Source organism: Pygocentrus nattereri, chromosome 15, assembly GCF_015220715.1.
Source record: "Pygocentrus nattereri isolate fPygNat1 chromosome 15, fPygNat1.pri, whole genome shotgun sequence".
NCBI classification, from domain to species: domain Eukaryota; kingdom Metazoa; phylum Chordata; class Actinopteri; order Characiformes; family Serrasalmidae; genus Pygocentrus; species Pygocentrus nattereri.
Genome location: NC_051225.1, coordinates 25,545,758 through 25,647,321, shown reverse-complemented (window position 1 = coordinate 25,647,321; position 101,564 = coordinate 25,545,758). Strand labels below are relative to the sequence as shown.

Here is a 101,564-nt window from a genome sequence, read left to right as displayed (position 1 = left end):
CACATCACTAAATGCTTTGCTGTCTTACTAAGCAAAGGGCACTTCAAGCTATACTGTAAGCCGTTGTAGTCCATTCATGCCCAAATACATCCCAATAAAAATGAACAAAAAACAAAATATATGAAACATACAGTACACAAAATAATGTACAAGCAACATAAAATAACCCTCTAAAGTGTGATAACTGAAAGAAAGATTGATATTCAAGACTGGAATTAGGATGGCTGAATATTAATGTATCGAGTAAGTAGATAAACTAAAGATGATACTTAGAAATTTAACAATATTGATGCTTCTTTTTAACAATCAGTACCTCCACACAATATCTTTTCATGAAACTGAATGTGAATTTGATGCTGATTATTGTTGCAAATGCAGGATTGGAACTACCTTTCCTTATGTACCTCCTTCAGCTTCACAGACAGACAGAAAAACTTGCACTTAAAACATTTAAGGTCCCCACTTACCACTTTTCACTGTAGAAATGACAAAAGTTCCCCATTTTATTTTTGTGCCTAAGGGTACTTTTAAAAGGATCAGTACTGGTATTGTTATCGAGATATTAGCCTCGGAATGACCTGATATTGGATTCATAATAAAATCAATGGTATTGACCATCCCTACGATAAATAAGTCACAATTTTAATTTCAAGAAATCACTTTTTTGTTCTTCATAGTTTTTTTACATATTGCTCTGGCCAAAAACATTCCCAGTTCACAGCCCATATTTGTAATAAGCTTGTGACTGAGAGAAATATGATGGGATGGGATATTTCAGACTACATTGGCCAGCTTGCTCCATGTTATCATGTTTATACCTTGTCTTTCAGTAGTTAAATTACAATGACTTAAATTACAGTAGTTGAATTACAATGACTTATTTCTGTGAATATTGCAAAATGTAAATAAAACTTATCTCTATATATTTTGTGTGACAAAATTTGTTCTGAAATTCTCTGCACTGGCCAAACTCCACCACCAACACACCTGAGTTAATGAAGCACTGGTTAAACCTATGTAGGCACTGAATGATAACTACAGTTAATACTGGGCTGCCACAAAAAGAGCTTTGGTAAGGGTTAAGTGAACATAGTCAGATTAGGGATGGGTAACATAGCAAAAATAATATCATGACATTTTCATGATACACAATATCAAAATAGTTTTATTTCTATTTGAAGTTATTAGTTAAATAATTACTATAAATATTATCATCACTAAATCTGATTAAACAGGCCTAATTATCAAACATGCAGCTGGTCTGTGTCCTTTAAGCACTCATAATATCCATGACACGCTTAGAAAAGCATATTGTGATAAAATGTATCACGGTAACAATAAAATATTGTCATATTGCCCAGCTCTAAATCAGAAACACAAACTCTCTACTTATGGTAATTTTATTCATTTTAATCATTTTAATATTAGAGTTTTTCTAAGCAAACAAATACGTACTGTCCTGATAAATAACTATTTAATGCCATTCACTATGTTTCTGATTTAAAAGCAGATTTTTAATATACATCATGTACACGGCATCGAGCTGAAATGACTACAACTCCCAGCACCCGTAGTCCTCCTGACGCCCCCCCCTGCAGGGGGCCCCCGTGGCGGCGCGTCAGCGTTGCGCAGACCGGGTTTGAACCGAAAGCGGAGTGACCTTCCCGGGCCAGTCGGAGAGAGGAGAGACGGCTTAGTTTGGAGGAGACTGAGGCAGCAGACTGATGTCAGCACTCCAGTCCACAACTCTTGCTACAGAAATGAACAACAACCTAGCGGGAGACGAAATTGGGTGAGACAGACACCATTTTTTGGTTACAAATGCCGATTTTTTGTGCACCGAAAGCAGATTAAAATCTTACCATCACGTCATCGTAGAGAGCTACAGAGGCACCGACCTGCGCAGCGAGCCGAGCTGCAACAAACGGCCGTGCTGTAGGTTAGCCCAGCACTGCGCTAGCGGAGGAGCCGTCAACCGTCGTTTTCTTTTAGCTAGCTTCGGCTGTTAGCCAACTTACCTGTCTTTCAGCAAGGTGACCGACCAGTTGGAGAAACAGAAGAGACGAACTTCATGAGCAGCAGTGGTGGGCTGAGAACAGGGCTTTTCTTTGTTTGCTAAAATGAGTTGAACGCTTCAGCGACTCATTCATAGCTAGCCAGCTAACCTAGCTGTCAAAGTGTCTTTACTTGCAAGTTAGCTACTGTTAGCTCGTTAATTAGCGAGCTAGGTTATTAGCTGAATTTCGACCTCTGTTATTGTGTATCGTGAGAGTAAATACTGTGAAGTGCTCAAACTTAATATTTACATTGGCGTTAAATTCCTGTACATTGTTTTCCGAAGCGAAGCTAATTCTGCAGAGCAGGGGATGTCACGTTTGTGCTCGGACCTAAGGTAGTTAACCTACCGTTGGTGTTTGTTGATGGGCAGTAAGACAAGAATGACGAATTAAGTGTCAAGCTGCAAGTTCGTGATAAAACCGAAAGTGACGAGACATGTCAGCCTTGCCATCACCATAAGTGATCGCTGCATGAATGGAAGTAACTTTCTTTAAGCTTCACTTCTTCATCTGCTGTACCATCTTACGTGTCTTACAGGAAGCTGTTTGTGGGCGGACTGGACTGGAGTACAACTCAAGGTGAGCACACCTGCGCACTTATTTTATAAAACCTGTTTGGTTTAGTGAATCTCAGGCAGTTGTGCTGAATATCCTAAGGATCTAGAAATCCTCTGCGGTGCTTCTCACACTGACAGCAGAAAATTAGTAACTGCGGGTGTGAAGATGCTTCCTGCAGCTTCCTCCACTCGCTGCTGTTTGCTCCACACTACACATAAGAAGAAGAGCAAACATTGATAATGTAGATACTGTCGAACCTAATGTTTAGATCCTGATGTTTCTGTTGGGTGAAAGTGAATTGCAAATTGTTCTCTTTAAAACATGTCCCACCAGTAGTTTCTGTATAGGTGTCAAAATCATTCCATCCTCCTCATAACGTCAGAGCGTTATATAGATAGTTTGTGGTCATTGCAGTATTTTTATTAAGAAGAGTCATTTGAATAGGAAAATTAAGGCATATTTAGTTTTCTGTGCGCAGTTAATGAAGTCCTGTTTGTGGTATGAAAGGATGTGCTGTAGGATATCACCTGTTCTCTCTCTCTTGTTAGAGACTTTACGAAACTACTTCTCCCAGTATGGAGAGGTTGTGGACTGCGTCATCATGAAGGACAAAAGCACAAATCAGTCCAGAGGATTTGGGTTTGTGAAGTTTAAAGACCCGAACTGTGTTCGCACTGTACTGGACACCAAACCTCATAACCTTGATGGTAGAAATGTGAGAACCATCAGCTTATTGCTTTTCTGATGGAGTTTGGTTTAATCATAACACACTTTATGTTGTGAAAAAAAATACGATTGGTTCCAGACAGCATTTACGACTACATAAAGAGAAAAATATATTCATCATTGAGGTTTAACTCTCTGCTCCTGTAGATTGATCCCAAGCCGTGCACTCCGAGAGGAATGCAGCCTGAGAAGACACGAGCAAAGGATGGCTGGGTAAGCAGTGTGATAGGAGTAGTGTTAGTGAGTATGAAATTGTCATAGTTCAGGCTATTTGTTTTTCAAATGATGTTCATATTGGTAAAACAGTGTTGGTAGGTTAAACAGTGAGGAAAGAACAGGCCATGCAGTGCTCAGTTGGATTTTGTAAATGTATGCTCTGCCAATTTGCATGAGTGTATGCTCCTAAGCCATGTGAAAGTCATTTTTATGATTGAGTTAGAGCATTTTCATTGCCCTCCTTTTTAACCGAGGTTCATTTGTATACATTTTAGAAAGGAGGTAAAAGTGACAGCAATAAATCCAAGAAGATATTTGTTGGTGGAATTCCTCACAACTGCGGTGAACCTGAACTCAGGGACTATTTTAACAGATTTGGAGTGGTAAGATGGGTTATGTTCTCATTTCAATATTTTTGTCTCCTAAGCAAGTTTGCCATCACTAGAAGTGATAGCTGGTGAAATGGAAGCAACAACCTTACAGTAAAGTGTTAATTCTAAGCAATTTTAATGTATCATTTTGATTTAAAGGCAGTGTGCTCATGACATTTTATGTATTTTTATGTGTTTAATTTGTCACTACAAGACTGACTCTCTACAGTTTGTGCTGATGAATTTAGATCAGTCTTTTGAGTGGCAGCTCAGTTCGCTCGCTCACCCACTTGTCATATATTTCCCTCCTTGAAGGTGACAGAAGTGGTAATGATCTATGATGCGGAGAAACAGAGACCCCGAGGTAAAAGCTGATCTAGTTCTGTGCTCATTACATCTATCTTCATGCTCATGACAAACTATTCTGACCCAAAGAGAAGCGAGTCTCACTCTATGTCCTTCAGCAGGGCACATTCTGATATAATTTCTCACCTGCCATATCTCTGATGCTGTATTTGGCATGTGGCAGAGATCCTGCATGGTGAGAAGGCAAATCGACAGCATTGACCTAAAGTGTAGACCTATGCATTGTCTAAACGTCTGTCACTGAATCAGCTTCTGGTGCACTTGATTTTAGACCTGAAGTACAGTCTAGACCTGCATGCTGGCTGTTCATATTTTGAGCCTTACTATTCTTATTTGAAAAGAGCTTATTAGTCTAAATTCCTAGGATTCTGAACATTTTTATTTTGCTAGAACAAAGCCAGTGTATACTTGCTAATAGCTCTGTTTGATGGATAAAATTTTGATAAATGATAATAAGTGAAATGAGCCTGATGTTGTTGAAATGATTAGAACAAAACAGATTCCACAGGAAAGCTGCAGTGAAATGAGGACAAAGGTTAGAACAAATTCTACAGTTGCAGGTTTAAGAGGAATTATAATTAAGTGTGCATTTTGATGTTGAATGAAATTATAAAGATTTTGATAATACAGAGAAAAGCCATTTCACATCCATACTGAACGTCAAAAAGACATTACCAAGCAACACTTATTTAAGTGTAGATTTTGTGGAACAATCCTAATTATATATATTTGTATAATCAGTGATTTTGAAATCATTATTGTCATGCATATCGAATACTAAGTGTGTTTTGCACAGAGCTCTTTCCCCATCATTTGCTTAAAAAATTCCAAAACAATCCCCAATTCTTAAAGTACCCATATCAGTCTCTTTGAGAATACTTGGAATAGTTTGTCATTTGAACATTTTGTGTTGCATTTTGAATTATTGGCATTGATCTTTTCTTTTTGTTAACCATAGGCATTGAGTAAGTTCTTTGTTATGCATTCCTGTTTAACTGATATTCTGAATGACGTATGATTTTCCACATGTAGTAAATTAAGTAAGCCCTCTCTTTCTTTTGTATTCCCTCTTCCTTGTGAACTGTTTAAATGTAATTAACTGTTTTCTCAGATTTGTTTTTTTTTTCTTCAGGTTACTGTTCAGAGTACCACCACACAGATAAAGGCCAGAAAGGGGTTTATATATATATATATATATATATATATATATATATATATATATATAATCTGTGTGTATATACGACATTCTGTGTGTGTATGTATGTATGTATGTATGTATTTATGTGTATGTGTGTGTGTGTGTGTGTGTGTGTGTGTGTGTGTGTGTATATATATATATATATAAATATATATGCACACAGAATGTCACGTTTAGAGGCAGCCAAAGATTAGATGAGAATGTAGTAAAAAAGAGTTCTGTGATGGCACATAACACATCTGTTGTGCTGCTAAAACTAGCATGCAGTCATCTTAAAAAGATGAACTTGTTGAGGCATGGTATTTTAAAGGCACATCATATTTACAATGATGTGTCAAAATATGTGTTGCCTGTTTTTATAGAATTGAGCAAATCTAATTGAGAAGGCTTTTGACTGACTGATTGTTTACAGTCTACATTTTCACATACTCATGGCTTAATGGAAAATCTTCTTGATGTAATAGAATATTATACTTTAGTACATTCAAGTGATGGGTTCTAGGCATATTTTAGAAATTAAAAAGCACTGTTTTGTTGGTACCTTGTGATATTCATCTTTATTTTTTATTTTTTAGATTATGAAGTGTAATTTTCTGCTGTCCTCATTCTGTGACCTGTGTCATGTAGGTTGAGCAGCCTAGTCAGGAAGTCTGGTTGCAACAGTGTAAGAAATTGACGGAAGCTTGTATTGCTAACAACTTTAATATGCTTTAATGAAGTTAGGTCTTCTGATTAAGGGCAGGTCAGCAGGATATTTAGTGCTAGTTTAAAAAGAGGAGCTGCTCCATTTAGTATGAGAGATCTCAGATCCCCCCCTGGGTCTCAAAGGATGCTTAATTGGAATCGGGTTAGATCCCAAAGTGGAGAGATTCTCACAACCCAGTTCTGCCACACAGTTATTTGATCGCACTGAAACTAGTTCACACAGTGTTGCTGGAGTTGGAACTGGTGCTGAGGCTGCAGCAGAACTTCAAGCGCTATCGCTCTGCTGCTGTCCTCTAGTTCATGCTCTCCTTTATAATAAAAATGACCTTGAATTCAGGAACTGCTCTCTGCTTCAGACTGAACTAGGCTAATGTCCCCCTGATGTAACCTCTCTTACTTTTTTGAACAAACGTACAAGGCTCTCTACTACTATGCACACAGCTTCCATTTGGGCTGTTTTTAAGGTTCTTCTGATATAAAGGAATTTAAAAGGAAAAGAATAGAAAACCCATTGTCTTTGGTTGCCCCTCATGAAAACCTTGTCATGCACAGACTTTTTAAGTAAAATGTTGGCCTTTTATCTCTGTGGTGTTTTTGTAGCTGTGTTGTAAATCACTGTTCTCTTAGTTTACCCAAAGTACTGTAATTTTGGGAAGACTTTGAGAATCTGTTCAATTATGTATTAGTTTTATTCATCATTTTTGTTATGCGTTAATGATTGTGGCTGCTGCCAGCGTTTGTTGTACAAGAATATAACAAGGGGACATTCAAGGGGGGTTCGGATGAAACTGCAGGAGCAACAGAAATTGAGAATAAATAACTTTGAAAATAATTACTTTTAGATTTTTAACGTGCAACAGTGTCTTGTTTGTAGTCCTGACTTTGAATACATTTAGTTTTCACTGTCCTCACTGACACTGCTCATTTAGTTGTTAATGATTATATCAAGTGAGTGTTCATTTGGACAGATTGTTAATTTTTCCCTAAACTCTAGGGTTCATTAGTAAAGACAGTGGTTCCACATAGAGCCATGAACACTCGATGAACCATTTGCATGCCTAAATTGTTCTTTGCATGGTGAAACAGTTCTTCGGATTGATGGAGAATGTTAGATAAGGTGCTGTATAGGGCCTTTTTTCAAGCTTGTAACAGTAGGAGAACCCTTTTTGGTGCTGTTCAGAACCATTTTCAAAAAACCTCTATATAGAGCCTTTCTCCATCAGGCTGAAGAACCATTTTACCATGCAGAGAATTATTTAAGCAGGCAAATGATTCATTGAGTCTTCATAGTTCTATGTGGTACCATTATCTTTACTAAAGAACCCTTCAAGAGCCATCAGTTTTATAAGTGTAGATGAGACTGGAGTTCCTGTACAACCATTTTTATTGTATCACAGGTTGCGACATCATCCAAACCCCCGGTGCCCCCTTGATCCCCCCCTCCTCAACTGTTCTTCACCTTGTTCTGTCCCAACACCCTGCTACCTTGATTCACTTTTGGTCGTTGGCTAGGTTTTGGATTTATTACTTTCGAGGCCGAACAATCAGTGGACCAGGCTGTCAACATGCATTTTCACGACATCATGGGCAAAAAAGTGTGTAGTTGTAGTTTTATTTTACCCTAAAGCAGAAACTGAAGCTTGGGCGACAGATAATGTTCTCTGTTAGCGCTGTGAACCAATTTCAGCTTTTCCTCCCTGAAAAGAGACACATATTCAGAAATGAATCTGTGTTATGTGTAGCTAAAGGTTTGTACAGCTCTCATGTTAAATATAGCATAAAAGACTAGCCATCACAAAGAATACAGCTTTGGACTATGAATCATTGGCAGTGAGTCATGTTAAGCTCAGCTTCTGCAATCGCCCAAGGTTTAGTTTACTTGGACCACTCCTTTAGGTGGTTTTATGCTGGTGATAATTATTGAGCTAAGAGAGGTGAGTTTTGTTTGTATCTGCGTAGTACTTGACGTATAATTCATTTTCACCTAAAGGACTGGTCAATGTCATTTTCCATTTTTTATTATTCATTTTGTTTCTGCCAGGTCACTTACTGTTTGAGTTATTGATATTATCCATGAAGTTAAAGATAAAGCAAAGCCTCAATTAAGTGACCTCAGGTTTGGAATCTCCATACTGTGTCAATTTACCCTCTAAATTTTAATACATAAAATGTTTAGCAAAGGTAATGTTTCTTACTACAAATGAAAGGTTTTGCATGAGAAATAAGCCTCGTATTAGAATTCTACTGTTTGTATTAGATGGTCTCCGACCTTCAGGGCAGTGTTTTTGCGGCTTTGAACAAGGCTTTAAAACCTGTGTTGCTCCAGGGGTGCGTCTCCTGCCACTTGATTCCCCTTCGCTTCGAGTATGCTGGCAAAAAAGCATTACTGTAGTATGCTTTTCAGTGAAAAGGCAATGGATGTTGTCTGGTGTAATAAAATGCTGTGTTTAATAAATTGAAATTTTCAAAATTGCAATATAAATAGAATACTAATTAGAAACTGCATTTTCAGACGATTTCCCAAGTCTGATATGATTAAAGGCCAGCTGATTTTATTTGACTTTTAAACACCCTAAAGTTGGAAATGAGTATGATTTGTTCACCCATGCAGTCTGTGTACTGGTGGATGTGTATCTATTACTCACCAATTTGAAGTGGCCCCTGGCATTTTTCTGCCCTCTCTCATGACTGCTGTGTGCTGATTCAAAGTGACGAACCACTTCCATGAAGTTTGCTGTAGTTTTCCGTACAGGCTGAGAGTTGCTGTCTTACATTATATATTTATTCTGTCGTACCAACTCTCCTTGACTGTGTCCTGTTTTCCTTCAGGAAAACAGGTTCTCCAGTACCTAGGCTATTGTTCTTCATATGACATTATTGCAATGGGACTTCAGTGAGGTGGGGGCCATACGTTATAAATTTAGAAACTGGAGCATATCAAACTGTGTTGCAAATCCCAGCTCTGGAGCCGGACGCCAGGACTTCTGTGCTTCCTCCCATCACTCTGAGCCCTGAAGCCCGCGGGAGTGGGCCTAGGTAGTCGAGTGGAGGGCCGCAGACCACTCGCTCAAACTGGCGCCTAATTAGGTCGACAGAGAGGGAAGAGGGAAGGCGAAAAAGAAAGTCACCACGTTTTATGCTACTTTTGCAAGCAGAAAAAATATCGCGCCTTGCTCTTGATTCAAGGTGACCCCAATAACTCAGCCCATTTAGAAGCTGTTCTATTTCTGTCCTACCCATTTTACACTCCTGGTGTGTGCGCTTTTCTTGAGCGGCTGGGACATCTATAGTTGGGCACTGGAAGTAATGGGATAAAATTTATGTTGTCTCTGATCAGGTTGGCTCTAGTTTATAAGTAGACATGGTTCTAAAGTTTTTTTTTTTGTTTTCTTTCAGATCTACATATTTTATAAATCAGATTATTATCAGAAGATCATATTACCTGTTTTTCTCCTATGTTTGACACAGTATGAAGATTCATTTCTGAAAAAGAAAACTTATGACTCCATTATTCTATGCATGTTTATTATTTTATACAGTTAGATATAAAATTGTTATCATAATTCTACTACAAAATGACCTAAATTGAGGTTCTTAAACGCGTTAGCCAGGGTAAGGTAAGTCTAGAGTTTCTTTCAGCAATTTTTATCTATTTAAAAGGGATAAGATACAACAAAATTGTAGGGACAATGTTTCTCAGGTACATTTTACAGGACAGAAACTGACCATAAACAAAATGTATTCCCCATACTAAGTGTATTACATTTTTAATATACTTGTTTTAGATTTGTTTTAGATTACATTTCTAAAAGTTCTTTTTTAATGCATTTCATTCAAATGTACCTTAGAAACATTGCTTCAAAGATGTCAACAGTAACAAGCCCAGAATACATGTTTATATCTGAACTGAGCTATCTTATGTAGCCTAAGTAAGACTATCTCAACTGAACTGCAAGCTAAGTAATTGATGGGGTGAGGGAGGCACTCTAATCATTGAATTTTGCCCTTTCAAGTTATGCTGTCTTTGTCCTTTGTCCAGGTTGAAGTGAAGAAGGCTGAGCCTCGGGACAGCAAAGCTCCTGGCCCTGGGCAGCTGGGAGCCAATCAGTGGGGACCCAGAGCCATCTTAAGTGCAGCCAATGGCTGGGCTGCACAGCCTGCTCAGAGTTGGCATCAGACCTACGGGCCTCAGGGTGAGTGAGGGTGAATAGGTCTCCCTCTGGGAACATGACATTCTAGTGTGAAAAAAGATACCAGAGGCGCCAACTGGTATCTGAGCCGCAGTTTGCCTCCATTTTGGCTGCACTGTTTGTGCCATCTGTTCGAAACCACAGAGGGTTTGTCTACAGTGTAAGGGTGACAGCTTTCACATAGCGAATGTACAAGCCAGAAGAACTGCTTGACGTGAAGCCAAAATGATTGCGATCTTTAATTGAATAAGTAACACCTTAACTTCTGTGAATGTTTAGAAAGCAAGAAAACACTGACACTGTTTGTCTTTGACAGGTGTTTGGGTGTCCACAGGTCAACCTTTAGGTAGGTTTTGTTACATGATTTTTGTTAGATATTTATTAAACCTGAAATTAAACAATTATGATAACTGCATGTCTTCAATTATTTGGATGATAATTGAACACAGAGTGGGTGGGGTTCAGAGCTGCTTAGTTTTGTGACATACGAGCAAACCCATTTAGATATGTGCTTTCTAATCTGCTCATGTATTACCTGTCTTGTTTGTCTCAGGTGGATACGGTGCTCCTCTGCCAGCAGGCCGAGGAGCTCCTGCTCAGCCTCCCTCCCCTTTCAATACGTTTCTAGTCGCAGCACCCCCAGCAGGAGGATTTGGGGCACCTCAGGGATATCCCCAGCAGGGCTATAGCACACCCCCTCAGTTTGGTAAGTCATCAAAACATCACCCTCTGTTTGATTCTGGAAGAGATACACCCAAAAAATCTATTTTGGGCTCAATCCCAGGCCTCTTGATAGCTCTGGTTCTTCATTTCATGTATGCTATGGCTGTTTTCTAATCTGAAGGCTGTTGATATAGATTTATTGAAAAGGAGCCAACACAGAGAGTACTCAAATTGTTAAGGACAGATGATCAGGGCCGGTAGTATGTTGTTTTATTACGTTCGTATATGTTCATAAATGTTTCAACTTGTTGCTTTTGATTGGCTTCAGAAGTTTAAAAAAAACTACATTGTTTTCTTTCTGTCATTTGAGTCTAAATAACTTTTCTTTTTCCAAACTAACAAAGGGTACAGTTTTGGCACACCTCAGGGTGACCAATTCGTACCACAAGGAATGCCTCCTCCTCCCACAACACCTGGAACAGGACCCCTAGGCTTTGCCCCGGCTACCACCCCAACTCAGGACATGAGCAAAGCCCCTCCGGCACAGCCAGACTTCTCCTATAGCCAGTATGGTGAGTAAAGGGCTCACCTCACCCGGGCCACGGCTTCTCCTGTTACTGTTGAGTGGATCCATTTTCTAAACCACCTTAGGTACAGTCCATTACAGCAATCCTCACAGAAGCAAGAGCTTGCTCTTTATACTACATGGCTGAACTGGCATGATGGCATCACTCGCACACAAGCTTGCATACGAACCCTCACCTATGGTGATTTTCTAGGTGTCACCACATTCACCACAACTACTGTGAATATGGTCAGTTGAATGTCTATAGTTTATGTGCATTATGATGATGTTGAATGATTAATCAGTCATATGAATTAGATCATCCTGCAGTGTTGATTTTTGGATGGTGCTGTGCCTCATTTAATATAGATGTGCATTTTTGATATTTAAATTGATATCTTTAAATGGCTGTATGAATTCAGATTGCCATATCAATACTGATAAATAACAGAAAAAACAAATGTGAATAAAAAAGCAAATAAATATACAATTATCTTTCTACCCACATCAGCCAGCTTGGCTGATGCTTTGTTTTGAAACTGTCACTCGTTTATCCAAGAAGATCATACTTTTCTTTTTATCATTGCTAACTGATGAAACAGTTTGTTTGATGATTAGTGGTAGAATTTTGATATGTAGCATTTAAGTTTCAGACGGATTTCATCAAATAACAGTTAACTGCAATTTTGCCACTGATAATCATAACACTAGTTTTTCTTTCTGCAATAGTTTAGGTTAGAGAAATTGAGTCAGTTTGCAAGTTTACCTATAGAGTAAGGCTGAATGATATTGGAAATATTTTATATTTTAGCAGTAAATATTGTAATATTTAAAAATCAAAATAGGAAGGAAAAGAATTATCCAAATAAACTATTCCAGAGTGGAGCTAATTATCACTTCAGCAATGGGAAGGGTACGTTTAGAGGCAGAAAATCAGTATTTTAGGGCTGCTATGTATTACAACTGCAATATAATGTTGACATTCTATATTGAAAACAGATAATGAACCTCTCGGTGTGATGTGCTTTTGGGTTAGTCATCATTTCTGCCAAAAAAATATTTTGTTTCTTGAATCAAGTGAATACTTTAGTTTGTCCAAACACCAAAAGAACAACTGTGATTGTTCAGGATGCTCACAGCACACAGGTTAATTTGCATATTGCATACATATGTGATGGTATTGCTAAGGCAAAGGCTAATGTTGCAGTAACAAATAATAAACAATGTATTCTACAGCCCTACAGAAGATGTAATTCTACAGCTGGAAGAGCTCATTGTTTTTAGTACTTTACTACTGTGCCTCAAATGTAAAGTAGAGGAAACTAGAGACTGTTAAATAGGCTTAATGAATGAAACCTTGTCTCAGACTAAGTTGCAGTATGAATGGTGAATCTGCATTAGAAATTTGTATTATTCTAGATGTAGGTTTAATCTGGGTCTGGGAAACTGTCCCTACACAAATCAGTAGCAGTTAAACAAGCATTAAATTCTGCTTTAGCTGTGAAATCCCAGGTTTAAGAAGTCGCAACCTTAGACTGGCCTGCCTCATTAGCAAAGTGAACCGGAGTCACTCTCAGTGCAGCAGTTATGCCCTCACCTGCCTCAGTGTGTCATGCTTATGCTTCGCTTCCATTCATTAATATCATTAGGGCTGAATGCCTTTAAGATAAGCATAGTGGTTAAGGATTTTAAGGCAGCAAAAGGACCAATCCATTCACCTTATTGTTCCTGATTCAGCATCTTTAGACCTTCAAGTCTCAGAGCAGGCTAATCTACCATAGATGGAAGATAAATTTGTCGAGGCTTTGCCTTGATTGGTAGGAATCTCTTCCCCAGAGCTAGTGTTAAAGGTAGACGCTCTCTGGGTTTAGTCAACCTGGTCTCCTCATCTCCCTGATAGGCTTGGGTAACTATCCTCAGGACCCCTCTGCCTACGGACCAACGCGTCCTTCTCACAGTTATGGTCAGGATGAGCAGGGATATAGTGCAGGTAGGTGTGAGCTACTGTATTTTACAACCACCCAATAAAATAGCAGATGCAATAGTACATAGTACATAGGCTTCAGTAATAGTTTTTGTTTTCCTTCTTACATGCATTTTACATACTCCAGTGGTGCACATACCATGTTCACATGTATGTATATTTTACATCTCATATACACAGTTTTGTTCTCAACATTGTATACTAAATACAGCTACATGTCTTTTTAGCAGCGTGCATTCTCTTGGATACTCTCTTCTCTTGAACATTCACCTTCCTGTTATTGGCAAATTATGAAATTGGAAGCAAATGTATATCGATCAAATTCTTTCTGAACATCTTGGAAGGGTTATAGTAAATATTTTGTGGTGTCGTAGCTGTAGTTTACTATACAGAGATGGCTTTCTTCAGCTTTTTCATTCTTTTCTTCGTCTCTGCATTGCTTTGCTGGCCAAAGGATGATCTAATTATAACAGATAGGTTTAAGGTTTATGTATTTTCTTTCTGTATTTTGTGCTTCATGCAGCATATGCAATTCACTTGCCAGATGTTTTACAGAAGACTGAATAAGTTGGAAGCTTATAAACCATTCACCTTATTTGTGGCCATATCAAAAAGCTGTTCCTGTCTGTCTGATCTGTTTTCATCAACAACAAAAAAAAAAGTAATGGAAAATTTATTGTAAAGAAAATGTATTGTCAAAGCATTTTTAATGTGTCTTTGAATAGCTTTTTTTTTTTTTCATGTGGCTTCTGTTTTAATCATAGTGTCTTGGTGATTTCACATTTTTGCTCTACAGCTTTTACTACCGATTGTTAAAAAACTCAGATGTTGAAAAAGGGACAAACTGTTTCTCTGAAAATCCCAGTCTCAGGCATGTTTATTTGTTCATTCATCTTGAACCTCTGTTGTATGTATCTATTTAATAGGTTTATGGGCAGACCTGAGTGGCTTTGGACATACTTTTTGCTGACCCCAGCCAGCAGACTGCCTCGTACGCTTGCCCCTTCTGCACAAGCCCTCTTCAGCCCCACAACCGACGCGAGCAGTTTTTGGCCGTGGACAGAACCACAACGTGCAGGGCTTCCATCCTTACAGGCGCTGAGCGTTTTCCTCCCACCTCCACAATGCAATACAAAATTGTCAGGGAAGTAGATGTTCTGATCCTAAACAAAACTGGGTTTTGGGGCTGGTGTTTGACGAACATTACAAACATAACTGAAGAGTGTCCGTGTGTGTACAATGTGAACAGTGACTCCTGTGTGAGGAGATCACGTTCGTTGTGTATTTTATATTAGGACAGAGCTACTTAGCAATAGATTTTTAATTGTCTGGTGAAACATCAGCACAGAACCACACCAGACATGGAGTGACAGGGTCTCCCATTTCCTCAGCTTTAATTCTATTAGGGGAATAATGTTTTATTTTCAATTTCGTGGATTTTGTTTACTCTCTGAGCCTTTGACCATTTTATTTAAAAATTGTTTGAAATAGAAATTACAGATATGTATTATACACCTAAACTGTGCAATTTTTTAAATGAATTTTGTACTACTATATGTGCGCTTTTCTTGTTTTTTATTTAAGGATGTAGATTTCCCTCAGGTGGCTGTTTTAGTGCACTTTGCACTTATGCAAAAAAAGAGAGGAATTTTATTTGAAATAAATGATTTAAAGAAATACAATATTGCATTCTTGTCATGTTTCAGAGTATTTTGAGAACACAGGAAGTTGACAGGCTTTCATGCGTAGTGCGGTGAGGGGATGCAAGTATTGTTTGTTATTTAATATATTTCCAGTGCATATATTCACTTCAAATTTACACACACGTTTCATAAACAAAGATATGTTTAAAAAAATAAATATATTAAAAATGTATGTATGTAAAGTCTGTAGGCTGTACTACAAGGTATTAATACTGCAGAATGTTTCTTGTGCAGCTGGTGTGATTTATAAAAGATGTTACCATTGGTTGGGAAGATTTCACACAAGAAATAGCGATCATTATAGAGGTGGAGGAGCCTCCTGAAGTTAAACATCCCTCTTAGTTTAATTGGTTTAATAATTGGAAGCAAGTGGAAAGTTCTTGGAGCCACAACTGTTTTTTCTACGGGTGTGCCATACAAAATTCTACAAACCACAGCAGTCATTTGCAGGATGACCTGAGTGCAGCAAGAGTAACAGTGGATCATTCTCCGCTCTGCAATGATGCTGTTGCGCTGCTATGAGTGGATCAGACACGGCAGTGCTGCTGGAGTTTTTTGAACACTTTGTCACTGCTGGACTGCGAATAATCCACCAACCTAAAATATCTAGCCAACAGCGTTCTGTGAGCATTGATGAAGGACTAGAGGATGAACAACACAAACTGGGGCAATAGATGAGCTGCTGTCCCTGAATTTACATCTACAAGGTATGCCAACAAAGTGGTGTCTGATAGAGTGGACAATAAGTGGATTTGGTGTTTGAAAGCTCCAGCAGCACTGCTGTGTCTGATCCACTCGTACCAGCGCTACACACACTAACACACCACCACATCAGTGTTATTGCAGTGCTGAGAATGATCCACCACCCATTGTCCACTCTGTTTGACACTCCTACCTTGTTGGTCCTCCTTGTAGATGTAAAGTCAGATGCGATGGCTCATCTGCTGCTGCAGTCTGTGTTGGTCATCTTCTAGTCCTTCATTAGTGGTCACACTGTTGGCTGGATATTTCTGGTTGGTGGACTATTCTCAGTCCAGCAGTGAAACAGGTGTTTAAAAACTCGAGCAGCACTGCTGTGTCTGATCCACTCAGACCAGCGCAACATACAATAACACACCATCACCACATCAGCGTTACTGCAGTGCTGAGTATGATCCACCACCCAAATAGTACCTGCTCTGGAAGGGTCCAGGGGGGTCCTGACCACTGAAGAACAGGGTAAAAGCGGCAAAAAAGATATGCAGAGAAACAGATGGACCACAGTCTGTATCTGTAGAACTATAAAGTGCAGCTATACAGTAAGTGGAGCTGATAAAATGGACACCGAGTGTAGAAACAAGCAGGTTTTAATGTTGTGGCTGTTCAGTGTTTATTGAAGCAAAGAAAACGTGTTTCCTGGCGCTGTATGCAAACAGATGAGTAGAACAGGCGTTTACGGTAATCCAGTGCCCCCAGGTCGCCCCTCATTGCGCATGTCGAAATCATGCCGTCTTCAGTTGCCGCTGCTCTGCGGGGCTCAGATCGGCGTAATTCGTTTGTGTTTGCGCCGATATTTCGTCCTGTTCCTCGCGGTAAGCGGGTTATCGCGTTATCGCGTTGTTTGTAAAATGACTTGTCATTAAAGTATAAGATGCGCTGTTAGCAGATGTTCTGAGCTCAAACGCTGCGAGGGCTTTCTGCTAAAGCTAGCTTTGCTCGGTTTTTCAGCTCCTCCCGGTAACGTAAGTGAGATTTATTGCGCCATTTCTGATTTAATCACCGCACATGCAGACACGCTCTGACGTTCAGACTTCAGTGATTTTAAGGTGTATTTGTGTCCCATTTCCTCATCGCTAAGCCGCGTGAATAGATCTGAAATAAATGAACTGCGTTCCACCGCGCGGGACCCATCTGTGTTATTACTGTTACCTGCGTGTCTCAGAGCAGCTAGGAAGCCAGATTGCCTGGAGTCTTTGAGGCTCAAGTCTTACTGTTATGGTCCTGATGTGGCTTGTCTTTACAGTAGCTTTCATTCACTGAGAATACAGGGGGAGCATCTTTAACCCGAGTCTGAGAAAAGTGGTCTCCCCCTGTGTATCACAGCTGGAGGGGATTTAAAGTACAGTAACAATCTGGGCAAGAACTTTTCACTCAGTAACTTTTAGTCATAATATGCCAACTTTACACAGTAACACAATTATTATAGTACTTTTTAACCTGCTATAATACACGAAAATAATATAATTATCATAGTACCTTTATGCCCTGTTGTAGTGCAGTTAAAGGAAACCATTTACCAGGAACACTGGGCAAATCCCAGTTGTTTGGACACATTGCAGTGACTGGGAGAACAGAAAACAACATTATAGTGTATTAAACTGATCCTGATTGCCAGTTTTTTTTACTGGAACTTGTACTTTTTTTAGGGGCACTGGGTAAATCTGTTCTACCGATTACTCTCGGTAAAAAACAATGTTAACAGAAGAAGCAGGTGGAGTGAAAAAAACTAATATAACAGCATTAAATCTTTAACAGCTGTAATCGACTAGTACACTGAGAATGCTGGTCCATCTGTATTCTCATGTAAAGTAGGTATAATATGACTAAACATTACTGAGTGAAGTGATCATGTACAGATATAGATTTCAGCATCATTGATGTACTTTAAATCCCCTCCAGCTGTGATACACAGGGGGAGACCACTTTTCTCAGACTCGGGTTAAAGATGCTCGCCCTGTATTCTCAGTGAATGAAAGCTACTGTAAAGACAAGCCACATCAGGACCATAATAGTAAGACTTGAGCCTCAAAGACTCCAGGCAATCTGGCTTCCTAGCTGCTCTGAGACACGCAGGTAACAGTAATAACACAGACTGGGTCCCGCGCGGTGGAACGCAGTTCATTTATTTCAGATCTATTCACGCGGCTTAGCGATGAGGAAATGGGACATAAATACACCTTAAAATCACTGAAGTCTGAACGTCAGAGCGTGTCTGCATGTGCGGTGATTAAATCAGAAATGGCGCAATAAATCTCACTTATGTTACCGGGAGGAGCTGAAAACCGAGCAAAGCTAGCTTTAGCAAGAAAGCCCTCGCAGCGTTTGAGCGTCAGAACATCTGCTAACAGCGCATCTTATACTTTAATGACAAGTCATTTTACAAACAACGCGATAACGCGATAACCCGCTTACCGCGAGGAACAGGACGAAATATCGGCGCAAACACAAACGAATTACGCCGATCTGAGCCCCGCAGAGCAGCGGCAACTGAAGACGGCATGATTTCGACATGCGCAATGAGGGGCGACCTGGGGGTCCCAGTTTTTTTAATGAATGTAAATGCCTTGCAGGCCTTCAGGAAGGTTTTCATTTCAAGCCTAAATACTTAACCCCTCACTGAAGATGGACTTTGAGCCGCTTCTCTGACCAGCGTCGCCTGCTCGAGTGGTAAACCTAATGACTAATTTCAGGCTCGTCTCTCTGAGATGTTGGTGTCTGCGCTCTGGAGCTCCAGGGCTGTGAAGGGAAGGGCAGGGTCGTCAATTCTGGTCCTGGAGGCCCGGAGTCCCGCGTTTCTCGCTGGTTTCTCGGCTCAAACACGCCAGCTAAACCTGGCAGTTCATTTATGAGCGGTGAAATGGCCAAACTGTGCTGGACGCTGTTGGCCACCTTTAACCCTGTTCTTCGAAGGTCAAGACCACCACAGAACAAGTACTATTTGGGTGATGGATCAGACTCAGCAATGTCTGTGCTGGTGCAAGTGGATCAGACACGGCGGTGCTGCTAGAGTTACAGAGACGACAGCTCATCTGCTGCTGCACAGTTTGCGTTGGTCATCTTCTAGTCCTTCATCAGGGGTCACAGGACGCTGCCCACAGGACGCTGCTGACTGGATATTTTTGGTTGGTGGACTATTCTCAGTCCAGCAGTGAAACAGCTGTTTAAAACTCCAGCAGCACTGCTGTGTCTGATCCACTCAGACCAGCACAACACACACTAACACACCACCACCACCACGTCAGCATTACTGCAGTGCTGAGAATGATCCACCACCCAAAAAGTACCTGCTCTGTGAGGGTCCATGGGGGTCCTGATCGCTGAAGAACAGGGTAAAAGGGGGATAACAAAGTATCAGAGAAACAGATGGACTACAGTCTGTAACTGTAGAACTACAAGGTGCACCTATACAGTAAGTGGAGCTGATAAAATGGACACTGAGTGTAGAAACTAGGAGGTAGTTTTTAATGTTTTGGCTGATTGATGTAAATGTAAAAGGGAGTCAGTGAGTTTTAGGTGTGGAGAGCTTTGATGGCCTGAGGGAGGAAGCTGTTTCTGAGGCAGGTGGTGCTTCAACAGGTGAGCCGTTGGTGCTGATGGGAGTGTGATCCTCTCTTTTCCCGCAAGTCCGCAAGGAGCTCCCTTGGTTTTGATGGCAATCAGGGCCACATTAGTGTTGGGACAAGACACAGGCAGATGTAGGATCTCCCTGCTGTAGGCAGACTCATCATTATTGTGTTTCCTATAGAAACTGATGTAGTGATGGACGAAGTAAAACAACAGTAAAGTTAGAGTCCCTGTGTAATTAATAGATAAAATTAAATAAATTAACATCAACTCGCAATCAAACAGCCAGCTCTCTATCGCCCCCTGGTGCGCGCTTCTACCCAGAGCACCTGTGCGGTAGTTCATCATCCGTCCGGCAGGGGGAGACTCGACACTGCGAGCGCACACAGCGGCTTTTTCAACACGATCGAACCGCATGAGCTTCCTTTTCCGGCGAATCTCTCAAGATGGTGGGTGCTGTTTTATTTGCGTTTTGCTGGAATCTGAGCGAATCCTCCGCAAATATGAGCAGATTTATTACAGTTATTGCACGGTTAGTGTACGTTAGAGTTGCTTGACCTGTGTCTGTTAGTATTTTTGGGAAGCGCGAGCTGTTCTGCTTAGATTGATGCCGTAGTTGTTGCTAAGCGCCGTCAGCCGCGGCTTAGCCGACAGTCCGCTGCTGCGCGGCTGTTTTAATGTGTAGTGAATATTGTTAATGGCGGTAGAGCGAGTGTATTTCACTTATACCGCAGGCCGTAGCGCTGTGAGAAGTCTGTTAAATATGTGTTCTTTCCGTTGCGCAGACGAGCCGCTGCTGGCTGCTCCTCTAGCGCCCTTAACAGGAGGAGCTTCGCTTCAGTCCTGTGGAGGCCTCTGGCGTGAAAACGCTTTACCAACAAATGAAATCCACTTATCCGAAATCTGCTCTGTCGAGCGCGTTATGTTTAATGCCCCAAATGTCATTCTTTAGTTTTGCCCTGAAGCTGCAAAGATGATGTGGGGTTAACTGAGAAACAGTCGAGGTCTTTCTTCGTTTTTCGAGGTCGCATTTAAATTTGTACTAACCACGTAGTTCCATTCCTGAAAAGTAAACTTTTAACGCCTGTAAAATATTCCTGCAGGGGTCTTCTACCTGAGTAATAAAGGTTGGTCTTAAATTGGATAGCCAACGCCTTTTTTAAAAAATCTGCATGTATGGTCGAGCTGTAAAGTCATTCATAGTGGTTTCGTGTTTAAATACTCCATTCTAGAGAAACTTGGCGAGTCAAAATTGTTTAGTGGTACCACTAAACAGGAACCACACATCCACCTCTAAAAGCTCCCTCACAAAAGGCTTCATATGCTGGCTTGTGTCGGACGCATTGCTTTGTGATGGTTTTGGTGTTGAGTAGATTAACTGGTGTTTTTGGATAGTAAATAAACAGCAATATGTGTAGCCGTTGTGATCTCTGCTTCCCATCACTACTGTAAAGTCCCTCTACCTTTATGTGACAGTGAAGTCCACTTTGTATGACTGTTTATTCAAGGACCAAGTTATTCAGAAACTTAATCACTGGAATACCCCTTTAACTCTGTCAAATTATTTTGTAGGCGGATGTCGAACAGAAGAAGAAGCGTACCTTCAGGAAGTTCACCTACAGAGGTGTGGACCTGGACCAGCTCCTGGACATGTCCTAGTGAGTAACTAGACTGCTTCATATTAATGTGAAACGTCAGGGCTGGACTTTTTCACCTGCACCAAGACGTGTTAAGTACACCAAAGCTGACCCCTTTAAATACAGTTCTCTTATGATTGGACTTCCAACTACATTTAATTTCCTAGTGTTGTCAGTTACAGCTTGGTTTTACAGAAATGTCCTGTTGTACTCCTTGCAGTGGATTAGATAAGTGTCCATTGGTGGTGTCACGGAGACAACTCTTAAATCTGTGTTCTTGCATTTCTGTTGTGGTTTGCTGCTGTCCCTAATAAAATGCACATGACATTAGAAGCTTAAAATAATGTCTGTTCTTCAGTGAGCAACTCATGCAGCTGTACTGCGCTCGCCAGAGGAGGAGGTTGAACCGTGGGCTCAGAAGGAAGCAGCAGTCTCTCCTGAAGCGCCTGCGCAAGGCCAAGAAGGAGGCCCCACCGATGGAGAAGCCTGAGGTGGTGAAGACCCATCTGAGAGACATGGTCATCCTGCCAGAAATGGTGGGCTCCATGGTTGGCGTGTACAACGGCAAGACCTTCAACCAGGTTGAAATCAAGGTAAGGCGACGGAAAACCTTTTGTTTCTACATGTATAAAGTGAGTAGCCAGATAACTTGAGCCAAGAATTTCCAATTCTAGTACTGCCCAGCCCACACTATGGACATTTATGTGCTTTCTCTCCAGTAGCACACCTGATTTGACTCCTTAACACTTGTGATAGGTTATGAGTGTAGAGAAATCTGAAAACTGTTTTAGGAATCAGGTTTCTAGGACAGTGACTGGGAACCATCTTGCTTAAACCAAAGGTCAAGGTCCAACATGAGTAGTTAGACATTTCTATCAGGTAGTCTTGAAGTTGTCTAAATATGTGCTTATTACAGATACATGAAGACTTAGGATATTGGTGAGTTTGGCAGTGGTGGTCTGGGGGAAACAAACATCTACAAAATTGCTGTTTTGCATTTGTCTTTTGCGTTGAGTACTTGTATCCAGTTCAGACATTGGGCAAATGCTTTCAAAGTTGTGCCCAATGCATGTTGGGTGGACATATTTGGTTTGTATTATGTTTTGGTGCTTCATGCCCATCCTAGGATCCTCAGGTTAAATTGCTCCCTTTTTTGGCTCAGTTTCATGAACCGCTTAATATTCTGACCTTTGGTTTAAGTTTGGTAAAATAATTTTAATGCCCTGTCCTCTGCAGAGTAGATGAATGCTGTCAGATTAAGATAACAGGGTGAACAGTAGAGAGAGTGCAAATGGTGTCTGACTAACATTTTCCCCTTGTATTTTTCTGCAGCCTGAGATGATTGGCCACTACCTTGGAGAGTTCTCCATCACATACAAGCCTGTTAAGCACGGTCGCCCTGGTATTGGAGCCACCCACTCCTCTCGCTTCATTCCTCTGAAGTAAAAAGTGATCGATGTAAATAAAAGTGACTTCCAACATTTATGGATTCTGTATCTTTTTTTTTATATATATATATATATATATATCTTTTTATCTAAAGAGCGGTGCATGCTTGCAAAAGCATGGTAGGTTTAGGCTGTAGAACAGGGCTCTTCTTTTAGCAGGATCAGGTGGGCTGGAAGTAAACTGTGGGGAGTAGATCCCCAGATTTGGTTTCTCTACTTCAGAACATTTGACTTTTTTGCTTAAAAAGGCCTGGCTATGCTACAGAAGACTCTTACCTGCTGGCACTGTTATCTTTCTGCATAGCTGCTCTGCTGCCTAGTGTTCACTTTTCCATCAAAGCGAAGGGGGAAAACAGAAAGAACTGTTAATTTTTGGATTCATACAAGCACATCCAGGAGGGGTAAGGTACTAAATTCACAGCTGCAGTAACCTCCTACCCTCCACCCACCCCAGCGTAAATCTTAAGCACCCTTTTGGTAGGGAATATAATTGGACTCTCATGTTGCAGGCAACTATTTTGAGTTGTGTTGACTCCTGTTATTTCTTGACCCCATCCCTTTTTATTTTTCTGTTGAATTATGGAAAGTTCAAATAAGTCCTTGGGAAAATGACAAAGTACACAATGCATGTAGTACAGAACCTTTTTTTTCAGTGTGAATGAGCATAATTAATAGCTATAATGCTAAATTGTTTCCTGTACCAAATACATTTATTTTCAAAGTACAAAACGATAATATACATTCCAAATGAGGTTTTAGGTCATGTCAGTGTTTGTAGAACATTTCATTATTACTATAGTCTCCATAGGTTTAATACTTTGAAAGCATATATAACTAGAGACAAACTATTTCCTGTTATTTATGTAACACTTTCACTGTGATGCATTCAAGTAACTACATCAGGAAAATAAATACTTCACTGAAACACTGATGTTTGTCCTGGAACATGCCAATATGGCACTGATTTTTACAAAAAACAGCATTGGTCCCTCTTTATCTAAATATGCAATGCTGCTCTCAAGACAAAACAGCAGAAGGTAGTTCACGCTATGAACTGACATTGCCATCAGTGTAGCCAGGCCTTTAAAGTGTTTCTTAAACTAAGCACTTACTGTATGTTTGCCCTTCGCCATTTGTTCTTCACACAACGGTCATAACTATACTGTTTTCAACTGGGAGAATAACGGAATAATGATACCAGGTAATGCAAAATGCCACAGCTACATAGATGTTGCATAAGTGGGTCAAAGTGCATTAAAAAGTTTTGAGCCTGCTATGGATCATGTGCCATGAAAACATCTTCGTCATGTCACGTTTTTCCCTTGTTTGATATTTATGTCTACATTATGTTCATTTTACAAGAGACAGATTTGCAATACTGCAAACTCATACTGGGTTTAGGCTCATCTTCAGGTAGAGCCTGCAGAAGCTCAGACAGTGTACTTTTTCAGAATGAAGAAAGCATATTCTCTTATATGGCAGCCAGACTGCCCCTGTGTTTGTGTTACTTTCTTGTTTCTGTCCCCTCTTGGCCAATCTTTGGAGCAGTTGTTGGCCTTGTCAGATCTTGTTCAGGCTTTGAGGCCGTAATCTTGGGTGCAGTTGTCGGCCTTGCCGTCTCTTTAGAGTTGGAGGTTTTGTTGGCGCTTGTTGGAAGTGCAGAGTCTTGTTTGGGTTTTGAGGTAGTGGCCGGCTGCCACAGGAAAAACTCGTGTAACAGAGTGTTAACTGTCTCAGGGCATTCCATCATTACCATGTGGCTTCCCTCATCAATGACCTTCAGAAAGCCCAGAAGCAGAATCTGTGGAGAGGGCAACGTAACCATTATGGACACATCTTTTACATTTTCCAACAGAGATCTCAATGCAACAGTTTTCACACTTTTAAATTGTAAAGGTAAAGTATATGTTTCTTCAAATGTATACTAGCTGAAATATCATTGCTGTTATTAGCATATCAGCTTTTTAATTTTTACTTTTTTACATTTGTTTTGCTTTTGGAATTGCTGCCCTTTGCATAGTGTACACACACTATATTGTCAAGAGTATTTGCTCATCTGCCTTCACACGCATATGAACTTGAGTGACATCCCATTCTTAATCTATAGGGTTTAGTATGATGTTGGCCCACCCTTTGCAGCTATATCAGCTTCAACTCTTCTGGGAAGGCTTTCCACAAGGTTTAGGAGTGTGTTTATGGGAATTTTTGACCATTCTTCCAGAAGCACATTTGTGAGGTCAGACACTGATGTTGGGCGAGAAGGCCTGGCTCGCAGTCTCTGCTCTAATTGATCCCAAAGGTGTTCTTTTGGGTTGAGGTCAGGACTCTGTGCAGGCCAGTCAAGCTCTTCCATACCAAACTCATCCATATCTTTATGGACCTTGCTTTGTGCACTGGTGTGCAGTCATGTTGGAACAGAAAGGGCCATAAAATCTTTTGGTGCTGAAGCATTAAGAGTTTCTTTCACTTGAACTAAGGGGCTGAGCCCAACTCCAAAAAAAACAACCCTACACCATAATCCCCCCTCCACCAAACTTTTACATTTGGCACATTGCAGTCAGACAAGTACCGTTCTCCTGGCAACCGCCAAACCCAGACTCGTTCATCGGCTTGCCAGATGAAGAAGCGTGATTCGTCACCCCAGAGAACATGTCTCCACTGCTCTAGAGTCTAGTGGCAGTGCTTTACATCAACCCCATAACCCCACACATAATCCCCCTTCCACCAAACTTTATGCTTTGTCGCAATGCAGTCAGAGAAGTACCGTTCTGGCAACTGGCAACCCATAGTCATCCATTGGATTGCCGGGTGGAGAAGTGTGATTCATCACTCCAGAGAACACGTCCACTGCTTTAGAGTCAGTGGTGGCGCGTTACACCACTGCATTCAAACACTTTGCATTGCACTTGATGATGTAAATCTTGGATGTAGCTGCTCAGCCATAGAAACCGATTCCATGAAGCTCTCTACGCTGTTCTTGAGCTGATCTGAAGGCCACATGAAGTTTGGAGATCTGTAGTGATTGAGTCTGCGGAAAGTTGGTGACCTCTGCGCACTATGCGCCTCAGCATCTGCTGACCTCGCTCTGTCAATTTACGTGGACTACCACTTCGTGGCTGAGTTGCTGTCATTCCCAATCACTTCCACTTTGTTATAATACCACTGACAGTTGACTGTGGAATAGTTAGTAGTGAGGAAATTTCATGACTGGACTTGTTGTACAGGTGGCACCCTGTCATGGTACCATGCTGGAATTCACTGAGCTCCTGAGAGCGACCCATTCTTTCACAAATGTTTGTAGAAGCAGTCTGCAGGCCTATGTGCTTGTTTTTGTACACCTGTGGCCATGGAAGTGATTGGAACACCTGAATTCAATTATTTGGATGGATGAGTGAATGCTTTTGGCAATATAGTATATTTAATCACAAATGGGCTAATAGAAATTTTGAATATTGTTTATAGGCTTACACAAGAATACTCAAATACTGGATTATATCAACCTCTGTAAACAGACAGGCAGGGTTAAAACGTTTACCTCCGCCATGCGCTGGTCCTCTTGTATTGGCACAAACTTGTCATACATGCCGTGCACCAGGAGAGTGGGAACAGTGATTTCAGCATGATAGACCTCGTCACCCTCTGGCCAGTACTGACCACTCATCATGGACCGCAGCACAAAAGAAGACACATTGAAGGCATTTTTCTCTTTAAGAAGTTTCTTTTCCTTTGTCCCCTGATGGGCAAATCCAGCCCTGTGAGAAACAAGTACAGTTTACATGAAGTCTCTAAGGGGTTTAAAAGTCTTAAAGCAACTCTGGTGTCTTACATGAGGAAGCTCCAAGAGAGGCATGGTGACAAACAATGCAGTGCACATGTGGGCAGGTTGAAGATTGAACAAAGGCTGGGTTCCAGAGCTGTAGGGCCACCACCGTTAATCATCACCACTTTGTGAACTTGCTCTGGATACTCATGGGCCAGGAAGGTGCAAAATGACACACTGGAAAAATGGAAACACAAATTGTTGCATGTAGTTGGCATTTCTATTCAAAAGTGTAGAAGGAAGCAAGGGAGCAGTATATATACACTCACTGAGCACTTTAGTAGGAACACCTCCTCGTTTCTAAACGCATTGTCCATGTTATCTGCTCCGCTTACCATGTATGAGCACTTAGAAGTTCACAATTACAGAATGTAGTTCATTTGTTTCTCTGCATAATTTCCACCCTGTCCTTCAAGACCCCCCACAAAGCTGACATTATTTGGGTGGTGGATCATTCACAGCACTGCAGTGACACAGATGTGGTGGTGGTTTGTTAGTGTGTGTTGTGCTGGTCTGAGAGGGTCATTCATAGCCAGAGCTGCTGGAGTTTTTAAAACCTCAGTGCCACTGCTGGACTGAGAAGAGTCCACCTACCAAAAATATCCAGCATGTTGTAGGCAGCGTCCTGTGACCACTGATGAAGGCCTAGTGGTTGACCAACACAAACTGTGCAGCAACAGATGACTTTACATTGACAAGGTGGACCAAAAAGGTAGGTGTGTCTAATAGAGTGGACTGTGAGTGTTTACAGTATTATATATATTTCCGATATGTCTAATTGATTAATGAATCTGTAGAGCATTAAGATTACAAAGTTCTAATCCAATTAATGTCTTCGATGTGATCAAATCCGAAAGCAGATCATTTGAAACAATAATATTATTATATGCATTTTATTGAGTAACACATCTAAAAATACCTTAATGTCCAGTTTACCGTTTGAATATACATTGCACATTTTAATATCCTAGACAGAATTTACGAATAGCCTGCAGCCTACGTGATTCCAGACCTTAGTATTATTATTTTGTACTACTATAGGGAAAGGGTTTTCAGAAGGTTCTGCAAACAATCCAGCACTTATTTAAGTCAATAAGAAAGCTCAATAAACAAGGCTGGACAGTCAGAAATGAGTCCTTACCCATAAGAATGTCCAATGAGGATATTCCGCCGCTTTGCGTATCTCTTGAATACTATCCGAATGTCCTCTGCCAGGGCATAAAACGTGTAGGCAGCGGTGATCTGAGGGGCAGAGCTTGCGCCATGGCCAGCGAGGTCTGGGGCAATGACTTCATAACCAAGCTGGGAGAAGTAGTCCAGTTGGCTCCCCCAGATGTCCAGAGACCCGCCCACTCCGTGTATGAAGAACAAGGCCACGTCCGGGTGTGTTTCTTTGCAGCAGGTGATTTTGCGCTCGCAGTCAATCATCACAGTGCGTTTGGGTTTGCGCCGCCTGCGATGAGGCTGCTGAGGCTGCTCTTGGGGTGTTACTGTATTAGAGTCTCCAGCTTGTCTCGAGGCTAGGTGATTGCTGTCCAGATACTCTACCTCCACAGTGCTGTCTCCATTCTGACAACGCACAAGCTCTGGATGTGTCGCCTCACTCACATTCTCTATCAGTAACTGTCCATTACGGTACACTGTGATTTTCCTTTTGCAGCTCACGCTGCCCCCTTCCCCACTGCCTGGCTCGTCCACCACTGGCCGGTCAGGGATGATGTGCCGAACTCGCAGCACCCGGCCAGGCTTCACCTCCACAAACTCAAAACCGTCTGCAGGCTCGGATGTTTCAATTGGAACCACAATATTAGCAGATTTACCCGTTATACAGCAGAGGATTCCATCCATAAAGCTGGTCAACATATCGATTACCTGTGTTGAAGAGAATTTCTTCAATTGGTGATGTTATTTTTGTTGACAGCTGGCAAATTTTAGACTTTAGTACTCTGTAGAGGTACATTTTGCTCATCAATCTACAAACATTGTAAATGTATCCTCAAAAGTACCACAGTTTTTAAGGTATAATTCCAACTGTGGAGCTTTAAGTTCTGCCCACTGGGAAGGTGCAGATTTATTACAAATTTTGTAACTTTTGTTCATGATCAAACGTTGAAAAACACAAAAATAAAAAGCCTGGAGGCAAAACGGGGTGTATGTCAATCCAAATAAAAAATTATGTAATATTTAATAGATGCTTTGTGGTACAATTACATTCCCTGGTTGAAGGTACTGAAGGCCCAATCCCATTTCTTATTTTTACCCCTACCCAGTGATAGCAGAGTTTATCGACCTCGCTGCTGAGCTTTTTAATTAATTTTAGGGAATCATATCAGGCCTTTGAAGGGGGGCCTGCAAACCTCTAATTCTTCAGTGTTATGAAGCTGAAGTCCATTATTTGTTAGCTTTTTGTTTGAAATTTCTCGTTCCACCTTCAATGGTACAGCAGTTCTGATGCCTGAGGTGTCTTTGGTCATGTTTTTCTCTTAACACTTACTTTGAAGCAAGAGGCAAGAGGTGAAATAGGATTGGGCCAAAATGTACTCTGGAGGGCACCACCCCCGTGACAACTTAATACCTTTTTTCTGAGATTGTAGTTTCTGAAATACAGAGGAGTAAAAAAGCAGGAAAATAGTTCCTTAACATGAACCTCTAATCACCACTGAACTTTTTTACCGTATTAGTACATATCCCTGCAAAGCACAATTCATATCATCTTAATAGCAAAATTCCTGCTTTGTTGTAATCTTCCACCAAAATGTAACGACTTTTGCTGCCTCTAAAACTCCCCCTGAGTTTTGATGATGTCACCATGCACCAATGGGAAAAGAAAAGTAATATTAACTAATAATATCGTGTTTCACCTCCCTCTACCATCACCCTCACCTATCATCAACTCAGCTACCTCAGAGACCCTCCCTGATGACGTTATACTTAGAAATATGTGATTAAAGCAAATGTAACTAATGTAATCTCATTTTCACTGATACTGGTTTTCACAGATATATTTCCCATTTCTCATCAGCTATTATTGTTTAATCTAATTTCCTCTGTCATTGGCTCTTACTGGTTAACCTAACAAATGACAGGCTCATTTCTTATATTTGTGTCATATTCACTGTTTCATATTCTTTGTCAAATCTTTATTTTTCATTCTTATCGCTCATGTTGTGTTATTGCTTTGCTATCTGGTGTCAACCAGAGGGTGAGGGGGTTCCCTCTTTGAAGCTTGGTTCCTCTCTTTCTTCTTCCTCTTGGTTTTAGGCAGTTTTCCTTTCTCACTGTCACCCTTGGCTTAATCATTTGGGTCCTGGACCTGGATTTTCTCTAAAGCTGCTTTGTGATAATGCTCACTGTAAAAGGAGCAATGTAATTAAATCTTCATTTGAATCTAATTATGTATAGCTATGGATGCTGGGATGCATGAGACCAGGGATTTTAGTTTGGTATACACACAATATAAGTTTGCCAATTTACTGCTTACTGTAAACACAGGTGTGAAGTAACTGTTACCATATTTTAATAGCTCATATTACTTTAGGACTAATATCTAAGTGGCAAAAGAGCCCTTTGATATGAGTAATAAATGCTAAAAAAAGCTCTCAGCCTAAAAAATCCAATAAATTCTCTGATTAAATAAACAAAGCAATGCAAATAACAGTTCAGCATGAACAAAAGCAACGTCGATCAATCCAAATCTCACAAGCACTTCAAATCAACGTTTGCCCTTTTCCATTGTTTACACTGTAGGCTAATCATGACTTCTAAAGCCTGACGATGTTTGTTTACAAACAAGAAAAACATGGCAGAAATATGTTAATATATTCCCCCATCTAATCTTTGAGGACCCACTGATGTTCCACTGGAGTCTGACCACACATTACAACACTGGGTATGAACAGATGCGCACTGTTTGACCGTGCATGACTCGAAGTCGTCCATAACATCTCTTGGTTCTAATGATAGTGAGTCAGGATTTGCTGAACACCTCTGTGGGTTATTTCGACTTGTAAGTGAAGATTACCTTCTTTGAGCATCAGTGGAATGAGTACTGAAAATCTGCACTTAGCCCTGCACTCTCAAAAGGCTATTACATCAGGTACTACTGCTATTCTGAAACCTCTAACAACTTATTCAGGAGTATAAATGTAATTCATCTTAAAATATGTTTTGCTTGTTTGCTTTGTTATATGGATTGTGAGTCATCGGAGCAAACCTTGCTGATTATAAATATGAAAGGAAAGGCTTTATGATTGGTTGCAGACATTCAGAGCAATGCTCCCAGCATTACAACTGAATCGAGTAAATAAGAGCTAAACACTGAAGAAGCGTTCATTTCCTACCCGTTGGTGTGCAGGTCTGATTACAGGTCTACGTGAAATTACTCATTCCAAATACTTATTATAACATTTAAGATGTATCTTTACATGTAATATTGATGCAAAGACAGGCTATACTAAAAAATACCTTACTTTCAGCCTTTTCTAGGTTGAAGCTCTTATGATCTGAAGGCTCTATTTCAGTCCACTAGCAGTTGTTGTTTTCGGTATGCTGGCAAAGAGCCCTCAGCACAGGTAGGACTAATTCAATGTCTTTTCCTTCTATTCTTTTACTGCTAGATAAAAATACATGCTGTTGTCAGGTATTTCACTATTCAAATCTACCGAAATTATATTCCAAACAATATAGTTAAAATATTTCATATTCAACACAGTGGTCATAACTATCCCTGCAAAAATACCTGTAGTAATGCTATAAGCTGAATTATAATGTTGTATGACAACTTTATATTCATTTATAAAATGCTGACCTCTTATAATACCACTATACTGTTATGGTAAGCTATAACACTGCAGTATCCTGTAGTAAACTTCAATGGTTGTAGGAATGCTGTAGAGAATCCTGTAACAGTGCTTACACAACTTTTCCCAGTTTCACTAAATTGGCTTGATATTTTCCTGGTATTCAACTCGTTATGCATTCTCTTACCTGATAAATAACGGACTCAACGCATAGAAACGTCGTATTACTCGCTCTTCTCCCAGTTGGTGTTGTGGAAAACGACGAGCGCTAATCTGTTGTAGCCAATCCAATAATCTAATCTAACTGGAACCTGTTGATCTGCGCCAGATTTCAGCTCAATTTACAGCTATTTTACTCTCCGGGACACTTTCGACCTACGATTAATCGTTATTCGTCTTTACTCATAACCTTGCATATTTCTTTAAGGTGTAGTGACAGACAAAAGTACAGATTAGTGAGGGATTACACCTACTGGACATCTGCTGCCACGACAGCCTCTCCTGTACCTCCTCCACTGCTCTCCTCCAGCAGCCGGGCCACCTGAGAACCTGCCCCGTGCTGCTTGAACGACGGGTTAATGAGCCAATAGGAACTCAGGCACGCCTCTCCAGGACCAATAAGTCGCCGCGGAACGTTGCCGTTACCAAGCTGTTGCTATAGTGAGATAGTAACGGTCCAATCAGACGCCGGTATGGCACAACATTAACGAGCTTGTTCACCAATCAAATAAGTAATTTAAATGTTCTGTAAGTGCAGCGCAGTTCCTCAGGGCTTGTTTGTGCTCATGTTGTTGGTAATGAGGGCAGAGAGAAACGGGGGGAAATCTCCACGGCTATTAGTGATAGTTATATTTAGCTAAGTCTCATGATAATAAATCCTTATATTTACATTACATTTCTTATAAAATAAAACAAAACTAATTTTTACTTAGATTTCAGTCCCTCACATGTAGTTCCTTATTCATTTTCTGGGTTTAATTTAATGCTGATTTGTTGATTCACAACATGGACTGTTTGCTCACACTCCACATTTTTAAAAGGATCCCAAAACCTGATAATCTTCACTTCTTGCGCTGACAAATGTTGGAAGTACTAAGAAGCTCCATTATTTCACCACCACATTTTTTGTAGATAATTTTACTTTTGCTTACAGTGCTTGAAACTAGTTGTGGGACGTCCATATCACAGTTATTATATATTATAGAAATTATTTTTTACTGTATTCAGATGGGCATTGATTTGAAAGTTACAGCTGAAATAATGCTTTGCACCTAAACATTTTACTTAAAAAATATATAAATGCACACACGTCATGTTCAGATCTTCAGTGCTACTCTTGGAAAGCCACTATGCAACACATTTAGGCATTTGTAGCTACACTATGTAAGTCTTGGGGATTTGGACCTCTCTGGTGGAAATGTGTAATTGCATGCAATGGGCAGAAGAACATTTTGTAATGTCGATTGTGCTTCGGACTCTATATAATGTTGATTTTGACGACCTTAACATAGCCAAATTTTCTTTTCGAATCTGTGCACATAAGCATTGATAGGTGTATGAAGTGGTGCAAAAAAAATCCTGTGACCTAACACCTCTGACTTTTATATTAATATTCCCGGCTTTACAGGGTGACCCATAGCACAAAACGCACATCACATTTTGGTGTTTTTGTCCTTCTGACTAAGGAATGATACGTTTAAATCCTGCTTTAAAATTCAGAAAGATGTTGGTTTAGAAATCTTAAATATCGAGTTGAATTAATCTATCAAAAAAATTGTCTGCAACAAAATGTCTGCGAGAAAGACTGCAGATGAATTGACAAGCCCAAAATCAAGTGTGAACAAAGTTCAGACTGTTTACATCGAAAACTGAAGATCCAACATGTCTTTGTGTGAATCAGTTGTGCAATCTCAGGCACTCCAGGCCAAAAGAAGGGAAAAAGAACATGACACTAACCAGGGGTGTAGCCAGAACCTTTTCAATGGGGTGGCCGGGTTAGACCTACACATTTTACTGGGGTGGCTGCTAAGGAAATAGGGGATGTAGTAACATTATGAGAAAATAATAATAATAAAAATAATAATAAATTATCCCTCCCATCAAACCACAACCAATGGGAGGGGCAGTAGTAGGGGTTCAGTGCTTTGTGGATCGGGCAGTGTCCGAAGGCGTGGGCATTGGCGTTCTGATCCTCGATTGCTGAAACTGGCTTTTGGAACTTGGAACGTTACCTCACTGGCAGGGAAGGAGCCTGAGTTGGTGCACGAGGTTGAGAGATACCGGCTAGATATAGTTGGGCTCACCTCAACACTCAGCTTGGGCTCAGGTGGTGGGGGAAGATGCCAGTCAGACCAGGCAAGCCCAAACGTATAGTGAGGGTTTGCTGGGAACGTCTGGCAGAAGAACCTGTGAGATTGATCTTCAACTCACACCTCCATCAGAACTTTGACCAGATATCAGGGGAGGTGGGGGACATTGACTCAGAATGGGCCATGTTCCGTTCCTCAATTTTTGAAGCGGCTGACTGTAGCTGTGGCTGTAAGGTAGTTGGTGCCTTTCGGGGCGGTAATCCTCAAACCCGGTGGTGGACACCCCAGGTGAGAGATGCCGTCAAGCTGAAGGAGTCCTACCGGGCATGGTTGGCCTGTGGGACACCAGACGCAGCTGGCAGGTATCGACAGGCCATGCGATCTGCAGCTTCAGTCGTCACCAAGGCAAAAACCCGTATATGGGAGGAGTTTGGTGAGGCCTTGGAAAGTGACTTTAAGTCGGCTCTAAAAAGATTCTGACAAACCATCAGGTGACTCAGAAGGGGAAAGCAGTGTGCCACTAGCACTGTATATAATGGAGATGGTGTGCTGCTGACTTCGACTGAAGACGTCATTGGGCGGTGGAAGGAATACTTTGAGGACCTTCTCAATCCCACCGACATGTTCTTCAGTGAGGAGGCAGAGTCTGGGGACATGGGAATAGGCTTGTCCATTACTGAGGCCGAAGTCGCTAAGGTAGTTAAGAAGCTCCTTGGTGGCAAGGCTCCAGGTGTGGATGAGATCCGCCCTGAGTTCCTCAAGGCTCTGGATGTTGTGGGGCTGTCTTGGCTGACACGCCTTTTCAACATTGCGTGGACATCGGGGGTGGTGCCACTGGATTGGCAGACTGGGGTGGTGGTGCCTCTTTTTAAAAAAGGGGACTGGAGGGTGTGTTCCAACTACAGGGGAATCACACTCCTCAGCCTCCCTGGTAAGGTCTATGCAGCAGTACTGGAGAAGAGAGTCCGGCTTATAGTTGAACCTCGGATCCAGGAGGAACAGAGCGGGTTCCACCCTGGTCGTGAAACACTGGACCAACTCTTCACCCTCTCCAGGATTCTGGAGGGTTCATGGGAGTTTGCCCAACCAGTCCACATGTGCTTTGTGGATCTGGAGAAGGCATTCGACTGTGTTCCCCGAGGTATTCTGTGGGAGGTGCTTTGGGAGTACGGGGTACATGGCTCTTTGCTACGAGCCATTCAGGCCCTGTACAAACAAGGCTGGAGTTTGGTTCGCATAGCCGGCAGTAAGTCAGACTTGTTCCCAGTGAGAGTTGGACTTTGTCAGGGCTGCCCTTTGTCACCGATTCTATTCATAATTTTTATGGATAGAATTTCTAGGCGCAGTCAGGGGATGGAGGGTGTCCGGTTTGGTGACCTCAAGGTCACATCGCTGCTGTTTGCAGATGATGTGGTGACATCAGGCCGCGAACTTCAGCTTTCGCTGAATCGGTTTGCAGCCGAGTGTGAAGCGGCCAGGATGAGAATCAGTACCTCTAAATCCGAGACCATGGTTCTCAGGCGGAAAAGGGTGGAGAGCCCTCTCTGGGTCGGGGATAGGCTCTTGCCTCAAGTGGAGGAGTTCAAGTATCTCGGGGTCTTGTTCACGAGTGATGGTACAAGGGAGTGGGAGATTGACAGGCGGATTGGTGCTGGATCAGCAGTGATGCGGGCTCTTTACCGGTCTGTTGTGGTAAAGAAAGAGCTGAGCCATAAGGCAAGGCTCTCGATTTACCGGTCGATCTACGTTCCCACCCTCACCTATGGTCATGAGCTTTGGGTAATGACCGAAAGAATAAGATCGCGAATAGAAGCGGCCGAAATGGGTTTCCTCCGCAGGGTGTCTGGACTCTCCATTAGAGATAGAAGTTCGGTCATCTGGGAGGGACTCGGAGTAGAGCCGCTGCTTCTTCACGTCGAGAGGAGCCAGCTGAGGTGGTTCGGGCATCTGGTTAGGATGCCTCCTGGACGCCTCCCTCGGGAGATGTCACAGGCAAGTCCACCTGGGAGGAGACCACGGGGAAGACCCAGGACACGTTGGCATGACTATATCGCCCAGCTGGCCTGGGAGCGCCTTGGAATCCCCCTTGGAGAGCTAGTGGAAGTGGCTGGGGAAAGGGAGGTCTGGGCCTCATTGCTTAGGATGCTGCCCCCGTGACCCGAACCCCAGAGAAGCTGATAGATGGATGGATGGATAATAAATTATTGACTTAATAATAATATACTGTAATAATAATAAGATAATTATATCTATAATGTAGTTGAAGTCTAGCTTGTGTCATTCAAAAAGTAATCAGCAGTAAACAAGTATTTAGCTTACATGATAAACAATTGTAGCTTATTATCCAATACTCAATAGATTTATTCACCATCTTCCTAAGTTTAAGTTCATCATAAGTCCTAAGAAAAAGTCTACATCAGATTCATGACGTGTTCTTAAACCACAGAACGGTTTACACCTTTGTGCTCTTGAGTGAGTGTAAATTCTGCCCTTACACTCTTAAAAAGGATGGTTGTTTAGTAAAGAGAATGGCTGTATATAGAACCATGAACACTCACAGAACCCTTTGCATGATTAAAGGGGTCTTTGCATCATAAAAGAGTTCTTCAGATTGATGAAGGAAGGGCTTATAAATTAGCTGCATTAGGTCTGTTGAGAGCAAGGGGAACAGTAAAACTCTCTGCTCTTCATGACAGATTGAGAGGTGACTGAGGAATCAGATACAGGGACACTTTGCTGGGTCTTATTTTTTAATTCCTCAAATAACAATGTTGATCTAATGTATAAAGAAATCAGGAAGGCTTCCAGGAGAAAATACAAATTAAGGGAGGTTCACTCATACACAAATATGAAAGAGACATGGGACAGTTTGCCTGCGACTTCTTGATGTTTTGTTTTTTTCTGAATGAACTCCACATATTTAATAAGGCAGGATTATAGCTATGTACTCTTGAGCGTGTTGGTCTGAGCAATCAGAGGCAGGCAACATGACACTAGAAACAAGGAAATACAGCAGCTGGGTGTTTACAAAATGTGTGTTCTGAACTTTAAACGTGTTTCTATAAGGAAAGGGGGACACCTTATGCTCATTATCACATACCAAAACACTTAAGAACTGAACCCGAAAACCTTCCAGGGTGCTTGGTCATCAGAAGACCTTTAACTGATTTCGCTGCAAAGCATATTGTGAACCACTTACTGTGCATCATATCACACAGCTGGAATAGTTAGAGATACATGTACAGACAAATTATTTGTGCAATAATTTTAAGGTTGGAGTTGAGTATAGTAGCAGGTTTTACGTAAGAACTGAGCATTGGAGTTATATACACAGCCAAAGGCCCCTTTCCTCACAGTCCAGCCTTTAGTCAACAGTCAGTTTAGGTACCTTCTATTGCCAAACCCCCAGCAGAGCTGCCACAGAACATACATGCTTTAGCCAACACTAATGGCTTCACCTGCATTTTAAACTTTTTAATAACAGAACAAACACTTAACAAAAATCAGTTAAGGGGGGGAGGGTAAAGAAGCACTTAAAGAGAAACTATTGACACACATTTCCTCACATAACACTTCCAAGCGCAGTGGTCTGAACACAGTGAACAGGACGTAGTTCAGGTACACTGTGTTCACATCATACCAGGTGAGACACAAAAGAAAGCCACATGCATCAAGCTTTTTCAACTGACTTTATCTGCTCTGTTAGTTATTACTGACATCGGACCTGACCATTCATTCATACTGAGTCAAGCGCATCAAATGGGGAAAAAACCCTGCATAGCTCTAAATGCTTCAAGAATAGCATCTCAGACTCGGAGCAGGACGCTGACTTCGCCAGTTTATGAAACTAGCATTAGCTTTATCTAAGCTGGGGAGAACTACTAAAAGGCAAACAAACAAAAAAAAAAAAAAAAAAGAAAAAAAAAGAGAAACAATCCAAACTGGTCCAGCACGCAGGACGGTCAAATCTGCATGGAAGACCAGAGTGGAAATACAACTGCCTCAAAAACCGAGAAGCGAATCGGGTTAGCATTCTATACTTGGCTGTTTTCCATCACCTCCAGATACATCTCCAATAAGAGAACAAAGTAAAGCTGTCAAACTGTTTTACAAATCCAAATCAGCACCATTGTGACATCTCCCAAGACATGATCAAAGCAAGAGATCAAAATCTTTAGTGTGTCCATGCATAAGCAGCACACTGTAGGAAGATCCCCCATGACTTACACCAATACTCAGACATCTGTCTCTCTCCTAAACAAAATTGCTTCACATGTAAGAACTGAGGTGCCTATTAAGCACTCTCTTTATAAGAACAGCAAAAAACCTCCATAGCTGAACTAGTGGGAATAGTTCTTAAACTAGACCATCAAGGATCAAAGCAGCCCTCTAATCAATGTTAGATGATCGTGGTTTGCACGCACACCTGCGACCAATGCTGTGATGCACTCTAAGGTTTCCACACACTGCCAAACACCTCCATGTTGAAAATCGATGTATCTGAGCTCACCATCAAGTCTCCCTACCCTACCTGAACAATTTACAGTGCATCAGGTCCACAGAATCTGGCAGTGGAAGCTAACAGCGCCCCCAAGTGTTTAACACTAGGCTGTAAGGATGCACAAAGGGAACAGTTTGACATGAGGCGCTTAATAAAAAAAACAAAAATAAAATAAAAAAAAAAAAAAACAAAGCACACCATAAAAAAGGTCTTATTCTCTCTTTTTTTCCATCCCAGTCTCATGTGCAGGTGTCTACATGAAGTGTAGACCAGGTATTATGAACTTCTGAAAGGGCTCTCATTTTTGTGCCTGTCCTTGTGCTGTTTGGTAACGATCCCGTTTAGGAGTCTTCATTCATTTCCTGACTGTCAGTCCGGGCGATTTTGCGTGGAGGTGCAGGACTTCCTCCTTCACCCTGCTCCTGCTCCCGCTTCTTGGCTGCATTCTACACACAAATACAATGCAAGGCAACTTGTTATTGTCATTATTTTGCCTCATTATCAGCATGATATCCAATAGCCTCATGGGGCCAGATGTGATCTCCCAACAAATCTGAGGACAACTTGTTAAAATAGTCATTCTGGCTGGACTGTCGATTTGAGGTAACTTTTTGGCTATGCCAATTTTACATCCACAGGCTTGTTCTCTATCGGACAAACGCACCATTGCTGTCTCCAGCAATGAACTCTACCTTCAAGGGGTGCTGGATCGGTTGTCACACTTGGTCTGATACAATAACAATAAGACAACCACATTTAGCCCAGTAACAGTACCTCACTGTTGTCCCCAGACATGTGTGACAGATATTCGCATGCTATAGAACAGCAATACAACATACTTTGATGAATTAAATTACTTATTTTGACTTAATTTAGTGGAGAATTTTTAGTGGATTACATTAATACAAACGGCATAATATACAAAATAAGTAAACTGCCCATATTTGAAAAAGTACATTTGATACTGAATGATAGAATCGCATGCTGAATGTCACATACATATTTAAATAAAATATTTGAATATATGCAGAAGACGAGATGCTCTGGACAAAAACATCTCCCAAATGAATAAATGTAAATGTCACTATCAAGAGAGGCTGACATAATAATAGTCATTAAGTCTGATCATAAGTCAGGATTTGAGATCCATCGAAAAGATAGGTGTAAACAGCTATATATCTCTCTGATCGCTTGTGACCAGATCACTCTAGATGGTTGTTAATACCACACACAAACAAGTAATAATACCGGCACACAGCGTATGTGCTTTTGTAAATGCTTAAGCAGGAATCATCGCTCTACCATGAGGTACAGATATAGTTTTTTTTATTTATTTTTTATTACACATATGCACATTTCAACTTCAACTACGTACTACTTTTTGGAATAATACTTGGAAGTACATACCTTTTTGTCCCACTGTTGATGAAGGTAGCGCAAAAGAATATTTGTTTTCTCTGTAACAATAACTGTGGAGAGAAAAAAACAGTTATAGAGACTGACATGTATACCCACAACCTAAAATTTACAATGCATTTGTCAAAACACAAGATTTTATTTCACCATAAAAAGCCCATATAAATGATTAGGCACATGATGTTTGTCCTGGAAATCTGTGATGAAAGTCTGCACGAATACTTACTCTGCTCCGAGGGGTATTCCCGCGTAGGCAGATATACCGATGGTCTTCTATTCTGTAAAAGATGACAAGTATTTCACAACTGACTGTAATGCACAAAATAACTACCCATTTTTAAAATATCAAAAGATTCACATGTTGAAATAATTAAGAATAAAGATTACCGATGCTTTGCACACGGAGTCTGCATGGAATCTACTGAAATTGGTCTTGTTGTATACAGGGAGGCCTTTCAGGAAATCCGCCTGCAAACAATTTATTTAGAAAAGGGTTACATTAAAGCAAAGAAATGGCGCATGTGTATTTCACCTTAATAGCTTTCACCTGCTCTCTGTTCTACGAAACAAGCATCTCCATCAACCTTAGCAGTACAAGACATGGAAAATGGTCTCATTATCCAGTTGTGAAGGCAAATCAGCTTCTGTAACAACAGCTTATAAGGACAAAAACATCTCAAATGGGAACTCAGAAGAGTGAACAGAGAAGACAGCTCATAACGATCTCATATTAATCATACGCATCATATGAAAAATGTCATAAAATTGAGAGGCGTAATGATGCACTCTTTCACGTGTCCGAGCTATGAAATGCAAGCACTTGGACATGTCTTTAAACCCAAGCAGACTGGTTGGCAGGCTTCTGTGTGCGTTAAGGTTAGGAATAAAGCGAGATAGCCAGGGCGCTAGCTAGTGTAAGTCATGGCCAGTCTTGGGCGTTCCCAATACAGGCATCGAGCTGGCCAGCTGAGTACATCGCTGATGATAGTGTGATAACGTTAAATGTTGTGTTCCACCTCGTTTAACAACGACGTAAAACATTTGCTAACTTGGTCGTTGTGAATAATGGCGGCTTTATTCTTGAGCGTTTTGGCTAACTTTAACTGCTCGACAGCGGCGAGCAGGACAGCATGTGTAGCTTTTGGGTTCAACATTATCAGCTAGCATAACCCTTGGTGGGTGAATCTGACAGAAAGCTAACAGCTAATGAGCTAACCTAGCTAACTAAGACAACGTACACTGCAAACGTAAACAACGTTCACGTCTCGCCCAAAACATTTTTCAAATTATCACTTACCCATCTGCAATACGGAGAACTCGGTGTGAGATACATGGGACAAAACAGCCAAACCGAGGTGTCCAGTGCAGCTAACACATGCTAGAAAGTTGACAACTAAAGTTGGCTAACTGGCTAACGCGAGCCAAAATAATGTTCGCTAGCTAGTCAGGTTAGCTGCCTAGCATATTTACATGGCTACAGCTGTTGATTAACGCGGTCTCTCATGACAAAAAGGTAACAAGCAGGACAGGAACTTACTTTATCCATCGTGTTGCCTTTTCCAGTGTTAATCCAAGAATACTGTCTTGAAGACGGGTCGGCTCGTCGCTACGCTAACACTAACACTAGCACTAGCACAGCACAGCACAGCACAGCACAGGGCCCTGAGCGCCCCTCAACTGGAGACTCTTCACACTGCTGACTTCGCCGGATCAACACAACGGAGGAAAAAACCAAAACGTTTAGACAAATCAAAACCGTCCAGCCAGCTCGCTTTCGGGTATCTGACCGCGTCTGATCTGCTTTATCGATTGCCTGTCCCGCCCGGAGTAAGTTACACTCAGGGTGTGAAGCCTGAAGCTCACGGTTTGTGGAAGACAAGTGCAGCCCCGGCGACCCCGCAGAGTGAAGCAGACGCACTGCGCTCAATACGCCACCAGTTCAGTTAAAGCGCTGTTTCCGTGGGTTGCCAGGTATTCATATTGAACACAGTAAAGCAATTCCATATTCACATTCCACGTTCAGCATTTTGTTCCTATAAACTGAAGCTTATGGAAGCCTATTCCTATAGATGCCAATTCTCGGCCATTTCTCCTTTGATTTAGGCTGGAGTAGGCCAAAATGTGACTGTTAACATCTCAAAATTTAACTTAATTTTCTCAAAATATTGAGTTAGAATCTCGATTTGATTACTTATTTTTGACTATGTCTAAATAAAGACTTAGTATATAAGTAACTACGACATACTATTTTGAAATGACATTTTCCCAAAATGTGACTTACTATGTAAAAATAATGACTTATTTTCCCAAAATAATGACATTAAAATAGTCGAAATCGTGACTTAGAATCTTGTAATAATTTATTGTACTGAATTAATTTTTTGACATAGTAAAAATATTTTAAAATGTTAGAAAACTGAGATATTAAATATTTAAAAATATTTTTTGTTAGAATTCCTAGAAAATAATTATTTAGAAATACTAACTCAAAACTTTGCATACTTCTGCCAGACTTCCATAGTGAAGCTTTTTGTTTTTGCCTAACTTCTATAGTGAAGCTTAATTACATTCAAGCATAGTTTTGTTACTGTTCACATAAAATAATAATAATAACTTCCCCAAGAAATAAATAACTGGATTGCCTTATTGGGTGTTATTATTAATGAATTTCAATGAAGAGCTTAAATAATATTTCTTATTCAAATTAATTTCCTTATTGTACATTATTGTATCAAAAAATTATATATATAAAATTCATCAAAGCAGCCTCTCCATCAATGTGAAATTGCTCAGAAGGTTCGACCTGACTGCCTCAAAGTTGAACTACAGCATTCAGTCCTCATTATTTTTCATATATAAAGAATTTATCATAGTATACCCAATAGAGAATGATAAAAGCAGGCAGAATAGAGCTTTAGAACAGGAACAGGCCATACATGTGTTAAAACATGATATTAAACCAGTACAAAAACAGAAAGATCCTGATTTCTAATGAACATCTGCTTATCACTGATGTAAAAACAGCATTAAACAATACAGACCTACACAGCAAAACTGTAAATTTAAAACAGTTTATTATTCCATTTCAGGTCTTACAAAAATATGACAAAATAAATCAAAAGAAATAAATAACCCCATTTTCCTATGATCATTTTCTTTGAAAAAGAAAAACTTTACAGTGGTATATTGGAAGAGCATGTTAGTTTGTGAGGTCACCTTCAGAGAAGGAATTCTACACACTTGAGTTCTACTAGCCTCTCTATCCCCATCCATAACTCCACGTATTCGCTTCAGAGTGGTGTTTTCTCAAAAGTCTAAATCAGTAGCCCATTAATATTTCACAGTTGGGTTGAACGTAAACCAAGGTTCCTAAACCATGTACAAGGTATCCGTTCAGACTAGCAGAAGTAAGATATATGATCTTAACAAACAGTGTGGTGGTGTGGACATGAGCGGCTGCAGAGGGATGACAGAAACATGACAGAAACCGTACAGCAGCTCTTCTTTCAAACTAACACACATAGTTCAGCATCTTTGCGTTGAGCAGAGAGCACTGACTAGACAAACAGTAAAAACTCGACACCTCAAGACAACTGCAGCTTACACATCAGCTCGGATGAGATATGGACTGTCAGGCCTCTTTATAGGCTACATCTGCAAACGTCTCATCGCACAGCCCACAAAGCAAATACTTTCCGGGCAATGCAGTAAGAGACTTCCGCTGTCAAGGGAATATGATCATAAATAAATAATGAAAATGAAATGAAAATCTATTTTAAACCACAGCTACTGTTACCTTGGTCAAAAAATACTTGTGTGTGGCCTTGAAACCCAAGAGCATTCTTTGTTTTCAGCAAGGTGTAACTCAGAATTAAATGCAAAACATTTACCACATAATACATAGTTTTGAGAAATCAGTGGCAGATAATACTTAATCATCTTACTGAGTCAAAATACATTGATAAATATGGAAAGTCAAGGCTGTTTTTTAGTTAATCTAAATCAAATTTCTCTATGACAAGCATTTTTTAGTAGAGGAGTGCGTTAAGGCATTAAATACTGTCAGAAGAAGCATTTCAACAACCTGCCATTGTTAATTATGACTAGATATGTAACATATTTAAGAGGGAGCAGTTCATTCTTTGATATGCAGTTAAATGTAATTTGTAATTGTTCAGTATTCATTCAGAATAATAAATGATAAGCCTTGGTTTTTGTATTTTTCTTTTTTTAATTGCACTAAGGCACTGACATAATATTAGAGAAAGCCAAAAATCCACCCCCCCCCCAACAGGTCTGTGAATTGCTGTGGGGGAGGAAATCATTCTAGGATTGAGAGTCATTCTAAATTTAGATTTTCTATTTGGGACCCACGGGAAGCACACTGATTCAGAGCCACATGGAATTATAGGACAGGTGGACTGTAATAACACTGAAACAGAAAAATGAACATGGCAGGTGACCAGTCACCGCTGCTTGATTCATATTTGCTTTTTGACGTTACTCAACATTTAGGACGTGAAGCCTCAGATCCCAGGTCAGAATCGTTGTTCAGGCTGAAGTATTATTGCAAAGAGTTATTTGAGACAATTGAGTCAATGAAATGAGCAAAGAAGTGCATAGTTCATGTTACCTATCACACGTTTCGACAAAACTAAGTAAAAGTGTCGCATGTTCTTTTTTATTTCATCACTAGCCCCACTCACTCCTCAATGAAGCATGTCATCAAACCAACAAATGCTTCATTGCTGTTAAACATGATTGCTGTAGTAAAACCCGCTCTTGATTGTATGAACAACAAAAAATAATAATAACTGGCTTAATGATCCTCTCACCTCATTTGTCCATCATCTCATATTTTGGGTATGCTGATAAGAGGGTTAACTCAACAACGTGTACACACTGGCTGTCCAGTTTGAGGCCGGTTCCATTTTTTAAGCTGAATTTAATGTTAATTCATTTAGTTGATGCTGAATTGATGGAACTGAGCCCGTCTTTTCTCCAGCACTCAAATGCTGCTATAAGAAACAAAGCTATGAGGGAAAACCTGGACCTTCTTTCTCCTCATCACCAGAGCTGTGAGGATGAGTTAGCACAAATCAATTGAACTTCTGTTGAAATATTCTCAACAGTTATGGCTTTACAAAGAAAAGTTTCGGCACTGCCAGTGAATATTAGTTTAGCTTTGGCAAGTAATGGAACATGAAACATCTAAATAAACCCTAGGGTTTATGAATAAATTAGGCAAATAAATTAGAAAAAAAGTTAGACAAAGCACCCAGATATACAGAAACTTGATGGGTCAATATAATGCTTCAGTAGTGCAGTGCAATGAAAACCATAATCGAGCGTTTGCATATGTTATGAGGCAGGCTGGTGTTCTCCTTTTCTTAGCAGAGTCTTTCCCTCTCACCGGCAGTAAGGTTTAGTGCAAAATGTTCTCAGAGACTGCAACTAGTATGATCTGTACATGGAAAAGGAAATGCTACAGCGCCCTGCAGAGTCCCTTTGCAAAGACGATACATGTTCTTTACGATGTTCCACCAAGCATCCAAGTTGCAAATTAAAGTATTATCCTAAATTCATGATGTAAAGACTGAAGAACAGTGAATGTTGAGGTTAAATGCCATACTCTAGGTCATGACATATGAAGATGCACAGTATCATACCCAAAAACAGGACTTCTAGATTTCAGCATGACTATAGTCTTAATCTCCAGCCCTTTCTGTGCCTTTGGGCTACAGTAACAAAGGGGAAAATGCCTGTTCAAGATGCAAATACGGGTAAGACATCCTCCATATGTGCACTTTTGGAATAACTGGGTGGAATTATGCTTAGCCACTGTGCTTTCTTTACCCATACATACACTATACCTTCATGCTCTGTTTCACTTCCACTTCCTTGGTTTACATACATGCTTTCACACCAGCTACAGACTGTTCCTCACAAAGCTATCCTTAAACACAAAGATATTGCATTTCTTTTGATTTGAAACCTATGTTTTAGTCTTGCAGGGATTCCTTTAACTCATAGATAAAGCTCACAGGTTTTGCAGTACCTTGTTATTCGTGAAACACTGCTATTGCTAAACTAAACCAGCTGCTTTAAGGAAGTAGAAAAGTTCAGGACTAAAAACACTCACAGTTCAAACTGATGCAGATCAAGATTATCAACTTGTGGTGTTTTTTTCTGGAAGGTCTCACCATTGTGATATAAAACTGGTGTTAAAATATTTTTAAATACTATGGAGGGCACTAAAACGCTTACAATTGTCAGAGTAGGGTAAATTAACATTGCACTTTTTGTTTTTGGATCATCCTTTGAAAACGGATTAGAAACGCAGCTCATGCATTCCTGTATGTGTTGTAGACAAAAGGCAAAGTGTGTGTATATGTGCGTGTGTATGTGTGAGGGGAGTCATATTTGAGAAGCCTATGTTCCTCAGCAAACAAAAAATAAACACCATCCCATTTTTCCACATCTGGTATTACTTGACAGCTTCCAGGCTGAGTCTTACATTGGGCCGGAGAGCAGTGGGACGACCTTATGTATCAAGAGCTTACCTTTAACCCTTTGTTAGTCATTTTTCCCCCATCAGTGGGTGCTTTATTTAGGGTTAGATTTTAGGCCCTGAGGACTCAGAGTCTAACGAGTGTCCATTCTCTCCTTCCTCTCCCCCCGGGGATGGGATTTCGTCTGGCACCCCATTTAGGTCTGACTTTGTGGGTTGCTTCTCCAAAAGCTGTCCCCCTTCCCCTGGTTTTGAGGGCTGAGCCCCATTCACACAAGCCCCCCCCTTCTGATTTCCCAAAGTTAAAGAGTTTCCCAGGGTTGAAGGACTTACTGGGGGACTGAGACTTCTCCTGGCCTGGTGCAGCCATGCTAACGCTAGCACTAGCTGAGGCTGAAGCTGCAGCTGCGGCTGCTGCTGCTGCGGCGGCTGCAGCTGCTGCCTCTTTCTTATTTTCTGGAGATTTGAGGAACTTGAAGCTGAGGAAGCCTGGTAGTTTGGGCTCGCTCCCCGTGGGCGACTGTGGGGAACGGGCTGTGCCAGAAGAGAACTTGCTCTGCAGAGGAATGATCTGCTTGAGCTTCATGACGTTGTTGTTGGCCAGCAGCGAGCTGGGCCTTTTCGGTTTATCACCCCCTGAGCCTCCCCCTCCTCCTCCACCTGGCCTGGACTTGCCTCCCTGGCTCTTGTCATGGTGGTGCTCACCCCCAGAGGCATCGGGGCGCCCGTCGTCCCGCTCACGCCGTGCCTGGTACTCGGCCTGCCGCTGCCGCTCCTCCTCCTCTCTCTTCCTCTGCTGCTGCTGCTGGAAGTGCTGCTGCGCCTGGCGCTCGTGCTTCTGGTGGCGACCAAACACACAGAGATTACATACCAGCAGGCATGGAGAAGTCCAGCCAGGAGATGGCATGGGTAGGACAATACATTAAACCTAAGTATATAATATCTGTGCATAATAGATCTGGATTTTGAAGGTTCTGGACCAGGTTAAAAATTAGAGCCCAGGCAGATGTTCTGCACACCATTCCAGCAGTAAAACCGAAGAATACAACCGAAATGTGGTTATGAGTATTTTACATATCTGATCCAGCTAATTGGCTAATTAACAAGTCCTTTCTGAACTGAAGTGTTAGAGCAGGGAAAACTCCAAAATACCTCCACACTGGAATGGAATCTCACCTATTTTTAAGATTAAGATTAAGTGACCCTTATTAGTCCCACAACGGGGAAATTTCGCCTCCGCATTTAACCCATCCGTGAAGTGAAACACCACATACACTAGGGCACATACACTAAAGCTCTGGGGATCGAATCGGTGACCTTCCAGTCACGAGGCTGGTTCCCTAACTTCCAGCCCATGACTGACCCCCCCCCCCCCGTGAGCGCTCAAGTATAATTTTTTTGTATAATTTAATAATAATAATTTTCAAGTATAATTCAATTGTAGAGACGTGAACAAAGTCATTCAGAGTAGTCTGAAGTGAAATGCTGCACTTTGGAGAAACTTACAGAGTCAGATTTCTTTACAATGGTGGTGACAGAAACCACAATCACATGAATCACAATGTCTACAACCCAAATACAACCATTATATTTACTGTCCAAAAAGACAAGTGAACACACAGGTTTCTTCTAAATATTATGCAATATGACAATATTTATCATAATAAATTGTCACATTATGTACCAATATGCTTTTATGAGCATATTATGGATATCACTGGTACTTTTAGAACAGTGACTGACTGCATGTTTTATTCCAAAGAAAGACCTGTCTTAGTGCAGTGTATGAAATGTAGAAAAAAATAAAAATAATTTGTACTTTTAGTTTTTCTTAAATGTGGCACATCTGGCGGTGTTTTAAGTGTTTGTCTGTTCCAGCTTACTAAACCTCAGAAAACTTCTTGGTGTATTTGGGTATTATATTTTTGTCATGGTAAATCTTTGGGTGCTACTTTGTCTTACAACATCCTGCATGTGCATGCACATATCCACCATGAATAGATTTTAAAATCTGTTTTCAGAAGCTTATCTCAATTTCTCCATAAAATAATATTTCAGGCATCCAGAAGCGTATTCATAATCATTTCAATGGAATTGAAAAAGCTTTCTGTGAAAAAATCTGTGAAATTCCCTGAAAAGTAGATTTCAGCAATTTTTTGTTCTGCTACTGGCTTGCTCAGCAGAACAGGGGCCGGGTCAGATCTGGGAACCACTCAGAGTATACTGTGATAGTGAGATATCTGAAATAGCATCTATAATATCTGCGGTCACCCAGTGTGATTTTTGAAACTAAAGCAACAATCATAGATTTATTTTTTAAAGAACAGATTGTTACCTTGAATGCCTCCCTGCGCTGAAACTCCAGTTTGGCCATCTCTTCTCCCACCCAGCTAGGGATGTCGGGGATTGCCACATGAATGACATATTTCAGCAGAATGGCAAAGTGCTGTCCAGGAAGAAAGGGATTAAATGAATAAATCTGACTGAGTACATAGCATCTGACTGTGTAGATAGCATTTTCTTCTGAAAAAGAACATTGATATTGCTCAATGAGTATGAAGATATATTAACAACATATACTGGCCATGGAACAGAGATTAACCTGTTCTAAATCTAAGCTTACTGTTCAGGTATTAATCTTGAGCATAAATACTCAGTAACTTACTATAAATTGTTCAGTAACTACTATAAAACCTATATTAATCTATGAGGTTATGAAAGTGAAGAATGGTGGTCTGGATTCTTTGATGGGTCCTTAGAGTTAATGGCAAGAGCAAATGAATTTAATTGCACAATGTGTATATGTGTATTGCATACCTCTAAGATCACGATAGAGATGATGGCCATCTCGGGGCTCAGCCAAGGGAAGAGCCTCTGTAGCTGCCCACATTGACCAATCAAATAACAGTTCACAATGATCGCTATCAGACCCATGGCCTCCATTACTGTCTGTGCAATAACAGAAGACACAGTCACATCCATCTTTTAGTATTCCTTAAAAGGTCTGTTATGAAGCTTGAGAACTCACAATCACATCATTCTAACCTGCCACTGCCCAATGCTCTCCACTCTCATGCCAAAGGGCCTCTGCAGGCCTGTGCACAGCTTGAAGGCGTCACTGCGGATCTCAATGATGTTGTTAATGAGGGCGCACATGGCAGCCAATGGGAAGGCAGAAGAAAAGAGCACCACGTAACCAAACTGGATAAACATCTCTTGGTAATCTTGAAATGTGTCCTGGAAAGAAACACAAAGATGCAAAGTTTACAGACTGTTACATTATGACCCTTTAGCTTTGGCATGCTAACATACCAGAGCACCTGCTTCATACTTGATCCTCCAGAAGAGTCTCAATATTCTTTGCTCCCATCCATTCTTCTTCTGGAATTAAAAATGGACTTTGTTTCAACTTTTAAAACACATCATCAGTTTTTTTATTACTTGAACTTGCTCCCTGAAGCCAGCCAGCTCTTAACACTGACTTCATTTTCAACATCAAGTACAGACTGGTGCTCTATTTCATCTGCTGGGGTTCATCTGAGTGCTGTTGGTTTGATTGCCTAGACCACATTTCCCGATAACAATGTCATCCTGAGATGCTGAGCTGACCGAGACTAATGCATTTGCTAATGGCTTATTATTTTGTGTTTTTCTAAAACGCTGGAATCTAATTTCTGAAATTGAAACTGTTCTGAGGAAGGTGACCCATACCACACTTGGGCTGGGAAAATTTCTCTTTTTCTTATGTTTCAAGGTTGGTAAGTATGCTCTACTTCCGAATTACAAATTAATTATTCAGATCTCTGATATGTACATTGTGTAAAAGTCTTTGGCTCCAAAAATGTAAGCAAGTAAGTGTGTTTTGTAAGTATGTAAGTGTGTTTTTGCCAGTAAAACACTATTTGACATTAAAATAAATGAAGGGTATATTCCAAAACACATTATTTACCACTTCTAATTTTTCTTTTTTTTCATAATATACATTGTTGGGAGTGGGCTTTACACATACACTATTAAAAAAGATGGTTCTTCGAGGGTTGTTTAGTAAAGAAAATGGAAATGGTTCTATACAAAACCATGAATACTAAAAGAACTCTTTGCATGATCTATTATAAAGATGTTAAACTTGTAACAACAGAAGAACCCTTTTGGTGCTACAGAACCCTTTTCAAAAAGATTCTATATAGAACCATCTACAGCACAATATCCATCAACACGTTCATGATGCAGAGAATCCTTTGATCATGCAAAGGGTTCTTTGAGTGTTTTTGGTTCTGTATTTGCTTTATTAAAGGACCCCTGAAAAAAGACCTTTTTTTTAAAGAATGTACAAGTAGTTTCTAAAGGCTATATTATGATTAATAACACCTTTATTAGAGGAATGAAAATGTGTTTTTCATTATACATCAGGTGCTGTTCTTTTATAAAAACTTTTACAAATGAAACTCTTCAAATATAGACACACATAAATATGTTAAGTAAAATATAACAAGATTTCACTGTTTTAAATAGACACTTCTCATTTTGCTAAGAAGAAAACAGTGAGAAGAACAGAGGTTTGGTTCCTGATTTCTTGGAGTGCTCCAGCCATTGTATGGATTTGTGACACCTGATTTCATTTACTGCAGGATTAATTAGCTGAAACAGGTTTTCGATGGTAACTGTAAATACTGGGCTTACTCAAGGACATGCTTTTTGCCCAGATAATTGGCCTCACATAGGATTTTCTTAGATGGCTTAATACTTTTTCACAGTACTGTAACCAAAGAAACAAATAAACAAGCCTTAAGGAGTGTTCTTTCCATCTAGGGCTGGACATGTTTTATTATTTAAATAGTCCGATTCAAAGTCTTGCACTCACTGTTTTTAATTATATTATTTAAATGAGGCACTTCTCAGACTTTTTTGCTGTTTCGACTTAATAGATGTCTAACAACTGTGACGTCATAAATTGTGAACATTTCTTGATCACCCACACCATACTTTCATTAATTAGATTAATAGGGCAGCACTTTATGGACAAAATATATATGGACTATATGGATGCTATTCTTGTAATTTTTTCAGCAACAGAAAATGAGAGGGAGTGTATTGTTGTAAATAACATAGTTGTGATTTGGTTACAGTAGATTATCAAATATGTGATTTTATTTGTGGAAACATGATTTTTGAAAATTGTATCAGATGGGCTTTAATTTTGGCGGTTCCTTCCACCAAAAAAGTAGTAGCCTTCTGTGTTATGGATAGAGCCATAAAACTGTCACAATATCAGGTTTTACTCAGCTTTTTCAGTATTTGCCATATTAACATGAAAATTGTGTCATTCCAAGTATCTTATTAGCTGAATTATATACTGTTTTTTTCTGGTTCACTCAAGTCTGTGTAGTTGTTCTCCTGCCACTTGTCCAGTGGCCATGAAGACCTACTTTCACAGTCTTCTTCAGACCAAACGGGCTGTAGATAAAATATTATCATATAGAGTTATCTTGTGTACCCGTTTTCTGTTCTTGCATGTGATAAAGTAGAAACTTAGTAATGTTAGCTGCAGCAGCATGAAACAAGTTGTTGCTGAGCAACTGGTGCACAGCAGAATGAAAAAATGTGCTGTTATCAAAAATATCAACACCCATAAATGCTTCTCAACCGATCTGATTTTGTAACTGCTGTATGAACTGCTGTAAAACTGTTGTATTATGACTGTGATACACCTGGCAATATGTTACAAATGCTTTGGCCAACCAATAATGTGACATGGTTAAAGATCAGCCTGCATTATTGTGACTAAATCAATATTCTTGCCCTAATTCATTAAAAACCCTAGAAACTTAATTGGTCAAATGAGTCAGACCGCATATTACAGCCTCCTGTGATCTCAGTACAGCAAAGGGAATACCATAATAACAACAAATGCTATTTGGTGCAGAGCAAGTGCAGTAAGAAACATATCTACAACCCAATTCTGAGGCACTTAACACCTCCACCACTTCTGGTGGAGAAAGTGAAACCTGCCCCTTTAAAAAAAAAGATGAAATAAGAAAGTTTAATAACATACCAGTCGTATCCTTACCTCATATGTTTGCATGCAGCTCTCAATCTCAGCCTGGGTGAGTGTTGTGGCCTCCTGCTCTTCTGGAAGATCCATCCATGACTCTTTCTTGCTCTTACTGTCGGCCCTCTCCAGGCTGCGGCCTCTTCTCCGTAACCTTGGAGGTGCACTGCTCTCAGACCCTGCGGGTGCTGGTGGCTCTGTCATCAGCTCCTTGGTCTCTGGAATCCCATTATCATCGTCATCATCACACATCTCAAAGACCGAAGCTGGGTCCATTCCCTTCTCCACCATGGTGGGGCTCCCCTCCTCAAGGAAGTGGTCTTCCATGGGGCTCACACAGCCAATGGACTTGCGCTCAACCTTCTCGATGAAGCTGACCTTGCGCAGTTTGAGGCCACAGTCCACTAGGCTCTCCTCCTCGCTCTCCTCCTCGCTCTGCCTCTCCCCTCCTCGCTCCTCCTCACCATCCTCATCCGGCACCCCGCACCCTCCGTTCAGACACTTGCGTTCGCGACGTTCCTGATGGCCCAGAAGGACTTGTCGGCTCCCCCGCAAGCCCGGGACGGGAATTGTGGTGTCACTGGGGGAAACCTGAGCTCTGCCGGCCGCAAGCCGCCCGTATTTGAGCAGAGCAGAGACCAGCAGGTCCCAGACGGCGCGCAGCGTGAGCTCGCCCAGTCGGTGGCGCTCGTACAGGTATGGCTGCAGTACCTCTTTTAGATTCTGCAGGAACTGGCGAATGATCAGCAGTGTAGCAAGCATCTGCAAGGCATGAACAGTCACGGGAAAAAATGATCTGAATGGTAGATTAATGTTCTTAAAGGGAACTGCAGTATAAGTGATGGTTTATTGTCATTTTCAGGGATGTCAGGGCTGAGAAGTGAAATGCTACAAGTTTCTAGCTAGAGAATAGCGCAGAAAGATAAATCACACAATGCAGCAAAAGCTGGCTAGGATAGCCTCAAAACCAAAGATGATAATATCCATCCTCTATCATGGATAATAATAGTAATATTTAAAAAAACATTACTATAGCAAGCACCTACCAACACTCTAGCAACCACCTCCAATACCGGCTAATGTTAATCATTCTGCACATTCTTCAGAAATACTTTTCCAGTTGCTGCTATTATTATTATTATTATTATTATTATTATTTATGAAATAATGACCCTAATTATAGTACAGTAGCAACACTACTACTACTACTACTACAACTAATAATAATAATAATAATAATAATAATAATAACAACAACAATACTAATAATATTTTAAATGTTCTAAAAAATGTAGCAGTCTAAATATATTCTGAGCGTAATAATCTGGCTGCTTCTTCTATCAGCAGCAGCGAATCTGGTAACCTAGTAAGAGTTCATTTTAATAGTCTAGGAAAGAGAAAATAAAAGCATGAGTCAACTCCTCAGCATCTTGCAGTGTGAGCGGAGGTGAAAGCAGAGCAATATTTCAAAGGTATGAAAGCAGGCAGTGATTCAAACACTTTTTTAATCAAGGGAGACAAACCTACAAACGCTCGAAGGACTATAAATTACATCAAGCAATCAGAATTTGTCAAAAGAATTTGTTTTCATCAACCTTATACAGACAAAACCTACCCTAAAATTACACCGCCAGAGAAGCTGTGCTGAAATTAGATCAAGCTCCACAGTACTATAATCATCAGTCCACATGCAGAGATAGCTCATCCGATGTGTGTCAAAGACCCGCGGGACAAATTACGATGACACAAAAAGCTCAGACGTCTTTTTGGATGCCAGCACATGCATGAAAACAATGGCGGCTGTAAACACAACAGCCCTATTCCTAAACAGAGAAGAACAAACGAATGGCCAGACGTCTGTTGATGCTAACAATATATAGACTGGTAGTCCGAGCTGACTGTGTACTTTAGGTGCCCAAAGGCATTGATGGATTTTATTGATCACAGACTGCATTCTGAGGAGAAGACATGGCATAGAGTCCCCGAGTTACTTCAGCTAGAGAAGAGGAGAAAGCTATCTATTTAAGTCAAATAGCATATTTTAAGCCATTTGCATGGGAATTTGGAATCTGTGCCATGGTTTCACCTGTGTGGGAGACAGAATTCTTACCTCTTTTAGACGCTCCATGTCTTTGAGGTAGAATCCAATGTAGAAAAGGCTTAGATAAGAATTTACAAACTGAAACTGCAAGACAACACACAATAACATAAATGCAAAAGGTTATGGGACTTGCTCTTGTGAAGTTTTTATCTATGTGCTTATATTCACGAAATGGGAAAATAACAACATTCTAAATCCTATCGCTCTGTCTAAAGAGTTACAGCTGCTAACACTGACAAAGTAGTGTGTGGAGTTTGACTGGTATTTAGTTCTAATATGAAGATGCATCACGTACAGGGAATCCAGCAATGTTTCAAAAATGTCTGTACAACAAATGTGAAATGAAACACAGTCATTCAGAGTTGTTGGATGTGAAATGGTTCATTGTAGGGAAACTCAATTTCTTTACACCAGTGGTAGAAGCCAGGGGTCGTGATGTCTTAAACACAAATATAGTTTTATTTGCGACCCAACTGGAACTGTGTTTTATCACACCCAGCAAGTACGTCTCCATCATGAATAGAATTTAAAAGACATATTTTAGGCCAAAACTAACATTTCAGCCATCAGGCAATTTAATCTTGACCATTTCATGTAATAACATTCTGTGAGGGAGCTTTTAGAGCCCATGTGTCAAACACAAGGCCCGGCGGCCAAGGCATGCCCGTGACGCAGTCCTATTCAGCCTGCAAAACTATTTTTATTTTCTATTCTTAATAGCTCATTTCACCCTGAGATGCACTACAGTCCCCAGCATGCACTGCAACAGAGTGTGCATTCCAACACAACAATTTTTTTCCAACAATTCTGAGAGCTGCAGTTTTGACTACTGACAACTTGTCTTTCCAGCAAGCACCGCGTAGCCCTAAGTGCATAATTATTTCCTTGTACTTGCACCTCTTAAATAAGAGGGCACCTTCAACATATCAAGTGCATTTCACAGCTGTATAAAACATCTGTTCCTCAAAGACCGAGGGCCAGATGTGTGTGTGACAAGGCGTAGCACAAAGTGTGACTCAGTGTGGCTGCAATATTTAATCCCAATGTGCCTAATTTTAACATTCAGTTAAAGGGTCCATATAATTGAAAACTGAATTTTCCTTGCTTTTTTGACACAGTTTAATGTAGAATGTAAACACTGATAAAGTTTCATAACATACCTTGTCCATAAAGTCCATACGTCTGAAATCAGCTTGGCTGTTTTGAATTCATTGTCTAACTAACACATTTACACCTATTTAGCTTACAAGAGTTAAGCTTCGCCCATTCACGCTGGTGTTATAAATTGTAAGTGTTTCAGCTGAGCTAATCTAATTAGTCTTAAAGGTGGAGTAAAAAACAGCCTGTTTAAAAATGAAGGGTAAATAGAGGTCATGTAATGAGCCATGACTGCTTTTGGTACATAAATGAGTATTCAATGCCTATTTTGCTGCTGCAGTTTTGGCATATTTTGAATAAACAATGTCCTGACCCACAAATTTGCTGAGGTTTTTTTGTATGGGCTTTTTTATTGGTTACGTTTGACATCCCTATTTTAGAGGCATTGTTTCAGATGTCTGGAAACAATTCAGGTTCCTATCACAACCACTGTAAGCAATTCTCACTCTATTTTCTTTAGGACGGAGCATTTTGCATTAAACCACTTTGACTGACTTTGTTTACAGCTTAGTGTTTATTAATTATGCAGATTTGAAAAATCTGTGGAAGTCCTTTTTTATTGTATCATCCAGTGAAGTTGTCATTCTGGTGAAAGCTGATTTATTATGATTATTTCATTTTGCCGAGTTATCTCACAGCATTCAATGTTAAACCCAGTAAATATAATATACTAATACTGCCGCTGCTATTGACAAACACAGACATTAAAATTAGTCCAACATTTCCATATCTGCACATCGCTAGAATAGAATTTTGTTCTGCACTGCATGTAAGGTTAAACTTACAAGAACCATTTTGATGATGAGATTTTTCTCATAGGCACTCTGGAGTCTATAGTTTTCTGTTGGGAAAACAGAGACAAGAATTCAAAGTTTAATTGTCCAATATACAGTATACACCCAGTGCTGAATTCACTCTTACAGTGCTCATTTGGTTCTATCTTCACACAAATGAATAGTGTACGTATTAGTTCAACACTGTGGAACCTAATGTGCACATGTGGAGTAAAACATCTTTCACATTTCCTCAATACAATTACAATATATGTTTTTTCAGACAAAACATTTTTATACCATACATACAGCAAAATATTACATAACCACTGAAATGTACTTGACTTGAAATATATTACATCATCCAAATTAAAACTGAAAATATATTTCTTTCATATAGAAATAATATAAACATGTGAATCAAGTACATTCAATGCATCACTTTTTCAGTGTTCCCTTTAAAAGCAATACTCACCCATATCATTAAGCCAGCAGGCTATCTTTTTATACACCTCGTCACACGCAGTCACAGTGATGGCCAGTATGATTTCAGGGATAAACCTCGCCACCCGTGGCAGCTCTTTAATCCCCATCACAAATTCCTGCCGACCATAGACGTGCATCTAGTCAGATAACTTTGTACTTGTGTACCACACCATTCTAACGTTTTACTTACACACAGACTACTGACAACTAGTCTTTCCAGCAAGCACCGCGTAGCCCTAAGTGCATAATTATTTCCTTGTACTTGCACCTCTTAAATAAGAGGGCACCTTCAACATATTATGTTCATTTCACAGCTGTATAAAACATCTGTTCCTCAAAGGCAGAGGGCCAGATGTGTGTGTGACAAGGCGCAGCACAAAGTGTGACTCAGTGTGGTTGCAATATTTAATCCCAATGTGCCTAATTTTAACATTCCGTTAAAGGGTCCATATAATTGACACCTTCTTTGACACAGTTTAATGTAGAATGTAAACATTGATAAAGTTTCATAACATACCTTGTCCATAAAGTCCATACGTCTGAAATCAGCTTGGCTATTTTGAATTCATTGTCTAACTAACACATTTACACCTATTTAGCTTACAAGAGTTAAGCTTCGCCCATTCACGCAGGTGTTATAAATTGTAAGTGTTTCAGCTGAGCTAATCTAATTAGTCTTAAAGGTGGAGTAAAAAACAGCCTGTTTAAAAATGAAGGGTAAAGAGAGGTCATGTAATGAGCCATGACTGCTTTTAGTACATAAAACCCACACAATTGTTACAAGGGAACTTAAAAGGAAAGCAGAATACAAGAAAAAATAGGATACCGACCCTTTAATTAAAGCTGTAGCTAATCATGTAAATATGCTGTAAATATGGTTAAATTCTGCAGTTAAAAGGTGTAAACCTGGTTTTTGTACTTATTTATGACTGGGGAAAGGCATATTGCATTTTTCTTGTGTATACTGCATAATCTATGTGTTTTGGCTCATATTTTAATTTTGGAACATTTTTTTGGAATACTTTAGACAGAATGTGTCATTTTTGCACTTGAAACTTGCAAAAATGTGTAAAATGCTTAGCACACACACAAAATATTGAACCTTTGAACTTAAATTAAGTACACCAAACATTTCCATTCAACCAAATAGATTCAGATGCAGACTACAGTTCAATTGCAGATTGAACAAAAAATAAAACATTTCAGTGAAATTTATTTGGCTTCCGTGAGACTGGGAATATGTTTGGATAAACTTAAACACTTTTCATTCACTGAAATGTACTCCCAAATTGCTGTACATTATATATAAACCAGTTACTTAAAGACAACACAGTTGATTTATTTAATATTGATGTATTTTCAGCTTGTAAGTGACACCACCCTGTTGGTTCCTTTTTTTGAGTCTATGTTTGGCTCTGGATTTGGATAATCTACATTATTAGAGGGTAAACGTCTTGCCCCTGCACCTTTAAACATAATGTGTACTGCCAACACATTATGTTGGCTGCATTAAAGGCTGTAGTGCAGTGGTCATCAATTCTCCTCCCGGAAAGTTTATTTCCAATATGCAACACTAATGTGTCTTATCTAGCCAATCAAGAGCCTCAGTGTCTGTGTGTGCATTTGTGGCAGTTCTCCAGTACTAGGATTGGTGAGCACTGCATTAGTGTATAAAAGGTCCTACTCATACCTGTGTATGACAGAATGTGCTTGTGATGCCACTAACCTGAAGCTCAAAGCAGATGAGCATGGCCAGGAAGACAAAGCAAAGGCATAAGATACAGACAGGAAAGCTGACCAGCCATCGGAACAGCCTCCTCCTCCAAGGCGGGTAATAGAACTCCTCACAGCCTGTCACTGGGCTGCACCGCTTCACACCCTGAGACAGACAGAGAGACAACAGTAGTCCTAAATAAACTACTAGTTGGTATAATGAGAAGAGGTCAATTATTATCTCAAAATGTCTGTTCACCCGAAACTGCGGCCTGGGCTCCTCTAGTGATTCGGCAGGGGTGTCTAGCGTGCCCCATTTGTAAGCCAGCTCCGCCCCTCTCCGCTTCCACCTCTCAAGGAACAGGGTGGCCCACACCACGTTAAAGAGGGCAAAGACTACACAGCATATATCTCTGCTGGTCTGGGTGAGAAACAGCACCGGCATCAATCAAACATACAGTAACAAATGCATTAGGAGATCAAGGGTCTCATTTTGTAACTTTTTTAATTCTAATCCTTTCTTTCTTAAATATTTTATTAGTATTATTAGTATTGCTAAGAAGTATTTAATTAGTCATTTTACCTGTGATTACACTTTCTACCACTAGAGATTTCTGCATGGACGTGGTAGTCTAAATATCCACATATTCTCATACACAAGAGATGTTTCTACATGTATAGATATTTCTATGTACGGTTCACTCACCAAACAAGAAGCTAATAAATGAGACCCCAGATTTGTATGAGAGGCAGTTATTAGGAAATGCATGTTCAAACTTATTCAAAGTTTAATGCAGAGTTTAGATGGAAAAACAATAATGATGTGATACAGTACTATCAGAGACCACACTGTACTAATTTAACTTCCAGTCAAAACAGCCATAAATACAAGTTATTGATTTTTCAGTGTAGGAAAAAAATATTTAACTGATTTTTTTTATTTAACAGAATATCACTTAGAAGATATAACAATAAAATACATATAAATAAAATATTATTTATAATAAATATTATACATAATAAATATCAATAAACATTCTATGATTTTTTTTCAGTATTTATTGTGTATTTGCCTATATAACAGCTTGGAAGTTGGTTGTATTCTCGGCTTTCCATAATCCAAACTATCTAAACAATGGCAAACACATTAAATGATGTTGAGGTCTGGACTCTGGGGTGGTCAGTCCATCATTCTGAGAACACCAGCAGCCTCTTTGTTTGATTTGCAAATGTCATTTTTTTTAACAACAGCCTCATTACAGCTACACATACTCTAAGACTCATAGTTTTTTTCTCATAAGGAAGGATGGACAGGAACACCTCTGTTTTTAGATCTGAGCCAAGTTTAATCACTCAATGACGAAAGCTTTAAATAACGTTTATCTGATGGTCATGGTTTTGGTGATCTGTACTAGATATAACCTTCTGTTTTTCATTTATTTTCTTTTGACTGATTATCTTCTCATCTTCATTCTTATCTTCTCATCTCCTCATAAACATGCCCTGTTCAATTAAAGAGTTGTACTTAAATTAAATAATTGAAGTGCCATGTATGAACATTTGGTCATTCTTCTGATAAAAATGGCAGTATAACATACACAGGTCATTGTGAACTGTTACCTGATCAGATTCAGTCAGCATCCACAGTACAAAGCCGATCACAGCAGGATACAGCATAGAGGTGGTGTAAAAACCCAGCCAGGCAAAGTACATGGCAATCTTCACTCCAAAATAATCACATATATCATCTAACAGAGAAGGAAGCACAAAGTAAATAGGCAAACGAGACAATACTAGTTAAACTGTTGATTACACAAATAGCTATTTAGACTCTTCAAGCAATCTTATTAAAAGGTGAGCAATCACTTGTAAACATATCAGTAGAGGCATGCAGTAGACAGTAATGAAGACAAGTGCTTATGTTGAGGTGCTGATTACAAACCTAGAGGCTGTTTCTCACACACTGCTTGCACCCATGACTTCATTAGCTGACCCAGAATTCTCTGCTCATGGAGGGGGAAGACCTGTTGGATCACACCTCGTGCCTTCAGCTCTGGAACTGTAAGAAACAGAGTGAGATACGTACCAACCATCACCGTTATAAAGGTTACAGATTTACTTCAGGAGCATTTCTTCACAAAAGAACACAAGAAATGACATACGCAGAAATGACAGGGAGAAGTACAATTCAGTCACTGTGGAGCTATTTTAACCCTCCTATTATGTTACGGGTCAAATTGACCCGTTTCAAGGTTTGAAGATCTAGGAAAAATAGTTAAAAGTATTTTTTCAGCATCAAACTTCTTCTGCTTGCCTTAAATTGTGTAATCAACATATAATATGAAAATGGTTCATCTCACATATTTGTAACCACCCCCTGCATGTTTATATCACATAGATACTGTTCGGGTCAATATGACCCAGCAGTCAAACTGGAGGTAATAGGGTGTCAAAAATGTCAGAGTATTTCTTTCTTTGCAACTGTGAGACATATTTCACCCCAATCACACACACACACACACACACAGAGGTGCAGATGTTATGACTTTTACCTTATAGAAACCATTTATGTTCTCGTGGGTAAACTACACCCACATTCAGTGGACACTAAACAGGGGAGGGGCAAAATATAAAATCCTCTGCATGGGAGTACACCCAACATTACACTCTGTCAAGCAGACCAGACCTTTACAAAATGAGCAGCTGAAGCAAAAGGATGACAGTCCAGGAGGCTCCGGAAGTCATCATTGATCATGACAGTGAAACAGAGGAGGATGTGTCTGAAGACGATGACTATCTTGAGCTAAATTCTGATTCTGATGATTCTGATTTTGAACCAGATGAGGGAATTGTTATTCCTATTCCTCCAAGCAAGACATACGTGTCAAAAAAATGGTGAAATACAGTGGTCTTCATCCCCAAATGTGCGTCAGGCAAAACTGTCTGCAGAAAACATAATAAAGACAGTGCCAGGGCCCACTAGGATGGCACTGAGTTGTGTGACTGACATCAAGTCAGCCTTTGAGCTGGTCATGCCAGATTCAATACAAAAAAATCATTCTGGAAATGGCAAATCTAGAAGGGAGGCGTGTTTTGGGGGAGAAGTGGAAGGAGGGGGTCTATAAGTTGAAAGATGAATTGACAGCCGGTCTGTGGGATGCAGAGACAGGCAGGGCTATATTTCGAGCCACAATGTCTATGGAGACTTTTCATATTTTCTCCAGAGTAATTCGATTTGATAATCGAGAGACAAGGGCTGATAGACCAGAGAGACAAGCTGGCAGCTATTAGGACAGTGTGGGACAAGTGGGTAGAGCAACGTCCACTACTCTACAACCCAAGCCCTAATATCACAGTGGATGAAAGGCTGGTGCCAGGTCTGCAGGCCATCTGACGATGTCAAGACAAACATGACCTGTGTGAAATGTGCAAAATTCATTTGCACAAAGCACAGTGTGATGACATGTCACTCGTGTGCTGTGTAGATAGTAGTACATTTCTGGTTCATAGTGCATGCATGTAAAACTATTGTGTTTTTTATGTTGGCATTTCAAAAGTAATAAAGTAGTGAAACATTAAAAAAAGTTTGAACATGCATTTTTTAAAATGAAAAACGAGTGAATTATCCTAATTGAACCATTACCTGTTACAGGTAAAGAACACCATTGCACTAAATATTGGTAGAATAATTAGTAATGGAGTTAGTAATTAAATATTCACACTGCTTGTTAGGATTTTTTTGGTTTCAGACATCTTTTGGGTAATTAAACATGTACCGGGTCAAATTGACCCGGGAACACCATGGCTGTTCCTGACAAATGAACATAACAGGAGGGTTAAGCAACACTGTATGACAGAAAAGGACACGCACTTATGGGCTGTCCTTCAAGAAAGTGGATGTTGTGAAGGACCTCCCCTGGTTTGGCTCGGAGATTGTCCAGCCAGTATTTGATTATGCTCTGACGTTCCTGTGAAGATAAGAATCCAGGCAAAGAAATCATTACTAACAGCATTTTACAGTTTAGATGATATCAGAATATGCAGAAGAAGAATTAAGCAGCAAGCTTGTTTCTCTGTTTTTCATTTTAACACTTGGTGTTCAATCAGGTTTATTACTGTCACATGCACAGAGATGAGTTTGTAGGTTCTTCTTAGCATTGCAAAAATGAAGAGATCTAAAATACACTCAGAAGCAATACTGCAGAATGTGTACAAGATTTATCATTGCAGTACTGTGCACAAGAATCCCTTTTCATTTAATTTCCAGTCAAAACTTCCATTAAGTTCAACTTATTCAGCTTTCAGAAGATATTTCTGAGGAGATTAAATATAAGGGAAACCACATGCGTCCAAACTGGAGCTGAAGAATGTTTTAAAAATATACAGAAAATGGGACTCCCAACTACTGTGGCAGATCTGGAAGCCCACTAACTCTCCCCATTAAATAAACAGTACATAAAGCTGTCATCTTTGAACGACAGGAGAAAATCAAGCTTCACTTTTCACTCAATGTCAACAGATGACTATCCTTCCATTTAGAATAGACAAGCAGTGCTATGGGCCTGAAAGGATGTGTAGCTGTTAAGATGTTACTAAGAAAAGTAAACAGACAAATTAGAAGTAAATCTGCAAATCCCAGAGGCTGCTGGTGTTCTTAGAGCAATGGGCTGACCACCCAAGAGCCCATACCTCAACATAACTTTGTTTATGACTGATTGGATTGTGAAAAGCAGACAATGCAACCAGCTTATAAGACTGAACTTTGGAGGTGTAAAAAATATCTTTGCAGATTTCTTAAAGAAACTGAAAGCAAGTTGCTTCGAAAAGAACGGAAGCTGTAATAAATCTGCGATCATCAGATTTTTGACACAGAAAAAATGTTTATACTTAAATGACCATTCATACAGGTAATTAAATAAATGAAGGGTGGTATCTTGACTGTGAGTACTGCACAGTACTGTATGAACTTATGAGGGTAACAAACTGAAGTGTCGGCTCTCATCAAGGCATTTGCAGTTTAAGGTGTTAAGGCAAATCACTAAATCACCTGTGATGTGAAGAAGCACAGTTCACTCTCAATATTCTCATAAATGTAGTCTTCCTCACAAGAAAAGCTGCGAGATCCACCTCCAAACTCTGGCTTCACTGCTTTCCGCAGGCCCATCTCCTCAGCTCCTCGCAACAGACTGAACAAAACACACGTGTTTACCAGAGTAAAGAAAACATATAAACCCCAATCAAGAACACTCTGATCATAGAGACATATCTAGACTCAAATGGCATATTAAATGGATCACAACAAAGACATAAATCCCATAGAACATGAGCTCTAAGAGCAAAACTTTGTGTAACATTTGGGTGTCTGAAATCAGCCCTGGAGAGTTACAGCTTGAAACTAGCTAAATGTCATTGTGAGTGCTGAACACTAACTGTTCAACTAGTCTGTTCCAATGTGCAGATTCTCTTAGTGACGAACTTCAGCTTGGCTGATGGTCTGTGGAGAATTGGGTCTGAACCTGACAGTAAACATCAATCTACCATCTGTTCAGGCAGCCTCTGCCTTAGGCAGAACACTGAAATAATAATGTAACTGCCACACCTTCTATTATCACTGCACAGGCTCAGCTACGGAGAGCTCCTATCTCCTTGGATTCTAGTGAGTCATACCACAATGAATATGAATAATATACTCAATGTGATTGGTAATATGGCTTTTTGCCTCTCTGAACTTACTTAATACAGAACTATACAGCTTACTCTACTATACACATTGAGTTGCCAGGTTATTAAGTACTGTACATCTACATAGCACCTTTATACATACACTCACTGACTGTTCCATCAGGTATGTCCACCATATAGGTGCACTTTGTTGGTTTACTGACTGTAGACCATCTACTGCATCTGAAACACTCTGCCCAAATAACATCTGGTCAGTGGTGGTCCTATGTTGGTCTCTTTTCAATGACAGATAAAGTACAACTTTGTTGATGATAAAACATACAGCATCAATAGGCCACAGTCAATGACCTTAAACCAATAAAGGGCATCTATACGGTGTTTGTTATAAAATGGCCAATCAGTGTAAGTGTGCTTAATGAACTAATCAGTATATATAGTGCACTAACATCCAAGTTTGTTATCTTTCGTCCTATAATTAAAATGACAATTATAAGAATAATTACCAAAAAACCTGGTACAGTAGATAAGGTGCCAGAGAGAGATGCACTGCCCAGCTAGGTTAGTGAGACAGGCAGACTAGAGAGAGATGCACTGCCCAGCTAGGTTAGCGAGACAGACAGACAAGAGAGAGATGCACTGCCCAGCTAGGTTAGCGAGACAGACAGACTAGAGAGAGATGCACTGCCCAGCTAGGTTAGTGAGACAGACAGACTAGAGAGAGATGCACTGCCCAGCTAGGTTAGCGGGACAGACAGACTAGAGAGAGATGCACTGCCCAGCTAGCTTAGTGAGACCGACATACTAGAGAGAGATGCACTGCCCAGCTAGCTTAGTGAGACCGACAGACTAGAGAGAGATGCACTGCCCAGCTAGGTTAGTGAGACCGACAGACTAGAGAAAGATGCACTGCCCAGCTAGCTTAGTGAGACCGACAGACTAGAGAGAGATGCACTGCCCAGCTAGCTTAGTGAGACCGACAGACTAGAGAAAGATGCACTGCCCAGCTAGCTTAGTGAGACCGACAGACTAGAGAGAGACGCACTGCCCAGCTAGGTTAGTGAGACAGACATACTAGAGAGAGATGCACTGCCCAGGTAGGTTAGTGAGACAGACAGACTAGAGAGAGATGCACTGCCCAGGTAGGTTAGTGAGACAGACAGACTAGAGAGAGATGCACTGCCCAGCTAGGTTAGCGGGACAGACAGACTAGAGAGAGATGCACTGCCCAGCTAGTTTAGTGAGACAGACAGACTAGAGAGAGATGCACTAACCACCTATGTTAATGAGACAGACAAACTAGAGAGAGATGCACTGCCCAGCTAGTTTAGTGAGACCGACAGACTAGAGAGAGATGCACTACCCACCTATGTTAATGAGACAGACAAACTAGAGAGAGATGCACTGCCCAGCTAGGTTAGTGAGACAGACAGACAAGAGAGAGATGCACTGCCCAGATAGGTTAGTGAGACAGACAGACTAGAGAGAGATGCACTGCCCAGCTACGTTAATGAGACAGACAAACTAGAGAGAGATGCACTGCCCAGATAGGTTAGTGAGACAGACAGACTAGAGAGAGATGCACTGCCCAGATAGGTTAGTGAGACAGACAGACTAGAGAGAGATGCACTGCCCAGATAGGTAGGTGAGACAGACAGACTAGGAGAGATGCACTGCCCGCCCCAGCCTTTTCTGGAACATGTTGCAGGTATCACATTTAGAGTAAGGATATATGTATAAAAACAATAAAGTTAATAAAGTTAAAAATCTTGTCATTGTACTATTTTCAACTGAATGCATATCAAAAAGTTTCATGATTTTTAAAAAATTTCTCCTACAGTGCCAACTTTGGAATTTAGTTTAGTACTATATGTATCCATGTTACTTAGTAGATACATGCATAGATAAATAGATACAGCATAATAATCCCAATTATACAAGTTAGTTCCAGCCAAGCAAGCTGATTGGTCGAGAAGTGTTCTAATCGTTCTGATATTTGATCATAACATCACAGGTTTTTCACGAACACTATATCACTCTACTAAGACGCCGTTGCTAAGCTACGAATTTGACAGCTGTAGGAGATGCTCACACAATTTGAATGTTTTTACTTCTTACTACAGAAAATGGATACTTTTACGATCACATTTGACCGACAGCTGATTTGGTCGGACTCTGAAGATGAGACTCCACTAAATTCCCAAACTTTCATCACCACTGAGCAGCTTTCCCGTCAGCAGCTGTGACAGAAGAACCCCTAAACAACCTGGAATCAGCCAGTAATGAACCGAATACCATTCACCAAACATGTAGTCTGATCTTCAGAGTCTCACCAAATCGGATTGAGCCATAAAACTGCTGCAATAAAAAACAAGAAAGCTCAGTAGTGATGGCCGTTTCGGAGTTTAGTGTAAGGAGCTGGAGAACGAACTGTGGGCTATGTAGAGAGTAAGCAGAGTTTGTTACTCTGACGTAGCAACAAGCTGCTCTTTAAGGAACTATAATTAGGCAGAAGGAATTTCTTACATTACACCATATTAAATGACACGTTCACAGCCCAATTTATTAATTTCTTACTTTATTTATTTAACTGTTAAAGCAATAGACACTTGAGGTTGAGTGTTATGGCATATAACATCAGTTACGTTAGGATAACAGTGATGTTATTTCACGATAACACACTCTCGTGTTCTATTGCTTAAGCATAACATAAAAAACACCTGACTTTCATTGAATTCCATTGTGATACCTTTCCTTTTCTTGTTTTAATACTAATCACAGTCATTCCCCAAAAATTCTCCCTCCTCTATCTCCACAGAGCTCCACCACACTGACAGGCTTTTTCCAATGCAGCTTCTAATCACAGCATCTAAAACAACATGCTATGCAGCATTGTTGAGCACTACATGAGTGCAACTAGGTAGATTTCTGACTGGCCAGTACAGTGAGCTGCAGAGCATTACAGCTCAAATGTGAATGTGGTTCATTTGTGTGAGATCACAAACTCACAGCTAGAACAAAACCTAAACGTGAACTCTAAGGTGTACCTTCACACAGCTGAAAAGACTTTCAATGCACTTCCTCTCGGAAGGGAGTGTGCCATTGAGAACCATAAGACATTCGCCCTGTTTAAAAACACACTCAGCTGAAACAAAGCTAAATGCATCTTACTTTTCATACGTTGCAGTAACGAAGAACGCGTACACTCTGGTATGCTTGTGGTGTCGTATTTGGATGATAAGTTCTGGGATGCCAAGGCGTATGTGGTTCAGCAGCCAAAGTAGCGTGTGGTCATCTGTGGTGTCTGTTAGGAGATACAAAAAGAATTCAGGATTGGTATTTATTATGATATCATGTTGTATGGTTGTGTGAACAATCATGGTAACCCTCCTAGGGCCTCTAAAGAATAGAGGTGTTTCTTTTTTTTGTCAAAGGTCTTTTTATTATTTTGAATGAGTTATTACATTAAAGAAATAAATAAAATAAAATAACCCCAAACCCTCCCACTCCCTACTGCACCTATAAATTCTCTTTTAAAAATAAATGCATTTATAAACAAATACAAAATGGTAAAAGGTGGCTGTAACAGTCAAAAAGAGAAAAAAAAAGAAAAAAAAAAGTAGCGGTAATAACAAACAGTGGTAGTACAATCTTATGCATCAATATCCACAGAGTCCATTTGTTCCACATATGTAATGACAGGCTGCCAGATAGCATAAAATTTGGAACTATCCCCTCTTATTGTGCAGCGGATTTTTTCGAGATTCAAGAAAAACATTAAATCCCTAATCCAGTGGTTAAAAGTAGGCGGGTGTGTGTCTTTCCATTTGAGCAATATCAATCGTCTTGCTAACAAGGTTGTGAAAGCTATCACGGTTTTTGTTGGTTTGAGAATAGAGGTGTTTCTAAATATGGTGTTGCGGTAAGGACATGCTGTTTGCGCTGTGTATATTTTAATATAAAACAACACCTAGATTAGACACATTTTTGTCAAGGTGCTATTTGGATAGCTAAATAAAAGCTTGTTTGGCTTTGAAAAAAAATGTGGTCAATGATGCGGTGAAGACATAAATATAGAACAGACATATTTATACAAGCAAATGACATTAATGCTTGGTCAGCAAATGTCCTTTACAATTTTGCCACATGTTGTCAACTTTTTAACAATGGAAAAAGTCTAAATCTGATGTGAACTTGTTGATACAGATTGGAAACTGAATGTAAATGTAATTCACTACGTAACTATGTAATTTACCTAAATAATTAGGTAATTAAGTAAAATGTACAGCAAAATAATAATAACTCTACACTACTAAGGACTTATGTTTTATTATGATACTATATGCATGTGACTAAGGCCCTGTTCTCACTTGCCATCTCAACTGAAATGATTATTAGTGAACAGTGAGATGTACAGCATTTCCAATAGAAAACTAGTTTTATTGCAGATACATGTATAAAATGATGCTGATATTCTATAGGTAGGGGAGAGCAATATGGTGATATTTTATCGTTATCATGATAAATTATGTCACAATAAGCTTTTCTGAGCATACTGTGAATACTTGTCAGCCCTTAAAATAACTAACTACATGTTAACAAACTCAGCATAATTAGGAGTTTGTAAAACACTGAATAAAAATGATTGTAAAGGTAGAATTATTATTATTATTATTATTATTATTATTATTATTATTATTACCATGAAAGTACTTTTAACACTACAGGTTCTATTCTGTTACAACTAATTAAAACGAAATATCGCGATACATATCATGTATCCTAAAAGCACTTGAAGTATTGTGATATGACAATTTTGCCATATCACTTTCCCCTATCTATAGGTTCTCAAAAAAAAATTGTGTAATTTTACAGAAGCTGTAAAAATAAAGATATTTATGATGACAAACACAGCTGTCAATGATTTCACAGTATAAGAGATTATAAGAAAAATAATTGAGAAAGATAGAAAGAAAGATAATTGTAATAAATTGCAATTATTATATAATAAGTGATTCCAATCTACTGAATGGTAGAGTATGTTTTCTTTGAAACCTGAGACGCTCCTTTACTTTTATCCAGAACATTAATTTCTCTATAAAGAGAGAAAGGAATGGACAAGTGAAGAGAGATGGCAGCACCTGCAAAAGTCATGAGGACGTCACAGTTCTCTGTGGGCACTGTCTTCATCCAGGATTTATGGGACATGATGTATCGCCCGGCCTGCAGCAGCCTCTTCCCAAACAGTTTATCTGTGGAGCCAAAGAAAGAGTATAGAGGCAGGCAGAGAGAGAGAGAGAGAGAGAGAGAGAGAGAGAGAGAGCGAGAGAGAATGAGAGAAAGAGAGAGAGAGAGAGAATGAGAGAAAGAGAGAGAGAGAGAGAATGAGAGAGAGAGAATGAGAGAGAGAGAATGAGAGAGAGAGAGAGAGAAAATGAGAGTCTGTCACCTTGCCACGTTGCCATGGATAGACAGACACACTCTAAGACACACACTCCAGCTCTCATCTCTCTTTGCCAAGTTAAAATGTCACTCATGTTTTCCTGCAACATGAGAAGACCAGGCATGACTTTTACAGCATCTGGTTTTTAAGCAAATCAGATGCACTTAAACAAATGTACAAAGTTTCTATTGTGAACAGGTGTGTTTCGTGCATATTGTACCATGTAGTTTTGTACACAGGTAATATATTGCATGCTGTGTGCACCTTATTACTGTCCTGGATTATGATTTCCAATACATGCACTACACTGTTGTCTCTTATGTAGTAATATGTTTGCTCAGCTTCAGAACTTGCTAAAAGCTTTTCATTAAAAGAATTATACACTTTATAGTTGCAAGCTTAACTCTACTCAGCCTGAAGGCCTGGTTACAAGTTGCTCCGGGTGTTACATGGGCCTCAGCCTCCTGCGAGAAGCATCTTGTGAGGGAGAGAGCGATTGTTTGCTTTTGGGGTTGAGAACATTATCTTTACCTCATACACTTGGACATGTTTGCTCTTACGTATTAGAGTTGACAGGACTTGGGTGGGTGGATACACCCGCTATTACAGATTAGCACATAGCAGTAGGAGTGTGAAAGACAACTGTTGCATTCGGCTCAGACTGCAGGCATGAGAAATTAAATAATGAAAAGGGAAATAAATACTAAAGAAATGCTAGGAGAAAAAAGGGCCATAGTTCTCATTCACATAGTATGTGGATTCATTTCACAATGAAAGCTCTCAAGGGGAACAGTAGCTCTTGTTAGTTTGCTTGCTCATTGATTTACCCATAGGTTTCCTGCAAGTAATGTCCAGTGCAGCTTGTGAATTGCTGGCATCAGTGATGTGTTTAGCTTGTAAATTATATTAACCATGTCCAATAGTGGGCATTCCGCAATCGAAATTTCTTCCCTGTAACTCTATTATCAGATTAACAACAACATTGAGTGTGTTTACATGCACTCAATATTAATCGGATTTCTGCAGTTATCTGATTATTCAAACGGTCTCGTAAACAGCATACTCCGATCTTTTAGAGTAAGATTTTAGAGTGGATTTTAGAGTGGATTTTTAGCTCAGTAATCAGATTTCTCAGTGCATGAAAACTTTTACTCCTGTTTGTTTTCGGATTTCTCAGTCTGGGCATGTGCGAAAACAGATGGCGGTAACAGAAATAAGCAAGCAATGTTGCTGCTAGAATACTTCTGGAGCGATGCTGAATCAAACTACATACTTGACAAAATGAAGGATTTAAATGTTCTTCATTGTCTAGATAATGTGTGTTCATAGTTGCAGGTAAAGTGAAGCGAAAAAACAAGCATACATTTTTTTACATTATGTTTACGTCACGTCTTCTTCTGTGAGTTTATTGGCTGGTTACAAAGCAGAAATCTGATTGCTGCCTGACTAATGTGCGCTTCCATTATCTGTAGTTTTCCATTATCTGACTACTCTAGTGCATGTAAACATGTTGATTGGACAAAATCTGATTTTCTTCACTTATCGGATTATTAAATGCATGCAAACGGACTAACTGTTGCTCCGTGTGTAAAACGTTGTAACTATGTTGAGCTTCTAGTGAGCAATAAGGGATGAAAGGGAAGGTGTGAGAATCCTCTGGTGTGAGAAGAATTCATACCTCTCCACAAAGATGGCACGTTCAGATCATATGAAAAGCACAACTGCAGCTATCTTTATCCGTCATTTGTTATACTGACGAAAACACACCAGAATATTTTCATGAAACTGTAGAAGGCAAAGATAATTTAAAATGAAGGTTTTTGGGTATGGCTTGGTGCACTCTGAGGCCCGTGTATGTGTGTGTGTGTTTGTAAAAGCTTGCTGGACCGCAGTAGCTCCATGCTCACTGAGGCATAGGTCCTCAGAGATACTCATTCTGATGCTACCGCTCTGAAAGTGGGCCACATTCCACAAACAATCATCTCTCGCATTTTGGATGACTGTCTAGGCATTGTGGAAAATGATCTGTTACGATTCTATTCCCAAAAGAGCAGGATTTGTTATCTCCAGGCTTTGGAGCTTTATGACTGACACGTTTGACAGTGAGACTGAATCTTCAGAGGTGCCCCACAAAATACCCTAATAACCAAAACAACATAAAAACAATTTGCCCTACTTCACTAGTCAAGGACCATTTCACTTACGAGGTTGGTAGACTTAGCTTATATATCTTCTATAGGAATCCCCTTGGAACTGAAATACAATAAATGGCTCCTGTTTTATATTGTCTTCTGAACCCTTGATGTGACTCACAATCTTTCTGCCTGGAGGCCTGTGTTACGCTCTGGTGAGGACAAAAGGACCATCATTTCTCCACAAGCGCAGACAGGCGATATCATATCATCTCTCCCATAACTCACCATCTAGTATAGACATCCAGTATAAACACCTGTCAAATCAACCATTTGTCACATAGTTTTCTGTTGGTCTGTTTCCTAGGAGGCACTGATGTTATAAATACATTACATTCTATTTATAACTGCTGTGCTGTAGGGACGCTGTATTTTAATGCAAGTGACCACCTAATACAACTTGAGACAAAAGCATTAGAGCTTTTGTCCCACAGATACACTGTGCCACTTAGGTCTAATACATTATAAAGTCCTGCTGAAGACAGGCTAAGGGGCCATTATATAGCTAATGAATCTATAAATGCATACTGATGATGCCATATATGTACTCGGTTTTCAGGAAGTCATGTCTGCCCTAGCTGTACCTTTTCTCCCCTGGTGGACTGTTGAACAACTTTAAATAAATAATAAGGGCTGCGATTGACAATGCATATCACAGTATACACAAGCAATTGGATTGCTCTCTCTGGAATTGACTCTATATATATCTCTAAAAGACATGGCAGACTCTACAGCATACCACAAGGCTTTAGTCACAAGGCTACTTGGTCAATATTTATTATCCTTAAATGCTGCCACTAGTTCAAATACTCAGTTAGCATGGAACTTCCACAGCCAGAGGCAATGAAATACAGACTACAATTTTAAAGGCACAGCAGTAGTGATTTTCCCCTAAAGAGTGAATTATGGAAGATGTGAAGAGGTAGAACTAAAAAACGTTTCTGCATGCATTACTGTAAGATCTACGCAACTGAATCTAATCCATTTTTTCTGTATCACTGAGGTGAGGGTAAGAAGATATTTAGCAATTAAGCTTACTTAATGACAAGTACCAAACACTAAGTACTGAGTTTTCCAGTTTTTCATCTTTTTTTTAGCTTATCACCATATGTTCTGTTCTGGCAGACAAAAACCATTTTAAATAAACAAGAATCAATTTATAATGTACAGTTCTTGAATAACTAGGTAGTTTAGATAACCTTATCTATCTATAAAAGATATACTGTTCTTTTTGGTGTACCACAGGGCTCTATGATTAGTCTGAGCTCTGAAGTCCCAGTAGTTACCAAGCCTTAGTATGTAATAATAAATGCCGGCCATTTTAAGGGGGTATAGTAGCCACCCTCCAAAAGCTAGGCTGCAGTCTAGGTGGGCAACATTTCTAGACCACAACATCATCTAAGGTTGTTCTAATCAGAGGAATCCTTTCAATACAATACTCCAGTTTTCAGGGACACTACTGGAGAATGCTTCAAAAAGTTCTGTCGTCCGTAATTCTTTAACTATTAACTAACTATTTCTTTAGTTGCGTATCTGTTTAAAAGGTTGTGAAATGCCCTGCCTTTATTGAGTTTAACAGTTTTTAGCTTAGAGGACAGCATCCAAGTTGTTTCGCCAGCCACAATATTACATCATTCAAGTCAATGTTTTGCTTGCCAGCTTATCATTCACATCAGCAGCGTTTTCTCCATTCAGTTTTGTGAACTCCTTTCTGATGACATGACAAAGATGCCTTAGCAGACTGTTCCATTTTGCACCGTGCAATACAAATGAGAAACTTTCATAGGACAGTCCTGCTGAGGACCCACCAGTCTCGTCTGCATCCAAGCTGTTGGAACATGTCTTGTAAGACTGGCTTCATTTAATTTTGTGCATCATTATCACTTAAATGTATTGATCTTGGGGCCAACCTGAAAAAAAAATCTAGTTCGCTAAGTTAATTTGTTCTATGTAGCTACCACAAAATGAACTTCACATTTTAACAGCTCCTTAACTGCTAGCAAGCAAAGCATAACCACTACAAATTCTGCCAACTTTTCACACCCTTAAAATAAAAAATTGCTGCCACTTCTGCTTGGAAAAGTGCTTAAATATCAACAAAAACCTTCAACCTCATGCTGGTTGTGTAAAGTCACTGTAGAGACTGTATAAGACAGAGTAAGCTTTGGCTAGTTTTATCACATGTGCAGATGGTACGACACTGTATTACACCAAGCTGTGCATTGGTGAGGGTGTCAGCAAGGGACCAGACGTGAAGTAAATAGTGCACTCCTAGCAAATTCAGCTGTCCTTCAACACTGCATGACCAGCAGCTGTGGTGAACAACAGTATGTGTTGAAGAGGAAGCAAAAAAAGATGCAAGCTCAAAAGGTGCTAAATATTTTTAACATACTATCCACTTCACAGGAAATGTTGCATTGCTATTTTAACTGTTAACCAATCACGAACCATGCAGCACCACTAAATTCATACATTTCATGGCCTGTTTAATTGCACCCAGCTGAACTACTACATGTAGCACTCATGGACTGCCTCGTTTTGCCCATTTGCGCCCCCCATTACTTAAGGGCACCAGAACATGTGTGCTCTGGGACACAGCGAAGCGTTTCCAATGTTAAATGAGGCCATTTCCAGCGGATTTCAATCACAAGACAAATGCAATTGACCTCTGTTGCGCTGTTGAACGGGAGAGAAAAGGTCTTTTGTGTCATGTAGACAAACAACTGAGATGACAGGCAGACATGATGAGCTAATGTTCCAAGAACAGCCAACATTAGCAGACTACACCTACCAGTGGCAGCCACAGTGGCTCAGCTGTCCGGCCCCTTGTAGCTGGAAATGTGTTTCAATGGCAGACTACTGATGGATTCAATATCCACAACAAGAACTTCACACAAAGTATTGTCCTCCAGCAAAAGTGGTGACAAATCTGCCAAAACAGGCCCAGTTGCCCGACTCCTGTTTATCACAATGTGCTTATGAATAATATTTTTCCTGACACAGACATCTAGACATCTATTGAGCCACCAAGAATTCCTCAGAGGCCAATTGACTACTGACTGGCTATTCAAACAAGATTTGTGTAAGTACATGCAGCAACATGTAAAGAAACTGCACTCCGTAGCGCTTAGTATACTCACTCACTATTTATCTGTTCGTCAATCCTTTGCTAAACTGGTGCGCGCAAGTAACTTCCAAAGAAGCACTGATCATTCAACACTGAGTTAATTATGCTGTCCTCATTAAAATGCTCTTCCTAGACCCTGAAATAGGATGTTCTCTGAGATGCAGTTCCTAGTTATCTAACAGGCTGAACAGAGTATTGTGAGAGAGCACTCAAATTATGAATGAGCAAGTGAGTCTGAACCTATGAACACCAGCTTGATTCTCTGAATTCCACGGAAGTGCTTAAAAAACTCTGCATTTTAAAAGATGATTCTGCATGAAAAATAATCAGAAACAGATTCCAGATACAAAGTGAGCACAAAGTGACACATTTAAATGCTTTGTTTTCTCTCACACAACAGTAGAAAAAGATAGGTGACTCCAATACAGATCACTCAAACAGCCCAAAGCTGCCTTTCTGCCATATTTTGACACATTCAATTATTATTATATATAACATATGGGAATACTATTTTTATAATCTAATAAACCATTTTCACCATCATTAATTATACAGTGACATTACGTTTCCTACAGCTTTATTTGCAAAATGTTGTGGTTTTGAATAGTTCATTGCATACACCATACAACTGAAGAAACATAATAAATGAAACCAGTTGATGTTTCTCAGGAAACAACAGATGTGCATTTGAAACACACCTCCCTCCTCCAACCATGGGGGTTGGTTTTTCTGCTACAGTGTAATGTGCCCTAGCAATACAGATGGCTAGAAACTGAGGCAAGGAATAATGTACTAAATTATTTACATTGGGAAAATAACTGACCTCACTGACGCCTGTGTTTTAACATAGTAAGTAAATCTGTTCCATTGTCTTCTCATTCAGCTCAATCTAAATGGTGTCAAATGACAAGAGCTGCTGTAATTGTGCTTCATATGTGACCTTGAGTGTAGCACCAGGACAGACAAGGATAGAAACCATGTTTCAGCACAGTTTTCCCAAACGCTTGAAATACATCTGCTCTTTTTACTATTACTATTATTATTCTACAGAGCCAGACATTTAAAATGCACATGTGCTTTGCTTAGTAAAAAAGCTCAAAAACAGCTTCATCCTTATCTTCATAATTATGTTTATGAGTCCACTGTTTAAGTGATGGGTACAGACCTTTTTTTTTTTTTTTTTTGCTCTTGCTCTCTTTATTTCCTGGAATGTTTGCCAACATAAAGACTGGCTGTGAAAAAAACCATTTGGCAGACAATTAACCATGCTTTTTTTCAGGTCCCAAAAATTGGTCCAAGTCAACCATGGGTGGATTCAAATCCAGAGAATTTAACAGTTCAAATAAATATCCTGTCACTACAGAACAAAATGTGTGCATTCCTTCAAAACGAGTCTGTACAGGACGACAGAGGTGTGGTGCATTATAACTGATCTACCTGATCAAACACACCACCACTGAAGTTCACTTTGCAGAGCAAACATAACAGGAGGGTTTACCATGGAGGGCATACTTGTCCAGGCACACAAGACGTCCACACACTTACAAAAATGGTCCTTCAAGGCCTCTTTAGTAAAGAAATTGGTTCTATATAGAACCAAGAACCCTTTGCATAATCAAAGGGTTCTCTGCATCACGAAAGAGTTCTTCACATTTATGGAGAATGTGGTGTAGATGGTTCTATATAGTTCTACTCTTACAATGTCAAGCTTATTACAATAGAACAACCCTTTTTTGGTGCTATATAGAACCATCTGCAACACATTCTCCATCAATGTAAAGATCCCTTTCGCAATGCAAAGAACCCTTTAATCCTGGTTCTAAAGAGAAACATTATTACACCCTTGAAGAAACATTTTTTTCAGAGTGTAGTCTTGAACTAAACTGCATTGTCACTGGGCAATGGACAATTCCTCCTGCATCTAGTATTGGTGAATACAGATTCTGATTCAACTGATTCATTCTTTACAAAAACAGAGTGCTTTACACTATCTAGAACACTGTGTTACAATTCCAAACAAAACCAGCAGGTGCCGAATGCAATGAAAGAACACACGGTCAACATTAATGGAGTGAGAAATAATCTGTGGCCGCATGTTGCAAAATTGAACTGTATATGGAAGACAAATGCTCTCAAATACACAAGAAACAAAGTATAATCTAATTGAATGCAAACTAATTTAATCACAGGACACCACCCACATCCATCTCCACATTCAGAATCACTGCATTATGCAAAGAATGGGAAATTATGTGTATAAAATGGAAGCCACAGCAGTTATTTTACAATGCAGAGCCACAAAATAATATCCACGACTCCAGTGTGTAGGTGAGGAAAAGCGATGTGGGTGGAGAAAAAACATTGGAACAGCCAGTTTATCACAATGTATTAGATGTATTATCCTTCTGAACACTCACTCTGAACTGTATGTTGCGTGATTGAAAGTCAATTTTTGAATGAATAATTACTGCTTTATGTATTAGATGAATAAAAATGTCAACAAAGTACAAACTAAACACTGTGTCGGTGGCTCCTGAGGCAAGGGTGGAATGACAGCCTCGTCCTAACCACAGGAATGAAGTTGCACAATAACTTCCTTTAATGGACACCTAAAATTTTGTCAATAATACGTGACGGGACATGCAGTACACACATTCTCTTCAATGTTAAATACATGTGGATACTAACACCACCAATACTATTTGTACTGTAAAGTGTGGCATACAACTTGGTTCATTTGGGTTAGTTTTCAGACAGACAAAACCAGTTTTCAGTGGAAAGATTCTATCTGAGAACACAAAGGGCCACTTACATGGACAAAACTCCCAAAAGGCGTGACTATGAGGTCTTGTCTTTTCAGAGCATTGGCCGCACTTTAGGACATGGTTCTCAGGGGTTTCCCAGTGCTTCTCCATCCTGCTAAGAAAACTCATATTGTGACAGACTTACCAGTGCCTTGTTGACAGGCCATGCCCAAAACAGAGTCAAGCTTAAACCCAAACGCTAACCTGCTGCAGGCCAGAGCGGACCATACCTGCACCCGTCAGGTGATTATACAGCACAGTGACATCATAGTGATGACATCACGCGCTCTTGCAGCCGGAGTTGTGATCCAGTGAGTCAAGTGTCCTTTCCACTACAGATGTCTTGGCTTAGCTGACTGCATCACGCTGCGCCGCATTGGAACAAGGGTGAGGGTGCAGGATGATGCGAGCGGAAAACAACACCAAAAACGGCCCAAACGAGGCGTTACAAAGCCCTTAAACGCTGACCACTGACTAAGCAGACAAACACACCAACATTACACCTCAGACAGAAAATGGCCAGCCTGCACACAGGCACTTAACGTCTTAAAAAAGCAGACCAAACCGCGCCATCACAAGCTGGCTAATTCCCAACGAGCCACATCAAGGAAACGAACACTAGCCTGCATGTGGCTAAAACACTGCACCCCTCAAAAAACATCCAGCGCCACCAAACAAGCTGCCCCAGGAAACTTAACCCGTCTCAAAAAGGCCAGCAAACGGTTTAATCGAGCACGAAACGTAACGCTGGACAGCGACTGGCTCTCTCTGCCGTTTTAATGGCGAATTTCAAGTAATGTTGACAAAAACCGTCTGTGACCTTCCAGGCCTGAGATACATACGACAATTCATTCTCGTGCCGCTGTGATGGTCATGTTTTCGGCTGGCCGTGTTGGACCGACCAGACAAAAGGAGGTTGAGTGTGGTGAACAGCGACTCATTATGCTCTCCCCTCACATCCACATGCTCCTCGGGCCCCTCGTCTTTCCCAGGTTTTTGCGGTCTGAATGGCAGAAAAAAACTCACTCAGAACGCCAGAAGCCGCAGGCTGGCAGGAGGCGCTGGGTTCTCCGTCTCCGGCTCCCTGCGGTCGGCCTCGGTGTCTGGAGCCTTCGGCATCGCCGCTGCTGCTGGTGGACGCTGCTGCCGAGTCGGGCATGCTGCTTCGCGGAGGGACCGGGGACGGGGTCGAGGGGTAGGGAGGGGGGCTGGTGCTGTTTCCCGGGGAAAAACGGGAATGAAGAGTGCTCTGCTAACTCCCAGAAGCGTCCAGCGCGGATCGGATGTGGGGCTAAGTGGAGGGGAGCGCAGACGGCAGGCGGCTGCCGGGCATCGCGTATGCGCGCGGCGGGATAAGAGCAGGTTGCGCGCGTTTGGAGGAGAGGGAGGCTTTACTATGGAGGAGGGACAAAGAGGAGGAGGAGGAGGACACTCTGTGTCTTTCTATTTCTCTCTCATTCTTCTTTCTAACCAACGGTCTCTCTGATTTGTTCTTCCTTTATTTTTCCTTTCTTCTCTCTCTTTTTTTGTTTCCTTCCCTTCTCTTCAGATCTCATCTCTAACCCTTCCTGTTTTGTTTTTTTTTTAGTTCTACCTTCTCTTCCATCTCTGTCTTTCTCTTTCTTAATTGAACTACTAATGGTATGCATGGTTTTGAGAAAAATGAGGGGGAGTCTTTTATCCATTCACCTGTGATGCAGGTGATTTATTGTTCAATCCGTTTGCGTTCTTCAGCACTCAAGGAAAGAGGAAAATACATCAAGTTTTTGTTTTTGCTTTAAATAATGTATGCAGATATAAATGTATATATAATGTTGCCAGTTGGTTTTGTTCCAGCTTCAGCACTGAAGCTTATACATAATAGACACCTTCACTATCCTATATTACTCAATAACTGTCTCAATATGAAGAGGCGGACTCTGGTCATATAGGGCATTAACTTATAAGGAATAGTGTATCAGTATTACTGGAGTATTATTGGACAGGAATGTCAAAGATACCACATAATAAAGCCATTTTGCACTAAAGTTTTATGACACTGTCATACCTGAATCCATCTTATCTTCTCCACTCAGTACAGTGTCTGTACAACAAATTACCTTTTGTTGTCACTCAGCACATTTCATCCAAAGAGCACATAACCAGCAGTTCTTGAATGATTATTGAGTGCAGTGTGTTGAAACTTTTACTTTACATTTACTTTAGTTGAGGTATGTTTGCAGCCTCAGTGCAGTGCAGGTGCAGGGCCCACAATGGTGCAAGTAATGAGGCTCAGTCTGTCCAAGAGGATGAAGTGCTATATGATTTATTCATCAGCGCAAAAAATATCCTCCAAGCAGAATATTTTTTGCATGATTCAAAGATAAAGATAACTTATCATTCTGAACAGCTGGACAAAACATCTAGATCAGTTAGAACATATCACAGTGTTATTTGTCAAATCAGAACTTTTTCTGAAATAGCACAGATGCTCATGTGTGTACACTGGCCTCAGGCAACCAAACATGGTCTAAAATTCTCACTACTGAAAAATCTATGTACTTCTGTGGTGCTGGCCAGCAGCTACTGAGCAGCACCCGCCCAATTCTCTGCTAAGAGGAAGCCAAGCCACATAATTTCTGCTTACTCACCATCCTCATGTCTCACCACCTCTGCAGTGAGGACCGGTGCACTGTACAGCTCCGGGAGCACATAATGCTCTCAGGTCATAGATCAAATGTCTTATTGCTTGCGTGTTTGACAGATTATTTCCTATAGGTCTACATATCCTAAATGAAGAGCAATTCAGGAGATGAAAAACAAATTACCCTTTGATACATTTTCTTAGTTCTTTTTAAAGCAGTTTGCACATTTGTACTATTTAAGCTTTGCTCTGTTTTTTTATTACTTCGATATAATTTCATATATTTATTTTATGAAAAGTGTAGATTAAATTTACTTTAACAGATGATTATTGGCAGTAACATGCGGAGATAATACATATATTGGACGTTTAATGTAGTATGTAAACACTGCTAAACTGCAAAAATGCATCAGTCCCTTCCCCGGTCCCAACAGTCAATTTGAACAGTCCATTTTGAATTCATTGTTTTTTTGATATCACAAAAGCCAACACATTTACCAATATCTGTCTATTCAACCTACAGCAGTTTAGCCTCACGCATTCACACTGAAGTTATATGGAGTGTTTCAGCCTGTACTGCTTTTTTAAATGAGGCACAACACAGAAGCCAATCAGAATAGAGGTTATTTACATATATCAGTCTCACGGGGTAGCGCTGTCGCCTCACAGCGAGGAGGGCCTGGGTTCGATTCCCCGGCCGGGTGACCAGGGTCCTTTCTGTGTGGAGTTTGCATGTTCTCCCCGTGTCCGTGTGGGTTTCCTCCGGTTTCCTCCCACGGTCCAAAGACATGCAGTCAGGACATGCGAAATTGCCTGGGTGTGAGTGTCTGTCTGTCTGCCCTGCGATGGACTGGTGACCTGTCCAGGGTGTATCCTGCCTTCCGCCTGATGACTGCTGGGATAGGCTCCAGCACCCCCCACGACCCTGACAGAGAAGTGGTTTGGAAAATGGATGGATGGATATTTAGGATATGGGACCATAATAGTGAAGCTATAGGAGAAGGGTAAGGAAGACAAAGGAGCTGATAGTGGACATGAGGAAGGAGAGGAGACCTCATCGGCCACTTCATCCGGGAGCTCGAGGTGGAGAGGGTGAGCAGCTTTAAATACCTGGGTGTCCACATCAGTGAAGACCTCACATGGTCACTGAACACCAAGCAGCTAGTCAGAAAGGCTCAACAGCGGCTGTACTTCCTGAGGAGGCTAAGGAGGTTTGGGATGTCTCCGGTGATCCTCAGCAACTTCTACAACTGCGTCATTGAGAGCCTCCTGACCAGCTGCATCACCGTGTGGTACAGCAGCTTGACCGTGATGGATCGTAAATGCCTACAGAGAGTGGTGAAGACTGCAGAGAAGATCACCAATTCTCCACTGCACTCTCTGCAGAACATTTACAACCACAGAGTCCAAAGGAAAGCTGCCTCCATCATCAAAGACCCCACCCACCCCCAGCACGGTCTGTTCAAACCTCTGCCCTCAGGACGGAGGTATAGGAGTATGATGTGCAAGACCTCCAGGCTAAAGAACTCCTTCTTCCCCACCGCAATCAGAGTTCTGAACCAGAAATAACTATTCACACTTCGGTCTGCCAGACTTAGGTACAGACGTGTGATGTGTACCCCACTGGTAAAGAACTCTTTCCTCAGGAATAACCTGCAACTACTGTCACTTTAACTGTAGCACATGTTTAAAATTGCACTATCGCACTTTACTACTCATTTCTGCTGCAGATAATCATGTTCCCGGCAAGGCACAGCACTATTCATCCATACCACTGTAATTTATACATTGCACTATTTCTTGATTAATATATATGGTTGTATATATACCCTTTGTATTCTTAATGTTATATCTGGCATTCTTAGCCAGGAGCAAAGTAAGCTTTTCATTGTATATAAGGAAACCTGTTTCCTCTGTACATATGACAATAAACACTTTGAACTTGAACTTGAACTTGAACCCTGCACAGTTCAGTGTTTTTCCTTCTCAAGCACACCTGATCCAACACTGCAGCTAGCAACTGTTCCCTACCCATGCTATGGGAGAAGATGTGTAAAGTTCTGTTATCTTTAGACTTTGTGGTAAATAAGGCAGAAAGCCTTAAAGCATCTTTTTCAGGAAAGGGGACAACACACTATAGGAAACTGGTAGATGCTGTCCTGCTGTGGTTCTGCTGTGAGAACTAGATTATGCTGACTTCTCCAATTACACTATGAACGACACAAATTTAAGGTCATGAAGCCTAAACATGGCTGAAATCCATCTTTTGGCATAAACATAACATGTTTGATATGCATTAATCATATTAAGATGGCTCTGCATTACTTGTCTTAATGAAACGGACCAGTCCGTATGTTTCATTTGCGGTGTCAGCACGGAGACATTAAGCGAGTGCGCAGAGGGCGGAGTTGCATTTGATTGACAGCATAAGCAGCGAATGACAGCATTCCGAGATCCGCGTAGTTTACGAACGCTAACCAATGAGATTCGCTAAAATCATCAACAACCCGTTTAAAGAGAAACGCATGTCGTTCACATGTAAGCGGATGATGGAAAGCGGAGCTCATTTAATGGCTATGTTTATTTATGGCTAGCAAGAAAATAGAAACGATGTTAAGTAGCGCACATAAAATACGCCTAACTCTGAGTCGAACGACTTATACAACGGCCGAACCAAAGTTTTACCATGATGTTCGCTTGCTGCCGGAGAAACACCTTCCTCATAACTCATAAACGGTTTGTGTGATTCATTTAGCCGGCATACTGATCTGATGCCGAGAGAAAGACAGCAGTGAAGTCGGTTAACATTAATGTTGGTCCTTCATTCTCTCCAGGCTACGACTGGGATTCAGATGTGCTTCCTCAGCCAGCAGCACCGCTGAGCCCGCTGACACCATCTTCGCTCTGTCCTCGGGGCAGGGACGGTGCGGGGTGGCAGTGGTACGGGTCACCGGACCAGCGGCAGGTGGAGCTCTCCGCAGAGTGGCCGGCTTGAGCTGCGGGCTCCCCGCCCCTCGCACTGCCCTTCTGCGTAGCATCGTTCACCCTCAGTCCAAGGAGGTGCTGGACCGCGGACTGGTACTGTGGTTTCCAGGTTTGTTCGCATCAGTGTTTCCCAACAAACCCCGGTCCTGGAGTAGCCCTGTGTCCCCGGCCTGCACATTTAGTTAGCCAAGTGCTCTGACGTACATACATGGGCCAGATACACGAAATGAAGTCTTATAATTTTTCTTACTTTTTTCTTACTTTTTTCTTTTTCATTTAGTCTTTAACCCTTATTCTAATTTATAAATTGCTATATATTACACTGCTCAAAAAAATAAAGGGAACACTTAAACAACACAATATAACTCCAAGTAAATCAAACTTCTGTGAAATCAAACTGTCCACTTAGGAAGCAGCACTGATTGAGAATCAATTTCACAGCTGTTGTGTAAATGGAACAGACAACAGGTGGAAATTATTGGCAATTAGCAAGACACACTCAATAAAGCAGTGGTTCTGCAGGTGGGGACCACAGACCACTTCTCAGTACCTTTCTGCTTTCTGGCTGATGTTTTGGTCACTTTTGAATGTAGGTGGTGCTTTCACACTCATGGTAGCATGTGACGGACTCTACAAGGTAGCCTGACTGACATTAGGTACCGAGATGAGATCCTCATATTACTCCATGGACGGAGCTTTGCATGAACCAAGTGTGCTAGAGCAGAGAAAATGTAAAACTATACCGCATGAAACAATACAGTTGTCAAAACTAAAGATTAACTCATAAAGCAAATGGAATATTTTGAAATCTGAAGTCAAAATCTATTAAGATTATGTTGTGTACTGTAATCACTAAATGAGAGTACATATTACCTTCCCTCAGGCCCTCACAGCTTCACTGGAGAGGACATTGCAGAGTTTCACATACATGGTGGACCTGCTGTCATTAGTGGCGTCTTACAAGCCCTTGGTAAGTTTTTCTGTTATTTTTTCTGTTATTTTAATAACTTTATTAAACGATGAGTTGGATGAACTGGTCATATGACTCCAGTACAAGTTTGAAACAGGTGTTTGGTTCCTGGCTGAGAGAGATGGAACACTGTGTAACCACAAGATGGCAGTGAGAGTTTATTTGTGAAGTGAATTCCTGACTCCACAGAAAGTGTATTGGTTTGTGCTGGTTAGAAATGACAGCAAATGAAGCTAATCTCTAGTTAACTAACCTAGCTAGCTCACGTTACTACAACAAATTTTCAGTTTGGCACTTTAGGCTCACCTGTTTTCTGGAAAGAAAAAAAAACGGGTCAGAATTTTTTTTGCCCTCTTTGCTTGCCTTCTCTCTGTCTCTCTCCACTCCAGATCAGAACTGGTAAACAGCCCTTAATTGAGGTGGGAGGTTTGGGGGTGGGGTGGGGTGGGGTTGTAATAACATAAACAATAGGTAGATAAGTGGAACTTGAAAGATTATCATGGAACGTCTTGTGCCATTCATTTTTATAACATACAGTATCAGAATTAGACACCAAAATCTGTTTATTTCCTAGGCTTTTTCAGGGTCCCCATTCTGAATAGTCAGGTCCACCCATGGTTTGATGCCCCTGATAGAGCGTGAAATCGTTCTCAAATTAACACTGAAACTTTAATTCTGATGGACCTCTGTCATGGTCAACTCTTCAATAAAACATCTGTGGTTAAGTGATTACAGATTCCTAATCTTTTTTGTATTTGTGCTTCAGGAAGTCTGCCTGGGCTGCGGCCTGCAGAGGCAGGGGAGTTTACCCGACGTGCTTTCCATGCTGGGAAGTTGGACCTGACTGAAGTGGAGGGGTTGGGGGACCTTATCCACGCGGAGACACAAGCTCAGAGGCGGCAAGCACTCCGGCAGATGGCGGGGGACCTTGGACACCTCTATAATGGTTGGAGTGAACAACTTAAGCGAGTATGTAACAATCATGCCACGTAATTTTGGGATTTTTGAAAGATTACAGTTGACACTATTTGCAGCTCAGGGGTGTAAAAAAGTATTGATGAAGGTGATTCAACTGCAGTGATTTTGGAATGTATTTTATTATGAACAATAAAGATACTCAGTAAAGTACATGCTCCTTTTTGGCCAAAATAAATTAGCAATTTTCAAATGTACATAAAAACCTTGGTGTTATTCTTTTATCATCGAAAACCTTTATGTGCTCTCACAAGGTCCATATTTATCATATTTTATCTTGAGCCTGAAAATATAAACAAAATAGTCTGTTCTGTCAACGTAAATGCTAATAGCATTCTCATTAGCTTCCTAACTAGCTGTCAGACCTGGCTAATGAGGAGCCTGGCTACTTCCTATTCTCCTCATTATATAACAAAAACAGGACTGCTAAACAGCAGAGGGCGCCTGCGAGTAAGTCTTAAATGAATGTAATGTGAGTAAATGGAGCCCAATGACTAAAAGTGAAAAGTTTCTAATCACTTCCCAGAACATTTCTTTAATTTTAGGAAGTAGAAGGATGTATTTCACTAAAAAACCCAATGAAATTCTACCTATACCCCCCACCGAGTACCATCAGGTCCTATTGAAAAACAGAAAATTGGAACCTTTGGTACCAGAACAATGGAACAAGTACAGATATAGTTTTCTGCTGCCAAAGGTTTCAGTACTTTGTGCAGTGGGAGAATGATACATAGCATTTTTGTGCTGTCATGCATCTGGAAACAAATTCCACCTTATTCATTTTCTTATTCAGTAGAACTCCTAAATAAAGAGTATTTTAGTGGCCAAAAAAATCCTCGTCTGCAGTAAAATAAAGCTCTGCTGGTCGTTCTAACACAGTTTTAACAATAAATGGCCTGAAATGCTTGAGTTAATGTGTAACTGCTAACTCACCCTTTGACACTGAAGCTTGACTGCTGGTCACCATAGCAACGCAGAAACTTCTCCTCTAGCTTGTATCTAATGAAACAGCAATGAGAGAGGTTCAAGACGAGCATTGATAATTTGGAGAGTTATTTGCATTTAAAAGCGCTCCAGCTGATGCGTTTAATCTGCAGCAAGAAACTCTCAAACACTACGAAGTCAAGAAGCTGAAGTCAGCTTCTCATTCGCCTTCAGCGAATGAGCCTCGATTTCATCCTCGTAAAAAGTCAAACATCGAGAGACACTTTACAAGGAAATACTCTACTTTTGAGGAGAAATGTGAGAATAGCAGTTACAGCTGAGCTAAAGCTATGTTTTTTAGCATACACTAGGACATTAGCATATACTAAGACATATTTACAGCCAAAATGCTAGAATGTTACTTCAATAAATGGACATAAAATGTGGCTCACAAGGTGGATTGATTTCTGTTCAAAGGACAGAATGGCTCTTCTGAACATTTGGGTTGCCGACCTCAGGTCTGGATGCAGAGCTGGTATCACTAGTTGTGCATCTGTACTCTGAGTACAGACAAGCTCCCAGCAGATGGAGCTGCCTCTCTAAAACTAAACAAGTGCTTGCAATGGGACCTTACTTAGGCATATAAAAGTGGATGCACAAACATGCGACATTTTTAAAGGTCAATTTATGTTACGTTTTTGGAATCTTTACTGCGAACGCTCACATAGCGCCACAAAAATGCAGAGACATTTATAGTTCTGTTTATATAAATCCAGCGTGCTTCCCGTTCTCGTCTTTATGTTAGTGCTTGTCTCCTGACTGTTTGTGTTTGAAAGCAGTGTGCCATATGCAGAACTCTTTGCTAGGTGAGAAGCAGAGATTAGGGCACAGGAAATCCTGCTTTGGGTGTGTGCCAGACTTTAGTCTAGTCAGGGTCTTCAGTGGCTGAGTGATTGAGAGATCTAGCACTACATGTACTGATGGAAAAGCTCATTCCCAACACTCATTTTGAGTTCCAGCCAGACGCCTGGCATAGTCTTCTCTGTTTTGCTTCTTGAGGAGGTTTTTGGCCCTTTTCCGTCTGCTAATGAGTTACTGAAGAGGGAGTTATGGTGATATATATGCAAAAGTTTGGTGGCCCTGGTCAGTTGACATGTTTTATTTTTTTATTTTTTTTTTAAAGTGAAAATAACACATCATCTTCAGAAACACATTTCTGTGTATATTAATGCACAAATTAATGTTTGTTCTAAAACATATATATATATATATATATATATATTTGTGTGTGTGTGTGTGTGTATGTATATATGTATATGTAACTCATTAGATTTGATTCGATTACGATTGAGATGGCCGTGATGCGATTATAAAATCTTGATGCTTTTTTTTTTTTTTTTTTTTTAATATCTATACAGGGTTTCTTATTTTTCCTCACTGTGTGACGATTTGGAACTTTTAAAGTGTTTGTAATGATCCATAATGAAATTACTTCTAATAACCTTTATTAATAAACCAAATGGAAGTGATGTGGTGAGTGAATTGGAAGACTCTCATTCACTGCTTTGTTTAGAGCTCATGAGAAGCTGCTGCCACTAATCTGCGATAAAATGCGATGTTACGGTAAAATAAGACCCAGTGATAATGGATGTCCACGCAGCATGTTAGTCGTCCCGCCCGTTTTCTTTAGTGATTTTATAACTGGATTTGGTCGTGTTGTAAAGAGTCAGGGGTCACTGTGTCAGTAAAATATCTGCGGGACGCGACATGTGCAACATAGCGTGAAAGCCCCTTTTCTCAGTGAGACTGCAGGTCACGTAACAACACGGTCTCTCCTGGCTAGTAGCGAACGACGAGGCAGAGAAAGATTTAACGAGAGACTGTCAAACACTATAAAGTTGTGAAGATGGAGTCGCTTTTCTTTTGAGTTTTCCACCTTAAATGGTCCTGCATGTGCATTCGGCGCCTCAGTCAGAATTTAAGGTGGAACGGAAAAATTTGAACAAGAAGCTGGAGAATGAGAAGCGACTTCAACCTCGAAAAACAGCCGAACGATGAGAGACATTCTACAATAAGCTGCTCTGCTTCAGAAGAAAAGTTTTCTGGTGGAGCCGAGAGGAAAGTGGCTATAGCTGAAGCTTAAAGCAGAGCAAAGTCTGTGTTTTCATTCTTTCGTTTCGTATTTTTTAGCCTATACTAGGACATCAGCACACACTGAGACATATTGGACATTAAATGTTTTGGCTCCCAAGGTGGTCTGATATTTGTTGAAAGGACAAAATGGCTCTTCTTAACATTTGAGTTGTGACTCCTGACCTAGCCTGGCTTTAATGCAAAGGAGCCGGTCGGATTTCTCGCTCATCCTGTTTTTGTTATGTGCTGCCACAGACTATCTGAGCTCTGCACTTACCCACTTCCAAGTTCTGCCCTTTGCGTTTCGTTAGGGTATAAATTAAAATTTAGAAAATAGATTTTTGACATTTGTCGATTGATTCAGAGTCATTCACCTCCACATCGCGATGCATCTGAGAATCAATTTTTTCCCGCACCCCTAATATACAGTATTTCGATCAGGTTACTTAGTGCCCTTGGGGTAAAGACACGCATGCTGTCATGAATAAATGTGTGGCCATAAAATCTCCGTAATATCTATAAAGATGAGGCATAAAATGGGAATGCTAGGCACTTTCCTAGGCTTTTTATGATATTTTTACTCATTTGCTAAACCAAAAAAAGTATGTTTCCCTGAAATAAACGTTGGCTAAATATTTCCATGCTGTCTTTAATCTGTTTAAATTATAGACTTCATATGGAATGCTGATTTAAGTTTGTTATTGCAGTACCAAATGCAGTTCATAATATTATTTTTAAAATATTGCTGGAATAAAACCTTGTATCTCCACAATGATGACTTTACAGAAGATGGAAAAAAAAACTACTTCATTTTTAATGTAAGTCGAGGGAACAAGACAGCAAAGGCAATATGAGAACTGCAACTGTGCACAGTTGGATTGCACAGGGGTTTTCAAAGAATTTGGATGAGCTAAATTATCAGTTCATTCCTCAGTCCATAAATGTATCCATGAGGAAAAACTACTTTTCCTAGATTGCAGCCATGAAATTTTGCAAGGCAGTGGACCCACCTGTTCCCTAGGCAAATTAATCTGATGACTGGAGAGAAAAACAGATACTGTTTGATATTTCTGGATTTACTTACTAGAAAACCTCATGTAGTCTGCACAATAAACTAAGCCAACTTAATGTCTCTGAAATGAGGAGATAATCTTCTGTTTTCTTTGGTTTCACATCTTCTAATAACAGAATGATGAGCCTCCATGGATGTTGCCTACTTAAGAGCTTTGACAAGCAGCTATATTGACAAATTGCTGGAGTAGCTTGATGAATGTCTTTCATTCATATTCGTCAACTGTAGTGAATATTATGAGGAGTGGCAGAAGTTGCTATAGTGGACGGCCTCATTATAATGAATGTTAAGCTGTTCAGTGCCGTTAAGAACACTTTCTTATAGAGTTCAACAAAGCTGTCCAACTCTAACTCACCTAATCACAAGTATCCAGTATAAGTCTCATGCTTTTCTTTTTTGTGCAGTGCTGTGTGGAAGTCTGACCTTTCATTTATATACTTTCTTGTCTTTGTACAGCTTCCATTCTTTTGGAGAGACTTGCTTTCAGTTTTTCAAGGAAAGCTGCAGAGATTTGATTCCGCACGCAAAGTTCAGTCTTAGAAGTTTTTGGTTTTTTTTTCCCTCATAATCCAAAATATCCCAAATACATTCAATGATGTTGAGCTGTGGGATGGTCAGTTCATTGTTCTGAGAAGCTTCTTTGTTTGATTTTTTTTTTTTTTTTTTTTTTTTTTTTTTTTTTTAAATGTTCTTTAAATGTTTTTTCCCATTAAGAACTTCTTGTCGGCTGCACATCTTTTCAGCCCCATAGTGTTGAGTTGTCTCACAGTGGAAGGATGGACAGATACACAGCTTGATTTTCTCCACTCTCTCAAAGATGAGTGCTTTAAGTGCTGTTTATCCCATTCCAGCTTTGGAAACTCTTATTAGTTTCACTTATTGTCCTTGGACTTTCCCCTTCCTTATGCCAGTAGATTATACACTGCTCAAAAAAATAAAGGGAACACTTAAACAACACAATATAACTCCAAGTAAATCAAACTTCTGTGAAATCAAACTGTCCACTTAGGAAGCAACACTGATTGACAATCAATTTCACAGCTGTTGTATAAATGGAATAGACAACAGGTGGAAATTATTGGCAATTAGCAAGACACACTCTATAAAGTAGTGGTTCTGCAGGTGGGGACCACAGACCACTTCTCAGTACCTTTCTGCTTTCTGGCTGATGTTTTGGTCACTTTTGAATGTTGGTGGTGCTTTCACACTCGTGGTAGCATGATTCGGACTCTACAACCCACACAAGTGACTCAGGTAGTGTAGCTCATCCAGGATGGCACATCAATTTGAGCTGTGGCAAGAAGGTTTGCTGTGTCTGTCAACAACCCAGCAGCAGGACCGCTACCTCCACCTTTGTGCAAGGAAGAACAGGAGGAGCACTGCCAGAGCCCTGCGTGTGTCTGCACAAATGGTTAGAAACTGACTCCATGAGGATGGTATGAGGGCCTGACGGCCACAGATGGGGGTTGTGCTCACAGCCCAACAACGTGCAGGACGCTTGGCATTTGCCAGAGAACACCAGGATTGGCAAATTCGCCACTTGTGCCGTGTGCTCTTCACAGATGAAAGCAGGTTCACACTGAGCACATGCGACAGACGTGACAGAGTCTGGAGACGCCGTGGAGAGCGATCTGCTGCCTGCAACATCCTTCAGCATGACCGGTTTGGCAGTGGATCAGTAATGGTGTGGGGTGGCATTTCTTTGGAGGACCGCACAGCCCTCCATGTGCTCGCCAGAGGTAGCCTGACTGCCATTAGGTACCGAGATGGGATCCTCAGACCCCTTGTGAGACCATATGCTGGTGCGGTTGGCCCTGGGTTCCTCCTAATGCAGGACAATGCTAGATCTCATGTGGCTGGAGTGTCAGCAGTTCCTGCAAGATGAAGGCATTGGAGCCATGGACTGGCCCGCCCGTTCCCCAGACCTGAATCTTAATTGAGCACATCTGGGACATCATGTCTCGCTCCATCCACCAACACCACATTGCACCACAGACTGTCCAGGAGTTGGCGGATGCTTTAGTCCAGGTCTGGGAGGAGATCCCTCAGTAGACCATCTGCCACCTCATCAGGAGCATGCCCAGGCGTTGTAGGGAGGTCATACAGGCACGTGGAGGCCACACACAATACTCAGCTTCAGTTTGACTTGTTTTAAGGACATTACATCAAAGTTGGATCAGCCTGTCGTGTGTTTTTCCACTTTAATTTTGTGTGTGACTCCAAATCCAGGCCTCCTTTGGTTAATAAATTTGATATCCATTGATGATTTTTATGTGATTTTGTTGTCAGCACATTCAACTGTTTTCTACTTTGTACAGAACAAAGTATTCAATGAGAATAATTCATTCAGATCTAGGATGTGTTATTTGAGTGTTCCCTTTATTTTTTTGAGCAGTGTATTTAAACTGCTCAGAAATGTCTTCTGAAAAATGAAAAGTGCTTAATAGCTGTTTTGGCTGGAATTGAAATGAGTGAAGAGTGATCTCTGATTTTTTGCCCTGTACGTCTGATGGATTTTTTTCATTTTTTATTGCAAATCTTTGTGTTGGAATCGCATGTTTTTTCTGTTTCCTGGTATTTCCTCAGAGGACTGCAAAAAATCCCCCATTTGGAAATGGACCAAGTATTTGGTCAGTACTGATTAAGGTCAAATTTTATTGCTGAACTGAAATGAGGGTAGTTATCTTTCCTGTCATGATGATTAGAGCTTGGACAGGGACCTCAGCACTTGGAGCCAATTCTGCAGAAGAGAAAAACAAAGGAAAAAGAATTCAAGAATCCTTTTCATATGATAATTACACTTTTAATTATTAGAATGGATAAAGTAAGTTATCAATGGATTTTATTTTAATGAATTAGGAAGGAAAAGTCTAATATATCTGTTTGTTTGAAAGAATGTCTAATGACTAATGATTTGTAATAAGGCTCACTTGTGTAATTGCAGTGCTTGGCGCACGTGGAAGCCTTCATTGACTTCAGTGAGGGTGACCTCATAGAGGATGGAGTCTTAAATCAAGGTACGTGTCCACCTCTGGAAAAATGGAAAACAGATGGGGTATTTTCCCCATCGTGCATTGTGAGGACTTCCTGTTTGCAACAGGATAAACATGGCACAATGACTGTAAGGAGAAATTATTGAGAGTCAAGTGGAGAAATGTCAGTTTCCTCGAGGAAGCAGGAAGAAAATGCCATAGGAAATTGCAAAAGATGAAAATATTTCTGAAGTTTTCCGTACAGTTAATGAATAATAATCCTTAGCATGTGGCCATACAGAGGATCTTAAGGGGTTAATGCATCTCATCATTTTCCCTGCAGCTGTAGTGTTTGGTCCACATTGTATTAGTGTTTTGATGTGTTTCTCGAGAGAATTTAGTGGATTCATTGTGCGTCAAGGAACAAGTTTGTCACTGACCATCTCCTTCCTCTGAGTGACATGAGCTAAGCGGTAATGGCCAGTTAGAGGTCGCTCATGCAAACGGAAATTGGCTCACTTCTTTATGGCCGGAACTCTGCAGCTTTGAACTGAATTTTGATTTAAAGATTTTGCTTGCCACTGTGAACGTGCTAACTGGGCTAAACGTCTAAATCGTAGTTACCTGTGAAGCCAACTTTTGTTACGTTTTTCAATGAGCACTTAAGTGCACACATGCAAAGTTATTGCCATTGGTTGTAAAGCTGGTTGAGGTTCTCAGAAATGATACTGAGCTAGAGATGTGATCAGGTCTACACATAAAAGCCAATCTAACTATAGTTTTAAAAATAACTTTGTAGAAAAGCATAAGATAAACAATTAAGGTGGAATTTCTCCTTTTACAGGTCATATTTCCAATATCACAATGAAATCTTCCCCTTGGACTTATATGGTTCTATCTGTGCAGATATTGAGATATTGAGCTCCAAAGACATTGCATTTCAACTAGCAAAACGGATACATCCCTTTCATACATGAAAATAACAGAACTCACTTTCTGCTTGGAATTCGAAGGTTCTGTCTGGCAAAACATGAAAAGAAGCATTTTTAAGGAACGCAAACAGTTTATTCGTAATTAGCTTTAAAACATAAAATTAGTGCTCTAACATTATCTACATTATCAAAAAAGTTAAATTTAATGATTTCCCTTACATTTTTATGACAGTTATTTTTGTTTTAAAACAAATCATGAAGAGCACTGCAGATTAAGTATAAAGTTTAGGGCTAAATATTTTGTCCAGAGATCAGTTTTCTTTAGGCCCCTAAGTCAGACAGCAGCCAGCTACTGTAATAAACTGTCCCAGCAAGTAAGTGTAAAGGCAGCCTGAGGTTTTGTTTAATATCAGAAATGCTGACTCGAGTGCACCAAAATGTCTTATTTTGGGAGAGACTTTTTAAGTCTTTTTTTTTTTTTTTTTAATGAAAAAAAGTCTTATTGTTTTTCTCTTTCATTAAGTTTTATAAACTTTTCTCGCAGTCGCTGAGTGATGTGGCCACATGACAAAGGAGCAGAGCCTGATTGGTCCTCTTGTGTCTATTCGAAGTGCTGATTGGCTTGCAAATGGAACCTTATAGAACCAAGTTTGACTTTGGACATGGGATCTTTGTGTTTTGTTGATCGAGATTCCAAACATGCATATAGCTTATAAACAACACCTCACATGAAGTTGTCACAAAATAAGAATATGTGACAATTTTGACAAATGTCAGATATAACCAGACAAAGAGGCAAAATGCCTGTGAAGTCCATCATTTTCACTAGGCAACTTTGTGTATTTGTTATTAATATTATTTGTTATTGCTACATATACAGTTGTATGCCAATGTTTTGCCACATTATATAGTTTTTTGTTTTTGTTAAAAAATTAAAAGAGGTAAACACAATTACTACAGCAGGCTATTTAAAAAAATAACATTTTTCTGCAATTGTAAATGCATGGCTACTTTACATTTGAATAACTTAAAAAATAAACAAAAAAGTCATTGTGGCATGTGCAAACGTTTGGACACTCCTGTGACTAGGTTTAAGGTCAAGATTCGTCATTAGGCATATTCAGCTGATGACAATTCTAAATTGTCTGATTCTTCATGATAACACTCAACAACCATGAGCATCTGAAAGGATCTGAAAATGCAGCTTATTGCTGCCTACAAAGCAGGGTACGCCTACAAAAAGATATTGTCACACTGCTCATATGTTGGCCAGAAAGGCAAAGCAAAACTCCCAAATGACAGCAAAAGACCTGCAGGAAGATTTAGCTGACACAGGAGTAGTGGAGCTCTGTTCTATTGTGCAGTGTTGTTGCATAAACGTGATTTGCTTTGAAGAGTCTTCAGATGGAAGTCTTACTTGCAACATCATAACAAAAGTTAATTTGTGTCCGTCAAGAAGCTGAGCCTGAAAAATAGGCTCCTTTCTACAACAGGACAGTGATCCCAAACATACCTCAAAAAGGAATAGTATGTGAAAAATATAAAAAGCAGAAAGCAGTGATTTAGTAAATTCTCTTTAATACAAGTAAAAGTGAAAACTGTGTTTTACCATATAAATTTTTGTTTTCTGTTAATATATGCTTATTCCAAATTTGATGCCTGCAACCCCTCAAAAAATTGTTGGATAGGAGCATGTGTCACATGACCTGTACACATATGTTTGAAAGATTGAAGGTCACAGGCATTCAGTTGTGGTTTTCAGCCTTACCCTTTATGAGCAGAAATTTCTTCAGATTTCCTGAATCTTTTGATGTTATTATGCCCAGAAGAGGGAGAAATGCCTTCACCTGTTTGAGGTTTTTTTTTAGTGTTTCACAATGATTCTAGTCTTAAACTGCCCTTGTCCCAAGTTTTTTGGAATGTGTTGCAGGCGTTGGTTTTAGTATTAATGTAATTTTACAAAAAAACAATCCATTTAAAAAGGTAAAACATTACATATCTTGTCTTTGTATTATTGTCCTTTAAATACTAAATTAATAAATCACTGCTTTCTATTTTTGTTTGCGTTTCACATACTGTCCCAACTTTTTAAAATTTAGGTTTGTACTAAAAAAAAATGTGTGCAAGCTGTCTTAGCAGGCTATCCAAATGTTTGAACAGAACAGTTACTATGGTAACAGTTTGCTCAAGAGGTATTTACTTTTGTTCACTTCAAAAATCAACCCACTGCACTGTTAGAAATAAAGGTTCTGTACAGATACGTTTTTCATTCATCAAGATAAAAACAATGTAAATGTGCCCTCAAATGTACATCAGTGGTTTTGAGGTCAAATTATGCATTTTAAGTTTTTCCCAGGTGAAAAATATGTATTTGTACATTTTTATAACACACATATTTAAAACAGAACAATAAAAACTGAAAGCCTGGAGATGAGACAGGGTGTGTGGAGAACTTTTCAGTGGATTATGGTACAATTATGTTCTCTGACTAAAGGTACTGAGATGTACCCTTGAGATGTCACACCCCCCAACCCCACCCCCCCCCCCCCCCCCCACCCCCTCTCTTCTCTGAGTCTTTTACCCTGGGATGCCCAAAATCCTTACAATGTACAACTGGATGATTTCAGTGCAGACTGAAAATTTTAAATAAATCTAACCAAAGGCTAAATATTGAGTGTTAAGAAGGGCAAAATCCTCAGTAAGAACATGTGTAGCAGATCTTCCACAGATTATCTATTTAGTGACCATGCATTATAGTAGCCTGTTTTTCTGACCCAATGCCCTCTTTTTCATCTATACAGTGGACATAGCTGTACCCCAGCTGCAGATGGAAATAGAGAAGCATCTGTGTGATGAGAGGAGGGGGGAACGACTCCGCAGTGGAGTCCAAGTGGTCATAGCAGGATCTACCAACGCCGGCAAGAGCAGCCTTTTCAATATACTGTGTAAGACGAAGTTTATTGTGCTGATGTTGTTCTATTTCTCTAAATATGTGTATATTTTAACTTAAAATTAGAGTCTACGGAAGCCTCAGCTACAATATACTGCCAAAGGTATTCATTCATTACTTCCATGGCCACAGGTGTGTAAAACCAAGCACCTAGGCATGCAGACTGCTTCTACAAACATTTTTGAATGAAAGGGTCGCTCTCAGGATCTCCATGAATTCCAGCGTGGTACCATGATAGGATGCCATCTGTGCGAGTCCAGTTGTGAAATGTTCTCACTACTAAATATTCCACAGTCAGCTCTCAGTGGTATTATAACGAAGTGTGGGCGACTGGGAATGACAGCAACTCAGCCATGAAGTGATCGGCCTCATAAAATCACAGAGCGGGGTCAGTCGATGATGAGGTGCATAGTGCACAGAGGTTGCTTTCTGCAGAGTCCAAACTTCATGTGGCCTTCAGAATAACTCAAGAACAGCATAGAGAGCTTCATGGAATGGGTTTTCATGGCCGAGCAGCTACATCCAAGCCTTACATCACCAAGCACAGTGCAAACCGTTGAATGCAGTGGTGTAAAGTGCTGTCACTGGACTCTAGAGGAGTGGAGACGTGCTCTCTAGAGTGACAAATCTTCTCCATCTGGCAATCTGATGGACAAGTCTGGGTTTGGCAGTCGCCAGGAGAATGGTACTTTTCTGACTGCATTGTGCCAAGTGTAAAGTTTGGTGGAGGGGGGATAATGGTGTGGGGTTGTTTTGCCGGAGTTGGGCCCTTAGTTCCAGTGAAAGGAGCTCTTAATGTTTCACCAAACCAAGAGATTTTGGACAACTTCATGCTCCGAACTTTGTGGGAACAGTTTGGGAACGGCCCCTTCCTGTTCCAGCATGACTGCGCACCAGTGCACAAAGTAAGGTCCATAAAGACATGGATGAGCGAGTTTGGTGTGGAACTTGACTGATTCCTGACCTCAACAACTTTGGGATGAATTAGGGTGGAGACTGCGAGCCAGGCCTTCTCATCCAGAGAAATGTCTGACTTCACAAATGTGCTTCTGGAAGAATGGTCAAAAATTCCCATAAACATACTCCTAAACCTTGTAAAAAGCCATCCCTGAAGAGTTGAAGCTGTTATAGCTGCAACAGGTGGGCCGACATCATTTAATGATGTCAGTCAAGTTCATATGCGTGTGAAGGCAGACGAGCAAATACTATTGGCAGTATTGTGTATGTAATTGTAACGATTCATTCTGCTTATTTGAGATGGGCATCCTGTTATGCCTTTATTAGTAGTAAAGCTAAGAAAAATGAGCATCCTTTGTTTATAAAAGTGTTTCCTCAAGCATTAGGCCAGTAATTCTCAGTCTCAATGTGAAATCCTGGAATTGTTTTTTTATTGTGTGGCTTTGTTTATCTTCATCAATCGAGTGTTCCTTTTTCAGAAATTAATAGTGGCTACAACCTCAATTCCAAACAAGTTGTGACGCTTCATTTCATGATGCACCAAATGTTTTCTGTTGGTGAAAGGTTTGGACTACAGGCAGGTCAGTTTAGCACCCAGGCTCTTCTTCTGCAAAGCCATGCTGAGCGCAGTATGGTTTCTGGAAGTGTTCCTGAGTCCATGCAGTGATTTCCAGTATAGAATCATGCCTGTTTTTCTGTGCAGTGCCGCCTGAGGGCCTGAAGATCACGTCATATCCAGTATTGACTAAAAGTAAATAAAGAATAGTAATAAATATAAAAAATATAATGTGTGTGTGTGTGTGTGTGTGTGTGTGTGTGTGTGTGTGTGTGTGTGTGTGTGTGCAATATAACATTCTGATAAATGTTTATTTAAAATGCCAGGGTAAATCGTAGCACATTTTAGAGCAAATTTAAGGTTCATTACCGTGCAATTGGTTGTGTAATGTGGAAACACTCATGTGAACTGGCAAAAAATGATTAAACACAAATTAGCAGCACTGAAGGAAAAAAAATATCCTACATTTTGCTTCTGTTTAATTTTTTCCTTGAGGTCCACTTATAACATTTGCATGGATTGCATGCATCACAAATGATCATAATTCAGTTTTACATGACCATCTTCCAATCTCTCTTTATCCCTTACAATTAAACAGGCTATTTTATTTTAAGACTAATCTGTGATAATTGAGCTCTGTCTTGATTGACTCTCCTGTATTGTGCCTCATTCAAAAAAAAAAAAGCATGGGTGTTTCACTTTTCCGTGATGGGCCCTTTAACATTTACTCACTTTTTTCCTTTTGAATAAACCAATAATATTAGCTTGTAACTTCAATCACAAGTAATCAAAAGTAAGGTGACCATCTAAACGAGGGAGAGTTTGAAAAGAAAATTACTGTGAATAAAGTGAAATGGAGGATCGCTCTGAGGAAACTCCTAAAGAATGAGAGGCTGCAGGTTAGTAGGCAAAAATGAGAAGTAAAAATTACACTTAGTTGTGTTACCACAAATGGCATCTGCCCAGCAGAAATGTTTTATGATTTTTCAATGAGGATTTTTCACTGTTGTTGTGCATATGGTGCCTATTGTTTTATGCAAAATTGTTGGCACTATTTATGGACAGAGTAGACAGTCAACCAATCAACTTGAAGCAGTCAAGTAAACTTGGCCATGGACCTCATTTTTAACCTCCAGAGAAACTCACTGCTTGCGTTTCAAATTCTGTTGATGTACAAAACAGTATTGTTTTATATGATTCTGTATTTGCAAAAAAAATGACGTCTCTACTAAATGTTTAAATACTGGAGAATAGATTTAATTACCTAAAATTGACTCTACGTTGGATTTTAATAATCTTAAAGTGTTAGTTTGCAAAATGTCATGGTTGTAAATGAAAGGGAAGAGTCTGTGAATATGTGACGTTTATCTACAGCACTTGTAGATAACTGCTGAGCTTTCTCGCTCTATGGCCAATAATGACAGTAGCAGAGAGCGCAGAGGGGATGTGGATATCGTTAGGTTTCCTGCCCTGAATGACCTGCATTCATCAGTTCTCTGATTTATTCCTGTTATTGTTTCCAATCCAGCTCAGACTTGTAGAGCTCATTGTTTTTTCTGTTGATACTAGAACACGCTGTTCAAATGTTAGGCCCTTAGTACTGTATATAGTATTCATTGAAAATAAGGAGCTTTCTTTCCAGTGGACTTCAGCTCAGTGCCTTCACTTCAGGTGAAATTTGTATAGAAGTTATGAGAACAAGATGTAAGTTTTGTTTATTTGTTTTTATGTTATGCAATGATGTTTTTTTTTTTTCTTTTCTTTTTTTTTTTTTACTGCAGGCCAGCGTCCCGCTGCTATCGTATCTCCCATAGCAGGAACGACCAGAGACATTGTGGAGACTTCTCTCGACATTGGGGGCTTTCCTGTCCTGTTAAGTGACACAGCGGGGCTGAGGGACACGGGCGACTGCGTGGAGCGAGAGGGCGTCCGCCGCGCCCGGCAGATGTAGGCGATGCCTGTGGGAAAACGGGGAACAGTATAAACAGTGCAGTGTTTAATTTAAACACTCTGACGTGTTATAGACATGATGCATTTTATAGATGCCCTGCTGAAGGAAATGCGCTCTTCATGTTTTCCGTAGACTCTGTGTGGAACAAGAGGAAGCAATCATTCTTAATTTTTTGTGTTTTTCTGGGCTTAAATTTAGCCTCAGGTACACTTCCTATGCTCACTATTGTTTAGTGAAAGGTACATATACATTTCGAAAATAGGAGGTTATGCAATATCCATATAAGAGCCCGTCTGGTTGCATAATATTTTCCCAAAAATCAGAGTAGAGCACAAACATGCATGGACATGTACACTTTCGAACACAAATCATAGACAGCTGCTTCCACTGTTTATCTTTTTGTGTAGTGCGCGCAGAGGGCCACATTTGCTTCTTGCATTAGGGAGAACTAAGCTATTGAGGAAGTCTGCGTCAAACTTTTGCATTAGGAGGGACTTTTTTCTCTAGGCCAGAAAGGTCATAGGATGGTGAATTGCTTCAGGAAGGAGGCTTAGAGAATAAGCATCCTCTGCTACCCTGATGTCTTTGCTCATCTCAGAAGGGAGGATGACTGCTACATGACAGATTGTCTGAAATTCTATTAGTATTACAAACATTTAAATCATTGCATTTTGTTGTCTTGTCTCCTTTTTTTGTCCACATCTTAAGTGTATTAGTCAGTTACTATATGGATAACCATATCAACGAATTATAATTGATCTAAAGTAGAAGTGAAGGCTTTAAGTCTGGGCCTCCCAAAGGGTAAAAGGGTTAAAATTCTCATAAAACATATATATCAGAACCAGTAGTGCACTGCGACTGTTAGAGCTAGGTTTCGTTTCTGCTAGTGCTCCTGTGGATTCTAGCTGTATGTTAGTGCCAAGCAATTCATGTGAACGTTTTTGAGGTGTTCTTGTAGAAGATATTCCAAGTTTTATTTGAAGCTTGTAACGACATTTTATCGTACATTTAAGTGACAGCATTAATCTTTCAGTAAAGAGTCATGACATAGAGCTGCTGCTGTTTTACATTTCTAACATCTGACTGATTGGTCAGGCTATCGCTTGTACTAGCAGTCAGAGATGATTTTTTTCCTCACAAAAGTGGTTCCTCCCTTTGTAAATTAAAATGTAAGTAGTTGAGTCCACTGTCAGTTCTTAATTATATTAGTAGCTAATCTGACATTAATCTGACTTTCAGACCAGCTCTTGAAGTCCTAACCACTGGGAGAGCTCCCATGGCTGTATGTAGCTGGATACAATGGAGAAAAAACATTCTGAATAGATAATTTTCCATTGGGTATTTCAAAACTTTCCAGCCAGAACTTAATAAAATAAGAGTGTTTTTTTTTTTTTTTTTTTTTTAATTACACAGAGATCATTTGACCTTCTCTGAAGGCCTAGAAGGCACTGTGAGCTCTCTTTTGCTCAAATCATACAGAAATATTTCTTTCCATAGGGTGGGGCTGGCAGACTTGACGCTGGTGCTGGTTGACTCAATGCAGCTTCCTCAAGAACCTCAGATGGTTTCCGGTTTCCTGAGTGAATACCTGAAGAATGTGCTGCCCAGTGCAAAGGACCATGAACAGGGCTATGTTCTGATCCTTAACAAAAGTGATCTCCTCCCGAAAGAACATATTAGTATGATCCAGAACGTTCTCACCCAGACATCTGATATGGCTCCGGTCAGCATTTTGTCATGCCATAGCAGAGAAGGGCTGGACGATTTCCTCACATTGTTGCAGGACAGACTAAAGACACTGTAAGTGTTTACTGTCCAGCTTGAACAAAAAAGATTTTGTTCTTGTAATGGTTTAGAGATAGTTTGGAGAAAGATTAAATGAACGTGTCATTACCCCAAATGTAGCTGATCAGCCAGGACATGTTTGGTGTCTGAAGTTTGTTTCTTTAGTTTTGTACTGAAGCTACAATGCT

The 101,564-nt window shown here is 40.2% G+C and overlaps 6 protein-coding genes across 11 annotated transcripts in view; 3 read left to right on the top strand and 3 right to left on the bottom strand.

Moving 5' to 3' along the window:
* The first annotated feature begins 1,627 nt into the window (after positions 1-1,627).
* Positions 1,628-14,716, top strand: dazap1 (DAZ associated protein 1). Of its 3 annotated transcripts, none has more exons than XM_037545407.1 (13): positions 1,628-1,792; positions 2,596-2,636; positions 3,164-3,330; positions 3,489-3,554; positions 3,833-3,940; positions 4,244-4,292; positions 7,710-7,792; positions 10,237-10,390; positions 10,704-10,733; positions 10,941-11,093; positions 11,455-11,622; positions 13,516-13,606; positions 14,528-14,716. In XM_037545407.1, exons 1-13 carry the CDS (start codon positions 1,725-1,727, stop codon positions 14,541-14,543), a joined length of 1,194 nt encoding a protein of 397 aa, XP_037401304.1. In that variant the 5' UTR covers positions 1,628-1,724; the 3' UTR covers positions 14,544-14,716. The 3 variants fall into 3 exon arrangements, with proteins under 3 accessions (XP_037401304.1, XP_037401303.1, XP_037401305.1); XM_037545406.1 differs by lacking the exon at positions 14,528-14,716 and adding an exon at positions 13,727-14,514 and having other exon boundaries at positions 13,516-13,605; XM_037545408.1 differs by lacking the exon at positions 13,516-13,606 and having other exon boundaries at positions 1,629-1,792; positions 11,455-11,623.
* A 5,238-nt stretch (positions 14,717-19,954) lies between these two features.
* rps15 (ribosomal protein S15) lies at positions 19,955-22,745 on the top strand. 2 transcript variants are annotated; one of them, XM_017712099.2, is made up of 4 exons: positions 19,955-20,074; positions 21,198-21,283; positions 21,621-21,855; positions 22,595-22,745. In XM_017712099.2, exons 1-4 carry the CDS (start codon positions 20,072-20,074, stop codon positions 22,706-22,708), a joined length of 438 nt encoding a protein of 145 aa, XP_017567588.1. In that variant the 5' UTR covers positions 19,955-20,071; the 3' UTR covers positions 22,709-22,745. The 2 variants fall into 2 exon arrangements, with proteins under 2 accessions (XP_017567588.1, XP_037400996.1); XM_037545099.1 differs by having other exon boundaries at positions 20,026-20,157.
* Positions 22,746-23,330: 585 nt separating this feature from the next.
* On the bottom strand, positions 23,331-31,847 carry abhd8b (abhydrolase domain containing 8b). 3 transcript variants are annotated; one of them, XM_017712097.2, is made up of 5 exons: positions 31,803-31,847; positions 27,672-28,402; positions 26,537-26,707; positions 26,246-26,462; positions 23,331-24,511 (listed from the first exon to the last, which is right to left on the bottom strand). In XM_017712097.2, the coding sequence occupies exons 2-5, from the start codon at positions 28,391-28,393 to the stop codon at positions 24,215-24,217; spliced, it is 1,407 nt and encodes a 468-aa protein (XP_017567586.1). In that variant the 5' UTR covers positions 28,394-28,402; positions 31,803-31,847; the 3' UTR covers positions 23,331-24,214. The 3 variants fall into 3 exon arrangements, with proteins under 3 accessions (XP_017567586.1, XP_017567587.1, XP_017567585.1); XM_017712098.2 differs by having other exon boundaries at positions 31,799-31,846; XM_017712096.2 differs by lacking the exon at positions 31,803-31,847 and adding an exon at positions 31,517-31,761.
* A 4,528-nt stretch (positions 31,848-36,375) lies between these two features.
* dda1 (DET1 and DDB1 associated 1) lies at positions 36,376-41,482 on the bottom strand. Its single transcript, XM_017712100.2, has 5 exons — positions 41,093-41,482; positions 39,943-40,023; positions 39,782-39,833; positions 39,547-39,608; positions 36,376-38,585 (listed from the first exon to the last, which is right to left on the bottom strand). The coding sequence occupies exons 1-5, from the start codon at positions 41,099-41,101 to the stop codon at positions 38,481-38,483; spliced, it is 309 nt and encodes a 102-aa protein (XP_017567589.1). The 5' UTR covers positions 41,102-41,482; the 3' UTR covers positions 36,376-38,480.
* A 1,130-nt stretch (positions 41,483-42,612) lies between these two features.
* On the bottom strand, positions 42,613-78,983 carry ano8b (anoctamin 8b). Its single transcript, XM_017712102.2, is given in 18 exon segments — positions 42,613-46,346; positions 46,348-46,904; positions 48,402-48,512; positions 48,884-49,015; positions 49,112-49,303; positions 52,134-52,877; positions 54,226-54,300; positions 56,160-56,215; positions 56,623-56,749; positions 58,360-58,512; positions 58,606-58,767; positions 59,967-60,094; positions 60,289-60,405; positions 62,218-62,314; positions 63,394-63,532; positions 67,197-67,329; positions 69,167-69,277; positions 78,618-78,983. Coding segments are annotated over 18 exon segments (3,342 nt in total). The 5' UTR covers positions 78,751-78,983; the 3' UTR covers positions 42,613-46,171.
* Positions 78,984-82,707: 3,724 nt separating this feature from the next.
* Positions 82,708-101,564, top strand: part of gtpbp3 (GTP binding protein 3, mitochondrial) — a 20,808-nt gene continuing 1,951 nt past the window's right edge. The window contains exons 1-8 of the mRNA XM_017712103.2: positions 82,708-82,950; positions 83,049-83,308; positions 84,083-84,169; positions 84,936-85,138; positions 92,218-92,290; positions 95,979-96,122; positions 99,422-99,587; positions 101,089-101,391. Coding sequence (XP_017567592.1) covers positions 82,901-82,950; positions 83,049-83,308; positions 84,083-84,169; positions 84,936-85,138; positions 92,218-92,290; positions 95,979-96,122; positions 99,422-99,587; positions 101,089-101,391 — 1,286 coding nt within the window. The 5' untranslated portion in view covers positions 82,708-82,900. The remainder of the gene's footprint in view (positions 82,951-83,048; positions 83,309-84,082; positions 84,170-84,935; positions 85,139-92,217; positions 92,291-95,978; positions 96,123-99,421; positions 99,588-101,088; positions 101,392-101,564) is intronic.

Excerpts from the sequence above, each read along its gene's own strand:
- dda1 (XM_017712100.2), bottom strand. Across the intron at positions 39,834-39,942 it reads ACTCCGTGTGCAAAGCATCG|AATAGAAGACCATCGGTATA; the intron begins GTAATCTTTATT and ends CATCTTTTACAG. Across the intron at positions 38,586-39,546 it reads ATCAACAGTGGGACAAAAAG|AATGCAGCCAAGAAGCGGGA; the intron begins GTATGTACTTCC and ends ATTTGTGTGTAG.
- rps15 (XM_037545099.1), top strand. The coding sequence starts at position 20,041 with ATGAGCTTCCTTTTCCGGCGAATCTCTCAAGATGGTGGGTGCTGTTTT. Across the intron at positions 20,158-21,197 it reads TTTATTACAGTTATTGCACG|GCGGATGTCGAACAGAAGAA; the intron begins GTTAGTGTACGT and ends ATTATTTTGTAG. Across the intron at positions 21,284-21,620 it reads CAGCTCCTGGACATGTCCTA|TGAGCAACTCATGCAGCTGT; the intron begins GTGAGTAACTAG and ends TCTGTTCTTCAG.
- dazap1 (XM_037545406.1), top strand. The coding sequence starts at position 1,725 with ATGTCAGCACTCCAGTCCACAACTCTTGCTACAGAAATGAACAACAAC. Across the intron at positions 10,734-10,940 it reads GTCCACAGGTCAACCTTTAG|GTGGATACGGTGCTCCTCTG; the intron begins GTAGGTTTTGTT and ends TGTTTGTCTCAG. Across the intron at positions 13,606-13,726 it reads TGAGCAGGGATATAGTGCAG|TGGTGCACATACCATGTTCA; the intron begins GTAGGTGTGAGC and ends TACATACTCCAG.
- abhd8b (XM_017712097.2), bottom strand. The coding sequence starts at position 28,393 with ATGTTGACCAGCTTTATGGATGGAATCCTCTGCTGTATAACGGGTAAA. Across the intron at positions 26,708-27,671 it reads CTCATTGGACATTCTTATGG|TGTGTCATTTTGCACCTTCC; the intron begins GTAAGGACTCAT and ends CCATTTTTCCAG. Across the intron at positions 24,512-26,245 it reads AGGACCAGCGCATGGCGGAG|ATTCTGCTTCTGGGCTTTCT; the intron begins GTAAACGTTTTA and ends CCCTCTCCACAG.